This window comes from Oncorhynchus masou, chromosome 13 (genome assembly GCF_036934945.1).
Source record: "Oncorhynchus masou masou isolate Uvic2021 chromosome 13, UVic_Omas_1.1, whole genome shotgun sequence".
Taxonomy (NCBI): Eukaryota; Metazoa; Chordata; class Actinopteri; order Salmoniformes; family Salmonidae; genus Oncorhynchus; species Oncorhynchus masou.
Window position 1 is genome coordinate 55341154 of NC_088224.1, and position 144179 is coordinate 55485332.

A 144179-nucleotide genomic window follows, 5' to 3' on the forward strand; every position below is an offset into this window, starting at 1 on the left:
TAGATTTTGATTGTGGTGTTTTTGTTTGTTTGCATTGGCACCTTTCAACACCCCTCATTATCACATTTTATGCACAGAACCACTCACTTACAGTCCTGATTACAGAGTACACACACCATTTGTTAATTGGATATAGTTTACTTTAGTTAGCGAATAACAAAATATATTTATCTCCACGTTGTCTCCCTTTTTGTTACGAACTTTGAGCCGATTCGTGACAGGGAGAACTGTCATGCCTGCTCCCGCTCTTCCCTCCCCTGGCACTTGATGGCGCCAGGCGGCCCTGCAACACGCACTCCTGCCATCAATTATGCATACCTGCCTTCCCTCGTCAAGCACTTCAGGGATATTGGACTCACCTGGACTCACTTACCTGTTTATTACCTCCCCTATATTTGTGAGTTCCCTTGCTCTGTTTCCTGCTGCTGCATTGATTGTCTTCTGTCTTTTTTTTCTTGTATGCTGACGCTGTCCCTGTACCTGCTTCGTCTCTCCACTGTCACTCCATGCGACAGGAGCTTTACCTGGAAAAGACTTATAGATGACCTGGAGCCAGTGGGTCTGGAGACGAATCTGTAGCGAAGGCCAGCCGATGAGAGCATACAGGTTGCAGTGGTGGGTGGTATATGGGGCTTTGGTGACAAAACGGATGGCACTGTGATAGACTGCATCCAGTTTGCTGAGTAGAGTGTTCAAGGTTATTTTGTAAATAACATCGCCAAAGTCGAGGATCGGTAGGATAGCCAGTTTTACAAGTGTATGTTTAGCAGCATGAGTGGTGGAGGCTTTGTTGCGAAATCGGAAGCCAATTCTAGATTTAATGTTGGATTGGCTGCTATCCCCGTACAGGGACCAACATCAGGGGAAATTTCAGAGTCAAATTTCGCAACATTAAACATTCTTGAAAATGCAAGTGTCTTACACCCTTCAAAAGATTAGAATCTTGGTAATCAAACTACGTTTTCCAATTTAAAAGAGCTATTACAGAGAACAAATCCCATGCTATTGTTTGAGAATAGCAATCAAGAACATAAACATTTTCTGCCATGACAGTTTTTACATATTCATATCTGAAGGTAAAATTATGACTTACATTCTGATATCTTGCTCTTATTGCTCTTCCTGAGTGACCCATTGATCAAATGAAGTGCCGTTTTCTTTGATAAAATCCATTTTTATAGCCTAAATCAAAACATTTTGTAAACTGTTTGTGCCTGTTACGGATACAGTTATCCTGTGTGTGTATCCTGTGTGTGTGTTTCTTTTCTCTCCTTCTCCCCTCACAGGTGAAAATCATCACTCCCCAATCAGTCAACAACCAATCATCAATCAGAAGACACACCTCCTCCAATTTCCTGACCTATCACAGTTCCTTCCCCATGGTTTAAAAACCCCATTTGTTTGTTCTAGAGAGCAGCCCAGCTCAGCTCAGCTCAGCTCAGCTCAATCTCTCTGTAAATGCCATGTCTGTAGGTCTCTGTGTTTCACTCTCGCTTTGTGTCGTAACCTCTCTTTTGTTTAAGCACCTCATAGCACTTTGTCATCACCTGTGAGTATTGTTTTTGGTTATGGTGTTTGTGTTTGATTGCTGGTGGAAAAGGGGGAAACCAAGACAAGTCGCCCATGGGCATACACTACCCGTAGGTGAACTTTGTTAAATACACTAGTTAGAACTGGGCGGACCACCCACTGTATTTTTGGTTAGTTAGTTAGCTGTTGTTAAAGTAGGCTAGTCTAGCTTAGGGGTGTTTTTGAATACTTATTGTTTCTTTCCTTGGGTCCAGCTCAGCCCCTTTTCCTGCTCCCCCATTACCGTGTGTTTATAAATAAACCTAGAGTTTGACGGTAGATTTCAGTTGTCGTGCTTATTTCGTTCACACTTTTCCTTTGTCACAATAATAATTTGCATGAGTTATGTTACGAGTCTCATTACCATCCCCCTAGACTGTCGGGCCAAAAGGGATTCGTAACATAAGTGGAGCCTCATCCGGGATCTGTCATAACTGACACCCATGCCGCTCATGTAGATTGTTGTAGTGGTATAGTTCAGTGTTGAGCGTCATAGCTGAAGTAGCATTAGTGTTTGCTATTTCCTTTGGCACTTGTGAAGTAGTGTAAAAATGACTACTTTTGATTTGAAATCTTTTTGGATAACCCTTCGTGGGAGGTTTTTGACAAATGTCGTAGAGTTGATTTAATGACCTTGGCTGACCATTATTCAGTATCGATTCCGCAGAGTTTAGTTAAGGCGGAGGTGAAACGGATAGTATTAAATGTATTGTTGGAAGAGCAGGTGCTTGTGTTACCGCTGCCTGAGCCTACTACCCCTGTAGCGGATGTTGCTGCTCCTGTAAGACCATTGGTGTCTGATAATGAGGGAGAGGCTAAAACACCAGCCACATTGTCCCGTTTTGATCCACTCTCCCCACTGTCAAATGGTGATGCCAGGAGGGATGTCCGTTTAGCACAGTTCCAACTGGAGGTGGAAGAGAGAGCCCAAAATAGGCGAGAGACTCTCCAGTTGGAGATGTGTAAAATAGAGGCAGAAAAAGAACGAGAACAACGGCATTTAGAGATGTGTAAAATTGAGGCAGACAGAGAACAAAGGCAGTTGGAGTTCAAAATGCGCCAGATGGAACTTGAGGCAGAGACAGCAAGGCTAGCCTCCGGTCCTACTGTGCCTGTTTGTGAGCCGTCCTCACCTGCTGTGTCCTCAAACACGTTTGACATTAGTAGGCAGATTGCCCTAGTACCTTTGTTCAGAGAGTCAGAGGTTGACTCCTATTTTTGTGTATTTGAGCGTATAGCCGTAGCATTGAAATGGCCTGAAGAGGTTTGGTGCCTATTACTTCAGTGTAAATTAACTGGTAAAGCCCAAGAGGTTTTGTCAGCGCTACCTCTGGAGGACAGTTTGAATTATGAAGTGGTCAAAGCTACTGTTCTTCGTGCCTATGAGCTTGTGCCTGAGGCATACCGACAGAGATTTAGGTCTCATAGAAAGTCTTCTAGTAAGACTTATGTGGAATTTGCTAGAGACAAGGGAAATCTGTTTGATAAATGGCATGCTGCTAGTAAGGTAACTGATTTCAACTCTCTCCGGGAGTTAATCTTGTTGGAAGAGTTTAAAAATTGCTTACCCGAACGCATTGTAGTTTACCTAAACGAACAGAAAGTATCCTCCCTGGCAGAAGCGTCTGTGTTGGCAGACGAGTTTGTGTTGACGCACAAGAGTGTGTTTTTCGGCTCAAACTGAGAGTAGAGCCACTGAGTTTCCTACCTTTAGCCCTAGTCGTCCAGCAGTAGTATGTCAAGCACGCCAGAAGAATGAGCGTCGATGTTTCTATTGTCATAAAGTAGGACATATGATTAATGATTGCTTCCTGCTTAAACGCAAACAAGGGATGTCTCTTCGTGCCAAGCCACCAACAGGTGTTGCTCTAATTCGTACGGTTGTGAGGTCTGCAACAAAACAGGTGCCTCAGGGTAACTGTAGTTTGAAAGTCTCAGTCCCCGACCGCAGTTATGAACCATTCATTTTCGAGGGGTTTGTGTCCCTAACGAATGACGAAGCGTCTCAGCGTCCGGTTAAAATCCTTAGAGATACTGGTGCGGCGCAGTCGTTTATATTGTCTGATGTGTTGCCCTTATCTGATGATACATACTGTGGTTCCAGTGTGTTAGTGCAGGGTATTGAAATGGGTTTTGTCCCAGTGCCATTGCACTTTGTGAAAGTACACTCTGAGTTAATCAGTGGAATATTCAGAGTGGGGGTACGCCCTATGTTGCCAGTGAAAGGTGTGACCTTCATAATGGGTAACGATATTGCCGGAGGAAATGTAGTACCCGTATTGGAAGTATTGGATAAAAGTGACCACTCTCTCTCGAATGAGCTGGCACAGAATTATCCACATGTGTTCCCGCTTGTGCTGTCACTCATGCTCAGGCACGACAAGAGGGTGATGAGAGAGATTTGTCGAACACTGTTCTGTTCAAAGAGGTTGATCAAGAGGATGGATTGTGTGATCCCTCTGAGAAGCATGGACAGGTGCGCCCTGTTGATGCCAAGGTCTTGGCTATAACTGCATTCCCTGCACCTACCACCAGACGAGAGCTACGCCGCTTTTTAGGGATGGTTGGCTACTACCGTAGCTTCTGTAAAAATTTCTCTGCGGTAGTTGCTCCATTGACCGATTTGCTTAGTCCGGCTAGATCATTTGAGTGGTCCCCTGATTGTAAGAGAGCTTTTGAATCAGCGAAAGCACTCTTATGTAGTACACCTGTACTTGCTGCTCCTGATTTTGAACAACCGTTCAAACTTGAGGTAGATGCTAGTGCCAGAGGTGCTGGTGCTGTTCTACTGCAGCAGGACAAGAGTGGAGTGGATCATCCCGTTTGTTATTTTTCACGTAAATTTAATAAATGTCAAACAAACTATGCGACAATAGAACAAGAAGCTCTTGCTTTGTTGTTGGCTCTGCAATACTTTGAAGTATATATTGGTTCCAGTGCCCTACCCGTGATTGTATATACTGACCATAACCCCTTAGTTTTTCTCCACCGAATGTACAACCAGAACCAGCGCCTTATGCGTTGGGCGCTGATTGTACAAAATTATAATTTGGAGATCCGCCACAAAAAGGGTTCTGATAATGTGTTGGCAGATGCTTTGTCTCGTGTGTGAAAATGATTTCTGCATGTTTTGCAAGGTTGTTGCTTTGTTGGGAGTATTCATTGAAATACTGTAGTCGCAACCCCTAGGGTTGCTCTTTTAAGGGTGGGAGTGTTACGGATACAGTTATCCTGTGTGTGTATCCTGTGTGTGTGTTTCTTTTCTCTCCTTCTCCCCTCACAGGTGAAAATCATCACTCCCCAATCAGTCAACAACCAATCATCAATCAGAAGACACACCTCCTCCAATTTCCTGACCTATCACAGTTCCTTCCCCATGGTTTAAAAACCCCATTTGTTTGTTCTAGAGCCCAGCCCAGCTCAGCCCAGCTCAGCCCAGCTCAATCTCTCTGTAAATGCCATGTCTGTAGGTCTCTGTGTTTCACTCTCGCTTTGTGTCGTAACCTCATAGCACTTTGTCATCACCTGTGAGTATTGTTTTTGGTTATGGTGTTTGTGTTTGATTGCTGGTGGAAAAGGGGGAAACCAAGACAAGTCGCCCATGGGCATACACTACCCGTAGGTGAACTTTGTTAAATACACTAGTTAGAACTGGGCGGACAACCCACTGTATTTTTGGTTAGTTAGTTAGCTGTTGTTAAAGTAGGCTAGTCTAGCTTAGGGGTGTTTTTGAATACTTATTGTTTCTTTCCTTGGGTCCAGCTCAGCCCCTTTTCCTGCTCCCCCATTACCGTGTGTTTATAAATAAACCTAGAGTTTGACGGTAGATTTCAGTTGTCGTGCTTATTTCGTTCACACTTTTCCTTTGTCACAATAATAATTTGCATGAGTTATGTTACGAGTCTCATTACCATCCCCCCTAGACTGTCGGGCCAAAAGGGATTCGTAACAGTGCCGTGACAATCGTTTATCTAATCATGGTGGGTTTCAGTGCATTCCTCTGGATGTTTGCAACACAGCCAAATAACATTGTTTTTTTTGCAGGTAGTATTGACCGAAGTGAGCTGATTTGAAGACAACGATAAATGACTACCTTACGCAACGATAATTTTAGTGAAGCTTCATTGATTGACTATATTTCTGCCCAATGACCACTGATCTTCTTAAAATCTAGCTGGGTAGATAGCCAATGATCTGAGGTAAACGCCAGTATGTAATGGTTTGGGGTTGGACCACAATTCCTTGGTTGTAATCGCACGCGCAGGGAACTCCATTCTCGCCTTGACGATCAGAGGAGTTGCTGTATAGATTTTTACGCACAGCTGTATTTCGGAAAGTTGTAGTTTCAACAATTTCATTGAAGATATCATGGCGAATAAATCATGTAAAGCGAAGTCAAACTCTAAAGTGAAAAAGTGAAAGTGAGACAGATTTGTTTGAGGAATCTTGGAGTGTTATGATTCAAACGAACTGAGGAGCTGTTTCTGCAAGGACAGGACATACTTCTGGACGGGTAAGTGCTAATGCCGTTTTATGAAATTTAAATATATATATATATTATATATTTAAAAAAAATGTTTTTGTATTTTGCAATGAAATGTGTAGTTTGTGTGTGTGTGTTGGTTTGTTTGGGTGTGTGTGTGTGTGTGTGTATATATATATATACACAACAATGGCCGGAGTTAAATGGAACACCTTAGTGACTGTTCCCTCTGCTCTATGCAATCAATACATATCTGTTTATTTTATGTGATGATAAAAGGCTCATACAATACAAATACTTTTTTAATGTTTTCTTTCACAGTGATAGCAACTCCGACTGGGAGCCCTCGGTGCCAAGCTGCCCGCTCTACCTGTGCCCACAGTGGTGCAGCGTAGCCTAGTGGTTAGAGTGTTGGACTAGTAACCGGAAGGTTGCAAGTTCAAACCCCCGAGCTGACAAGGTACAAATCTGTCGTTCTGCCCCTGAACAGGCAGTTAACCCACTGTTCCTAAGCCGTCATTGGAAATAATAACTTGTTCTTAACTGACTTGCCTAGTTAAATAAATGTAAAATAATTAAAAAATATGCCACAGTTCATTACTGCAGGCATGACTGTGTCTCAGGGCCAAAAGGGCACAGCATGGAGGCGTCGTTGTGTTCTGTGTCGCATGAAATGCACCACTTGTTCAGTTTGCCTCTGCTTTACATCAGAAAGAGACTGCTATGTGACATGGCACTGGCAGCAAATTATCATAATGGGGACTTCCAAGGGGTTTAATGTTTTTTTAATATTTATTTTCTAATATTTGTATAAACATTTTTGTGTGTGTGTGTGTGTGTGTGTGTGTGTGAGAATTGCTTTTTGATATGTTGTATATAGTTATTTGCACTGCTCTATATAGTTATAGGTCATTTCACCAATTTGGCCACTTGGGTACATTTGGGCAACTTGTGTGGGACACCTGGGTGACTTCATGCTAAATGTCATGTAGCTCACCCATTCCTGAAGTTATCAGTCTGAAACTTTGCACACCTACACTTGCCCTCTTGTGTATCCATCAAAATTATCTCCAGCATCCTATCTGACTGTGTGGCTATTCTGGTACATGTGAAAGATGATACTACAACAATAAAAAACAGAAAATGTATGCTCTTTCTTTCTCTTTTCTTCCACCAGATCTACTGTGTTATATTCTCCTAAATTCAATTAACATTTCCACAAACTGCAGAATGTTTCCATTCAAATGATACCAAGAATATGCATATCCTTGCCTTGAGCTACAGGCAGTTAGATTTGGGTATGTCTTCAGGCAGAAATTGAGAAAGGGATGCAGCCATAACAGGTTAATATGAGTCTGGAAGGAGTGTTTACAGTCTAGCCAGACACCTAGGTATTTGTAGTTGTCCACATATTCTAAGTCAGAACCGTCCAGAGTAGTGATGCTAGTCGGGCGGGTGCGGGCAGAAATCAGTTGAAAAGCATGCATTTAGATTTACTAGCATTTAAGGGCAGTTGGAGGCCACGGAAGGAGTGTTGTATGGCATTGAAGCTCATTTGGAGGTTTGTTAAGTGTCAAAAGAAAGGCGTAGAGGTGGAAGTGGATTAGGGAATCACCAACAGCGACATCGTTGATGTATACAGAGAAAAGAGTTGTCCCGAGAATTGAACCCTGTGGCACCCCCATAGAGACTGCCGGAGGTCTGGATAAAAGGCCTTCTGATTTGACACACACTCTATCTGAGAAGTAGTTGGTGAACCAGGCAAGGCAGTCATTTGAGAAACCAAGGCTGTTGAGTCTGCCGATAAGAATACGGTGATTGACAGAGTTGAAAGTATTTGCCAGGTAGATGAAGACGGCTGCACAGTACTGTATTTTATCGATGGCGGTTATATCGTTTAGTACCTTGAGCGTGGCTGAGGTGACCAGGTCAGAAACCGGATTGCACAGCAGAGAAGGTACGGTGGAATTTGAAATGGTCAATGATCTGTTTGTTAACTTGGCTTTCAAAAACTTTAGAAAGGCGGTGCAGGATGGATATAGGTCTGTAACAGTTTGGGTCTAGAGTGTCACCCCCTTTGAAGAGGGGGATGACCGCCGCAGCTTTCCAATCTTTAGGGATCTCAGATAATACGAGAGGTTGAACAGATTGGTAATAGGGGTTGCAACAATGGCGGCAGATCATTTTAGAAAGAGAGGTTCCAGATTGTCTAGCCCAGCTGATTTGTATGGGTCCAGATTTTGCAGCTCTTTCAGAACATCTGCTATCTGGCTTTGGGTGAAGGAGAAGTTGGGGAGGCTTGGGCAAGTAGCTGCGGGGGGAGCGAAGCTGTTGACCTGGGCTGGGTTAGCCAGGAGGAAAGCATGGCCAGTCATAGACGAATGCTTATTGAAATTCTAGATTATCATGGATTTATTGGTGGTGACAGTGTTTCCTAGCCTCAGTGCAGTGTGCAGCTGGGAGGAGGTGCTCTTATTCTCCATGGACTTTAGTGTCCCATAACGTTTTGGAGTTAGAGTTACAGGATGCAAATTTCTGTTTGAAAAAGCTAGCCTTTGCTTTCCTAACTGACTGCATGTATTTGTTCCTCGCATTCCTGAAAAGTTGCATATTGCGGGGACTATTTGATGCTAGTGCAGTATGCCACAGGATGTTTTTGTGCTGGTCGAGGGCAGTCAGGTCTGGAGTGAACCAAGTTCTATATCTGTTGTTATTTCAACATTTTTTAAAAGGGGCATGCCTATTTCAGATGGTGAGAATTACTTTTAAAGAACAACCAGGCATCCTCTACTGACAGGACGAGGTCAATATCGTTCCAGATCGATTAGAAAGATCGATTAGAAAGGCCTGCTCGCAGAAGTGTTTTAGGGAGCATTTGACAGTGATGATGGGTGTTTGTTTGACCGCGGACCCATAGCGGATGCATGCAATGAGGCAGTGATCGCTGAGATCCTGATTGAAAACAGCAGAGGTGTATTTGGGGGGCAGGTTGGTCAGGATAATATCTATGAGGGTGCCCATGTTTACGGATTTAGGGTTGTACTTGGTGGGTTCCATGATAATTTGTGTGAGATTGAGGGCATCTAACTTAGATTGTAGGACTGCCGGGGTGTTATCCCAGTTTAGGTCACCTTACAGAATTAACTCTGAAGATAGATGGGGGGAAATCAATTCACATATGGTGTCTAGGGCACAGCAGGGAGCTGAGGGGGGTCTATAACAGGTGGCAACATTGAGTGACTTATTTCTGGAGAGATTCATTTTAAAAGTAGAAACTCAAAATGTTTGGGCATAGACCTGGAAAATACGACAGAACTTTGCAGGCTATCTCTGCAGTAGATTGCAACTCCTCCCCCTTTGGCAGTTCTATCTTGACGGAAAATGTTGTAGTTGGGGATGGAAATCTCCAAATTTTTGGTTGCCCAGACACGGCAAGGACATTAGGCTTCTGATGTTAACATGCATGAAACCGAGGCTTTTTCGATTGCAGAAGTCAACAAATGAGAGCACCCGAGGACACGCAGGGCCTGGGTTAAACTCCACAATGTGGAGGTTAAATGTTATTTAAAATGTTACTCTTTTTGTGGAACAACCCATCGTGTCTTCAGACTGCAAACATGAATCCAAATGCAAATGCGTATTCTGTCAGCACAGTAATATTTGTAACTCCTCTTGGATGCATGACAACCTGGTTTGATTGAATATGCTTAAGGTATCTGATAATTATTGCTTTTTAGGCTACAGTCTTCCAATGGTGTTCCATTTCTATTAATGTTATTCATTTTCCATCTTTCTGAGATAAGCACTGCATCCTGCTCTGCCCTTGCTGGGGGTTCAGACAAACTGCTCTACACCACTGCCATCACACTTTTTTGCTGATATGAATTTACCGGTTTTACGCACCAACAAACTTTTGGGAGAATGCGATGGCTCCATTTTGAATAGAAATCCTGTGGGACACTGCCTGTCAGACAGAGTGAAAAGCCAGGCGTGAGGTAAAGACCAGAAAGATACATTTTTTTAACATAAACTCTGAAACTGACAAAGATTTTTTGAGTGGGGTTGTGATGAAGGTGAAATATGTTAATTTCTTTGGGAAATCATGATAAGTTCAGCACCCACAGTGTAATTATTCAGAGATGTCAGAAAGCAACAGCCGCTGCCAGTTTAGTTAAGTATTTCCGAAACCCAGAGCTTTTGCCAAGTTTGGAATCAACAAACCTTTGTTTAAGCTGATGTTTACGAATTCCAATATGCACTGCATTATTTGTATAGTATATCCTGGCAGATGCACTTACAGATTTGTATTTGTTTAGGCTGGATCACTGGCCTGTCCTGACAGTGATATAGCAGAATCGGTCATCTGTCCATCTGTGTTATTGTAAACACATCAACAATTGCAAATGTGAGGATTCAACGCATGATTGATGGCTTGTGTAGGTGCAGTATTATGAATGTGTTCTAATCGCTCCATTCCTTCTCTTGCTATCTTAATGCCACAAATGATAGAAGACAAATTCTAATGGGAAGGCAATGCCTCAGGGTTCATTACCTTAACATTTTCTCTAGCTTTTGACGTTTTTAAAATATTAATTTAAATGGCAGACACACAATAGCCTGAAAACAATAATGAAAAGTGCACAGCTCACTTTCAAGTCAGAAACTAAATGATATTGTACACACTTTTAAGGCTGTCATTTCTGAGCCTTTGTTGTTTTATGATGGATACTACACTTCACAGTATGGCTCCATGTTTGTCTATGTACTTCTAAACATCTCCAGGATATGTCAAGCTTCAAACAAAGAAAATTAAACCAATACACTTTATCCTATTGTAATATGTAAGCTATGTGTGCCCAACACAAATCACGTTCCAGTTTACTATACATTGTGACATTCTTTTCTCAACATCAATTTAAGTCTCAACCTCAATGTACGTGTTCCAGTTGCTGATTGTATCCAGTTAATAGATTTTTACAACGGAAACCAGCCTTGTGTTTCCATGGCAACAAATAGAAAATACTGTGCCACTGAAAGCTAGGTGACAAATTTCATGTGTTTGAAATGTAACCTATTCTATTTGATGGTTTTTGAAACATCACTTTTCATGAAAAAACAAAATGTTGAAAAATGCTACGTCTTGAATGTAAATAAAATATGAATTTGAAATGCAGAAATCAGGACCAAATCAAGCAGCTAGAGTACATCCAAGGACATTCAGATTCTTTATTTTTTGACTAATGCATAACTGTTCTCTTGAGGACACTGAACACCATCTGTACATGGCCCCAAACACTTGACAGGCCTTTCATTCTCCCTGTTGGAGGTATAAACATGAGCCCACTCCCTCTTCCTTCTCCCCCACCTGCCAGCTCCCCAGCAGCCCAGCTCACTGTCACACGGATTAGACTGAAGGCATTTCAGCTCCATACTTGAAACCAATCCAAAGCTTTATTATTCACTCTTTTTCCCCCTTTGTCTTTTTTTCTGAGTCCACCAACATGTGCTAAATTGCCTCGGCCCTATGTCCATTATGAAATATGACCAGTCGGGTAGCACACTGGCCTACTGATGTACCCACATTAGTTTTGCTACATGCAGCAGGCTATGATAATTGAAAGTTGGTTGCAATTTCAGTTTAATCCACCAAAAAAGACAGAACAAGTATTACAACAAATATTATGGTTAAACTCAAATTTACTAATTGATAATGAAACAATAAACAAAGTATAATTTATGTAAATTATATCATAAATAGGACTGGTGGAGTTATATCACACATGCAGCTAACAAAAATGTATGGAAATGGAAGAGACAAGTAGAAGGGGAAGAAAGTAAGGAACCTGCATTAAAGACAAAGTGGTAAAAGAAAATTGTGATAAATAAAAAGTATTTCAAGTTTAATTAAAGGACCAACAAATGGACAGCTGTGACATACAGATGATAAAATAGTTGAGAAGAGATTTTCGGTGTACCGATTCCATGGCCCATTGAAGTGATACACAAAATGACACCGGATTCAAAACTTAGAGTTTTTAAATGTAAATTATTATAAAATATTCTTGCAACCAATATAATGTTATATATACAGTATGTGGGATACAACCATCCCAGCTATTCAGATTTTGCTACAAAGAGACAGAATTATTAGATCATTTGGTTTGGTATTGTCCATATGGAGCTTGTTTTTGGTCGCAGGTTGAGGAATGGCTGAAAAACTGGGTGATCTGAAAAGTCATTGTCAATCGATCAATAATAATACTCTTAGCAAAAATGTTTATCTTTAATTTACAATCTGTAGAAAGTATGAGAATCGAAAGGATCAGAACTTTTGTGAAACATCACAGCACATTTGAAAAATACATGGCAAATGGAAGAAATTAAAATTGGTCTTCAGAGATAGATGGGAGGGGTTGAGGGTAGCTGAAGGATTGGACTAAAACCAAAGAAAATATAACTAATGTCAAATATACTGTGTCTGTACAATGTATATAGTATGTATCAGCTGGAAATAGAAGTCTGAGTGTTGTTGTCCATTAGTTTACTCCAATTAGGGGAGGGGTGGTAGGGTTAGTGGAAAATAAAGAAAAATATATAAATGGTAATTGATAAAATAACAACCCCCAAAAGCCACTACATTAACAAACATGCTGAAGACTCTCTTTGTATGTAGCCTCTGCAGAGTACTGAATTAATTCCTGTCTTTTTTTTCTCTCAATATTGTTGTTGTGCTCATCCCCACAGTGTACCATATTATATTGAAACTTAAAAAAATAGTTTTTTTGCACCTACTTCGTAGGGAATTAAAATTTATTGGAGACAGTGTAAAATTAATCTTGTGTTTATGAGCCAGATGTCAAATATCCAAGGATGTTTCTGCTGACGTGGGCTAGAGACAGAGCATCTCTTTGACTTAGTGTGTTGACTCTCAGTGAAAACTTAAATCTTAGGGAGGTTCTCCGGAACTCCTAGGTTAAATCGTGTGGGTGAGTTACAGCCCTGACTGGATCAGGAGTCCACACCTGTTATTAATCATACATAGCAAAAGCACTAACGTATGCAGGTTTGGAGAATTTACATTTGCAGGAATTGTCAAATTTCACAAGGTCATTACAACCTACTTCCTCATGCATGCATGTTGTACTCAGTTGGTGTTCATGGCTGTAACATGCTTTTTTTCACACACATTTACTGTGTGGATGTCTTTAACAATTAATCCTGGGTGACTTTAAATGTACTTGTTTGTGTGTTCAAGCAAGTGCTTGACTCAATGCTAAAGTCCTAGTATTGTGACTGTATATTTGCACCAATGTGAGTGCAATGCCAGTCTTCTTTTGGCGGCATCATGGGGTTCCTGTGGAATTGGATGTGCAGGCCTTAAGGGATGCTGGGATAACATTGTGTTACGCAGGCCTCTCAGGCTTGACTCAGAGTTTAATTAGTAGCACTCCTTACTGGACTCAAGGCGTCGCTCGCTGTCTGCAGCACACTGGGGACTAATTAAAAACCCCACCTAGCTAAACCTGAGACACATCCCTTAATTGTGCTGCCTTATCTCCCAGAGACACACATTCACTACCACAGAGACGATTATATATTAACACACAGGTCCGGACTCACTGACATGCAAAAAGCATCAATTGGCTGGGTTATCTCAAACTCAGTAATGTAGTTAAGGGAGTGAACATTATTTATAATAAGGGTTACATGGAGAAAATCAGACCTCTCTGAAATTAAAATGGATAGCCCTCCCTTCAGCAAAATATATTTTACCTAAACGCTCCATGAAAGCTTAAAAAAAGGTGACCCTCCCCTACACTTAAAATAATAATTCCAACATAAAGTGGATAGCACATAACACCAATACCTTTTACACTCACTTCTTGGACAGACCAGAGCCTTAGAAATGTAATTTTAGAAACTAATCTTTGTACTGTAAGCGTTGCATGGCAACACAGGAATTTTGATAGCGCACAGGGCTGTGGCCAGAAGGTTGCCTTTTATAAACATTTCATGAATTTCTATATAATTTTTCATATTAGCATAATCTTTTATAATAATACACAAATAACCAAAATTACAGGCTTAGAATTGAAGAGCGATAGGCCTATGTATTCATCTTATCATATTTCTCCAATGCCAAATCAGTGTGTCTTGTTTGCAAAGAAACTGTCCCAGTTTACAAATAATTACATCTGAGACTTTATTAGTAATCTGAACATGGTACTTTCAAAACTTATGCCTACCTTTCCACACCAGACAGTAGGTGTACCGATGCAGAACAAATTCAGCTTTACCTGCTGGCTATTCTTCTTTTGTGGCTTAACCCAACAAAAGGAGGTCACAAGTGTTTCCCTAAAAGCGTTTTATTGTACATATAGTGAAGAGCTTTATCAATTGATAGTTGCTGATTTAGATTACTAACCAAGCTAAGTAATCCTTTTGTGTCCTCGGCTATAAAGGTTGTAGCTCAGCCTCTGAATGTCAAAGAAACAAAAACATGATATCCCCATATCCATTGGACTCACTTCTTTCCTGGGTATTTTAAAGTTTCTTTCTAGCAGAAAGCATCACGGACCAAAGTGCTGATATGGATCACTGTATATAATCGGATCTATTTTATTTTCTTCAAAATCTTAATTAAGCTAACAATTGAATGTAATTTTTGCCATTTTCTTTAATAAAAGCTTGGCCTATGGCATACCCTCATACCCCCTCAATTCGAGTCCTGGTTTCACGGACACAGAGGAAGGCTATTTAAACAGTGAATGTGTCACGTTCGTCATAAAGATAGGACCAAGGCGCAGCGTTGTATGCGTACATTCTGAAATATGTGAAAGCTATACAAATGAGTGCTGACAGGCAATTACACATAGACAAGAACCCACAAACACCAAAGGGAAATGGCTACCTAAATATGATCCTCAATCAGAGACAACGATAAACAATCACAGTTCCCTTTGATTGGGAACCATATCAGGCCACCATAAACATACAAATACCTAGACATACAAAACCCCTAGACAATACAAAAACTAGTGTATTCACCCTAGCCACACCCTGACCCAACCAAAATATAAAGAAAACAGATATCTCAGGTCAGGACGTGACAGTACCCCCCCAAAGGTGTGGACTCCCGGCCGCAAACCTGAACCTATAGGGGAGGGTTTGGGTGGGCATCTACCCATTTACATTTAAGTCATTTAGCAGACGCTCTTATCCAGAGCGACTTACAAATTGGTGAATTCAGCTTCTGACATCAGGTGGCGGCTCTGGTGCTGGACACCGCCCCCCCTCTTCACGCTGATCCCTCCGCATTTGTAGAACCGGAATGTGGATCATCGCTGCAGGTTCTGGACTGCGGATCATCGCCAGAGGCCCCAGACTGGGGCCCGCCGCCGGAGGCTCCGGACTGGGGCCCGTCGCCGGAAACTCCGGACTGGGAACTGTCGCCGGGAGCTTTGGACTGTGGAGGCGCACTGGAGGCCTGATGCGTGGTGCCGGTACTGGTTGTACCGGGCTGGGGACATGCACCTCAAGGCGAGTGCAAGGAGCAGGAACAGGAGGTACTGGACTATGGAGGCGCACTGGAGACCTGATGCGTGGGACCAGTACAGTTGACACCAGGCTGATGACACGCACCTCAACACGCCCCCTCTGCAGTGCTCTCAATGCTAGCACCTCTCTGGAATCTTGTGTCAAACTCCTCATCCGACTCCCTAACTGGCTCTGGTTCGCTCTTCTTGGGGTTTCTATGGCCTACCTCGTTGGTATAGTTCCTCGTAACGTTGCCGTTCCGCTTTCGCTGCCTCTATTTCCTCCTTGGAAGGCGATACTCCCCAGCCTGCGTCCAGGGTCCTGCTCCATCCAAGATCTCCTCCCAGGTCCATTCTTCCTGAACATGCTGCTTGGTCCCTTTTTGGTGGGTTCTTCTGTTACGTTCGTCATAAAGATAGGACCAAGGCGCAGCATGGTATGCGTACATTCTTTATTATTATAAGAATGAACACTGAACAAACTAACCAAAATAACAAAATGACTTGTGAAGCTATACAAATGAGTGATGACAGGTAACTACACATGGACAAGAACCCACAAGCACCAAAGGGAAACGGCTACCTAAATATGATCCCCAATCAGAGACAACAATAAACAGCTGCCTCTGATTGGGAACCATATCAGGCCACCATAAACATACAAATACCTAGAACTACAAAACCCCTAGACAATACAAAACCCCTAGACAATACAAAAACTAGCGTATTCACCCTAGTCACACCCTGACCTAACCAAAATATAAAGAAAACAGAGATATCTCAGGTCAGGGCGTGACAGAATTCTGGGTGGAGGAATTGGCTGTGCCTTCTGAAAGTATTCACACCACTTAAATGTTTTACAAATTAATTGGAAAACCTGGTTCAGTCTGCTTTCCACCCGACACTGGGAGATGAATTCACTTTTCAGCAGGACAATAACCTGAAACACATGGCCAAATCTACACTGGAGTTGCTTACCAAGAGGACAGAAAGTGGCTGAGTTACAGTTTTGACCTAAATCTACTTGACAATCTATGGTAAGAACTGAAAATGGATGTCTAGCTATGATCAACAAAAATTTGACAGAACTTGAAGAATTTTGAAAAGAATAATGGGCAAATGTTGCACAATCCAGGTGTGGGGAGCTCGCGGAGACACACCCAGAAAGACTCACAGCTATAATCGCTACCAAAGGTGCTTCTACAAAGTATCAAGGGGTATTTCTGTATTAACATTTCTAAAAACATGGGGTATTGTGTGTGGATGGGTGAGACAAAATATATATTTGTTCCATTTTAAAATTCAGGCCGTAGCACAACAAAAGCGAAGGGGTATGTGTCACGCCCTGATCTGTTTCACCTCTCCACCCTCTCCCAGTGTCGCCTATCTTCCCCACTTATCCCCTGGGTATTTATACCTGTCTTTTCTGTCCGTCTGTGCCAGTTCGTCTCGTTCTCTCAGCGCCTGATTTTCCCCTGTCTCTCTTTTTATCACCTTCCTGAGTTTGACCCTTGCCTGTCCTGAGCCTGCCTGCTGTCATGTGCTTTTGCCCCTGCTCTGCATTTACAGACCTCTGCCTGACCTGACCATGGGCCTGTCTGCCACCCGGTACCTTGGCCCCACTACTCTGGATTATCGACCCCTGCCTGCCTTGACTTGTCGTTTGCCTGCCACTGTTGTTGTAATAAACATTGTTACTTCAACACAGTCTGCACTTGGGTCTTACCTGAAACCTGATAGTATCAATGTATATAGCAGCCTACAGCCTAATTCTGCCTGTCAAACAGGTAGGCCTACCTTTTTCTCTTATACAGGAAAGAATAGGCTCCAACACAAAGCCTTCTTGCTGTTAGTAATGTCCAATTGGAATGAAGATGTTGAAATGTATTATGTCTACTTGAATTTGTCTACTTTCAGCACCATGACCTGTCCATTTCCAAATGTCTGTGCCGCGACTGCTGCTTCAAGTTTCAGCACGGCAATGTAAGTTACTCGATTCTGGCATATTGTGAGGCCATGGGCAATAAAATTATAGTAGCAGCAAGCTATCAAAGTTGACCTCCGGTCCTCATGTTACCACTCTCCTTCTCAAACTTAACAGAACATAGGCTTTACAGATATATGATCTTAATTTGATCACTTTTTTGTTGCTAAGAAGTTACCTGCACGGCAGGAATTGCAGACCAGTGTATTTGAGTTTTTAAATGGCTTTTAAAGTTTGTCACTTCCACTTTAAAATTTGATTTGCCCTAACGATAATTCAAATGTCCTGTTGCTGCAGGATAATTTTCCTGATATAGCAAACTGGCTCAAATTAAGATCTTACTTCTAATAGCTAGTCTGGCGCAAGATATTAAACTTATTGGACGAGGCCTAATCAAAAAGGATTTTCGTAAGAATTCTTTGACTCTCCTTATTAACTGCCACTGTAGACCTACACAGCACAGCAAGGTTTTGATCATCAAGAGCTGACCACACTAAATAGCCTATAGCGACACTTGATATTGCATGTTGAGCAGAGAATCAGAGATGAGGGGTGGTATCGGTCATCAAATACAAATTATATGACCCTTCCCTGGACTAGATATAAAAAAATACTAAACCCTCCCCTTGAAATAGCATGATCCTCTCCCGTTTTCCTCCAGTTACCCATTCTATTCATTTCGATCTATCCTTAAGTCAAAAGGTGACTTTGTTCATTTGTCCAATTATGGATGGAGCAGCATTACATACTGTACAGTGTGTTGATTACTGTACTTTTGACAGTAATGTGTTGATTTAGTTGATCTCACTTACAACGTCCAAAGCTGAAGGGTTACTAACCAACATCTATTTCACGTTGGTTCAACGTAATTTTATTGAAATGCCATGGAAACAACGTTGACTCAATCAGTGTGTGCCCAGTGGGAAGTAATCAATAAACTGCTTTATATAACAAATGTTAAATTACACGTTATAACACATTACATAACACCTTTTTGACCTGAATGACTACCTGCCTCCGAAGTAGGCAACAAGTGGGGAAAATAGAGCATGACAGTTGCAGTTGGCAACTCTGTGGCTCTGGCCATGGTGTTTGACAAATGCACATTGCTTCCAAACTGCTGTTCAATGCATTTTTATCTCAAAGAGAGACTCTTTTGAGCTGCCAATAGAACACAGGAAGACTGTTTTAACGACATAGTCCTAAATTACAATGTCCACCTCTTAGGGGCTCTTGAGAGAATTCTATGTATCTGCAAATCTAAATGTATTTATAGGTAGTACTTATATTTAAATCAACTTATCAAACACCTTATAAAACTTAATAAGTAGATTCTAATGATGCTTTGTTGAGATATGTGTAGACCAGGGTTCTCCAATCCCGTTATGAAGAGCAACAGTACCCTACTGTCGGTTTTGTGACTCATTTCAGGAAAGTAGGGGTATGTCTCGACACTACTCTACAGGAGAGCCATTTGAACTTAAACTTTTTTTTAATCAAAAATGCATTTTGGGGATGAAATGTCTTCTGTAATGTGATCTTTCATGTGCCTTAATAAAAATCTGGTATGCCATCTGTATATGAATAAAATGGCTAAATTACCAGCATAGTTGGTTTAGCCACAGAAAACGTCAGCAACATTCCCGCAAAACAAGGATTGGCTGAGATTATGAGTGGGCTGGACATGCCGAGAAATGAGTTCGGATTGGTCTGCCATATACAGTTGAAGTCGGAAGTTTACATACACCTTACCCAAATACATTTTAATTCAGTTTTTCACAATTCCTGACATTTAATCCTAGTAAAAATGTCCTGTCCTATGTTAGTTAGGATCACCACGTTATTTTAAGAATGTGAAATGTCAGAATAATATAATTATTTATTTATTCCATCACATTCCCAGTGGGTCAGAAGTTTACAAACACTCAATTAGTATTTGGTAGCATTGCCTTTAATTGTTCAACTTGGGTCAAATGTTTCAGGTAGCCTTCCACAAGCTTCCCACAATAAGTTGGGTGAATTTTGGCCCATTCCTCCTAACAGAGCTGGTGTAGTCAGGTTTGTAGGCCTCCTTGCTCGCACATGCCTTTTCATTCTGCCCACAACTGTAGTCTGGATTTTTTATTGGAGGTTTTGGAGCAGTGGTTTCTTCCTTGCTGAGCGGCCTTTCAGGTTATGTCGATATAGGACTCGTTTTACTGTGGATATAGATGCTTTTGTACCTGTTTCCTCCAGCATCTTCACAAGGTCCTTTGCTGTTCTGAGATCGATTTGCACTTTTCGCAACAAAGTATGTTAATCTCTAGGAGACAGAATATGTCTCCTTCTTGAGCGGTATGATGGCTACGTGTTCCCAGTGTGTTTATACTTGTGTACTGTTGTTTGTACAGATGAACGTGGTACCTTCAGGCATTTGGAAATAGCTCCCAAGGATGAACCAGACTTGTGGAGGTCTACAATCCATTTTCTGAGGTCTTGGCTGATTTATTTTGCTTTTTACATGATGTCAAGAAAGAGGCACTGAGTTGGAAGGTAGGCCTTGAAATACATCCACAGGTACACCTCCAATGGACTCAAATGATGTCAAATAGCCTATCAGATAAAAGCCATGGACATCATTTTCTGGAATTTTCCAAGCTGTTTAAAGGCACAGTCAACGTAGTGAATGAAAACTTCCGACCCACTGGAATTGTGATACAGTGAAATAAACAATTGTAAACAATTGTTGGACAAATTACTTGTCATGCACAAAGTGGATGTCCTAACCGACTTGCCGACATTTGTGGAGTGGTTAAAAAATGAGTTTTATAATGACTCCAACTTAAGTGTATGTAAACTTCTGACTTCAACTGTAGCACGCTTTCTGTCTATTTGAGCTGGTCAGTATGTGTTGGTAATCCTGTCTATCGCTGCTTTAAAAAAACATCTATCATGTAGTAGAACTGCATAAGTGTTACTCTCCATATTCTGGAGGACTGAGTTTTGAAATCTGTGGAAATAGAGTATGATAGCTTAGGAGATAGCTTAGGAGAGAAAACACCTGTCACAGGATTACATCTTCAAACTAAGGGCAATCTTGGCATATGTGACAGAAAGAAGCATCCATCCATTATGTATACGGGTAAGAAATTCTATCGAGCTACATTTTCAACGTTAGATCTTACATGTTTCTAATCTTGACCTAAAGTTGTTTTAATTTCAAGTTAAAGTGTACTGTTAGATAGCTAGCTAATGTTATCTGGTTGTCTCACTAGCTAACGTTACATGTATGAAATTATTATTCCTATCTCAGAGCTATTTGCTCTGGTAGTTATAGCCTAATGTTAGCTAGATAACATTGACCATGGTTGGGTAGCTACGAAGGAGATTCATGCAGGGTAGTAACATCTTGATTTGGGATTATTGTTAAGCCAGCTAGCTACATGTCTTAACAAAAGCCTCCACTATGCAAGTATCCATATCAATAGAATTTCACTGCAACAACTGTTGATAGACGTAGCTGGTAAATTCGATCAGGCTTTCTACTCCGATTTCAGAGCACTCGTCCGAGTGCGCAGAATATCTGACAAATTTACGAACAATCGACACCCGTTGAATATGGCCAGAGTCAGTAAACATTGGCAAAAAAGCATATATTGTTGCCAGCAGCACAGTTGCAGTCACCAACGCTTTGGATAACATAAAAACAGCCTATCCTGCTCTGTAAGCGTGAGTAAAATGGTCATTGAACTGTTCTATTATTCGTGTCTGGAAGTAGCCAGCAAGCGAGCCAACGTTAGCCAGTTAGCTTGGGTGCTTGACTGCTGTTCTTAGGACCGAACGCTCAAATCAACCCTTAAAGAGATGGGTGGGGCTAAAGCTTAAGAGGGTGTGAACAATGCTGAATGGGTGTAGACAAAGAAGAGCTCTCCAGTAGGTGAAGTAACAGTGGATGAGCAACTGGTTCCATTCAGAGGTAAATTTTCACATCTAATATAAATAATCTTAATATGTATTAATGTAATATCATTGATTTATGAGATTGCTTTCTGTGACACTGATACTAATTATGCCCAGCAAGTTAGCAAAGTATGGCATCAAGATATGGGTGGCCTGTGACGCACAAGCCAGCTATGCTTGAAAGATCCAAGTCTCCACAGGGAAGCTGACAAGTGGAGGTCCAGAGAAGAACCAGGGGATGCGGGTTGTGCTTGATGTGACAGATGGACTGAGGGGGCACAATGTCACGTGACAATTTCTTCACCTCTTATGAACTCAGCCAGCAGCTCCTGAAGAGGAAGATTACCATGGTTGGCACAGTTGGAAAGAACAAACCTGGATAAGGTGATTGGAACTTACAGCTGCAGGAGGATGACTGCCCGCTGGCCCCTGGTCATTTTCCATAACATCATTGATGTGTCCTCATACAATGTCTTCGTGATATGGAACAAGGTCAACCCTACCTCGATGCCTGATAAACGAAAACAAGAGGAGGGTGTTCCTGGAGCAGCTGGGAAAGGCACTTGTAACCCCACACATTCAAAGAAGGGAACGCCTCCCCTGCACAACAGCCTCTGCAGCGCTTGTGAAAGCTGTTCGGTGGGTGAATCTTTTTCTGATCCACCTGAGGCTGCAGCTGGGGCAGATAAGAGGAGATGCCAATTCTGCCCTCCAAAGAAGGACTGTAAAACAAATACTATGTGCTGCACATGTGAGAAATACATCTCCAAAGTCCATGTATACACATTTGCATATACACACTGTCCTACATGTGCAAATTAGAGTTGATTGATTTATGATCTTCACACTTTTGTTTTGTAGCTATCTTATTTACTGTTTATACACCTTGAGGGTGGGGGCAATGGTTCAAAAAATGGGAGAAGACTAGTATTTTGTAATTGAATTCCTCATTGTACAGTATATAAGAATATATTACTATGTTGCCAAAAAAGGTCAAGACTTATTGTTTCCCTTCAATAAAACACATTCAAAACTACTTTCTGCACATGTCTGCTACTTTCTAAAGGCTATACAAATGCTCTCTTGTACCAAAAATATTGTTTTACACCTATGCAGTACCTTTAGCAATAAAAACAATTATGACAGGTGTGTTGTAATACAAACGAGTGGTGTCCACTGATTTTTAAAAGCAGTCTTTCTCCATTGTGAAGAGGGGAACCCCAGATAGTCACAAAGTTTGTGATGAATGACAGGTTGTTTCTTCATGTAAAATAGATTTGGGGATTAAAATTCAACGAAGCTGCTTATTTGAGGGCTTTAGTGAAGGTGGGTAATTGTTTACGCCTAGGACAAGGGGGGTATGTTAAGACTACACAAGGGTTAAGGATCAGCACCCTTTTTCAATTGTCACCTAAAATGACATACCCACATGTAATTGCCTGTAGCTCAGGCATTGAAGCAAAGATATATGCATATTGTTGATACCATTTGAAAGGGAACACTTTGAAGTTTGTGGAAATGTGAAAGGAATGTAGGAGAATAACACATTAGATATGGTAAGAGAAAATGCAAAGAAAAAACAGTTTTTTTGTAATAACTTTGAAATGCAAGATAAAAAACAATCAGCTCGGAGGCAGGAGGTCATTTAAATGGCATACACTTTTACCCTTTTGTGGATGTGCAAAGTTTCAGCCTAATAATTTCAAGGCATGTAGTTTGAAGGCGACATGACATGTAGTTTGAAGTCACCCAGGTGTCCTTCACGATTTGCCCAAATGTACCCAAGTGGCCGAATTGGTATATTAATACATTTTCAAAAACATAACTATAAACATACAAAAATGCTATGCTAATAGTTTACACACTCCCAGGAATGTCATACATTATGACTCATTAGCTTCCCTACATATAATGTACTAACAGTAGACGCAACAAGAATGCTGATCCAATGTCTCCCAAACACATAAGTGAAATATTTAAGGGCCAAGTTAGCAGCCAACACACCACAAACCACACACAAAGTAAAAAATAAATATAATAAATGTACACACTATTTACAATTAAAGTATTTAGAACACCCTCTACACAAGATTGTGCTGCTGGTCCCAAGTCTCTTTCTGCTGTAAAGCACTTACAGTACCATCTTCTACTTGTAGGCTGGCTGGGTATTCACAGAGATAGAGAGAGCAGCAGTCAGACTAAGTGAGGGATGGAGGACTTGAATGTGGTCTCTTTGAAGTCAGTCTTTACCACTATTGAAGATAATAAATTATAAAATCAGTAAGAACTCTAGTTTATTGCTTATTTTATTGAACCTTTATTTTAGCAATACATCAAATAAACAACACATATATTATACATAGTGGAGAAAACCATGGTGAAGTGTGTGTGCAAATTATTTATTTTTATTATTTACAATGATACCTAACCCGGACAACGCTGGGACAATTGTGCGCCACCCTATGGGACTCCCAATCACGGTCTGATGTGATGCAGCCTGGATTCGATCCAGGTACTGCAGTGTGTTAGACCAATGTGCATTGTATGTTGACTTTGACATGTTGTGGCTTTCGGATTTACAATATAAAAGAATATAAATATAAAGACTGGTATTTCACTTACCAGTCTAAGGTAACGTTAGCAGATAACGTTAGCGTCCTCTCCTTTAGCTGTTGTGTATGACACTTTCCCGGTAGATTTCTTCTAGAATATCATCCAAAATCAATATACCTAGACTTTGATATAGCTTTTCTAGTATTATTAGCCACATTGTAATTTAAAAAATTGCAAAACAATGATGTTGTACCTTCCTGGCTAAAATTGCCTTTCAAGTGGATATACTGAATGCAGAATGATATAGCAAAGGCTGGTTACTTTTTAGAGTGTCTGAGGAATAAATGCGGGCATAATTTGACCGGTTGAAACAACGTTTAGCGTTCGATTTCCACAGATTTCTTTACAAGTTGAACGAGGAGAAATAGATAATCGATAGTGCATACTATATGGACCTTTTTAGGATATGAAACATGATTTTATCTAACAAAACTACACTATGTGTTATCTCTAGGGCCCTTAGGATGACATCAGAGGAAGATTTCAGAATGTAAGTAAATAGTTTCCCTTCAGATGTGAATGTATCAAACTTGTCACGGTGACAAAAGTGATTTGTTGTTGTGCACTCTCCTCAAACACTAGCATGGTATTTTTGTCGGCTGTTATAGCTACTGTAAATTGGGCAATGTAGTTAGATTAACAATAATGTAAGCTTTCTGCCCATATAAGACACTTATATCTACCAAAAAGGTGTTTTGTTTAAAAAACGACGACGTCACATTATGCTAATGGAGTAACAACTGTCCCGTAGACAGGACACCGGTCCATAACAGGTTGCAATCGTTTGCTGTTCGTCCACTAGACACTGGTGATGAGTGTTTGTCCACAATACTGGATGTCAACAAAACCCGAGGAAAAAAAAGCACAGGCAGGGCAGGAGGGCAGCAATCATATTCACTCTGACATAGCATGAGGATGGCTGAAAAAGCCAGATAGGACCACCCCTAAGGCACTTCTCCCATGCTGAGCAATGCAAAGTGTGCTTGGACTGCAGTTTTTCCAGAGTACAGCCTCAACCCACCATGACTCAGCCTTGACCTCTGACTCTGCAAGCTGTGACTCAAATAGCAGCCACTCATGGTCATTCCAGGACAATGCCCTTTGCTATCTGGATCTGTCAGTAGAATGTTACAGGTCGAGGACTAACCTATTCAACTGACTCAGAGAGATAAGATATCAAAAGAGGCCACCCACAGTCTCTGAGAACATCTGAGTGAGATCCATTTCCATAGATATAGCCACAACATCTCCATCAATATCTTAGTGTGTTATTGGCCATTGAAGAGCACCAAAAGTGCTGGCAAACACACACTGTTCTCTGTACCGCACAACATCGGGTTGATCCCATTGAACTAATGAAAGGCAAAAGCAATGCATTTCTGAACACTCTGTGCTTTAGCGCTTCATAGACTGTGCATCACCTCCCCTCACTCAGTGCACTAGTTCTCTAGTGTGTCTTTGTGAAGATAAAGTAAAAGTGAGAAACAATGCATTTTTTAGGGAACCATGTCTCATTTCTTATACAGAACCGCCTACACTAGAGATTGCATTCTCCGTTCCAGTGCCTCCCCCCTGGCTCTCCACTCAAATGTATTCCTGATAATGTACATTTGTGTACTGGATATGAAGCAGTTTCCCTTTGCCTCTCTCTCTCTCCCCCTCTCCAATGGAGGAGAGAGTGCTCCCTAGCAGCCAGCTCCTGCTGTGTTTTCTTTATTTCTGAATAACAAGGTCCCTCTCTTTGGGGACACTTATGTAGGGGTTCCTGTTTTAATATTGAACTATCTTTTTTTTAATTCACATTCCGTTTGGAGGTCACAAAGAAGGGGTGATGGAGTAGGCGTAACAATGTTTTTTACACTGTCGTTGGCTCTGTAAGACTATACCATTCTTCACGTCATTCATTCTATAGATTCATTCAGAAAGAGGGTTACGGTTGAATAAATGGGAATATGGGATTTAACACTGACAAATTATTATTCAAAATCTTTTCAGAGGAAAGACGATTTAATGCAAAAACACAGCAATTTGCTCAGTATTATGTAAAAGAATGTGCTCGCAATTAAATCATTTTGGCCCGATGGATCATGGTGCATTGGATGAGATGATCCATGGTTAAGCTGTTCGTTCAGAGTGGGAAATGTTCAGAATGAGTAATTGCAACGTCACCATGAGTATGAGAAAGCATTTATTCTTAAGTTTAATTACTTATACAGTGAACAATGCATTCATTTGGACACAGGACTTCTCCAAGACTGCAACCATCCATATCCTTTAGGCTTGCAACTGCTGAAAAAAGGACAAATTGAACCTGTTCATTTGGCAACCCGTTGTTTGCCATCCATTGCACATGATACACCTTACAGTAATGGGGCATCAGGGTTCAGTAAACTAGTGTTATTAATTTCACCGGTCAACAGCCACTCCAGCAGTGGAGGAAGGGGAGGACAATCCTCCTCAGTGAATTTGGTAAAGATTCAAATAGTGAAACATTAAAAAAGTTATTCTTTTTAGATAAAACTATACTACATATATTCACGTCAACAAATCATTGATTAAAACACACTGTTTTGCAATGAAGGTCTACAGTAGCTTCAGCAGCACTCTGTAGGGTAACATCATGGTATAGCTGGAGGACAGCTAGCTTCTGTACTCCTCTGGGTACATTGACTTCAATACAAAACCTAGGAGGCTCATAGTTCTCACCCCCTTCCTCAAACTTACACAGTAATTATGACAACTTCCAGAGGACGTCCTCTAACCTATCAGAGCTCTTGCAGCATGAACTGACATGTTGTCCACCCAATGAAAGGATCAGAAAATTGATCTAGTGCTAAAAGCATACGCTACAGCTAGCTAGCACCGCAGTGCATACATTGTGGAGAGTAGTTGATTCAAAGAGAGAGAACGACAACAGTTTTGAACATATTAATTTCTTCCAAAGTTAAGGAGAAGCGAGAGAGAGATTTGGTTTTATTTTTGTTTTACTTTCAATTTCACTTAGCTAGCCCATTCAAACACCTGGCTCAAACATAGAGGGATGCTATATTAGCTAGCTGGTTATGGCCAACACTGGACGTCTTCCAAGTAAGCTTTTGGTTTTATTATTATATTGTCACCGGGGGCAAGCCGGTGTAACCGCTAAGCAGCTTTCTGACAGCATACTGCTTTACTGCATGAATGTAGCGGATTTACTAATGCATTAGTTTTAGTAGCTATGATGACTATAGTCCTATTCGGGCGGGATTAGTTTTACTGGGGGAGGTCGGGCAATATAGTTATGTGCATGATCACAAAACACCACTTCTGACATTTTAGTCCCGTCCGAATTTGCTATGTCAGTAATCTGCCATGTCAGACTAATCTACTGTTTTTTTTACAAACTCCAAGGTCCTTTGATAATACTAGTCCCGTGTGAATCTTTATGACTGTGTTTTGAGAGAAATGTCTAAGTTTGAGCAAGTAAATAACTGATTTGAAAAATTGAACAAAGTGCTGTGTATAGCCTATATATGGAGGGCCTACATGTATGGACTTTCACAGTCAATGCTTTTATATGTTTTGTGCATATTAATGAATGAATTGAATATTGCCAAATGCATCAGAAAAAAATATTCAGTTATGTAACCCTTGCTGTTCATATACTTAACAAAAATATCTACGCAACATGCAACCCTTTCAAATATTTTACTGAGTTATAGTTCATATATGAAAATCAGTCAATTGAAATATATTCATTAGGCCCTAGTCTACGGATTTCGCATGACTGGGAATACAGATATGCGTCTGTTTGTCACAGATACCTTTTTAAAAAAGGAATGGGTATGGTTCAGAAAACCAGTCAGTATCTATTGTGACCACCATTTGCCTCATCTCCTTTGTGTAGAGTTGATCAGGCTGTTGATTCTGGCCTGTGGAATGTTGTCACTCTTCAATGGCTGTGAGAAGTCGCTGGATATTGGCGGCAACTGGAACACGCTTGTCATACACGTCGATCCAGCGCATACCAAACATGTCTGGTGAGTATGTAGGCCATGGATGAACATTTTCAGCTTCCAGGGATTGGGTACAGATCCTTGCGATGTGGGGCCGTGCATTCTCATGTTGAAACATGAGGTGACGGGTCGGATGAAGGGCATGACAGTGGGCCTCAGGATCTTGTCAATGTATCTTTGTACATTCACATTGCCATCGATAAAATTCAATTGTGTTCATTGTCCATAGTTTATGCCTGGCAGAATATTATGGTCCCACTCTGTTCACAATCCTGAGAGAAATACGCCTTTTGTGCATATGGAACATTTCATGGATCTCATGAAACATGGGACAAACACTTTCCATGTTGCATTTATGCATTTATATTTCTGTTCAGTGTAGATTGCAAAGCAGCATACAATTGACCTAAACATTTGGAAATTATAAATTCATATTCTCAGCCATAGCCTTAAAATGCATCTCAAGTGCAAATGCTTCTGTCATAATTGTTCATTTATTGAAAGAAAGAATTACAGGGTAGTTTGGAAAAAGAACGAATCCTGTCCAAATTGTCCCTTCATTCTGGGGTAATAATTACATAACCAACATTCCCTAGTAATACTAGTCCCGTGCGTCTAGTGGTTAGTGGTTATTATATGTAGGTTTGGCTTGGAAAGGTTTCTACGCCTCGTCACAGACAGCTTCTGTGTTGTGCACTGAAGTCCACAAGCGAAGGGGAAAGGTGAGAGGAGGAGAGCGCGTAGATCAGGGATCATCATCAACTAGATTCAGCCGAGGGTCCGTTTTTTTTTATCTTGAGCGCATGGTCAAGGAACATAATTACAAATCGTTTGTAGACCGCAAATTGACCGCAAGATTCCTCAAAAACAGAATCTTTGAGGTAAACGTATTTTCAAACCTTGTGATTTGTATACAATCACATCTCTCTATTATGCACGGGGAAAATTAAGATACATTTGATTTGATTTCCTGGCGTCCGCTAGAGAACAGTTTGTGTTCGCCAGCACATTTGGTTGATGACACACTAAGATATTGATGGAGACATTGTGGCTATGTCCAAAGGTGAAAATTGTCAAATAATATATATTATTTTTGCTCAGAATACTTGGGGGGGGGGGGGGGGGCAAATAAAACCACATTTGAGGGAACCCTGGTGTAGATAGTTGCAAGAAGGAATTATATATATACAATGAGCAAAGTGATCCTGCTGTTTTTATGTGGCTGCTAAGAAAGTGAACTGTGTTTGGTTTGATCAGGGGTGTATTCATTCTTCCGATTCTGTTGAAAACCATTTCTTAAATGGAAGAAAACTAAACGAAGAGTATGCAAGGTGGTGTTGATTACTCCAATCTCCCGACATGTGCACATAAATTGAAAACTTTCATTCATAGGCTAGGTTGTAGCATGACCTCATGATGGGTAATTTGAGTATCATGTAGTAGCCAATGTTACATTGAGGGGGGTGAATGGAATATGAATGACAGTCATCCAATATGCTGTAATAGAAATAAGGCCATGATCATTTTTTTAAAAATGATCCTCCCTCATCTTAAATGGCACTGTCGGCCACTGCACTCCAGTCAATGTGACATGGGTCAGTTCAGATTTGACACAGTGTGAGGGGAAGCAGAGTCGTGATGGAGATGTCGGAAGGCAAAGACCACATTCTGATTGTCCAAATGGCTACCCTTTGTGAATTTACAGACCTGTTGCCATGGATGTTCCTCCCGGTGGAGTTCCTGGTGATAATGGCTTCTGTAACAGAGCTGCTGATCTGGAGATTGAGTGCTAATTGAAAAGAAGAATCCGAGCTTTGTAGTGAGCTAAATCTCATTAGAGATATGCTCATAGTGACCCTCCTGTAAAGCTTGACTCTGAGGTAACAGAGCCCTTCGTGCAATTTGGTTTCTTTGGAGATTAGATACGCCTCCTTTTCCCCCCACATATCTTTTTCTTGCTCACTTAAGAACAAACAGGACTGCTTGAAATTCAGGAGGGCAGATGGTAACACAGTTGCTATGAGACCTAACGGAAACAGCACACCTTACAAAAGTTTCCAAATCCTAGAGTTGGATGAATATTAAATTAACATTCATACCATGTGTTTTAATTAAAGGCATTATATTCTCATATGTCAAAAATAAATTGTACATTTACATTTGAGTAATTTAGCAGACACTTATCCAGAGAGACTTACAGTAGTTAGTGGGTACATTTTTATACTTTTCACATTAGGTACCAGGAGTTTTTTTTTTACTGTCATATATTTGCTGACAATATCAAATTGTATTTGTTACATGCTTCGTAGACAAAAGGTGTAGACTTACAGTGAAACACTTACTTATGGGTCCTTTTCCAACAAATCAGAGTCAAGTAGAAATATCGACATGAGGAATACATACAAAGTTCATATTTATTTAACCATTATTATGCAAATGTATGAGTGTCGTTAATGTTGAGGCAGTCTGCCCCTACATCATGTGGTAGCTCAAGGTGATCACATATTGGTTTTGGTTGATATTAAAGCCATGAATATGCTCCTTACAAGGTTTTGTGTGACTTAATTCGTGAGTCCATTTTCCCTCCCATGTAATGGTAGATTTGCCAGCCATGACTCACTCTCTGTATGACATCTTCATTGAGATGCAATGTGTCAAAGCAGTGTTAAATCACTGCATCTAATGCAAACCCTATGCCAGTTGTCCAGTGCACTGTGGAATCATTTGGTTTATAAAGTGTAACCCACTGCTTTCAATGATATCATCTCATACGCAAAGAGCCAATGTGTTCTCACCAAGCTAGTCACACGTCTCATCCTGATAGTTCCCTTCTGTGTCTCAATACTTTGCATTTAAATGGTTTAGGTGAGAGAATACCCCCTACTCTGTCATTGTCAGCTATAATGCTGTGTTTGCACAGGCAGCCCAATTCTGATTTTTTTTTTCACTAATTGTTTTTTTGACCAATCAGTAAACTCTGAAAAAGATCTGATGTGAAAAGATCCGATGTGATTAGTCAAAAGACCAATTAATGGAAAAAATATCAGAATTGGGCTTGTCTGTCTAAACGCTGCTATTATCCATTTAGTAGATAAACTTAATCTCATATCCACCTTGTATGCTAGGCCAGCCTGTGTTATTTTATCATGGGAAGTGTTCATACAGTGCCCTATAGACATTCTACACACATATAGAATCAACAGTGTGTCCAACCATCTGATTGTCTGAAAAATGCTAATTACCTTGTAGATGACATTAATCTGTCTTAAAGAACACCTGGGGTCCTGTGCCATAGTCTTTAGCATCTTCACTGTCCCCCAACCAATAAAAGCACAGCAGGTTTACCTTGGCTTTGCCGGGCTGTTACCGTAGCGACTAGGAGGGACGATTTTCCAGGGTTCATGAATCATGTCCATCTGACTGCGAGCCATGAATAAATATTGTATTTTATACTAACCTGGGAAATTAGACATTTATCCATGATGGGAATCAATGAATCTGAAGTTTATTTTACAGTTCTAGGTTAACATCTCATAAAATCGTAAATGTGTGCAGCATGGGTGATGGAGGTAATGATTTTAGCAAAAAGAACAGGCAAGGTGGTCTGTCACCCTGAACTGAGAGACTCCCCGATTTGGCATTACTGCTGATCTTAAAACAAACAAGCATGCACAAACACGTCTGCATGTGAATGCACCCAAGTACACAAATATTCACACACACCATATTGCCCATTGCTGAACAGCAGTGATGGTAAATAAAATAAAATAATTTTACAGATTGAATCAAAACAAAGTGCCATAGTTCATTTGTATAGAGGACTTTCTAACAGGAAGCAAGATATCAATGACATTTTTTCTTCTCTGACAAGCTGTCTGTAGTGACGTGTTCTTAGAACTATCAGAAACCTGTCTTGGTGGATGCTGGACATATTGAAATGTATGGCCAGTATTAACCTAGGAGACCGCATTTGATTGTCTAACTGAGCTCCCATGTTATTGATAGTTTAATAGAGGCTTTCAGGCTCCATCTTGTCAGTTCAAAGTTGAATCTGGAACAGGAGATAGTAAAAACAGCAGCATTCATTTCTATCATCTTTCTATTGACTTTTATTGAACATATCTTCTCCACTGACAACACAATCAAAGTGACTGAGTATGGGTGAGAAAATACTTTGGAAAACATACCGTTTATTTAATCAGGTCTTTGTCATATAATATGCCATAACTATCATGTCTTTTTATGGCATATTTGTGTCCATGAGTGACTCTGTAACTTTTAAATATGGCATTGTCGACATTCAGATAAATGCAATTATGTCTATATCTCAGTGTGTGGAAGAGCTGGCCAAAGTAAAGATCCTACCACTATGACAGTAGTGACAGATCACACAGCCAGAATTTCATCTGGAGTGTAGTGCCATGCAGGGGGAAACAGCTGAGCAGGTGAGCTGTGCCAAAAACACAAAAGGAAAGCCCTCGCAATCTCCTGTGACAGAAATAATGGAGAAATGTGTTGGATGGCCGAAGCGGCGATGTATGTGTGTGCCCGATCCTGTGATAGGCCAGACAGCTTGCTGACACAGAGGAGAGGAACAAGATAACAGAAGAAAAATCACATCAACTCAGACAATGCATCTGTTCTGTCCCTGCCTCCCCCCACTCTTATCAACCTGCCAAGGGAATTTTCTGTAAATTAAATTTATTTACAAAAACATAAAAGAACATAGATATGGTGTCTCGTCAGTGAGAGTGAACACGGGGTTTCAAACACGTATCAGTTTAAGGTTGACTGCACATACGTGACTTTCAAGTTTCCAGAATTCTGAACATGACTCAGATGCAGACACTATAGTCTTGTGTATCCAAAAGGTATAATATCATGTTAGCTCTGCTATCAAGAACTATTAGCTCGGTGACATAGTATATTTTGTATGTTTTAGCTAATTAGTTAACATTCTCATTGTTTATCACTATTAAAGTTGTATAATCTAGCATTTTTTTGAGTCACACAGATACCAATTTGTTATTGTCAAAAACTTTTTTTTAACTTCCTTATTGAAAAGGCTAGTATCCTCTCACATAGTATTCTCACAGTTTTAGCCCAAAAATGCATCTGAAACCCACCGGCTTTGCAAGGGAAAAGCCTATGGATCTAGCCTTCCACTGACCAGCACAGTACCTCATGTTCCTCTCCACTGCTTTATTCAATTTACCCTCCAACAGATGAAAGTCAGATGAAGATGAAAGTGATAGACAAGATAAGGGCAAGACAACAATGGATTGTTCTCCCGAGTCAGTTTGCTTTGCAGCCCCTGCTAGATAGCAGGAAACCATCCCGTAGCTGTCACTTTGCTAATAACAGTGTTACGATTTGGGGAGGACTCTTTTTTTTCCTTCCTGAAGGTAAAGGTGACCGTGGACTCACAGTGATGGCAGGAGCGAAAATTGAGTTCTGGTGTGTGTGTGTGTGTGATTGACATTTGGCTACATGACATGAGACTTGTGGACATTCAGCTCAGTTGGAAATCAGAGAAAGTGAGTGTTTGGGAGATGTTAGACAATTCCATGTGTGATTTTCTTAGACTGAAGTTGAACTGTGATACTTTTGTTTTGCCTTAGGTGCTCACTTTCATTTCAATTCCATTCGGTATTTGGTTGCTCGTGTCACGACTTCCGCCGAAGTTGGCTCCCCTGCCTGTTCGGGCGTTGCTCGGCGGTCGTCGTCACCGTCCTACTAGCCGCTACCGATCCCTTTTTCGTTAGTCTGTTGGTTTTGTCTTATTAGTTTCACCTGTGTTTATTTTGGTTGAATTAGCTTCCCTATATGTAGTAGTTTGACCCGCCCTTGTTTTGTGCGGGATTGTCTTAATGTTACGTGTGTGCATGTTAGGTCGTGGTGTATTTACTTTTCTTTACTTGACACCCTGTGGTTTTTGGGTTGTCTTGTATAGTGTCCTGCGCCCTGTATTTTGTTGGGCTTATTATTTTGGTGTGCAAGAGTAAAGCACTTCAACTCAGTTACTCTCTCTCTCTCTCTGCGTCTGATTCCTGCACCCACCTAGTCCTGCGTGACAGCACGTATGCTGACAAACTGACCCTGTGTTTGACCAACCACTTCGGTATTGAAGACCCAGCTTTAACATAACCCCACTGAATAGGAAACAACGTTCTCTGGACAAATATGCAAGACAGAAACCGTCAGAGGCTGGTTGAGTTTGGGAGGAATTCATTGTAAACTCAGATGTCAACAAAAGCCCATTTCAGGTGAAATAAAACGTTTTAAAAGCTTTCATGAAAAAAGTTAGACATTTCATATTATGGACATGGCGAAAAATATATCAAACATCTGTAAAGCAGAAATCCTAAAAGATTGATGTGCACACATGCTCACACAGATGACACACATACACACACACACACAAACACAAGACTAAATCATAGCAGTATTTAGCTAATGACATGCAATATCATGGCCGCTTGCCGTGCTTACTCTGTGGGGCATATGGAGTGGATTCAATTTCTATTCATCCAGAGCATGAAGCATGGATGGAGCTTAGTGCTGTATTGATTCAGCATGGCTTCACGATAAATAGGGCTGGTGGATGTGGCTCCAGCATACCACAGGAGTCTCTGCCCAAGCCACATCAACATATTGGAAATATTAAGCTAATGTATGAGTAAGGTTTCTCTCACACTCTCCTACTCCACCGAGGTCCAACAGTCCAACAGAGTCATGCTATGACCGATTGTGTTTATACGTCAAGCTGGGTCCTAATCCCCATGCAGTACCATGATCCTCCAGGGCCGTGGCAGACACCGTTGTTCATTATCTGGCCTCAGTTACATGAGATGTTAAATCCTGTGCCGAAACATTCAAGCCATCAGGCTGAATCAAGGGTATGAATGATCCTGATTGCCCACCGCCAATTGCCCCGAGAAAGCCCAGCAGTCTACACACGCCATCAAAGCAGGACGATTTTTCCATTTCAATTGAATTTGAAAGATACGGTTCCATAAAATGTATGATTTTGGTGTGTAAATGCATGACTATGGCCAAATGGGTTGTGATGATTTGTTTTGAAAATTGATCAAAAGTGACATATGAATGCCGTATGATCGTTAAACTGATTGCCAACAGAAATGCATTGTTCAGTCTTTCCACTGTATGTGAAATCAATTGGTAATCAATTATTAAACCTGTGCATGCGCGTGTGTGTGTGGCTTGGCTCACTGGCAGACCTGCTTCACATATCTTCCTTTGTTGCTCCTTCAACCTGGATGCTCTTGTAGTGGTCAGCCGTAGGTTTCTCCCATAGTCCCAGTGAAGACAGCAGGGGGTGGAGAGATCAAAGGAACAGACTTTCAGGGGCGTACACTGATCTTCCCCTCCATGTCACAAATGCCCGGGTACTCTCCTCCTGTTACACATTTCAGTCTGTTCACATTTAGCTCAGATCTTTGAAGTGTGGAACTGAAGGTAAAGACTGAGGGGACCTTTTCGCAACTTGATAACTTGTCTCGTGCTTCATTGTCATCATACTGTGCATAAAACTGCTGAACAATATTCGGAGGATAATACCTAAAAGCAGGTGAGATGATGAATTCTTGTGTAAGAGCTTTAATATGCATTTTACTAGTAAAAACAGGTGAGCGGTGGCTTCTCCACTATTCTTAGTAGAGTATGGTTCTGCTTTTCTGTTGGTCCACTCATAATGAAGAACAACAACTGTATTTGACACAATTTATCCTCCTTAAACGTGCTTACTGTAACGATCTTCATCTTCATCGGATAAGGAGTAGGACGGATCGGACCAAAACACAGCGTGGTTAGTGTCCATGATCATTTATTAACACCGAACACGAACATACAAAATAACAACGTGAATGTAAGAAATGAAAAATCAAAACAGTCCTGAAAGGTGGAAACACAAAACAGGAAACAACTTCCCACAAACACCAGGTGGGAAAAGGATAACTAAGTATGGTTCTCAGTCAGAGAGAACGATAGACAGCTGTCTTTGATTGGGAACCATACCAGGCCAGACTCCGGACTGATGGGCGGCTCTGGCGGCTCTGGAGGCTCTGGAAGGAGAAGACGCAGAGACTGCCTGGGGCGTGGGGCTGCCACAGGGCCCAAAAGGGTGAAGAGACCTGCCGGAGGCCTGGTGCGTAGAGGAGGCACCGGATAAACCGGGCTGTGGGGGAGCACTGGAGCTCTGGTGCGCAGCCTTGGCTCCACTCCTCCAGGCTGAATGCCCACTTTAGCCCGGCCACTCCAGAGTGCAGGCACAGGTCGAACCGGGCTGTGGGGGAGCACTGGAGATCTGGTGCTTACCACTCGCACCTCTCCATTATGCTCAATGCCCACTTCGCCTGGCATGGGCGAGAGCGCAGGCATAGGACGAACAGCAACCTCACAGTGCCCTGGAGACACGGTATGCAGACCCGGCACAGGATACCCTGGGCCGAATCGGCGCACCGGAGACCAAACACGCTGTGCTGGAACAATACACCCTGGCTGGATGCCTATTCTCGCATGGCACTTGCGGGGGGCTGGCCTATAGCGCTCCGGGATATGAGCGCCCACTGGTGACACCAGCGCTTCACCACATAACACGGTGCCCAACCAGTACTACGCTGCTTCCGGTAAGCAAGGGGAGTTGGCTCAGGTCTATCGCCTGTCTCTGCCAATCTCGTGCCTGCTGCGCTGCCTTACCTCGCCTCTCCGCTTTCGCCGCCTCCAGTTCAGCTTTCAGGCGCCGATATTCCCCAGCCTGACTCCAGGTTCCCTTACCCTCTAATATCTCCTCGCATGTCCAGGAGTCCCGAACCCTCTGCTCCTCCTTACCACGCTGCTTGGTCCGTTGGTGGTGGGTAGTTCTGTAACGGCAAGGTGCAGCGTGGTACGTGTTCATATTGTTTAATAGGAATAGAACACTGAAAATACAAAAAAACAACAGTGAACGAACAAAACCAAAACAGTTCTGTCTGATGCAAATACAAACACTCAACAGAAAACAACTACCCACAAAAGCCATGTGGGCAAGAGCTACCTAAGTATGGTTCTCAATCAGAGACAACAATAGACAGCTGTCCCTGATTGAGAACCATACCCGGCCAAAAACAAAGAAATACAAAAACATAGAAAAAGGAACATAGACTACCCACCCTAGTCACACCCTGGCCTAACCAAAATAGAGAATAAAAGCCTCTCTATGGCCAGGGTGTGACACTTACTTTTGAGTCTTAGCTACCCAATTACGCTGCACACCTCTTTGACTATAGTTTTCTCATGACCATGTTGTAAATAAACAACTACTGCAAAAGAAAGAAAGTGCTATGTATCAATGTTCTTTACTTGCTTACTTGGATGGTTTAACCTTTTACATCTCCGGGTAGCTATTTAGAGTATTTCCATCTTATTCTGCTCATTAGTGCATGTCCATCAGCCGACCCATCCCAGCCATGTCTAGCCACTTTGCACCCTTCTCGCTAATTGATTACAGCCTCTCTGATCGCATCTGTTTCACAAATACAAACTGATGGCTCTATCAAAGTGATGCCATCTATGGGGGACAATTACAAACTTTGTTATGCACATGCGCTGTATGAGCCTTAAACCTGTACATTTACACTGTCTGTTTCTCTCATGTAAGAAGAAGCCAGAGTTTTTCCTCTCTTTAACTTGGTCACGTGGCAAAAGGCAAAGGGCCGTCTGAGAGGGATGAGTTTTTGGTCCATCCTGTTCTTTTCGTAGCTTTCAAGGGCACTGCTGTGTGGAGATATTAAGAGAACAGAGGCTAGCTTAGGCAGCCTATAAGCAGGAAAGGAATATGCTTTGTTCCCATTATGATCTTAGCCACCTGCTACACTGCCATGTAGACAAAGGCAATAAAAGCTGAGACCCAACTCTTATTTGTTGAGCTCTTAACGTTGCACCTTTTGAGTGATTGTTAACCAGCTCCAGATTTGTACATCTTAGTTGTTGTTTGAAGAATCATCAGTCTCTTCCTTTCTGGTTACAATTTCCAGACACATCCTACAGTATGTCCATGTTTAGTCCATTTCCATTTCAATCTTGTGTTAAAAGTGATAGAGAACACCAGAGAATAGCTGAACATCTACAAAATCTTTGACAAAATGCTATGTGAGGCAGTAAAGAGTCTTGTTTCAGCTGGTCTCAGAGCAAAGGGGCAAAAAAAACAGCTTTGTTTAAAACCTTTCATCAATGTTATTTTCTTCATTATATTTCATCAGAGCTCAAGTTTCAAGCTACGCTTCTGTTCACCTGTCCATGTGTGTTTATTTTTAGGATCTTGCTTCAATCACAGTATCCCCCCAAAAAATCCTACACACACACACTTTCACTCACTATCTCAATCACAATTTATCCAAAACCACATCAGCAATCAACACAGCAATCTCGGAGCTCTCACAAGTTTTCATACACTCTCGACTAACGAGAGTCCACCAAATTGTCAGGAGAGGCCCTCGTGCACGGAGTGACTGGTGTCGTCACCAGAGGCGTCGCCAGAGGCATTCTAATGGGACTTGATGAGACTGGAGATCAGATTCAATGAAGTTGGCTAACCCTGGAGACAGTGGAGTAGCAACAAAGGGGAAATGCCCTGTTAGCAACCATGTTAGAGGTAACCCTAAGGGCTAAAGCACTGACACCTCCCACTCCTCATCCCCTGCTCTCTCAACCATTATTTACCTTAAATCACTGAGGGAGAAAATGGATCTATGCTAACGTGCAAAGAGGCTGGAAATTACAGAGAATGTATTGCAGCACTTGATTTTGACTACTCTTTGACTACTCTACTACTTAAATATAGTCCCATGGAGAATTTGAATAATGCAAATAATAAGAATTCCTTTTATCATATTCATTCAACTTCAAAGGGTGCACATTATGGGCTGCATGACCTTGAGTGCTGCCTTCAACGTGCCTTTGAAAAATAACTGGTGCAAAGATCATAACACCCACCTGTTTCATTTCATACTCTCAGCTCTCGGCTTACCAAGTGCCAGTATGTAGGTTAATGACAAACTATAGTCAGAATCACAGTCAATATGATCATATTTTTGGTTTTGGTATGGAAAAGGTTATTGTGTGGGTTAGATAAGCCATTGTAATCCTTTGTTTGTGCTACACCAACCCAGTGACATCTACCCAGTGACATGAGTGTACAAAACATTAGGAACATCTGCTCTTTCCACGATGTAGACTGACCAGGTGAATCCAGGTGAAAGCTATCATCCGTTATTGATGTCACCTGTTAAATCCATTTCAATCAGTGTAGATGAAGGGAAGGAGACAGGTTAAATAAGGATGTTTAACATTGAACCCAAACCGGCTGCGCACGTGTGCCATTGTGCGCTATTGTGCATACATTTATTTTACCCCCCCCACACCAAACGCGATCACGACATGTGGGTTAAAATATCAAAACAAACTCTAAACCAATTACATTAATTTGGGGACAGGTCAAAAATCATTAAACATGTATGGAAATTTAGCTAGTTAGCTTGCCCTTGCTAGCTAACGTTAATTTGTCCTATTTAGCTAGCTTGCTGTTGCTAGCTAATTTGTCCTGGGATATAAACATTGGTTTGTTATTTTTCCTGAAATGCACAAGGACCTCTACTCCGACAATTAATCCACACATAAAACGGCCAACCGAATCGTTTCTAGTCATCTCTCGTCCTTCCAGGCTTTTTCATCGTTTAACTTTATATGGTGATCGTATCTAAACTTTCATTGTATTACCACAACTACCGGCAAAACAGTTGGTCTTTCAGTCACCCACATGGGTATAACCAATGAGGAGATGGCATGTGGGTACCTGCTTCTATAAACCAATGAGGAGATGGGAGAAGCAGGACTTTCAGCGTGATCTGCTTCAGAAATAGGAACGAGTTCTATTTTAGCCCTTGGTGTCGCAGACGTTCGTTGGCGCGTGCGAGCAGTGTGGGTGCAATAATTGAATAACATGGATTTCTAAATTTTATTTGCGACGCTCGCGCACGCGACTTGTCGGGTCTGGTCAGCATGTAAGCATTGAGACAATTGAGACATTGATTGTGTACACTGAGTGTGCAACACATTAGGGATCTCTTCCTAATATTGAGTTGCACCCCTTTTTGCCCTCAGAACAGCCTCAATTAACCGGGGCATGGACTCTACAAGGTGTCGAAAGTGTTCCACAGGGATGCTGGCCCATGTTGACCCCAATGCTTCCCACAGTTGTGTCAAGTTGTCTGGATGTCCTTTGGGTGGTGAACCATTCTTGATACACACGTGAAAATTGTTGAGCTTCAAAAACCCAGCAGTGCTGCAGTTCTTGACACACTCAAACTGGTGTGCCTGGCACCTATTACCATAACCTGATCAAAAACACTTTCATAATTTGTGTTGCCCATTCACCCTCTGAATGGCACACATACAGTATATTAGCAACCACATGCAGACTTTATCCTAAGTGCATTTCAAACTTCCTTTACTGTCAAGTTGTCTAATTTACCATCCTGAAGTGTTTAGGGTTTTTACACATTTTTTTAAGCATGGGAAAATAAAGCACGCAAAAGAAGAGACAGTCAAGACCATTTGGCATGGCTTTTGCTGATCTGCATGGGTTACATATGGAGGGGTGCTTCTTACCAATGTGTTGGCCCCACGAGGTGCTAGCAAGGGGAGTGGCAGCCCAAACTCGTACTCACAATGACGATCTCAACCCCTTTAATTGGCGAGCACCTGTTCTACTTCAAAGTTAAGACTAAAAACTTGCAGATAAAGAGACATTTTGTGTTGAAACAACCTAAAATAATTGGATTTAGTGAAACAGAGATGTTTTGGAGAGCATTATTAAAGATTGGGAACTGGACCTTATGAGGAACCAGATAGTGTAACAATCGGCCCTTAGTAAATTACACATAATTGGACACAGACTTACTCAGAGTCTAGTTTAACTCGAGGAAATAGTGATGTGTGCTAGGCAACCTGAGAAATTGTTTCTTTGTTATTCAACGTTTTCTCAGAGCATTTTGTGTTATTCTGTACTTACATCCTAAACACTCCATTTAATATGATATGTTATGGTATGTATTCATTTGCGGATGTCCATCATCCATTTTGTATGATATGTTATGAACTACAATTTGTTGTGGCTAACGTTAGCTAAGTGGCTAAAGCTAACGTTAGCTAGGTGGCTATGCTAGGAGTTATGGTTAGGGTCAAGGTTAGGGGAAGGGTTAGCTAACATGCCAAGTAGTTGTCCATGATGAGATTTGAACACGCAACCTTTGGGGTTTTAGACATTTGCGTTATACACCTACTCAACCACCCTCCTTTTGTTTTTGCCTTAAGTAATCTTCTGTCTTATGTAACCGCACCAAACATATTATACTAATTTGAGTATCTCGGATTTACGTTTTCTGTGCTACGTCTAGTCCAGGCTGTATTATTTGAGATCCACTACACTTTCCCTTGTACTTTATATTCAGTTCAAAATGTAGTGTCTGTCTCTCTCTCACTCTCCCTCTGGCCCAAGTTGTGTCACAGCCAATCACGTTGCTATAATTCAGCACTACTGATTTAATCCGCAATATTTTCAAAAGTAGGAAATGTAAATTCCCATAAGTTCAGTGTTCAACTGAGATCAGCTTGTTGTAGAAAAATGAATACAAAGAGAAACCTGACGCAAAATCAAATGGCTTGATGAAAAGAAAAGTTAACAATCTAACTTGTTCCTCTCAAGTAGAAAATGGGAACAAAAGTATGCAGGGGTTACAGTTAGCCCCAGGCAAGGAGAGGCACATTGCTTCAGAACCTAACAGGGGTTCTCATTGAGGAGAAGAGTCATACCAGGCAGGTAAGGAATTGGCTGCATTTGAGGAGTGGCAGGAGGACCCATTAGAAGAACAGGGAGCTATGACATTCAAGGTAGGAAAACAAGCATAAATTAGACCATAATTAATCAGCAAGGGGGTGTGAGCAAGTGTGTTTTCCAAACTTTAATTACACAAGTCCAGCCATTTGCTAATGCATGCATCATTACACCTTAAAGCTGCAGAATTCCCTTTATTCAGACAGATCTTTGTAATAGGATGCTACGACACACATCCAGTCATCAGCGATGCTCCACCATGGCACTTTGCGGCTATGGGGGCTTGTCAAGGTAAGTTCCCTGGATGAATAGGAGGCTCCACTACTGTCCATGTCTGGTTCTGCTTCCTTTATCTCCTCGCCATGGGTTGACCTCCATGCTGTCTAGTTGCTGAAGCGTCAGTGTCGATGCAAGGCTAATGTGTTACATCATGCGAATGAGGGTCAAGCCCTCGGTAAGTAGACAATGAACAATCTGTCATCAGAGGGGACTGAGTCACTCCACTCCAATCTTCTCAGGGCACAACACGGCCAAATAAGCAACAGTTTTGACCCAGCGAATCACATCACCATAGTGGGGTTGAGCTGCACTGTGCAGCCAGACTATGGTTGGGCCAAGTTACCTTGTGGGAGCACATACTGTGACAATCCTCTCAAAACACAGACAATGGGAACTCTCCAGGATTGTTAATCCTTGACCTTTCAGACGATCGTTTCACACTTGAGTGCTCCATGAGTGGGGCAGTATAGCAGTATCATGTCCCTAAGGGCCATGTGTTTCTCTTTGCTCTCTCGACCCTCCCCAAAAGTCATGTTCTTTTCACAGAGCCAACTCAAAATATGCAGCAGTATATGATTTTATTTCACTCAAGGTGGTGAGTAATGGGACATTCCTTTCCCATTCTCCATACAAACCTTGAGTGCTGTGCTGTGAGTTCATGTGATAACCATGTACAAGAAGAATTGCCATTCATTTGAGCAGCGAAGTCGTCGACATTGAAAGACTCAATTCCAATGGGCGAAGACACGCACATACAGTACACACAATGCACTGTTTCATTGATTCTCTCCTCACTTATTTTAACCCCAGAAAGAGTTGTGTGCCTGGTGGTGTCATTGTCCTCATCTCTTTATGGGCTAGCCTCTGAGATGAATTCCCCTGGCATGGAAACTCATCAGGGAGAATAATTGGATGCCCTGCCGTTACTCTGATATATGGACCACAGGTCCCACCGCTGCATTTTTCGGACGGGATGTCTGCAAATCCCATGAACAAGACAAAATGGACTCCCTGATTTGAATGGTGACAGACATTCACAATTAAATCCTCCTATTTCAGGCCAAGATCCATTCGTTTTCTTGGAGACCATCACAGAGTTTTTGACATACAGTGCTGCCTTGAATTCAATCAGTCAAGTCCACCGGGGCAGGAGAGACTGGAACATTAGACCCAAGGAGGACTGCATGGACAGGCATGTGAACTGAACTGATTACAGTGTATTAGCTTTACAAAGATGGTGTAGCTAACAGTGTATTTTTATTGTTGCAGTTAGCCTGATTGAAGAGGCATGTGTACCATGCAGTCTGATGTGTCTGCCTTAATATCAAAACAGATGCTATGGGAGATTGCACTGCACACTTCCTTTGCAGTGATGGGGCTGACACAGACACTTTGTCATTTGCATTGTCTTGGTAAGGAAGGTTGATTTGGTTATGTCCCTTTTTAATAGCTTTCTCTCTCTTCTCCTGTCCATGAAAGACACGGGGAAATATCCAGCACATGTCCCTGAAAGACACAGGTAAATATCCAGACTAGGCAGTAAATTAATGAAAGTTCTTCGGATTACACTCAATCAACATAGCAGGTCAACCTTTAAAATGACCTTTCACACCGTGGCAATTTAACACCAGTACAGCAATATTGGATCTTTCTCCATTGCAAATAATTTCCTGAATTAATCTTAAAATACTAAGGCAAATAGCCCAAGTCCTCCAGGAGTTTGATTGCACATCACTGCAGTGGTTGACATTGAGTAATTACAATGCAGAGTTATCCAATAAGTAGTGGTGCTTCATCATTCCAAAACAAACAAGTTTCTGCCTCGTACCAGCCCACTTTGTTGTAATGTCAGAGCAGTTGCCCTGAAGGCACATATGATACAGAGACTTTCATTGGAAACAGGGCAACAGCTATAAATAATGGCTATAAGGGGAAGGTTAGTGCCTTGCAGGATGCACAGATCGAAAGGGCACCAGGCTAGCGTACCATCTTCCTCCACCATGGGGAATAGGGAAAAGGGTAATGTGCAAAGGGAAAGCTGTTGCTGGGATTCCCATTTGGCTTCCCAGAGCAATCGATTAAAATTCAGCTGGAGTCATTCATACGTGTGGGCGAAAAAAAATATAGCCATGTTTTGCAAAGTCAACATTTTTGTTGTCGGCAACAGAGTATCTGCATTCATATAGTTCAGGTTCAGCAGTATGAGGTGTATCTCTCTATCTTTCTCTACCCACCCCCTCTATCTCTGTTTTTCCACACACCCTACCTCTCGTGCCTTCTGTAATCTGTATCCATTTTGTATCCACTCTCTCCTCTCTCTGACAAGCATGGGATGAATCAGCCAAATCAGACCTGCAGACTGGGGATGGGTAGCTCCTTGGAGAGATGGCGCAGGTGCAGTTTGGAGCACCTGCAGCTGTCCCAGGAAAGACGTGTTCTGAGGATTGATTCATTGCACATCCTTCTCAGGAAGCGTGAGCTAACCAGCAAAACACTGAATAAAGAGAGGGCTCCTATCACTACCTTAGCGCCTCAGTTAAATCCTCCATTATGGTTTTTCCTTTAGGGCACCGCCAAGTCGACGCTCTGACACTCTTCTTCTGAGGAAGGACACTGTCCAACGGGTAGTCCAACGCTGCCTGTGAATCTCCCATGGTCTCAGTGGAGCAGATGTCTCTATTCCATTAGCCACAGTAATTAGCTGAATTAGCTCTCAGGTGAAGTGAGAAACAAAATCATAAACCAAGTCACACACTGGACAGGCTGAAGATGAGGAAATGTGGCTGCTGGGCCGAAACTCTCTGAACCGTGAATGACTAGAGAATAACACATGGCAACACCCCGCTGGCGATGATAATCTACCGTCCATGGTAACATCACATCCTCCCTCTTCTCCTCCTTCTGTGTTATTCAGCTGTAAACTGCAGAAGAGATGTCTCTATATTTCTCCTGCCGCAGCTCGTCCCCGGACAGATGGCTCCAAAGGGTCTCTCGGCGTTCTCCGATTGCCTGGGAAACTTGAGGAAACGGGGGTGTTATGGCACGGGGAGAGAAAATATGAGCTTGGATGCCCAGGTGTACCACACTTTTAAAATTTAATTCCAGCCTGGCTCCACGGAGGCCGATGCAGTGGCTCACTTTTCATCCGGGCCTAATCTCATTATGGTTTTATGGCCTCTGCGACCGGAGGGGAACTCAAATCTTCACAAGTAGAACAAGCCACAAAATAGGTTCTCTCCAAAGCAGCAGACACCAAGATCGTACCCACCGAAACAAAGTTCCAAACCTCACTTTATATTCAACACAATTCTATAATAACTAAAGGTAACCACCACAGTTGGCAAGGCTTGTAGTTTGGTCATGAAGGGAAGTAGTGGGGAGTTTTTACATCAATCCATATCACAGTTGTATGCTGTTCCGTAAAAGCCAAAATTGTTTCAAGCAAATTATGCCCAATTAGAGCTAGCCTATAGAGACTAATTTCCTCAATATTATGCTATATAGTGTGACTTGCTAACACAACAAAGCGTGAGTAAATGTGTTGTAAGAGGGGAAGAACAGCTTTTAGTTTGGCAAGAATGTGTTTTCAGTTCAGCTTTAACAAACAACATTCTTAAATGACGTGGTGACACAACAGGATATGATGACCGAAAGATTACAATTCCTTTGGCGTCCAAACAAGACAGGACGTATCAACTACATACGTGCTGCACCTTGCAGCCATGCATCAATAACAATGTTTTGCCCATTTATTCATTGTTATTGTCAGTTATTTGATGTTATGGAGAATTCCTTCATTAAACATACGGTGTATGCTAAACAATTAGCTTGGGGTCATGATGAAAATAATCACACTCAAATGTCAATAAAAGAAGAATGCTAATTACATTTTTAAAATCTACCCTTAATACTGTATATTCTCTGTGAAACTTTCATGAGTTCAGGTTCATTGTTTTAATCTTCTAGCAGGTGGAGGCTCTTCCCCTCCCTCCCTCTGTCTCAGTCTAATTTAGTGTTGACAGCAGTGTGGAGTGGAAGATTTGCTCCATCTGTCTACGCATGCTGAGATGCTATTTTTAGCGTTGCGGCTGTGAACACGCGGACGTGGATTGCTGGGTCCATTTCACCCTGCGGACAAGGCAGCCCAACATCCCACTGCACTCCCAGCACATACACACCTCTACCTTATCATTCAGACACATACATACTCTGTACTGAGGAGAATTCATCTACTGAAATGAATATACTTGTTCTGCCTCCAACCTGCACACCCCACTACACACACACACACACACACACACACACACCACTACACACACACACACACACACACATTAATACATACCCTGTAGCGCCATCTCTCTCCACACACAGACACAAAGACACAAGGCTGTAGGTCTGGATTGCAGGGCGTGGGTGGACATTTGTAGTGCTGAAAATCACTGTCATTGCCTGACATATCTCTCATTTGCTAAGTATCAGTAGGCTAACAGACATGCCTTGCAGTGGAATATGCTGTGTGCCATAACAATAAGAGGAATAGCTACCTCTTTAACATTCCCTTCAGGGGGATAGAGTTATCATTTCTCAAGTACCCCAATAGAAGGGGTTTGCAGGCAGTTTTCAGGCTGACTGTCAAACAGTGAAGGCATATCTTACCTGCCTTCACGATTTCTCAATGCAGGTTTCTGGACACATATAGATATGAATAATTCCTATTGTAATGAGGCAATTTGTAAGGCTGGCGTGAGCCCATATTCTTTTGTCTCCTCTACCTTCAGGTGATTGACGGATTTAAAAATGTTACCGCCTCGCCCCACAGTCGTCTGACGACTTACCTGTCAGGCCAGAGAGAGAGAGAGAGAGAGACAGAGGAATAGACGGACGGTGGTGATAGAGGGGGAGGTGGGGAGTGTGGACGCTAGTGGTGGTGGTAGCAGCAGATTGGTCCAGTGACTGACAGATTGAGGCATTAGCATTCAGATCCATTCCGGTCCTTTGATATCTCCTTGCCGCAAGCCGACGGAACTCCGGAACCCATCCGCCACTCCACGGAAAGGCATTTGTAGGCATCCGGCGTCCTCACCACCCCACTTCCTCCCCTTCCCTCCCTCCATCTTGTCCGAGCTCCCTCAGCAGAACATGTGCCAGGGACTTGGAACGTGTGAAGAATCTGTTCCCTGCTCAAACGGCACTCCCAGGCTTCTCAGCAATGCAGACTGTCATTATGGGGAAGAAGTCCTTGACAACTTGCAGAATTATTTCACAACGGACTACTAAGCCAGATACTTTACAGTTCTCCTGTATTACCGCCTACCATTTGACTCGGGGAAAACATTCCCTCAAAATACAGTAGGGAGAATCACAAATTCATGTGGATATTATAAGTGAATAGGTCACTCATTCTAAATGTATTTGGGGGTGGAAGTAGCACGACATTAATATTCAATAGCAAGCGTGATGTTTTTTTTGTAGTAGGTAAGAGATATTTCTACCAAACAATATCATGAATCACAATAGAAACAATTAATGGAGAAAAGTTTGTTTTGAGTTCAAAACATCTGTTATATAGAAGATGACTCACTTTCTAATTCCTATGGAGAGTCTGTGTGCCATCCCCCATCCCTGAGTAACTGAAAGGGATAAGTTGCAGCTTAGGCACCCAATATGTTCATGATTTCATCAGAAGGTAAATATGTTAATACACTAAAGCCTGTTTTACACAACATGCCTGATATTTTTTAATTTTTAATTTCACCTTTATTTAACCAGGTAGGCAAGTTGAGAACAAGTTCTCGTTTACAACTGCAACCTGGCCAAGATACAGCAAAGCAGTTCGACACATACAACAACACAGTTACACATGGAGTAAAAAACAAACATGCAGTCAATAATACAGTAGAAAAATAAGTCTGTATACACTGTGAGCAAATGAGGTAAGATAAGGAAAGTAAAGGCAAAAAAAGGCCATGGTGGCAAAGTAAATACAATTATAGCAAGTAAAACACTGGAATGGTAGATTTGCAGTGGAAGAATGTGCGAAGTAGAAATAGAAATAATGGGGTGCAAAGGAACAAAATAAATAAATAAATACAGCAGGGGGAGAGGTAGTTGTTTGGGCTAAATTATAGATGGGCTATGTACAGGTGCAGTAATCTGTGAGCTGCTCTGACAGCTGGTGCTTAAAGTTAGGGAGGGAGATGAGTGTTTCCAGTTTCAGAGATTTTTGTAGTTCGTTCCAGTCATTGGCAGCAGAGAACTTGAAGGAGAGGCGGCCAAAGGAAGAATTGGTTTTGGGGGTGACCAGAGAGATATACCTGCTGGAGCGCATGCTACAGGTGGGTGCTGCTATGGTGACCAGCGAGCTGAGATAAGGGGGGACTTTACCTGGCAGGGTCTTGTAGATGACATGGAGCCAGTGGGTTTGGTGACGAGTATGAAGCGAGGGCCAGCCAACGAGAGCGTACAGGTTGCAGTGGTGGGTAGTATATGGGGCTTTGGTGACAAAACAGATGGCACTGTGATAGACTGCATCCGATTTATTGAGTAGGGTATTGGAGGCTATATTGTAAATGACATCGCCGAAGTCGAGGATCGGTAGGATGATCAGTTTTACAAGGGTATGTTTGGCAGCATGAGTGAAGGATGCTTTGTTGCAAAATAGGAAGCCAATTCTAGATTTAACTTGGAGATTGGAGATGTTTGATGTGAGTCTGGAAGGAGAGTTTACAGTCTAACCAGACACCTAGGTATTTGTAGTTGTCCACATATTCTAAGTCAGAACCGTCCAGAGTAATGATGCTGGTCGGGCGGGCAAGTGCGGGCAACGATCGGTTGAAGAGCATGCATTTAGTTTTACATGCATTTAAGAGCAGTTGGAGGCCACGGAAGGAGAGTTGTATGGCATTAAAGCTCGTCTGGAGGTTAGTTAACACAGTGTCCAAAGAAGGGCCAGAAGTATACAGAATGGTGTCATCTGCATAGAGGTGGATCAGAGACTCACCAGCAGCAAGAGCGACATCATTGATGTATACAGAGAAGAGAGTCGGCCCGAGAATTGAACCCTGTGACACCCCCATAGAAACTGCCAGAGGTCCGGACAACAGGCCCTTCGATTTGACACACTGAACTCTATCAGAGAAGTAGTTGGTGAACCAGGCGAGGCAATCATACACAAACATCAGGGCTCTATTCAATCAATATCGCAGAAGTTCCGCGTTACAGTGGGATTTAAATTTAAAGGAAAGGAAAGGCAAAGGGAATACATTACCTAGTTTGTTGCACAACTGAATGCATCCAACCGAAATGTCAAATAAAATAAAAATGTTAGTTGTCACATGTGCAGGAATAGAACAGGTGAAATGCTTACTTTACAAGCCCTTAAATGTCTTACTCACTTTGGCTACAGAGAGCGTGATCACACAGTCATCCAGAAGAGCTGGTGCTCTCATGCTTGCTTCAGTGTTGCTTGCCTCGAAGTGAGCATAAAAGGCATTTAGCCTGCCTGGTAGGCTCCTGGTTGGGAAATGTACATACGATCACTGTGGGGGCAATGTCGTCGATTCACTCAATGACTGAGGGGAATAATTTTCCTGAGGTACCTAGAATAGTTCTTGCTCTAAGCCAATCTGTATTCCATATAGAATGATTCGCATTGGGGCATTTATTTGACCTTGGAACATGTTTAAAACCCAAATTGAATGCAAATCTCAGTTAAATATGAATAATTATTAATGTTTAGACAATTATTTTTCGTTAATTGTTATTGACACTTTTCTACTATTTTACGTAGGGGACTTTTAGTTTGTAAATGTCCCAATTCTGTGACACAGAAGTATTTTTTTAGGGTTTGTAACGAGACGTTCACCAATCAAATGCCCAACTTGTGCTGCCACCGGCCAACGAAACAAATAAGTTAAGCTAAGTGATGAGTTAAATTACATACTGTATCGACCTCAATCATTATTTGAAATAATTTAGGTGACTTCACAGCAATTGCTAGCTAGCCGAAATGTAGCTAGCTAGCAGGCTCAGCTCAATACAAATCCCCCTAGCCATGTCTTATAGTCCCATCATGAGATTTGTGAATGAAAGAGGAATATAATCATATGAAATTAATGGAGTTTCCCATCTTCCCATTTGGAATTTCTGGCACAGCACATAAATGCCCTTATCCAGAAGATGTAGCAGACATGCTAATTTTCTTTGTTGTCACTTTAAGGTTGGAACCAATACGCAGTCCTCCAGCAGGAAGAGAGGCAAGAACCATTTGTCTGCTAACTCAGAGACAAGCCTGCCCAATTCACAGCCCTGTGTAATATTCAATGTAATTGCACTGCTGGACTTTTTGAAACTTAATGTATTGGTATTGTTAAAAAAATTACAAAACAAAGAAAATGTATGGTTTAAACATACTTTGATGTTTATTTGTTTTAGCTGTTAGTGACGATTCCCTAAGTGTTGCTACATTTGTGTTTACATCATTTAGCCTTTATGTATGTGTTATGAATGATCAAAGGTGTCTGACTTGTTAGTAAGTACAGCGTCATATGATATAAGGCATTTATGTATGTGTTATGAATGGCCAAAAGTGTCTGACTTGAAATTAAGTACAGCGTCATGCGATATAGTCTTTATGGATGTGTTATTAATGACCGAAGCTGTCTCACTTCAAGCGAAGTATTTCAGGTTATTAACGTTCAGCTGATTTATGAAGGTTCTCTCATGATCCACAGGTTACTGTAGGGTATGAGAGGAATTTAAATGGGTTGATGGCCCTGCAAAGCTTGCATTTGTATGTGTGTCTGTGTCAGAACCAAGATGATTTGGAGTAGTCCAACCTGAGACTACCGCACCAGGTAGTCCTCTTCTGTTCCCATGCTGGAGACAAGGGCTTGATTACAACCTGTTAGACTGGTGACAACAATTTGTGGCTGTGTCAAAGACCTGACTGGGCTCAGCACCGCACGGTATGGCTAGTTTTTGTTGTGTGCGTGTTTGTTTACTGAGGAACCAGAAGAAAGCCACTTTCAATTTCATTCGTTTTGAGGCTTTCACCAAGGTGAAGTGTTTCTTGGTGTAAAATCGTCCCCAGGCTATTGCACACACAGCACATACAGTAAAAGCCTGGGATATCAACCATTCAATGTTGGCCTTAGTGGCAGTGACCATAGAATTCTATAGGAGAGACCTTACTGAGTAACGTATTTGTAATCGTCACGACTTAACACAGTCAAAAAGTCATAACTATTGCTAAACCCTGCCCCATTTCCAAAATGTATCGTCTTAAAATGTGATTTTATACCTCACCCTAACTAATGAAGGCCAGGTGTGATGCTTTGGTCCATCAGACTTACCGTGTATTTAGGCAGAAGTGTCTGGGAATGAGATTAGGTTTAATGTGAATGTAATACTTTACTTGACACTCAGCTGACATAACTTGTCATAACCTATTATAATATGGTCATAACACTGTCATGACATATATTGCATTATTTTATGGATGGTTATGACACCTACATGAGTGTCAAAACCCACAAAACCTACCACACAAGGAAAAACATTTCATTACACCAACAAAAAAATGATTGACCATATTAAAGTATCATTGTAATTGCGCACACATTGATGTCAGACATGCACATACCCCAATGCTCTGTTGCTGATGACTGGGATGAATGCAGGAGCAGATTTCAGGAGCAGGACAAGACACCCTATTTGTGACTGATGACTGATATAATGGCATGTACGTGATAGGCCTATCTGGCTTATATGATTATGATGGCAATAATTCTTCTTGACAGTGTCATAAAGTGTATTTTCTTAGTCCAACTGAAGTGGCAGGGGATGGTAATAATGCTTCATGACAGTGTCATGAAGTGCAGTTGATTTTTTTTTTTTTTTTTTAAATGTAATGAAAAAAAACATGACTGTAAAAGAATTAATTAAAACAAAAAAGGATTTAAAACAAACTTTCAATCGAAAGGAAACTTCTTGGTAGGGATAGAGCTAACTTGAATAAATTAAGATTTATGACACTTATGTAGGTGTCATAACCAGCCATAAAATAACACAACAGGTGTAAATATATTGATCATGACAGTGTTATGACCATATATTAACAGGTTATGACATATTATACAATGGGTGGCTCTAATCCTGAATGCTGATTGGTTAAAACTGCAATTCCAGCCGATGTCTATTCCGCAAGTTATCACCAGCTAAATCGATGATGTTCAAATGCCTTTTATTCTGTTCCATCAGACTGCGCAATCGACTGTCTCATCAGCCCAGTCAGGCAATTTGTAAACTTGATCTCCACTATAAAAAGCATCTAGACATTATCTCACATTTCTTTAAGACTAACATTCAGTGGAGATTTGTATAAACCTTACTGTCTGTCTCTCCGACATTTGCAACATTGTTTTAATATTCAAATTCAATCCCTATTATCCAATAGTAATGAACATGTCGGGAGTTGGGACAAGACAGACAAGCAGGCAGTGTTTCTCAGCCAGTCGTAATCATGAATCAGCTGGCATCATTTTTATGGATATATACAGAGAAAAGTAAATTGAAAAAAGTTTAAACTAAACGAAGTGCAGCTAGTTTTCAGTCTTTCCAGCTTCAGTTTGAAGTGTTTGTGTTAGCTGTGTTGTTGGCTAGCTCCTCTAAACAACATTGTCCTGATGGGTGAGCACATTTTATATTCCAAGCGAAATAGCGCCTTGTTAGCTCATTGCTATGGATGTATCCAAATAAATGTCACATGAAAGCAGCTTTAACAAATGCAAATCAGGCTCCATTGATGTTATTCTGGCTGCAGAATTACTGTTATTGACCCGACTGTAAGTTAGCTGTAGTTGACTAGCTAGCAGGCAAGGGATAAGAACTTTGCCAGCCAGTACCGCAATGGAACAAAAAGACTGAACGACTGGGTCGCGTCTCTGGCAACCAAACCGATAGAACGAACGACCAGCCGGTTTGGGTAGCAATGATAGATTTGTGTCGAGATTATGTCTTGTGGAAGGATGAAACAGTACGAATACATTTATCAAAATAATGTTTTTAATGAATATATGTAAATCATTATTTGAATATGTTGGTAACCCGTTTCATAAAACTGATAATGCCCTCGAAGCTGGTGTTTGGATATATTGGGACGGAAGAATGAGAATTAGTTAGGGAACATTGATTAATAAGATGTTTTATTTACATAATAATGCTTATGTGAGATATGTCATTAGAATGTCTTCTTTTGGATAATACTGTTGGCAGTTTGCAGTGATCCCTTCTCTGCTAGGGCTTAGTCACTAGGGGCCCAGAGAGGGGAGAGGACAGGCTTGTCTTCATATGTCAACGTATCTGTTAAACCATGTGATGCTATGAAGAATATCAGAAGGGAAGGAAGACAGAATGGAGTCTTGTCTTCTTATGGGAATGTGTCTGTAACTATTGTATGTCCCCCCCTGAGGTTGCCCTTATCTTGATTTAGTATATGACCTAAGAGGCTCACTGTCTTTTCTGATCTTGTCCAGGAGGGGGTGTATTTGAGATAGGGGTATCTAGAATTTACAATTGATATATGCCATTGGATGAGGTAATGGTTTGGTACTATGTTGTACCAAGAACGAGATAAGAACTTCGTTTAGGAGACCAAACTGAACGATAATTTATAGCTAATGCTATCTGGCTATGGGATACTCCTCTTTCAAGTAAAAGGTTCTTTGTGAACTGTTCCTGAGATCTGTGTTTCGTCATGTGAGTTGAGATGGGTGTGTCTTGGCTATAAAATATACTAAGGACTGTTTTGTAAGCACTCTCAGAGAATTCATTTATAGACACTGAATTGATCTGAGAGTCACAGGGCTATGGTGAAGCTCATATATAATTAAAAGTTGGACTTTATAATAAAACTCTGACTTGTGTTTGGTTTGCTCTCTCGTTATTTGGTAATACAGGAAATTTCCACGACACCTCTGACACCGCCAGGTATGCTCATCCTCCGACTGCAAGGCACTACAGAGGGTAGTGCATATGGCCCAGTACATCACTGGGGCCAAGCTGGATGGCATGCAGCTTGGCCCCAGTGATGTACTGGGCCAAACGCACTACCCTCTGTAGTGCCTTGCAGTCGGAGGATGAGCAGTTGCCGTACTAGGCAGTGATACAACCAGTCAGGATGGTCTCGATGTTGCAGCTGTAGAACCTTTTGAGGATCTGAGGACCCATGCAAAATATTTTCAGTCTCCTGAGGGGGAATAGGTTTTGTTGTGCCCTCTTCACTAGGAGCGCCGTCTCTGGGTGAGCGGTTTCCTGTTTGCTTATTTCTTTATACAGCTGACTCAGTGTGGTCTTAGTGACAGCATTTGTCTGTGGTGGTAAATAAAACAGCCACGAAAATAATAGATGAAAACTCTCTTGGCAAATAGTGTGGTCTACAGCTTATGATGAGATACTCTACTTCAGGTGAGCAAAATCTAGAGACTTCCTTAGATTTCTTGCACCAGCTGTTATTTATAAATGTACACAGACCACCCCCCCCCCCTCATCATTCCGGAGTGTGCTGTTCTATCTAGCTGGTGCTGAATGTTTTCCATGTCGACATTCAGCCACGATTCGGTGAAACACAAGATATTACAGTTTTTGATGTCCCACTGGTCGGATATTCGTGATCGTACCCCATCTAATTTATTGTCCAATGATTGGATGTTGGCAAGTAATGTTGATGGTAAGGGCAGGTTTCCCACTCCCCCCTTGTGTCCTCTATACATTTGTCTTCTTGGTTACAGGAACAATCGTGGCCATCTTGAAGCATGTGGGGACATGTGGGGACAGCAGAATAGGATAGGAAGAGATTGAAAATGTCTGTAAACACACCAGTCAGCTGGTCTGCGCATGCTCTGAGGACGTGGCTAGGGATGCCATCTGGGCCGGCAGCCGGGCTTGCTCCTACCTATCTCTCTAATTTGTCCTGCCTTACATACCTACACGTACGCTTTGGTAACAAGATGCAGGCCTTCTTACTGTCCCTAGAATGTCTAAGCAAACAGTTGGAGACAGGGCTTTCTCCTATAGAGCTCCGTTTTTATGGAATGGTCTGCCTATCCATGAGAGACGCAGACTCGGTCTCAACCTTTAAATCTTTATTGAAGACTCTCTTCAGTAGGTTCTATGATTGAGTGTAGTCTGGCCAGGAGTGTGAAGGTGAACGCAAAGGCACTGGAGCAACAAACTGCCCTTGCTGTCTCTGCCTGGCCGGATCCCCTCTTTCCACTGGGATTCTCTGTCTCTAACCCTATTACAGGGGCTGAGTCACTGGCTTACTGGTGCTCTTCCATGCCGTCCCTAAGAGGGGTGCGTCACTTGATTGGGTTGAGTCACTGACGTGATCTTCCTGTCCGGGTTGAAGCCCCCCCCTTGGGTTGTGCCGTGGGGGAGATCTCCGTGGGCTATACTCGGCCTTGTCTCAGGATGGTAAGTTGGTGGTTGAAGATTTCCCTCTAGTGGTGTGGGGGTTGTGCTTTGGCAAAGTGGATGGGGTTATATACTGCCTGTTTGGGCCTGTCCAGGGGTATCGTCGGAAGGGGCCACAGTGTCTTCTGACCCCTCCTGTCTCAGCCTGTAACGGTTTTCTTCATGTGAAGGAGAGTCGGACCAAAATGCGGCGTGGCTATTTAGATTCATGTTTAATAAAAAAAACTAAACACAAACACTACAAAAACAAGAAACGTAAAACGAAAACCGAAACAGCCTATACTGGTGCAAAGTAACACATAGACAGAAACAAGGACAAGGAACAATCACCCACCACACACTCAGAATATGGCCGCCTAAATATGGTTCCCAATCAGAGACAACGATAAACACCTGCCTCTGATTGAGAACCACTTCAGACAGCCATAGACTAAGCTAGAAAACCCCACTAAGCTACAATCCCAATACCTGTGAAAAACCCCAAGAGAAAATGTCACACCCTGGCCTGACCAAATAAAGAAAGAAAACACAAAATACTAAGACCAGGGCGTGACACAGCCTCCAGTATTTATGCTGCAGTAGTTTGTGTCGGGGGGCTATGGTCAGTCTGTTATATGTGAATTCAAGTATGCCTTCTTTCATTTTCTCTCTCTTTTTCTCTCCTTTCTTTCTCTCGGAAGACCTGTGCCCTAGGACCATGCCTCAGGACTACTTGGCCTGATGACCCCTTGCTATCCCCAGCCCACCTGGCCATGCTGCTGCTCCAGTTTCAACTGTTCTGCCTGTGGCTATGGAACCCTAACCTGTTCACTGGACGTGCTACCTGTCCAAAACCTGCTGTTTTCAACTCGCTCGAGACAGCAGGAGCGGTAGAGATACTCTGAATGGTCGGCTATGAAGAGCCAACTGACTCCTGAGGTGCTGACCTGTTGCACCCTCGACAACCACTGTGATAATTATTATTTGACCCTGCTGTTCATCTATGAACATTTGAACATCATGGCCATGTACTCGTATAATCTCCACCCAGCACAGCCAGAAGAAGACTGGCCGCCCCTCATAGCCTGGTTCCTCTCTAGGTTTCTTCCTAGGTTCTGGCCTTTCTAGGGAGTTTTTCCGAGCCACCGTCCTTCTACAACTCCTTTTTATGCTGTATGGGGTTTTGGGCTGGGTTTCTGTACAGCACTTTGTGACATCAGCTGATGTAAGAAGGGCTTTATATATACATTTTATTGAAATTTGACACATGCCCTCTGTTCCCTCAGTCGTTGTCGTTTATTGTTCCCATGTCCGTTGGTCGTGTGAGTACCTATGCATTGGTGCAGCTGTTATGCTGCATGCTTTCTATATTGTGTATTATGGGTATCGTCCCGTGTCATTCAACAAGGTTTACCCTCGCTCTGTTGTTTGGGTGCAGCCCAGTGTTTTTGTATACATGTTTGTTTTGGGTGTATTAAAAAACCCTATTGTGTATTCCTGCGCATGTCTCCAAATCCTTTATACCAGCGTGACATTGTGAGGAACACCCGAGCCACTGCCTGTTCACCCCGCTACCATCCAGAAGGTGAGGTCAGTACAGGTGCTTGGATAGAGAGTCTGAAAAATACCTTCTATCTCAAGGCCCATCCAACTGTTAAACAGCGATCACTAACACAGAGAGGGTGCTGCCTTCATACAGACTTGAAATCATTGGCCACTTTAATAAATGAATCACTAGTCTCTTTAATAATGCCACTTTAATAATGTTTACATATCTTGCATTGCTCATCCCATATGTATATACTGAATTTTATACCATCCATTGCATCTTACCTATGCCGCTCTGTCATTGCTCATCCATATTTTTGGGGTGGTTAGAGTGTTGGACTTGTAACACTCTAGTGGTTAGAGCGTTGGATTAGTAACCGAAAGGTTGCACGTTCAAATCCCCGAGCTGACAAGGTACAGATCTGTTGTTCTGCCCCTGAACAGGCAGTTAACCCACTGTTCCTAGGCCGTCATTGAAAATAAGAATTTTGCTTAGTAAAATAAAAAAATACAATTTCTATGTATATATTCTTATTCTATCGCTTAGATTTGTGTGTATTAGGTAGTTGCTGTGGAATTGTTAGATTACTTGTTAGATATTGCTCCACTGTCGGAACTAGAAGCACAAGCATTTCGCTACACTCGAAATAACATCTGCTAACCATGTGTATGTGATGAATAGATTTGATTAGATTTGATCTCGGGCCATTATATCCTCCAAACATCGACTTCTTGGGTATTATCGTTTATTTATGATATGGTTACATCACGTGTTATAACAATAGGTTTTACCAACATGACATCACTTTAGAGTGCATGCCATCCTTCTACACACATGTTTATACCATATTCGACATAGTGGCTTAATTTGGCCACATAGTTATGCCACATTGATTAACCCTTTATGAAGCATGACATATGGTTATAGATGCTTTGTAACACATTTATGAAGTGCTTATGAAGGAATTAGGAAGGCTTTATGAAGCCTTTATAAGCTGAACGTCATTTCAAACGTCACCCTATTGGTACATCCCTAACGCTTCAGCGATACATATTGAATATAACCCTCAAAGTGTTTAACACCTTACACTCGTGGGGATTGGCCTATATGGATAGGGCTAAATTGACTATTTTTTTTTTACAAAATACAAATGAAAAGCAGATGCATAACCATGGTGCTCTACAAATTGAAAGAAAACAGTTTGTAGATAATGGGAAAGTTATTAGACCAAAGGTGAGTACACAACTGTTCACCTGATACAAGTCTGAACCCAAGCATCACACTGCTGATGTTATGTGAATTTTACATTTACTGTACTTTTAGCTGCATTTATTGATAACGAAATCTGAAAATACTCTGGATACATTCAGTAACATGATAAGACTATTCCTTGATTGAGATGACTAACTGTTGTATCTAAGTGGCCACACATCTCTCCAATGTGTGCACAGTTCCTAAGCAATTGCAATGCACTTTTATGGCTCAATGATGAGTCTTCAGCTACAAGGTACTTTTTTGAGCTCTCCTTTCTGTGCCGTTGAGGAACTAGGACAAGCACACTTGTAGTTGTTTAGTTGGAACACAAAGCTGCATCCCTGCCATCACATGAATACTGCTGTTGTTTACGCAATCCAACAATGGTCCATCAAAAATCACAATCTAGGTCAGGTGGTCATGATTTGAAAGCTTGTTGTATTGCAAACATGACAGGCTAAGTTCTAAAATGTGATCATACACGAGGCAATTCAGGGAAACGGATCTTAATTTTGATGCGAATCGAAATGAGTCATGAGTGCGTTCAGGTGCCTGTGCTGCAGCAAATTTTCTTCACAATAAACAAACAGGCATTCTGTTTAGAACAACCCAGGATATGACGACGTGTCATCTTGTAACTGTACATCAAACATAGTGATCATAAACGTTGGCACTGTATATTACATGAGTTTTAAGATTTGGAGATGTGAAGTGCACATTTGGACTCATGGGTGTTGGGCTTGCTTGTATTAGGTCATAGCGGTATTTATTATAATCCTAAATGTCTCATCTTCATGCATTTCCCTCACTCAGATTAACAATTGTTTTTGCTGAATTAGTGGGAGGGATGGGGCACTGGCTTGTCACGCGTGGTGCTGAAGTGGTGCTGAAGTTCAGAAGGGCTCTCAGTCAAAACCCATACAGAGCTATGAAGCGGAGAGCCAGAGCTCTGACGTTATGTATAGCAATGCTACTGTACAGCCACTACGTTCCAAATTAGCCGTTTTACGTGCCAAAATATGTCATTTTGTAAAGGGCTAGGTACAAAAGTGTTGACAAAACCCTTCCTACTTTGCCATTGACTGTTGATATGAATTGTACACTACTCAATAATTCACTACAGTATTGATTGCACATGCATGTGTTGACATTTAAATTCTGCCACATTCACACCAGATTGCCTCGGAATGACCTAGTTCATGATTACTGGGGTTCTAACTTTTTACCCAGAAGAAAAGGGCCAGGCAAAATATTTACTATGTTCAGACATCTACAGTTATTTTCTTATCTCTTTGTTTGTTTTTCACAGGTGCAGCGTACTTATTGGAATTGATGAATTGGGCTGGAGAGACTCATTGAAGACAAGAATATCAACAGGGAGGCTACATAGTCATGTCCACATGAGGCTGTGATTAATTGTTTAATTATGTTCTGTTAGAAGATTAAAGGGGCCTAATTGAATCGTGTGTATGGCTCTGTGGAGCTCGTGGGCCAAGAGAGTTGTTAGGATCATCGCAATTCTTGTTGAGCCATTTGTCATTCATGCACATCCGAGAGTCTTCTCATGTCTCTCATTAGCACTATTTGGGACAATTATCCAGTATAAGATGAATGTACAAATAAACATGATCACCTGTGTTCAAAGGACAAAACGAAAGGTGTTCATTAGCATCCTCATGGAGAGATACGCATCATTACCATGAGCATTCATTCTTACACTGTCAGAAGAGTGTGAAAGGAGACCCTCTATTTGCTTCAATCCGAGAGCACATTTGTACGTATTCCTTTTCATCAGGAAGATGAGCAAGAAAATGTAAACCTATTTGTGACTAAAGAGGCATGCCGATGATGACATTGCCAGCCTCAATGGAGATTTACACCAAATAACCTGGCTCTTTTTTGCTCTGACAAGAGATGCTTTTTCGGGACAAACTGTGTGTGCACAGCACCAAAAAGTCAAATAAATGTTACCAATATTCATTAAAATTACTTTCACGGTGACTGTATATAAAAGAGGAGCTCCAGAACAGCAGTTGATTGGATGTCCTCCCTCTGCAGGCTAGAGAACAGTCTGCCAGTCAGCCATTGTTCCCTGATGTACTCTGAGCTGAGCTGTCTGTGGAAGCGGCTGTGATACAGTAGCTGTAACCACTCTAATGTGAATCCCGTTTCTTTGTTGTGTGTTAAATGTTGAATCATTAACTGTGGAGGGGCAATGCCATGTCAGCTGTACATCCTCCCCATGAGCGGTGAAGAGAGTTGCTCCCAAGCTCAAGTACAAGTAGTCTCCTCCTTTCAAACCCCCTTTGGTACTGGTGTTCATGTAGCCCCCCCCCCCGCTAATCTTCTATACCAGTGGTTCCCAAACTTTTTATAGTCCCGTACCCCTTCAAACATTCAACCTACAGCTGCGTATCACCTCTAGCACGAGGGTCAGCACACTTTCAAATGTTGTTTTTTGTCCATCATTGTGAGCCTGCCACACACAAACACTGTACGATACATTTATTAAACATAAGAATTATGTTGTGAAGTGACAAAGAGCTCTTATAGGACCAGGACACAAATAATTATAATCAATCATTTTGCTTTTTATTTAACCATCTGACATATTAAACCTTATTTGTTCATCAAAAATTGTGAGTAACTCACCACAAGTTAATGAGAACGATGTGCTTGAATGGATGCACATAACTATGCAATGTTGCGTTGTATTGGAGAGAGTCTCCTTGTTAATGCAGACAGAGAAGAGCTCCAACTTCTTAATCATAGCCTCAATTTTGTCCAGCACATTGAATATAGTTGTGGAGAGTCTCTGCAATCCTAGATTCAGATCATTCAGGTGAGAAGAAACATCACCAAGATAGGCCAGTCGTGTGAGCAACTCATCATCATGCAAGCGGTCAGACAAGTGAAAATCATGGTCAGTAAAGAAAACTCAATTCATAAAAATGTGTCAATACTTTGACCCTTGATAACCAGCGCACTTCTGTTTGTTGTAAAAGCGTTACATGGTCGCTGCCCATATCATTGCATAGCGCAGAAAATACATGAGAGTTCAGGGGCCTTGCTTTAACAAAGTTAAAGGTTTCAATGTAGTGTCCAAAACGTCTTTCAAGCTGTCAGGCATTCTCTTGGCCTCAAGAGCCTCTTGGTGGATGCTGCAGTGTATTCAAGTGGTGTCGGGAGCAACTGCTTGCATGCGCGTTACCACTCCACTATGTCTTCCTGTCATAGCTTTTGCGCCATCAGTACAGATACCAACATGAGCAGCAGCTACATTTGGCTACATACAGATCATTAGTGGAATTTCCGCGAGAGAGTAACAGTTAATGTGATTGGATGTTAATTATTTGACTGGGCTACATGTGATGTTGCTTTGCTAAAAACTAGATGATTTAATTATCTTTTTGGCAGTGTAACGAGGCTACTCAGCCATGAAAAAAACCTCACCCAAATGTATAGCCCCGTTGAAAAATATAAATATAATGTTTGAAAAACAAATGTTAAAAAACACATATCCCAGTTTAGGAATACCTGTTCTATACCATCTCCCTTGGAATGACAAGCTTCTTTACATCTTACACATCTTCATACATCAATTCTGAGACAGCTTAAAAACCTTTATCTCTGACAGTGGTTGTTTGTCTCTCATGAATTAATCATTGGAGTTTTATGTACCTGGGTGAAATGAGCCTCTGCTGCTGTGCTACATGACAGGCATCCATAGTGGTGTGCCTGTGTAGGCATGATTAAAATGAGTGATAGGCAGAGAGAGGGCTGGCGCTGCAATCAAAGACATCAAATGGGCGATCGATGGTGAGTCAGAAAGAGGGGGTCCTGGGCGCTATGCTGATTGCCATGGAAAAAGAGGGCTAAGTTACAGTGAGCATGATGAAACACAAGCATGGGATTTTCCCTGTGTTTCTTACGATCACATTGAGATGAAGCTCTCTGTCCTGTCTACTAACTATTAGCTAAGTCTGTCGTCATAACTGTGTAATTAGTGCCTGCTAGCTCTCTCTCTCTCAGCAATATAATAAAAAGCTGAGGGAGTTGAGCTGCAATCCACCTTTCACGACTGCACTGCTCACTTGACAGGCGTTAACTCACATAGCAAAGGCATCGCTGTCATTGTTGCTGTCATTTGTGTATAAGGAAAACAAACCTAACAGGTGGATAAAGCCCCATTTCACTAGAATTTACATTGACGCAAAAAAATTCAGCATGACTGATTATTCCACAACGTGCCTATTTAGCTATATACCCAGTTTAGATCACAGGTACATACAGGTCTTGGGAATTATGTGGATGCTAGCTACTTAGTCCAGCATGTTTCTAAGATAATCTCTGGTGGACAGATGCACATAACAAAAATGATAGCAGCATCTGTTGACAGACTGTGGGATGCGACGGCTAACGAGTGTCACGCCTTGGTCTTAGTATTTTGCGTTTTAGATAATTAGTTGGTCAGGCCAGGGTGTGACATGGGTTTATGTTATTGTGTTGTTGTATTGGGGTTTTTGTAGGCATTGGGATTGTGGTTGATTAGGGGTGTGTTTAGTTTAGGTTTGGCTGCCTGAGGCGGTTCTCAATCAGAGTCAGGTGATTCTTGTTGTCTCTGATGGGGAACCGTATTTAGGTAGCCTGGGTTTACTGTGTATTTCGTGGGTGATTGTTCCTGTCTCTGTGTAGTTTCACCAGATAGGCTGTAATTAGGTTTCACGTTCCGTTTTGTTGTTTTGTATTTATTAGTTATTTCATGTATCGTTCCATTTTTTTCTTCATTAAAAACATGAGTAACCAACACGCTGCATTTCGGTCCGACTCTCTTTTGACAAACGAAGAACGCCGTTACAACAAGGGACTTTGTTCCAGTATAAAGATTTGTTGTCAGTGATGCTGACAATTCACGATTTCGTAGTTTTTCACAACTTTCGAATTTAGTAAGGGAAACAGATCTATGGCCAATAGACTTGCACGAAACTGGCTGAGAGTTTCTGTTTAGAGGGGTGGAGACTTCGCTTGTCTCCTTAGTAGAGTTTCTAACACGTCTTCCCTCGTGAACTTAATCGAGCATCTGACGCAATCATAGAAGATTTTAGTTCTGGTTGTTGTTGGTCAAGTTCTTCAACAGATGATCAGATCTATATAATTATCAAATGTATCTATTGGTAGTAGAAAGGAAACACAGACTATTTGTTTAAGTATTAACAATGATCCTTTAGTAATACAATTGTAGGCAGAAGTTGGTACGGAGTACAATATATGATACCTCTCCCCAGGTTCTGCAAAATGTCTGAGGCATCCTGTAACTTATATAGCCTCCCCAGTTCCCCTTGTGTGACTTTCCCTGGCAACAACATTTTAATAAATCTAACCTCCCCCTGACAGCAGCAACCATCTTGTCAGTAATTAAAAGCCCAAAAGTGGGTTTGACAAGGTGAACGAGTCTAAGCATCTTCTGACAGCTGGCTGTTTTCATCAGGCCTGCGGCAGCTTTGTTTTCTAAGATAGCCGGTCATATTCTCAGAACCCCGGTGGGGCCCAGACAGCCACGGTGGGGCCCAGACAGGGGGAGTATGAGCGTAGGCGGTTTCCGCCTTCTGATAATGTCTGAAGGACACAACACTCAAAACAGGTGTTAACAAACACGCACAGAGGTCTCTTACAGTTTATCATAACACAATTTATTAACCCTTTAAAAGGTATGAGGCCTTGGTTTAACCCCTTCAGTGTCCATGATTAAAGATACCACTAGCATGCAGAGCAGGGATGTTGTGGTAAACGCGAACAAACGCTTATATAGTGTGATAGGTGCACTATTCACCATTTAACTAAATTGCCCCCCAGCAATAAAAGTGGAACATGCCCCCTCATTCCCCATCTGTTATGAAGTACTAGATAGAAGATACTGCAGAATCTGGTGTTGACAATGTGTCACAGCCAAGAAAATCTCGGGACCTTTTATCTGCATTTGATAAATAGGCAGGATTCTTTAATTGTATATCTAATGTGACACCTCCGTTATATTGGAGTTACACTTTGAGCCGCACAGATATGTGCCCACTCCGGCATGACAAGACTGATCACAACGCTCCACGGACCAATTTGAATGATCAATGTCTGCACGATTCAGTTTCCAATAGTTCATTAATATTTACCTTGCAAATGTTTTATGCAGGAACAGCATTACCATGGCCTTAAATGTGAAACAGACTTGCATGGCATACACCCCCCCCCTCCCCACTCTCTTGCTCGGTGAGGATGAAATTCATGTTCCCACATGATCCTTTAAACCTAACAGGATGCCATTTCTGCTGCACTGTGGCTTTTGTTACAGCTCACCTTGAATGGTAAAGTAGTATGTGGAAATGTCTTAGCTGTGTTGTGTTTCTTACTGGACATCCAGTATGTTTATAGTTGATGTGTAACGTCTGGTAAAGTTCTTTGAACACTCAACATTGTGAGGTTAATTGGACGGTGCACTAAATCCAGCCGTACATCACTGTAGAAGGTGAAGTGTACTTTGATGTACTCTTTAAAAATCTTTAACTGATTTCCTTCCTTATTTTGTTGTGTTACAGCCTAAATTCAAACCATATTACATACATTTTTCATCTACAGACGATACCCAATAATGACAAAGTGAAAACATTTTTTTTTAATATTTGCATTTGTATTGAAAATTAAATAACTTATTAACGGAAGTAGTCACACCCCTGAGTCAATACTTTGTAGAAGCACCTTTGGAAGTGATTACATGTACAGTACGAGTCAAAAGTTTGACACACCGGCTCATTCAAGCGTTTTCTTTCTTCTACTATATTGTACATTGTAGAATAATCGTGAAGACATCAAAACTTTGGAATCATTTATTAACTAAAAAAGTGTTCAACAAATGTAAATATATTTTGTATATTTTATTCTTCAAAGTAGCCACCCTTGCCTTGATGACAGCTTTGCACACTCTTGGCATTCTCTTGGCCAGCTTTATGAGGTAGTCACCTGAAATGCATTCCATTTAACAGGTGTGCCTTGTTAAAAGTCATCTTGTGGAATTTCTTTCCTTTTTAATGCGTTTGAGCCAATCAGTTGTGTTGTGACAAGGGAGGGATGGTATACAGAAGATAGCCATATATGGTAAAAGACCAAGTCCATATTTTGGCAAGAACAGCTCAAATAAGCAAAGAGAAACGACAGTACATCATTACTTTAAGAACTTTGGAAAGTTTCTTCAAGTGCAGTTGCAAAAACCACCAAGAGCTATGATGAAACTGGCTCTCATGAAGACTGCCACAGGAAAGGAAGACCAAGATTTACCCCTGCTGCAGAGGATAAGTTCATTAGAGTTAACTGCACCTAAGATTGCAGCCCAAATAAATGATTCACAGATTTCAAGTAACAGACACATCTCAACATCAACTGTTCAGAGGAGACTGTGTGAATCAGGCCTTCATGGTTGAATTACTGCAAGACACCACTACTAAATGACACCAATAAGAAGAAGAGACTTGCTTGGGCAAAGAAACGATGGACAGTAGACTGGTGGAAATCTGTCCTTGTGTCTGAATAGTGGGATTCCCACCATGAAGCATGGAGGAGGAGGTGTGATGGTGTGTGGGTGCTTTGCTGGTGACACGGTCTGTGATTTATTTAGAATTCAAGGCATAACAAACATGGCTAACACAGAATTCTGCAGTGCTATGCCATCCCATCTGGTTTGCGCTGAGTGGGACTATCATTTGTTTTTCAACGGGACAACGACCCAACACACCTCCACATAGCTGTGTAAGGGCTATTTGACAAAGGAGGAGAGTCAGATGACCTGGCCTCCACAATCACCAGATCTGGCTTCCATAATCACCCGACCTCAACCCAATTGAGATGGTTTGGCATGAGTTGAACCACAGAGTGAAGGAAAAGCAGCCAACAAATGCTCAGCATATGTGAGAAATTCAATACTTTTGGAAAAGTATTCCAGGTGAAGCTGGTTGAGAGAATGCCAAGAATTTGCAAAGCTGTCATCAAGGCAAAGGGTGGCTACTTTGAAGAATCTCAAATATAAAATATATTTTCAGTTTTTAACACTTTTTTGTTTACTACATGATTTCTACAATGTAGAAAATAGTTTTAAAAAATAAAGAAAAACCCTGAGTTGGTGTGTCGAAAGTTTTGACTGGTTTTGCATCTGTCACCAAAAGCACTCACAGATGCACAATCGTGAGCATCCTGTCGGGCTGTATCACCGCCTGGTACGGCAACTACTCCGCCCACAACCGTAAGGCTCTCCAGAGGGTAGTGAGTTCTGCACAACGCATCACCGGGGGCAAACTACCTGCCCTCAAGGACACCTACACCACCTGATGTCACAGGAAGGCCATAAAGATCAACAAGGACAACAACCACCCGAGCCACTGCCTGTTCACCCCGCTATCATCCAGAAGGCGAGGTCAGTACAGGTGCATCAAAGCAGGGACCGAGAGACTGAAAAAACAGCTTCTATCTCAAGGCCATCGGACTGTTAAACAGTCACCACTAACATTGAGTGGCTGCTGCCAACACACTGACTCAACTCCAGCCACTTTAATAATGGGAATTGGATGGAAATTGATGTAAAAAAATGTATCACTAGCCACTTTAAACAATGCCACAATGCCACTTAATATAATGTACCCTACATTACTCATGTATATGTATATATCTCTGTATATAATGTACTCTATATCATCTACTGCATCTTTATGTCATACATGTATCACTAGCCACTTTAAACTATGCCACTTTGTTTACATACCTCATCTCATATGTATATACTGTACTCGATACCTTCCACTGCATCTTGCCTATGCCGTTCTGTACCATCACTCATTCATATATCTTTATGTAATATTTGTATCCCTTTACACTTGTGTGTGAATAAGGTAGTAGTTGTGGAATTGTTAGGTTAGATTTCTCGTTGGTTATTACTGCACACTCGCATTAACATCTGCTAACCATGTGTATGTGACAAATAAAATCTAAATTTCATCAATTTTAAATTCAGACTGAATCACTTTTTTTAAAGGGGTGTGAATACTTTCTGAAGGCACTGTAATTACCCAGAGGTGATTGTTTTCTGTTCTTTTCCATTCAAATCTTGGTAAAATAAGATAACAGCAGTAACTGTTGCATAATCTATTCTAAGCCACTTACAGCATTTACGGATCATTATCCTGTGTCATTGAATTTCAGACTGCTGATTGTACTTTTTCTGTGGCTCTCAGCCACTTGAAGTTGAGATGCATTGAAACTTGCCTGGCTTTCAAGTGCATCTCTCATCTGAGCTGGATCGTTCTGCAGGTAGCTATGCCCGTTGAGTTGGCTCATCTACTTCAGTATTACCCTGGTAATTATTGTACTTTGATTAAATACTTAATTGCAAAACTTCCCTGGTCGTTGTGGTTGAATCTATGTTTGAAATGCACTGCTCAACTGAGGGACCTTACAGATATGTCTGGGACACAGTGATTAGGTAACCATTCAAAAAGCATGTTAGTATTGCACACAGAGTGACCCATGCAACTTATTATGTGACTTGTTAAGCTAATTTGTACTCCTGAACTAATTTAGGCTTGCCATAACAAAGGGGTTGAACTTATTGACTCAAGAAGTGGCAGCTTTTTATTTTTTATTAATGTGTAAAAAAATTTAAGAAACCTAATTCTACTTTGACATTTTGGGGTAATGTGTGTTGGCCAGCGACAAAACATCTCAATTTAATCCATTTTAAATTATGTCTGTAGCACAACAAAATATGAAAAAAAATCAAGGGGTGTGAATATTTCTGAAGGCACTATAATTACCCAGACGTCCATTGTTTTCTGTTGTTTTCCATGGTTATTAGATAAGAGCATTAACTGTTGCAGAATCTATTCTAAGCCACTTAAAGAATGTACTGATCATTATCACAGGTGATTGAATTTCAAAATGCTGATTCTACTTTTTTATGGCTCTCAGACACTTGAAGCAGACTTGCTTTGAAACTTGCCTGGCTTTCAAAGTGCTTCTCTCATCTGAGCTGGATCGTTTTGCAGTCAGCCATGCCCGTGGAGTTGGATCTACCTCTTCAGTATTACCATGATAATAATAGTTTGATTAAATACATCAGCCAACTCAGTCATTTCTTTAATTAGAATCAGAGGTTGTAATTAACATTAGAGAGGATAAGAATTTGTCTTATCCTGGTCTAAGCCAGTATACCATTGTTATTACTGCCTTGGGATAGGATAATGTAGCTACTGCCAAGGCCATATCCTTTCTTAAAGATATCCTTTCTTAAAGCATTGTAGCACCATTAGGGAGTTGTGACCAGAGCTCTACTTTGACAGGGTTCAAACCTTTTTGTCAAGAGCGATGCTGCACGCACCACGACCACCGACAACTCATGCCAGACATGACAAATTTCCACACTTCCCGACCCTTCCCCTTTCATTTAAGCTGCTCTTAAAGGAAAATACCAATCAAAAACTATAGTGTTGTATTTGTTTCATTAGTCCAGTCCTAACATTTTTGCATGTCAGCAATCAAATGTCCAAGATATACTGTAGAACTAAGTGTCACATTTTATTTGATTTATTTCACATTTATTTAACCAGGTAGGCTAGTTGAGAACAAGTTCTCATTTACAACGGCGACCTGGCCAAGATAAAGCAAAGCAGTTCGACACATGGAATAAACAAGCATACAGTCAATAATACAGTAGAAAATGTCTATATACAGTGTGTGCAAATGAGGTGAGATAAGGGAGGTACGACAATAAATAGGCCATGGTGGCGAAGTAATTACAATATAGAAATTAAACACTGGAATGGTAGATATGCAGAAGATGAATGTGCAAGTAAAGATACTGGGGTGAAAGGAGCAAGATAAATAAATAAATACAGAATGGGGATGGGGGTAGTTGGATGGGCTATTTACAGATGGGCTATGTACAGATGTAGTGATCTGTGAGCTGCTCTGACAGCTGGCGCTTAAAGCTATTGAGGATTCCGGCAGCACCGGACAGGCGGGAGACTCCAGCAGCTCCGGAGTGAAGGGCGATTCCGGCAGCACCGGATTAACGGACGGCTCTGACTGCTCCTGACTGAGCGGCGGCCCTGGCAGCTCCTGACTGACCGGCGGCTCTGGCAGGCGGCTCTGGCAGCTCAGAACAGACTGGCAGCTCAGGACAGACGGGCGACTCTGGCAGCTCAAGACAGACGGGCGACTCTGGCAGCTCAGGACAGACGGGCGACTCTGGCAGCTCAGGACAGACGGGCGAATCTGGCAGCTCAGGACAGACGGGAGACTCTGGCAGTTCAGGACAGACGGGAGACTCTGGCAGCTCAGGACAGACGGGAGACTGGCAACTCAGGGCAGACGGGAGACTCTGGCAGCGCTGAGCAGGCGGGAGCACCTGTAGGGAGGAGACAGCCTGGTGCGGGGGGATGCCACCGGAGGCCTGGTGTGTGGAGGAGGCACCGGATAGCCCGGACCGTGGAGGGGCACTGGAGGTCTTGAGCACCGAGCCTGCACAACCCTACCTGGCTGGATGCTCCCCGTAGCCAGGCCAATGCAGCGAAGTGGAATAGACCGCACTGGGCTGTGCTGGCGAACCGGGGACACCATGTGTAGGGCTGGTGCCATGGGCACCTGGCTCGATGCACACTCTAGCCCGAACGATACGAGGCGCTGCTATGTAACCCACCGGCTATGCCTGCGCACCGGGGACACCGTGCTTCTCACGGCAGAACACGTTGCCTGTCCGGTCCACCTTTCTCCACGGTAAGCATGGGGAGTTGACTCAGGTCTCCTACCTGACTTAGCCACACTCCCCGTGCCCCCCCCCCCCCATACATTTTTGGGGCTGCCTCTCGTCCCAGCCGCGCTGCTGTGCTAGCTCCTCATTATGCCGCCTCTCGGCTTTCACTGCCTCCAGCTCTGCCTTGGGGTGGTGATATTCTCCCAGCTGTACCCAGGGTCCCTTGCCATCCAAGATCTCCTCCCAAGTCCAGGAGTCTTGAACCCGCTATTCCTGGGTACCATGCTGCTTGGTCCGGTTGTGGTGGTTGATTCTGTAGCGTTCGTCGTAGGTGGAAGAAGAGGAGGACCAATGCACAGCATGGTAAGTGTCCATATTCTTTAATAAAGTAATTGAACACTGAAACAAAGCAATAAAACAACAAACGAACAGTCCTGAATGGTGCTGAAAAAACACTGAACAGAAAATAATCACCCACAGGCTGCCTAAGTATGGTTCTCAATCAGTGACAACAATCGACAGCTGCCTCTGATTAAGAACCATACCAGGCCAAACACAGAAATCCCAAATCATAGAAAAAAGAACATAGACTGCCCACCCCAACTCATGCCCTGATCATACTAAAACAAAGACAAAACAAAGGTCAGAACGTGACAGAGGGAGATGTGAGTCTCCAGCTTCAGTGATTTTTGTAGTTTGTTCCAGTCATTGGCAGCAGAGAACTGGAAGGAAAGGCGGAGGAGGAATTGTCTTTGGTGGTGACCAGTGAGATATACCTGCTGGAGCACGTGCTACGGGTGGGTACTGCTATGGTGACCAGTGAGCTGAGATAAGGCAGGGCTTTACCTAGCAGAGACTTGTAAATGACCTGGAGCCAGTGGGTTTGGCAACGATTATTGAGCGAGGGCCAGCCAATGAGAGTGTACAGGTTGCAGTGGTGGGTAGTATATGGAGCTTTGGTGACAAAACGGATGGCACTGTGATAGACTGCATACAATTTGTTGAGTGTTGGAGGCTATTTTGTAAATTACATCGCCGAAGTTGAGGATCGGTAGGTTGATCAGTTTTACGAGGGTATGTTTGGCAGCATGAGTGAAGGATGCTTTGTTGCAAAATAGGAAGCCGATTCTAGATTTAATTTTGGATTGGAGATACTTAATGTGAGTCTGGAAGGAAAGTTTACAGTCTACCCAGACACCTAGGTATTTGTAGTTGTCCACATATTCTAAGTCAGAACCGTCCAGAGTAGTGATACTGGACGCACGGGCGGTCGCGGGCAACGATCGGTTGAAGAGCATGCATTTAGTTTTCCTTGAATTTAAGAGCAGTTGGAGGCCACGGAAGGAGAGTTGTATGGCATTAAAGCTCGTCTGTAGGTTAGTTAACACAGTGTCCAAAGCAGGGCCAGAAGTATACAGAATGGTGTCGTCTGAGTAGAGGTGCATCAGAGAATCACCAGCAGCAAGAGCGACATCATTGATGTATACAGAGAAGAGAGTCGGCCCGAGAATTGAACCCTGTGACACCTCCATAGAAACTGCCAAAGGTCCGGACAACAGGCCCTCCGATTTGACACACTGAACTCTATCAGAGAAGTAGTTGGTGAACCAGGCGAGGCAATCATTTGAGAAAACAAGGCTGTTGAGTCTGACGATAAGAATGTGGTGATTGACAGAGCCTTGGCCAGGTAGATGAATACGGCTGCACAGTAGTTTCTCTTATCCATGGCGGTTATGATATTATTTAGGACCTTGAGCGTGGCTGAGGTGCACCCATGACCAGCTCTGAAACCAGATTGCATAGCGGAGAATGTACGGTGTGATTCGAAATGGTTGGTAATCTGTTTGTTAACTTGGCTTTCGAAGACCTTAGAAAAGCAGGGTAGGATAGATATAGGTCTGTAGTTTGGGTTTAGAGTGTCTCCCCCTTTGAAGAGGGGGATGACGGCGGCACCTTCCAATCTTTGGGACCCTCAGACGATACGAAAGAGAGGTTGAACAGACTAGTAAGTATGATGCGTTTTCCATTATGAATTGACGAGGGCAGTCCATAACAGCTGATGAATAATATTTTAAGATCTGTAAATATTACGTATTGAGGAATGGTCTCAGATCCCTCATAAAACATTTTAGAAAAAAGGGGAGGGTGATAGAGTATTGAAAACGGGGGTGCCAATCATTTTTACCCCTATCTTTTTGAGATTATTTGTATTACTTGTGAAATAAAATCTCTTTTTTTTTTGCTCATCAAGACTGTCAATAATTATGGACCTGTCTGTGTACAGTATGTTTTTTGGAGCTTTTTCTTGTTACACTGTGGATCGAATGTGTAATTGTTGCACGTTGCACTTCAAATCACTCAAAAAGTAAACAATCCTTCTCAGCCAACCAACCCACTGTTGGTAATAAAAATGTGAAAGATTGTCAACGTCAAGCACCGTCTTAACTGCTGAAGTCACTGTACGTTCTGATATTATGTGTATAGTAATAGCATAGTAATGAAAGTATTGATTCATTTAACCCAGAATGCTGTTCATATAATGCAGTGTAAACAGTGAACAGCGCTGCCTTGCATTGGGAGCACATACAGCCAGGATAAAAGCCTGTCACTGTAGTGGCTTTAAACAATGTCTCAACGTTTTAACTATAGATGCCTTTTTATAGGGTTGGTTCTAACACATTTCCCCATTGAGAGTTGTTGCAGTTTATTTAGATGTATTACTCACAAAGAACTGTCTGGGTTGTCACACAGTTCCAGGTTGATTAAATGGAAAAACAAAATGGTACATAAGGTGGTTGAAAACGGTACCTCCTTGACGGCTTCTATTCAGGTACAGACACCTGTTCCAATTGTCTAAATCGCAGCCGCCTTAGGTTTAACCCTTTAAATTCTGACCTAACCCAAAAGGTTGCCACCAGGTGTCACAATAGCAATACAAATTGATTTCTCTCTCTCTCTATATATATATATATATATATATATATATATAAACATCAACTGTAAAAACAGTGAAAAACTGTTTCCATATAATTCTAAGCAATAACAAATAAACCAAAACATCTTTTATACATTTTCTTTTACATATACAAAATGGCTCTTACAGTTACACTCTGTGCCTTCTCTGCCCGGCGGTGAGCATAAAGGCTGTACCTTGCGGCGTTCTTTCCAGATCCACAGCCATCAACATCAGAATGCCACTCTAGACAAAGGCCTGTGAGTCATGGGCCCGGCCTTTCACGTTCCCATGGTGTCATTTATCATGGATGCCAGTGTGTTCTGACAGGGGCACAGCTGCTCACTGCTGGGTAAAGCAAAGAAACCCCTGCTTCTTCCTGACCATTGTGCATGATCTGCAGTCGTGGGTTTAGATCAATGTCAGACCAGTACTCAGGTGGAGCAAAGGGACCATCCGCCTGCCTTCTAAGAGGCAGAATCCCATGGACATGTATGGAGAAGAAATTACCATGTAAAGGATCCATATGCTTTTGTTAGGATAAGACACCAGATGTATTCTACACGACTATCATCTGTATCTTTGCTGACAGGCTTGCTATTATAGTCCATCATATCATGTTCACCGGTATTAATGAAGACACAAGAGACAACATATAATTATGTTGCCTGAAATACAAATGGGGTATAGGACTCTACAGACGTTTCATACAGCAGACAGTTAAGGTACCTGCAGCCTACATACATACATACATACATACATACATACATACATACATACATACATACATACATACATACATACATACATACATACATACATACATACATACAAACATGCATGGATACATACATACATACATACATACATACATACATACATACATACATACATACATACATACATACATACATACATACATACATACATACAGTACTGCCTGAGAAGATGCAACATTTTAACGCCTAAAGAATTTGGCTGCATCCTCTCTTGTACTCAGCCACTGTGTAATACCTTCTCTTTGCTCATGTTTTTTTTGTACGTCTCCATTTCAACCACTCAACCCCTCTCATTTTGACAACCGACCACTCAGGAGGAATTACAGCCCACGCCTGCCCGCGTATGTTGCAGAAGGATATATTGGTAATTTCCTGCTACCGCATTGTGTCCACAGCCAGGCTTGTCCTGCCACTGTAAGCATGACGGCTCTTCCACGATGGAGAAGGCCCCCTTTAAATCTGCACTGCCCTGCAGATATCTGAGCACAATAGAGGGGTATTTATAGGTCAGCAAAGCACTCTGGGATATGAATCACAGTGAGCATTGGTGAGAAGGAGGGGACAGTATGAGAGAGAGAGAGAGAGAGAGAGAGAGAGAGAGAGAGAGTCTGTGTGTGCGTGTTGCATGTATTTGTGTGTATGACTTGACAAATTGAATTGGGGGATTCCTTTGGTGAAGTATGTGTTTAACCGTCAATATGTTGATGTATTTTCCCGGGCCATACGCATCTCTATCATGACAGAATAATCACTGGAGAGAAATTGAAAAATGTCACCACTGCTCCAATTGATTGCATAACCATCTATCTGCCATCATAATAGGTTAATAACATATACTGTGGTAGTTGATGCTGAGATAAATATAGTCAAATCTCCATAAAAAAAAATCTATATAAATGGGTTATGGAATATTGAACCAGGGTGAGGTCCACACATTTCCTGTCAGACTTTCTTTTTGGTGACTTGCATGCACAGCTTGCTGCATCAGGATTTAGACAGCCCAGAAGGAGCTAAGCTTTTAAAGAAAACAAGAGAGTCATACCTGAGTGTCTGAACATAATGACTGTCCCACTGTGAAATCCCCCCCAGGTAATTAACCAGCCCTGGGGAGCCCACTGACGCATCCCCCTCCACCCTCCACCCCTCCCTTCACACCTTTTCTTCTCTATCTTTCCTTGTTTTTTTCTCACCTCAACTGCCACTGTTCTCGGCTCAGCGCGAGCTAGAGGCTTTTTCTGAAAGGAAACTTCCCATTGGAGAGACATCTCCAATAGGAAGGCCATGTCAACAATGTAGAGGTCTGATTTGTACAGATGAATGCAGAATTTCTGTTGGATTCTTCGTTTCCTGCCAAGAAGCGTAGTAACGGTGGCATCTGCACATAACGTAGTTCTGACCTCCTAACCTGCACAGTAAATCTCGATTTAACATCGAGGCTCCTCCTCCCATTTGTCAACTATTTAGATTGATGTTATAGGTGATTCCAATACACAGTATCTTTGAAACTTTGCACAAGCATTTCCACTGAGCTTATTGACTTCTTCCGCTGTTGATATTCTGGCAGCCAGCCAACTATATGACCTCTGAACATATTAACAGTACCTTCACTGTTTCGGCTTTCCCCCGTCCGCTGACGGGATTGCAACGTCATTGTCATGGCTCTCGTCGAAAGGAGTGGACCAAAGCGCAGCGTGGAAAGTGTTGATGATATTTTATTTTCAAAAAACACTCAAACAAAATAACAAACGTGAAAACTAAAGCGAACAGTTCTGTCAGGTACGGACACTAAACAGAAAACAAGATCCCACAAAACCCAAAAGGAAACTTATATATGATCCCCAATTAGAGAGAACGATAGACAGCTGCCTCTGATTGGGAACCACACACGGCCAAAACCAAAAGAAATGGAAAACATAGACTTTCCCACCCGAGTCACACCCTGACCTAACCAAAGAGAAAATAATAAGGAACTCTAACGTCAGGGCGTGACAGTCATGATATACTGGACATAATGTTATTTTCAGAATTTCTGAGGGATAATGGTGCCTATCATAAAAAGACATCTCGCCAGCCGCCACATATTTACCAGCAAACATTTCTAAATGTTATTTGCTGTCTTCCTCTGAGCTGTCATTTCCAGTGAGTAATCCCCACCCAGGCACTCATTGGCAGTAAGGCCGAGAGAGTGATGAGGTGGAGCTATTGTCTAACAGAGTACATTTCTCATCTCAAATTCTCCTATTCAAAAGTGAATAGAAAGAGACAGGGAGAGCAAACAATATTTCAAACTGATGCGCAAGTCCAGTACGGAGGACTTTGATCTTTTCTTTTGGTTGTTTACACCTAGCTGTTTGATTTAAGTTATCGAATGCCTCATGAGTCCGCTCTCTTGCAGTCTCGAAGACTGATTCTGCTGCAGACAAGCAGAGGACAATGATGAACACTGGAGTATGTGTTAAATTGTGCTCTTATTTCAGTACATTTAAAAAATAAATCCTATTTGTGAGCCGAAAAGGTTAATAATCTCTCTTGTACCAACCAACCAAGCAATTTGCTTAATATAAATTATTTTCCTGTCATAAGGATAGCATAATAAGATCTAAACAGTAGACAGTACCATCCATCATTGGCTTATTACTGACAGGCAGGCAAATGTCAGTACACAACACCACGATAATTAGCCGTTCTATCATGAGTCAGAGCTAAGATAATAAACACACAGTCTCATTTTCTCCCAAGTGGAGCAGCGGTCTAAGGCACTACATCTCAGTGCAAGAGGCATCAACACAGTCCCTAGTTCAAATCCAGACGGTATCACAATCCCACAATTGGCCCAGCGTCATCCGTGCTTGGCTGGGGTAGGCCATCATTGTAAATATGGACCAAGATTTCACACATCTTATGTCCTTAACAAAAGCCCTAACACGAATCATGTTAGTCATTAGCAATTTGATAGAATGTCAAATTACTCAGGATTGTAAATAGTATTGTGATGCACAGACGTGACTAATAGAGAGACGTGAATAGACCAAAAAGCTTTTCTCATGTGTTACACGATCTCAGAGCATACAGTAGAGGAAAAGACAGGAGCGACGTTGAATAATATTTGACCCTTGGGTGTATGAGAGAAGAAGGTGTGCCTGCGCTCCCGAGAGATCCCTTTCGTGTGATTACAGGGCTTTCTGTTTCTATTTCTGTATCACTTTAAATAATCCTGCTCACAGTTCCCCCATCCTCCTCCCCAGTAGCGTGCCGTGGTTCTGGGGCCTGGGCCTTCAGTGAAGTCCTACACAGTCCCACCCAAATTAATCCACCTCTTATTACCATCATTATGATGCCATGGCTCTAGACACTATACATTTAGACAGAAACGCAGTATAACCAGGCGTTGCGTCACCTTGAAATTTACATTTTTATTCAGAGAATTGCAGGGGAAGAGTACAATACCTTTTCATTGTGCAGCTTCGTTGACCTGCACGCTTGTTCGTTGAGCTGTAGATCCACTCGGGTGTGCCCAAAAGTTTTCAAAAGCACCATTGTTTGTAAGTGCCCAGCCGTACTTTGGTGTCTCGTTGCTGCCTTGGTTAGACAACTCAGGTTTGCAAAGCCAGTGTGGCTCCAAACACCAAATCGATCACTTGCAAATAATAGGCATTCCCAGCAGTACAGTTTGCAGTGCTTCTCGGAGCCTGTCTTTGTAGCGTCGGCTTTGTAGCGTCGGCGTCTACCTCTCCTGAAAATGTCTAACTTTTCTTGAAAAGTTTGTCTTGAGAATGGCGTTATAATTATATCCTCGACCAAATTGATATCTTCTCCTTCCGCCATTGTGGGTTGAAAAAACAGTTTAGTAGTACGCAAATTAATTTGTTGATCAATTTCAGTTTCCTAGTTCTGAGACCTGCCCATATAGGACCTGCCTCTCAATATTGGTAATCCAATCAAAAGACGTGCAGGCACTACGCCTGCTAGCTGGCTCCTGTGTAACACTGGAGCCAGCCAGCAGGCGTACAATAGCCAACTCTAAAGCTGATTGGTTGACACTAAATTTTAATTTCCATTCACTTTAAGCTACAAGCGCCCGAACTGTTGATTCTGAAGGCCTGAGGGCAGATTTTAGACCCCTGGCAACACATGATGGCTGAATATGATTGGATAAAATATCTAACATGAAGACCAGCCCTCCAAATCTCAACCTGGGGCTGGAAGCAGTGCAACCAAGAGGAACGCTATGAAATGAAGAGTATAACTCTTACTCTGGGGAATAATTTAATGCATATTATTTAAAAAAATATTATATTCTGATGATGTTTAGGCCAGCAGAGAAGGCCTTGCTGGCCCTGACGGCCCACCACTGCTCCTCCCACATAGCATGTTCATTGGCCTGCATTCACAGCAATCATATCACCAGAGGGTAATTGCCATGCGCATGCTATTCGAGGGCATTTGTCAGTAGAACACAGTGACATTTTATGATCTAGCAGTTGTCAACAATGAAGGGGAATCACTCCGATTTCTCTCAGAGTATCCTGCAGCCTCTCTCTCTCGCCCTCCCTTTCCCTCTTTCCATCTCTCACCGTCTTCATGTATTATTAGTTTGGTGCAATGCCAAGATAAGAGCCATCAGCCTTGCAGCACAGCACACATGATATACAGTACTGTATCAAGGATTGATAGTATGGACGGTAGTGTATCTGATGCCTTGAATCAGAGATTATTACGTCTCTTTAGTACATTAACACTAGAAGAGTCGAGTGAGTCATTTTGACTCACTCTGAACAAAAAAAATTGAGTATTTTCAAAGTTAGGCCCTCGTCTGTCCTGGACTTTTCCTAAATAAGTCTATTTAATACAAGTATGTTGTAAGAATTTCAATATCACAAACATAAAATTCAGTTTTAAGAGAACATGTCATTTGTTTCCCCCAGAGCTCCAAGATGGGACTTTTTCAAATCCTCCTACAGAGTCAAATCAAATCAAACTTTATTTGTCAAATGCGCCGAATTCAACAAGTGTAGACCTTACCGTGAAATACTTACTTATAAGCCCTTAACCAACAGTGCAGTTCAAGAACCGTTAAGAAAATATTTACCAAATAAACGAAAGTAAAAAAATTATAAAAACATTAACATAACAATAACGAGGCTATATACAGGGGGTACTGGTACCGAGTCAGTGTGCGGCAGTACAGGTTAGAGGAAATTTGTACATTTAGGCAGGGGTGAAGTGACTATGCAAAGATAATAAACAGCGAGTAGCAGCAGTGTACAAAACAAATGGATAGGGGGAGTGTCAATGTAAATAGTCCAGTGGCCATTTAATTAATTGTTCAGCAGTCTTATGGCTTGGGGGTAGAAGCTGTTAACCTCTTGATGCTATGGGGGCGCTATTTCATTTTTGGATGAAAAACGTTCCCGTTTTAAACAAGATATTTTGTCACAAAAAGATGCTCGACTATGCATACAATTGATAGCTTTCGAAAGAAAACACTCTGACGTGTCCAGAACTACAAAGATATTTTCTGTGCGTGCCCTAGAACGTGAGCTTCAGGCAAAACCAAGATGAGACGGCATCCAGGAAATGAGCAGGATTTTTGAGGCTCTGTTTTCCATTGTCTCCTTATATGGCTGTGAATGCGAGAGGAGTAAGTCTGCCCTTTCTGTCGTTTCCCCAAGGTGTCTGCAGCATTGTGACGTATTTGTAGGCATATCATTGGAAGATTGACCATAAGAGACCACATTTACCAGGTGTCCGCCCGGTGTCCTGCGCCGAAATTGGTGCGCAAAAGTCAGCTGCAAGTATTTTTCCATGGAATTTAGAGAAGAATGCAAGCTTCCACGAACGATATATCAATGAAGAGATATGTGAAAAAACACCTTGAGGATTGATTCCAAACAACGTTTGCCATGTTTCGGTCGATATTATGGAGTTAATTCGGAAAAAGTTTGACGTTGTAGGTGACTGAATTTTCGGTTAGTTTCGGTAGCCAAATGCGATGTACAAAACGGAACAATTTCTCCTACACACAGACGCTTTCAGGAAAAACTGCGCATTTGGTATGTAACTGAGAGTCTCCTCATTGAAAACATCCGAAGCTCTTCAAAGGTAAATGATTTTATTTGTTTGGTTATCTGGTTTTTGTGAAAATGTTGCATGCTAAATGCTACTCAAAATGCTAAGCTAGCTTAGCATACTCTTACACAAATTAGTCAATTTCTATGGTTCCAAAGCATATTTTGAAAATCTGAGATGACAGTGTTGTTAAGAAAAGGCTAAGCTTGAGAGCAGGCGCATTATTTTCATTTTATTTGCGATTTTCTGAAATCGTTAACGTTGCGTTATGCTAATGACCCTGAGGCTTTAGTCACGATCCCAGATCCGGGATGGGGAGTTTCAAGATTAAGGAGCCTTTTGGTCCTAGACTTGGCATTCTGGTACCGCTTGCCGTGCGGTAGCAGAGAAAACAGTCAATGACTTGGGCGAGTCTGACAATTTTATGGCTTGGAATCTGACACTGCCTATTATATAGGTCCTGGATTGCAGGAAGCTTGGCCCCAGTGATGTACTGGGCTGGACACACTCTGTAGCATCGTATTGTCAGATGACGAGTAGTTGCCAAACCAGGTGGTGATGCAACCAGGTCAAGATGCTCTCGATGGGGCAGCTGGAGAACTTTATGAGGATCTGGGGAGCCATGCCAAATCTTTCCAGTCTCCTGAGGGGGAAAACTTTTTGTTGTGCCCTCTTCACGACTGTCTTGGTGTGTTTGGACCGTGATACATTGTTGGAGATGTGGATACAAAGGAACTTGAAAGTCTCGACCTGCTCCACTACAGCCCTGTTGATGTTAATGGGGGCCTGATCGGCCTGCCTTTTCCTGTAGTCCGCGATCAGCTCCTTTGTCTTGCTCACATTGAGGAATAGGTTCTTGTCCTAGCACCACACTGCCAGTTCTCTGACCTCCTTCCTATAGGCTGTCTCATTGTTGTCGGTGATCAGGCCTACCACTGTTGTGTCATCAGCAATTTTAATGATCATGTTTGGCCATGCAGTCGTGGGTGAACAGGGAGAACAGGAGGGGACTACGTACACACCCCTGAGGGGCCCCAGTGTTGAGGATCATTTTGGCAGACATGTTGTTGCCTACCCTTACCACCTGAGGGCAGCCCATCAGGAAGTCCAGGATCCAGTTGCAGAGGGAGATATTTAGTTCCAGGGTCCTTAGTTTCGTGATAAGCTTCGTGGACACTATGGTGTTGAGCTCTAGCCATTAGCTTGATGCAGATGTTGCCTGTAATCCATGGTTTCTGGTTGGGACATGTACGTACGGTCACTGTGGGGACGACATCGTCGATGCCCTTATTGATGAACCCGATGACTGAGGTGGTATACACTTCAATGCCATTGGATGAATCCTGGAACATATTCCAGTCTGTGCTAGCAATGCAGTCCTGTAGCGTAGCATCCGCATCATCTGACCACTTCCGTATTGAGCGAGTCACTGGTACTTCCTGCTTTAGTTTTCGCTTATAAGCCGGAATCAGGAGGATAGAATTATGGTCAGATTTACCAAATGGAGCGCGGGGGAGAGATTTGTATGCATCTCTGTGTGTGGAGTAAAGGTGGTCTAGAGTTTTTTTCCCTCTGGTTGCACATGTGACATGCTGGTAAAAATTTGTCAGATCTGATTTAAGTTTGCCTGCATTAACTTCTTGAAACTCCCCATCCCGGATCCGGGTTTGTGACTAAAGCCTCAGGCTCATTAGCATAACGCAACGTTAACGATTTCTGAAAATCGCAAATAAAATGAAAATAATGCGTCTGCTCTCAAGCTTAGCCTTTTCTTAACAACACTGTCATCTCAGATTTTCAAAATATGCTTTTGAACCATAGAAATTGACTAATTTGTGTAAGAGTATGCAAAGCTAGCATAGCATTTTGAGTAGCATTTAGCACGCAACATTTTCACAAAAACCAGATAACCAAATAAATAAAATCATTTACCTTTGAAGAGCTTCTGATGTTTTCAATGAGGAGACTCTCAGTTACATACCAAATGCGCAGTTTTTCCTGAAAGCGTCTGTGTGTAGGAGAAATCGTTCAGTTTTCTACATTGCGTCTGGCTACCGAAACAAACCGAAAATTCAGTCACCTACAACGTAAAACTTTTTCCGGATTAACTACATAATATCGACCGAAACATGGCAAACGTTGTTTGGAATCAATCCTCAAGGTGTTTTTTCACATATCTCTTCATTGATATGCAGTTCGTGGAAGCTTGCTTTCCTCTCTGTATCCCATGGAAAAATACTGGCAGGTGACTTTTGCGCACCAATTTCGGCGCAGGACACCGGGCGGACACCTGGTAAATGTGGTCTCTTATGGTCAATCTTCCAATGATCTGCCTACAAATACGTCACAATGCTGCAGACACCTTGGGGAAATGACAGAAAGGGCAGGCTCATTCCTCTCGCATTCACAGCCATATAAGGAGACAATGGAAAACAGAGCCTCAAAAATCCTTGTCATTTCCTGGATGCAATCTCATCTTGGTTTTGCCTGAAGCTCACGTTCTAGGGCACGCACAGAGAATATCTTGGTATTTCTGGACACGTCAGAGTGTTTTCTTTCGAATGCTATCAATTATATGCATAGTCGAGCATCTTTTTGTGACAAAATATCTTGTTTAAAACGGGAACGTTTTTCATCCAAAAATGAAATAGCGCCCCCATAGATGTAAGAGGTTAAAGTCCTCAGCCTCTAGGAGTGCCGATTGTGGGTGAGCAGTTTCTTGTTTGCTTATGGCCTTATAGAGTTGGTTGAGTGCAGTCTTAGTGCCAGCATAGGTCTGTGGTATATAACTCTCAAATAATATATAACTCTCTTGGTAGATAGTGTGGTCTACAGCTCATCATAAGGTACACTACCTCAGGCGAGCAATACCTTGAGACTTCTTTAATATTAGATATCGCGCAGCAGCTGTTATTGACAAAAAGACACACACTCCCACCCCTCGACTTACCAGACATAGCTTCTCTGCTGCTGCATTGAAAATCCCTCCAGCTCTATATTATCTGTGTCGTCGTTCAGCCACGACTCGGTGAAACATAAGATATCACAGTTCTTATTGTCCCTTTGGTAGGATAATCGTAATCATAGGTCATTCATTTTATGTTGGAGGAAATTATATTTGAAATGACTAATTATGTATACATTTTTATTAGAACCATTAAGTTTTAATATGAAATGTATGGGTTTTTTGGTTAAACAAGGACTGAAATTGTAGGTAAAACGAATGAATTGTCTGTACCTTGCGGGTTTAAGGGAGGAGGGGGCTATATATTTTCTGACAGATAAGAATGTTCTTTGATGTTCCATTAGTGGAGTTCTTTTAGACAGATTGGAATGTTTGCTTTATGAGGGGAGTAGGAGACAATCTCCAGACCTGAAGACACTGCGCTATTGTTTGGATCGGAGAGAGTGTGAGAACTGATGACGTCATTTTTATCTTCTCTTTAAAATACCTGTTCTTTGTATTTTGGGTCAGTACTCATCAAGATTAAATGCTGAACTGGTTTTTAAGACTGGTCTTGATCTATTTCATGCAAAAATGATAAACTTACAACTTATTGTGAAATAGATAGAGTGTGAATTTGGTTTTGGCTACAAAACATATAGGAATTTAGAATTCCTCTAACATTTTATTTTCCAATGATTGCATGTTATCAATTAGAATTGATGGCAGTGAAAGTGTAATTGCTTGCCTACGTATTCTCAAAGCAGACTGATCTGCATCCTCTTTTCCTCCATCTGAACTGTTCCTGGGAGAGCGGTATATCTTTCTCGTCAGAACTGTTTAAAGAAAAAGCTTCTTCCAGTTCATGGTGAGTAATCCCAGTGAGTAATCTGATGTCCAAAAGTTATTTGTAATTAAAATGTAAGTTACCTACAATGCAAAAAAAAAGCACAATTGGTTATGGGCATGTAAAATGTTACACATCCTCTTCGGCATTGATTTCTATATATACTGAACACAAGTTACAGTTCATATAAGGAAATCAGTCAATTGAAATATATACTTTGGGCCCTAATCAATGGATTTCACCTGGCTGTGTCATGATCCTCGTTGGAAGCATAGTCGGACCAAAGCGCAGCGTGATCTGGGTTTCACATATTTTTTGAAGTGAAACTTTGAACAAGACAAAATAAAGAAACGTGACGTCAAAGAAACGTGATGTCAATGAAGTGCAAAGGCAACAACACAAAAACAAGATCCCACAAAACACAGTGGGGAAATGGCTTCCTAAATATGATCCCCAATCAAAGACACCGAGGAAGGCTACGGCCATGGAGCTGAGTTGGCCGCCGTGCCTGGACTGTGCACCGGCGCAGAGGAAGGCTCCGGCCTTGGAGCGGGACTGGACGCCGTGCCTGGACATCGGCGCGGGGACCGTCGCCGGCAGCTCCAGACTGGACACCGTCGCCAGAAGCTCTGGACTGGGGACCGTCGCTGGAAGCCTAGTGCGTGGAGCCGGCACAGGTGGCACTGGACTGGTGAAACGCACTTCAGGGCAAGTGCGAGGAGCAGGCACAGGACTTACCGGACTGGGAAGGCTCACTAGAGGCCTAGTGCGTGGAGCCGGTACAGGTGCACCGGACTGGTGACACGCACTTCATGGCGAGTCCGAGGAGCTGGCTCAGGACGTACTGGGCTCTGGAGGCGCACTGGAGACCTGGTGCGTATAGCCGGCACAAATTGTACCGGAACAATGACACACTTCGCACGGCGAGTGCGTGGATCTGGCACAGATGGTGCCGGGCGCTACAGAGCGCCTTGCCAAAACCTTTCCCCGGTATCTCTCATTACCTTCCCACGCAGGCTCTGGCCCTATCCGCTGCTCGACCGCTAGCTCCGGTGCCCACCCCTCGTGACCCCACAAAAAAATATTGGGGGTTGTCCTTGGGCTTTCTGTGGGTGCGAACCCTGGCGTCGTCGCTGTGCTCCCTTTTTTCCTTCAATCTGCCGCCAAGGAAGGGTTTCAATCCTCCCATGTCCTCCCACGTCCAGACCTTCCTCACCTCATGTTCAAGCTGCTTGGTCCTTTGGTGTTGGGATCTTCTGTCACGATCGTTTTGGTAAGCATACTGGGACCAAAGCGCAGCGTGATCTGGATTCCACATATTTGTTGAATTGAAACTTTGAACAAGACTAAATAAACAACGAAACATGATGTCAATGAAGTGCTCAAAGGCAACAACGCAAAAACAAGATCCCACAAATCACAGGGGGGAAATGGCTGCCTAAATATGATCCCCAATCAGAGACAACGATAAACAGCTGCCTCTGATTGGGAACCATACCAGGCCAACATAGAAAAAAACAACCTAGATTACCCACCCTAGTCACACCCCAACCTAACCAAAATAGAGAATAAAAAGGCTCTCTATGGTCAGGGCGTGACAGGCTGAGAATACAGATATGCATCATTAACATAAACTAATGAAAATAATGTTGTGTTCTTTGAAATAATTATTTGTTGTATTCTGATGTTAGCCAAGACCTTCATTTTCCCAGCCGCGGATATGGCTGGGACAATGCTGGGGGAAAAGGCACAAAAAATTATACAGACAATGACTTCATCAAACAACACAGTTTCACGATGCATCAGTGACATGGCAGGAGATGTTTTGAAACAATAACTGCTTTGCATACAAGCCAGTGAATTCTATGCATTACAGCTTGATGAGTCAACAAAGGCACAGCCCCTGGTATATGTCCGTTACGTTTATGGGGGGGGGAATTTAAGGAATACATCCTCTTCTGGAAACCAGGACAACAGGAGAGGATATTTTAAAGTACTGGTGTCACGTCCTGACCTTAGTTCATTTTTTATGTCTCTATTTTAGTTTGGTCAGGGCGGGCATTCTATGTGTTGTTCTATGTTTTTGTATTTCTGTTTTAGGCCTGGTATGGTTCCCAATCAGAGGCAGCAGTTTATCGTTATCTATGATTGAGAACCATACTTAGGCAGCCTGCTTTCCCACTATGATTGGTGGGTGTCAGGACCCGGTTACGAACCTGGGTCTCCGGAGTGAGAAGCAGTCACTGAGCCACGAATAATCAGCAGAACCCAGAAGATGAGGCAGACACAGCAGTACTTAAGACGGTGTATTTAATAAAGTAAAAAAAAGGAGAAGTCCTTCAATACAAAATGGCAAATCCAAAAGGTGGTAGGTATAGCACAAAAAAGCCTCAAGAGATACTCAAAAACAAAAACAGAATTCCACAAGAGCGTCCACCGGAATCGACAAGAGTACACAGAACACTAGGGCTGGGTGCTAACATACAAACACAGAGCACAGAACTGAGGGAAACAAAGGGTTTAAATACAATCAGGGGAAACGAGGCACAGGTGCAAATAATAATGGGGATCAAGGGAAAAAACATAAGGTCAAAAAGCACAATGGGGGCATCTAGTGACCAAAACCCGGAACAACCCTGGCCAAATCCTGACAGAATCCCCCCCCTAGGAACGGCTCCTGACGTTCCTACCAGCTCTCTCAGGGTGGAGGGCCCTGAACTGACGAATGAGGTCAGGGTCCAGGATGTCTTTGGCAGGAACCCAGGAGCGCTCCTCGGGACCGTAGCCTTCCCAGTCCACCAGATACTGCCAGGACCGCTGCACCCGGCGGGAATCCAGTATCCGATGGACGGTATAAGCCGGCTGGCCTCCAATGACACGAGGCGGAGGGGGAGGTCTGTCTGCCGGGACAAGGGGAGAAAAAACAACAGGTTTTAACAATGAAATGTGAAATGTGGGATTAATCTTAAGGGATCTGGGTAAGTGTAGGCGATAAGAAACTGGGTTAACTCTCCTGGCAACCTTGAAGGGACCGATGTATTTTTGGGACAGCTTGCGAGACTCCACCCGTAGTGGTAAGTCTCTTGTGGAGAGCCAGACTCTCTGGCCGGGGCGCAGGGTAGGCCCGGGACGGCGACGTCTGTTGGCTTGTTGTTGGTACCTCTGTGAGGAACGCATAAGATTAAGACGGGTCTTCCTCCACATAAGCCGACAGCGTCTGACGAACTTCAAGGCTGAAGGCACTCTGACTTCTGCCTCCTGGTCCGGGAACAATGGAGGAGCATAGCCAAACTGACACTCGTGCGGGGACATACCAGTGGAGGAGGAGCGCAAGGTGTTGTGCGCGTATTCGGCCCAAACAATAAAGGATGACCATGTGGACGGGTTGTCACGAGTCATACATTGGAGGGTGGTTTCCAGCTCTTGATTCATCCTCTCTGTTTGGCCGTTGGACTCCGGATGGTACCCTGAAGATAGACTGGCAGAAGCCCCCATGAGTTGGCAGAAGGCCTTCCAAAACCTTGAGGCGAACTGGGGACCTCTGTCAGAAACCATATCTTGAGGAATGCCGAAGACTCGGAACACATGATTAATTACCAACTCAGCCGTTTCCTTGGCAGAAGGTAACTTAGTCAGAGGGACGAACCTGGCCGCCTTTGAAAACCTGTCGATTATGACTAGGATAGTAGTATTGCCATGGGATGGAGGAAGTCCAGTAATAAAGTCCAATGAGATATGGGACCAGGGTCTGTGGGGAACAGGTAAAGGGTGAAGGAGTCCTTGAGGGCAGAGGTGAGAAGATTTGCCCTGGCAGCACACGGGGCAGGCATTGACGAAAGTGGCAACGTCTTCTCTTATGGTAGGCCACCAGAACTTACGCTGGATGAACTCCAAGGTGCGACCTACGCCCGGATGACAGGTGAGGCGAGAGGAGTGCCCCCACAGAAGGACCTGAGTCCTCACTGCCTTGGGGACAAACAACCGATTGGCAGGACCTCCTTTCGGGTCCGGTTCGCTAGCTTGAGCACGTCTCACGGTATCCTCAACTTGCCACGAGATCGGAGCCACAATCTTAGCAGCAGGAAGGACAGGCATGTCCGTGTCATCTCGAATGGCAGGAGCGTAGACTCGGGACAGTGCATCCGGTTTGAGATTCTTCGACCCGGGCCGATAGGTGAGGATAAACTGGAATCGATTGAAGAAAAGAGACCATCTAGCTTGTCTAGAGTTCAACCGCTTCGCCTGCTGGATATACTCCAGATTTTTGTGGTCCGTAAGCACTTGAAACGGGTGAGAAGCCCCCTCGAGCCAGTGTCTCCATTCCTTCAATGCCATCTTAACCGCTAGGAGTTCACGATCCCCCACATCGTAGTTCCTCTCAGTCGGGGTAAGCCGGTGTGAGAAGAAAGCGCACGGATGAAGCTTCTTGTCTTCACCCCTCTGAGACAGGACAGCTCCAACACCAACCTCTGATGCGTCTACCTCCACCACAAATGGTTCATCCGTAGTCGGTAGTATCAGGATGGGAGCAGAGAGGACGCGCTGTTTGAGTCCTTGGAAGGCCGTCTCAGCTTCTCTTCCCCACAAAAACCTTGCATTGCCACCCTTGGTTAAAGCTGAGAGAGGGGCTGCCACCAAGCTGAAGTTCTTGATGAACTTGCGGTAAAAGTTTGTGAAGCCCAGGAAACGCTGAACTTCCTTAACGGATTTGGGGGTGGGCCAATCCGCTACCGCCCCTACCTTCCTGGGGTCCATTTGGACTCGACCGGGTTCCACTACAAATCCCAGGAATTGTACTCGGGATGAATGGAATTCACATTTTTCCGGCTTAACGTACAGATGGCTGTCTAGGAGGCGTTTGAGTACTTGTCTGACATGCTTAGTGTGTTCTTGAAGGGAGCTCGAAAAGATGAGGATGTCATCCAAGTAAACGAACACAAATATGTTAAGCATATCCCTAAGCACATCGTTTATGAGCGCTTGGAACACCGCTGGGGCGTTGGTCAGGCCGAAGGGCATCACCAAGTATTCATAGTGACCAGTAGGCGTGTTGAAAGCGGTCTTCCACTCGTCACCAGGTCTGATCCGCACAAGATGGTATGCGTTCCGCAGGTCAAGCTTAGTAAAAACAACTGCTTCCTGGAGCAGCTCGAAGGCTGTGGCCATAAGGGGTAGCGGGTAACGGTTACGGACGGTTATGGCATTGAGTCCCCGGTAGTCGATGCAAGGACGTAATCCACCATCTTTCTTGGCCACAAAGAAAAACCCTGCTCCCGCCGGGAGGTGGATGGACGCATGAGGCCTGCTTCCAGAGCGTCCTTGATGTAGGTATCCATAGCAGCTCGTTCGGGTGGAGATAGGGAAAAGATCCGACCCCTGGGGGGGCAAGTGCCCGGAAACAGGTCGATGGGGCAATCGTAAGGTCTATGGGGTGGTAGCATGGTGGCCCTCTGTTTGCTAAACACCAGTTTGAGGTCATGGTAACACTCGGGAACTCGGGTCAGGTCGATGGATTCTAAAGACTCGGTAGTAGAACTCTGGGAATTCTGGAAAATACAAGTAGCTTGGCACGTAGGACCCCACTGCTTGATAGTGCCCACAGACCAGTCGATGTGAGGGTTATGGCTGTGAAGCCAGGGGTATCCAAGGACGAGAGGGAACTCGGAACAGGAGATCAAATGAAAGTTAATCAATTCCTGGTGTTGTGAAACTGAAAGTCGCAAGGAGGTAGTGACATGAGTGACAAGTCCAGATCCCAAAGGGCTTCCATCCAATGTAGTAACCCTCATGGGGTCACTTAGAGGTTCAGAGGGAACGCCATTCTCCTTCGCCCAGACACCATCCATGAAGTTACCTGCGGCTCCAGAGTCTACCAAGGCTTGAAGGTGAAGCTTGTGGTTGTCCCAGGAGAGGGTGACTGGAATGAGCAGACGGGAGTTGGACGGATGGGAGGAGGTTATGTTTCCCGTTACAGTTCCCCCGGTCTGTACGGGACAGAGCGTTTCCCTGGAGCCCGGGACACGTGGAACGGAAATGGCCCGGTTTGCCGCAATATAGACAGCGTCGCTCCCTCATCCGGCGGTCTCTCTCAGCCTGGGAGATGCGTCCAATCTGCATGGGTTCCGGTGGAGTCAGCGAGGATAAAGGTGGGGACTCGGAGCTGGGACTGATAGGGGCTAGAGGTCTACGGTTGAGTTCTCTCTCTCAGACGCTGGTCAATGCGTGAGGCCAACTTGATCAGGGACTCGAGATTGTCCGGTGGTTCCCGAGTGGCCAGTTCATCTTGGATAGTGTCGGAAAGGCCTTTCAGAAAGCACACCGTGAGCGCCTCGTTGTTCCAGCCACTCGCTGCTGCCACCGTGCGGAACTGGATGGCATAGTCCGTCACGCTGCGCCAACCTTGGTGGAGAGTCAGGAGCTGTTTGGCTGAGTCAGAACCACTGCTTGGGCCTTGAAACACTCGTTTGAATTCCTCAGCAAAGGCAGAGTAGCTGGCACAGCAGGAACTATGGGCATCCCACACAGCAGTAGCCCAGGCCAGGGCTTTTTCCGACAGCAGGGTGATGATATAAGCGATCTTAGACCGGTCGGTGGGAAACGACGAGGGTTGTAGCTCAAAGGAGAGAGAACATTGGGTGAGAAACCCTTTACAAGCACTTGGATTACCTGAGAACCGTTGGGGAGGTGGAAGACGAGGTTCAGCCAGGGGGTTAACTGCCATGGGTACGTGAATCTGAGGTACTGGGACGGGAACTGTTGCCGGGGTAAGACGATCAGATATTTGCTTAATGGAAGTCAGCATCTCCGACAGAAGATGAGAATGTCTAGCCATTAAGGCCTCTTGCTGAACCAGGGCGGCTTCGTGGCGTTGGACAGTCTCCTGGTGGTGGGACAGCATGGCAAAAAGGTCCTGGGAACTGGCTGCCTCTGGGTTCATTTTGGCTCTGTGTTTCTGTCAGGACCCGGTTACGAACCTGGGTCTCCGGAGTGAGAAACAGTCACTGAGCCACGAATAATCAGCAGAACCCAGAAGATGAGGCAGACACAGCAGTACTTAAGACGGTGTATTTAATAAAGTAAAAAAAAGGAGAAGTCCTTCAATACAAAATGGCAAATCCAAAAGGTGGTAGGTATAGCACAAAAAAGCCTCAAGAGATACTCAAAAACAAAAACAGAATTCCACAAGAGCGTCCACCGGAATCGACAAGAGTACACAGAACACTAGGGCTGGGTGCTAACATACAAACACAGAGCACAGAACTGAGGGAAACAAAGGGAAACGAGGCACAGGTGCAAATAATAATGGGGATCAAGGTAAAAAACAAGGTCAAAAAGCACAATGGGGGCATCTAGTGACCAAAACCCGGAACAACCCTGGCCAAATCCTGACAGTGGGTAGTTGTTTTTTGTTTCTGCACCTGACAGGACTGTTTCGTTTTCGTTCACTCTTTGTTATTTTGTTTAGTGTTCTGTTCCACTAAATAACATGAACACTTACCACGCTGCGCATTAGTCCGATCCTTCATACTCCTCTTCAGAAGAGGAAGAAAACCGTTACAACTGGACAGCTTTGTGACATTAAATGGACTTTGGTGGTCAAGAAGTGTTAGTATCTGTACTGATGGCGCAAAAGCCATGACAGGGTGACATAGTGGAGTGGTAATGATACAAGAGATAGTAGATACTTTCGGTGGCTACTAGAGATACTAGAGATACTTTCGGTGGCGGTGCAGCCAGCGGGTTTCTCCAAGCATCGCGCCGACAGAAACAAACACCTTTCTGGTAAGAAGAGTGGTGGGGGCGTATGCCTTATGGCTAACAAGACGTGGTGTGATCACAGAAACATACATGAACTCAAATCCTTCTGTTCACCTGATTTAGAATTCCTCACAATCAAATGTAGACCGCATTATCTACCAAGATAATTCTCTTCGATTATAATCACAAACATTATTTGACTCTTTGCAAACTGGAATCCATACATCCTGAGGCTGCATTAATTTTAGCTGGGGATTTTAACAAGGCTAATCTGAAAACAAGACTCACTAAAATGTATCAGCATATCGATTGCGCCACCAGGGCTGGCAAAACCTTGGATCACTGTTATTCTACCTTCCGCGACGCATATAAGGCCCTGCCCCACCCCCCTTTCGGGAAAGCTGACCACGACTCCATTTTGCTGATCCCTGCCTACAGGCAGAAACTGAAACAAGAAGCCCCAACGCTGAGGTCTGTCCAACGCTGGTCCGACCAAGCTGATTCCACACTCCAAGACTGCTTCCATCACGTGGACTGGGACATGTTTCGTATTGCGTCAGGCAACAACATTGACGAATAAGCTGATTCGGTGTGCGAGTTCATTAGAACGTGCGTTGAAGATGTCGTCCCCATAGCAATGATTAAAACATTCCCGAACCAGAAACCGTGGATTTATGGCAGCATTCGCGTGAAACTGAAAGCGCGAACCACTGCTTTTAATCAGGGCAAGTTGACTGGTAATATGACTGATTACAAACAGAGCAGCTATTCCCTCCATAAGGCTATCAAACAAGCTAAGCGTCAGTATAGAGACAAAGTAGAATCTCAATTCAACGGCTCAGAAACAAGAGGTATGTGGCAGGGTCTACAGTCAATCACGGACTATAAGACGAAATCCAGCACAGTCACGGACCAGGATGTCTTGCTCCCAGGCAGACTAAATTTTTTTGCCCGCTTTGAGGACAATACAGTGCCACTGACACGGCCTGCAACGGAAACATGCGGTCTCTCCTTCACTGCAGCCGAGGTGAGTAAAACATTTAAACATGTTAACCCTCGCAAGGCTGCAGGCCCAGACGGCATCCCCAGCCGCGCGCTCAGAGCATGCGCGGACCAGCTGGCTGGTGTGTTTACGGACATATTCAATCAATCCCTATACCAGTCTGCTGTTCCCACATGCTTCAAGAGGGCCACCATTGTTCCTGTTCCCAGGAAAGCTAAGGTAACTGAGCTAAACGACTACCGCCCCGTAGCACTCACTTCCGTCATCATGAAGTGCTTTGAGAGACTAGTCAAGGACCATATCACCTCCACCATCCCTGACACCCTAGACCCACTCCAATTTGCTTACCGCCCAAATAGGTCCACAGACGACGCAATCTCAACCACACTGCACACTGCCCTAACCCATCTGGACAAGAGGAATACCTATGTGAGAATGCTGTTCATCGACTACAGCTCGGAATTTAACACCATAGTACCCTCCAAGCTCGTCATCAAGCTCGAGACCCTGGGTCTCGACCCCGCCCTGTGCAACTGGGTATTGGACTTCCTGACGGGCCGCCCCCAGGTGGTGAGGGTAGGCAACAACATCTCCACCCCGCTGATCCTCAACACTGGGGCCCCACATGGGTGCGTTCTGAGCCCTCTCCTGTATTCCCTGTTCACCCACGACTGCGCGGCAATGCACGCCTCCAACTCAATCATCAAGTTTGCGGACGACACAACAGTGGTAGGCTTGATTACCAACAACGACGAGACGGCCTACAGGGAGGAGGTGAGGGCCTTCGGAGTGTGGTGTCAGGACAATAACCTCACACTCAACGTCAACAAAACTAAGGAGATGATTGTGGACTTCAGGAAACAGCAGAGGGAACACCCCCCTATCCACATCGATGGAACAGCAGTGGAGAGGGTAGTAAGTTTTTAAGTTTCTCGGCATACACATCACAGACAAACTGAATTGGTCCACTCACACAGACAGCATCATGAAGAAGGCGCAGCAGCTCCTCTTCAACCTCAGGAGGCTGAAGAAATTCGGCTTGTCACCAAAAGCACTCACAAACTTCTACAGATGCACAATCGAGAGCATCCTGGCGGGCTGTATCACCGCCTGGTACGGCAACTGCTCCGCCCACAACCGTAAGGCTCTCCAGAGGGTAGTGAGGTCTGCACAACCTATCACCGGGGGCAAACTAACTGCCCTCCAGGACACCTACACCACCCGATGTTACAGGAAGGCCATAAAGATCATCAAGGACATCTACCACCCGAGCCACTGCCTGTTCACCCCGCTATCATCCAGAAGGCGAGGTCAGTACAGGTGCATCAAAGCTGGGACCGAGAGACTGAAAAACAGCTTCTATCTCAAGGCCATCAGACTGTTAAACAGCAACCACTAACATTGAGTGGCTGCTGCCAACACACTGACTCAACTCCAGCCACTTCAATAATGGGAATTGATGGGAAGGATGTAAAATATATCACTAGCCACTTTAAACTATGCTACCTAATATAATGTTTACATACCCTACATTATTCATCTCATATGTATACGTATATACTGTACTCTATCATCTACTGCATCCTTATGTAATACATGTATCACTAGCCACTTTAACTATGCCACCTTGTTTACATACTCATCTCATATGTATACACTGTACTCGATACCATCTACTGTATCTTGCCTATGCTGCTCTGCACCATCACTCATTCAATATTTATGTACATATACTTTATCCCCTTACACTGTGTATAAGAAATTAGTTTTGGAATTGTTAGTTAGATTACTTGTTGGTTATTACTGCATTGTCGGAACTGGAAGCACAAGCATTTCGCTACACTCGCATTAACATCTGCTAACCATGTGTATGTGACAAATAAAATTTGATTTGATTTGATTTAATGCGCAGTTGCTCCCCACGCCACTTGAGTACACTGCAGCATCCACCGAGAAGCTCTTGCTGCCAAAGGAATGCCTGACAGCTTGAAAGACGTTTTGGACACAACAGTGAAAAAGGTTAACTTTGTAAAATAAGGCCCCTGAAATATTGTGTATTTTCTGCACTATGCAATGATATGGGCAGCGACCATGTAATGCTTTTACAACATACAGAAATGCACTGGTTATCAAGGGTCAAAGTATTGACACATTTTTTTGAATTGGGAGATGAGCTTAAAGTTTTCTTTACTGACCATAATTGTCACTTGTCTGACGGCTTGCATGATGACGAGTTTCTCCCACGACTCAATTGAATGATATGAATCTGGGAATACAGGGACTCTCCTCAACTATATTCAATGTGCGGGACAGAATTGAGGCCATGATTAAAACTTGTTATGGCTGCAATCCCGATATTGGGATAAGTGTCATCAACAACCGCTGAATAGCATATCGCTACATTAAAAATATTTATATTCATGAAATCACAAGTGCAATATAGGAAAACACAGCTTTTGTTAATCCACCTGCCGTGTCAGATTTTCAAATTATGCGTTCAGCGAATGCAATCCAATCGTTTGTGTAAGTTTATCGATCACACGACAAAACATTAAGTACACTTAGCATCAGGAAGCTTGGTCACGAAAATCAGAAAAGCAATCAGGTTAATCGTTTACCTTTGATGATCTTCGGAAGTTTTCACTCACGAGACTCCAGTTACACAACAAATGTTCCGTTCGTTCCATAAAGATTATTTTTATATCCAAATACCTCCGTTTGTTTGTCGCGTTATGTTCAGAAATCCACAGGACAGAGCGGTCACAATGACGCAGACGAAAATTCCAAATAGTTTCCATAATGTCCACAGAAACATGTCAAACGTTTTTTATAATCAATCCTCAGGTTGTTTTTAAAATATATAATCAATCATATATCAACCACAAATGTCTTTCACAGTCGGAGAGGGAAAAACAATAGCTGTCCAAATTCTGTTGCGCGAGCAAAACTCATGTGACCACTTGACGCGATGTTATCGTTCTGGCTCATTTTTCAAAATAAAAGCCTGAAACTATGTCTGAAGACTGTTGACACCTTGAGGAAGTGATAGGGAAAGGAATCTGGTTCATATCCCTTTAAATCCAGCAAAGGGAGGCTATGGAACATGGAGTTTTCAAAAGCCACTTCCTGTTTTGTTTTTCCTCAGGGTTTTACCTGCAATATCAGTTCTGTTATACTCACAGACAATGTTTTGACAGTTTTGGAAACCTTAAAGTGTTTTCTATAATATTAATATGCATATATTAGCAACTGAGACTGAGGAGCTGGCCATTTACAATGGGCACCTTTTCATCCAAGCTACTCAATACTGCCCCTGCAGCCATAAAAAGTTAAGAAGTTGGAGTTCTTCTATTTCTGAAGGACAACACACAGGTCTTTCCATCATAGTATGATTTTTTGTGTGCAAATGAGTTTAAGCTTACGGGCAATGTCAAATGTGATAGCGAAGCACCTGAGTGAGTTGGGTGCGCAAGTACGAGGGTACTTTCCCGAAACGGATGACACAAACAACTGGATTCGTTATCCCTTTCATTCCCTGCTTCCAGTCCACTTACCGATATCTGAACATGAGAGCCTCATCGAAATTGCAACTAGCGGGTCTGTGAAAATTGAAATTAATCAGAAGCCACTGCCAGATTTCTGGATAAGGCTGCGCTCAGACTATACTGCCTTGGCAAATTGCGCTGTTAATACACCCTTTGCAACCATGTACCTATGTGAGAGTGGATTCTCGGCCCTCACTAGCATGAACTAAATACAGGCACAGACTGAGCGTGCAAAATGACTTATGCTCCCTCCAATACAACCAAAATATTGACTAGTTATGTGCATCCTTTCAAGCACACCCTTCTCATTAACCTGTTATTCACAATTTTTGATGAACGAATATAGTTTTAAATGTAAGATGGCTAAATAAAGAGCAAAATAATTGATTATTATTATATTATTATTTGGTCCTATAAGAGCTCTTTGTGACAAAAGTTCACACTCATTCTTATGTTTAATAAATGTATCGTATAGTGTGTGTGTGGCAGCCTTACAATGATGGCAAAAAAAAAAAACATTTGAGAGTGCGCTGACCCTGCTAATAGAGGGGATACGCAGCTGGAGATTTAATGATTGTAGGGGTACAGGACTATAAAAAGTTTGGGAACCGCTGTACTAGACTATTAAAATGTTAGAATAAAAAATACTTCTCAAGGCCCTGATTCTCTAGTGTTAAAAACCAGTCTGATAATATTTCAGTTGTTTGCCAATACAGTGCATACACACATAGCCATGGTAGAGACATATTGTAATTAGTAAGACAAACTAGAAAGCCGAGGCCTGTGATTGACATACAAATGTAATCAGAAATCTCAATTTTTGCATCATTTCCCTGTGAAATAGGAAACACAAGCGGGAGTTAAAGATAATTTTCATAGGCATCATAAACTCAAGCAACAGTGCAGAGATTATAACTATAAATGAATGCAATGAAGCATTCTCGCAACTCAATACTATTTATCACATAATCATGCTCTTTACTTTGATTGTGGGGTTAGAAGTTCCAATAGGGAGGTCATATTGCTTGCAGGAGTTATAATCCACTATTTGCAAATGATATGTTGGAGAAATGTTCCATCGGGATCACTGAATACCTAAAGAGTAAAATATGTATGGCTTGCATTGTGCCTAGAATTGTATCCTCCTTGTGACTCTGCAAGAGGTCGGGAACCCATTCGGAGCAACAGATGATGAAATTAGCATCACCGCCAGGGACTAATCCAACCAGAACTAATAGGAATTTGTTAAATTTAACGTAAAGTAAGAAGGACACATTTAGTGCACCATCAAACAAATGCGAAAATTGACTAAATGAACAAAAAAAATCAGTGGCAAAAGATTAAATACACATCTACACCAAATACAATCGCACGCGGTAAAGTACATGCGCTCATGCGCACATACCACAAGCACACACACACACACAGCACCAGTAAACCTCTATGATTCGATTAGACAATTAGGCTAAGGGGCTAGCTCCCCAGTTGAGCCCCATGACAATTGTTATAGAGTTTCACTTCTAGCTCCGAGGGTGTCGTGTAATATGGAGCTTGGAAGCTACAGGATGTATTTACAGAGCAATTCTGTTCACTGGAAACTCACTGTACAACCTGCTGTTTTCAGGAGGGGAACAATTATCCTATGAAAGACATCCATAGGTAACCCTCTGCTTGAAAAAATGATGTTCTCTCTCTCCCTCCCTCTCCCTCCTTTTCTCACAGCCTTCATATTTTATTAGTTTGGTGCAATGCCAAGATGAGAGCCATCATTCCTGCAGCACAGCACACATGACATACTGCATAGAGGAATGACAGTGTGGATGGTAGTATATCTATTGCCTTGAGTCATACAGTACCTTTCTCTAAGAGAAGGTTACATCTCTTTAGTACATTAACACTAGAAGAGCTAAATTAGTCATTTTGACGCAATGAATTTAAAATTGTAATATCTCTATCATTTGTAAGGCCCTCGTCAGTTCTTGACTTTTCTTAAATAAGTCTATTTAACACATGCATGTTGCAAGAATTTCAATATCACAAGCGGAATGTGTTAAAAGCCGTTATTAAAGGACGTACTTTTTTTTCCTGGAGCCCAAAAAGTTACTTTTTCAAATAATCCTACAGAGACATGCAGGTAAGACATCGATTTCTATATAGTATCAGAAAGAGCAGATTCTGAGGTTTTTCAAACTGTCCATTTATATTTTCCAACGGGGCTATACATTTGGGTGAGATGTTTTTCCTCGCCTGATAAGCCTCGTTTGACTGCCAAAAATAAAATTAACCCATCTAGTGTTCAGCGAAATAACAACACAATGTGAAATACAGGTAGCCAAGTCAAATAATTTACATCCAATCAAATTTACCATTACTCAGTCGCGGGAATTCCTCTAACAGTCCATATGTAGCCAAACGTAGCTGCTGCTCATACTGTTTGCTCAAAAATGGATAAATGGCAAAAAAAAGGCCCTGTTACTACCAGCAGTACTACACCTGCACCTGTCGACAACATAAGTTGTTCTGCTTCCACGAGCACATCCAATGCTAGCATCAGTTATTCAACATTTGTTGTTAGACCAGCTAGCCTGGACACTAACAGTTGTGAATCCGATGCACCCGAAGAGCTACTGCCCCCTCGCCCGGGAATGCACCGAACAACAGACAGGGACGTTGGACCATCGAGAGGCGCAAGTATGATGAGAACTACATTGATTTGGGGTTCACTTATATTGGGAGAAGTGCCTTTCCTCAGCCACAGTGTGTTATTACATATATCTCACAACTCGATGAAACATTTTCTCTTGCGTTGACATTTAGTAACAAAACACGGCAATTTGATAAATAAGCCACAAGAGTTTTTTGAGCGAGAATTAAGACAACTTCCAAGTAATAAGACATGTATAAAAGCAACAGATACTGTCAATAAGAAGGGGCTAGAAGCATCTTATATGGTGAGCTACCAAGTGGCTAGGACAGGCAAGCCCCATACCATTGTGGATGACTTAATTATTCCTGCTGCCACAGATATGGCTGGGACAATGCTGGGGGAAAATGCCAAAGAAACTATACAAACAAATGCCTTCATCAAGCAACACTGTTTCACGACGCATCAGTGACATGGCATACAAGCCAGTGAATTATATGCGTTACAGCTGGATGAGTCAACAGACATGGCGGGCCTGGCACAGCTCCTGGTATATGTCCGTTACGTTTATTGGGGGTAAATTAAGGAAGACATCCTCTTCTGAAAACCACTGGAAACCAGGACAACAGGAGAGGATATTTTAAAGTACTGGACAGCTTTGTGACATCAAATGGACTTTGGTGGTCAAGATGTGTTGGTATCTGTACTGATGGCGCAAGCCATTACGGAGAGACATAGTGGAGTGCAAGCAGTTGCTCCCGAAGCCACTTGGGTACACTGCAGCATCCACCGAGAGGCTCTTGCAGCCAAAGGAATGCCTGACAGCTTGAAAGACGTTTTGGACACTACAGTGAAAATTGTTAACTTTGTTAAAGCAAGGCCCATGAAATGCTTTTACAACATACAGAAGTGCGCTGGTTTTCAAGGGTCAAAGTATTGACACGTTGTTTTGAATTGAGAGACAAGCTTAGAGTTTTCTTTACTGACCATTTTCACTTGTCTGACTGCTTGCATGATGACGAGTTTCTCACGTGACTGGGCTACCTGAGTGATGTTTTTCCTCACCTGAATGATCTGAATCTAGGAATACAAGGACTCTCCGCAACTATATTCAATGTGCGGGACAATATTGAGGCTATGATTTAAGAAGTTGGAGTTCAACACCCAGGTCTTTCCATCATTGTATGATTATTTTGTGTGCAAATGAGTATACTGTCCTGGCAAATCGATCTGTTAAGACACTGATGCCCTTTGCAACCACATACCTATGTGCAAGTGGATTCTCGGCCATCACTAGCATGAAAACTAAATACAGGCACAGACTGTGTGTGGAAAATTACTGAGACTCTCTCCAATACAACCCACAATTGCAGAGTTATGTGCATCCTTTTAAGCACACCCTTCTCATTAACCTTTAATTCACAATTTTCGATGAACAAAAAGTTGAATATGTAAAATGGCTAAATATAAAGAGCAAAATGTATGATTATTATTATATTATAATAATCATAATTATAATCATATAATAATATTCATAATTATTATAAGAGCTCTTTGTCACTTCCCACGAGCCGGGTTGTGATGATAACTCACACAAATTTTTATGTTTAATAAATGTATTGTCTAGTGTGTGTGTGGCAGGCTTACAGAGATGGCAAAAAAAATATCAACATTTGAGAGTGCGCTGATACTGGTGCTAGAGGGAATACGCAGCTGGAGGTTTAATGTTTGAAGGGGTACGGGACTATAAAACGTTTGGGAACCACTGTACTAGACTATTAGAATATTCGAATCAAAATGACCACTCAAGGCCCCTGGTTCTCTAGTGTTAAATACCAATCTGATACTATTTCAGTTGTTTTCCAGTACAGTGCATACACCAATAGACATGTTAGAGACACATTGTGATTAGTAAGACAAACTGGAAAGCCGAGTCCTGTGATTGACATACAAATGTAGAAATGTAAAATCAGAAATCTCCATGTCTTTCGCATCATTTCCCTGTGAAATAGGAAACACGAGCGAGAGTAAAATATACTTTTCATAGGCATCATAAACTCAAGAAAAACCGCCAGAGAATGTAACTGTAAATAAAGGCAATCAAGCATTCTTGCAACTCAATGCTCTTTATCACATAATCATGCCCTTTTACTTTGATTGTGGGGTTAGAAGGTCCAATGGAGAGGTCAAATTGCCTGCAGGAGTTATAATCCTCTATATAATAATCTGTAGAAATGTGCCGTCTGGGGCACTGAATGCCTAAAGAGTCAAATATGTATGGCTTGCATTGTGCCTAGAATTGTATCCTCATTGTGACTCTGCAAGAGGTCGGGAACCCATTCGGAGCAACAGATGATGAAATTAGCATCACCGCCAGGGACTAACTAGAACTTATGGGAATTTGTTACATTTAACATAAAGTTGGAAGGACACATTTAGTGCACCATCAAACAAATGGGAAAATGTACTAAATTAACAAAAAAAAGTTTGTGTCTAAAGATTAAATACAGCATGCAAATACAGTTGCACACAGTCACACACACACACACACACACACACACACACACACACACACACACACACACACACACACACACACACACACACACACACACACACACACACACACACACACACACACACACACACACACACACACACACACACACACACACACACACACACACACACACTACCAGTGAACCTCTATGATTCGATTAGACAATTAGGCTAAGGGGCTAGCCCCATAGTTCAGCCCCATGATAATTGATGGAGCTTCACTTCTAGCTCTGAGGGTGTCATGTAATATGGAGCTTGGAAGCTACAGGATGTATTTACAGCTCAATTCTGTCTAAAAGTATTTGGTTTTAAATAAACATTAAGTATCAAAAGTAAATGTAATTGCTAAATTATACTAAAGTATGAATCATTTCAAATTCCTTAAATTAAGCAAACCAAACAGCACAATTGTATTGTTTCTTTAATGTTTGGACAGCCAGAGGCACACTCCAACACTCAGACATAATTTACCAATTAATTATTTGGGTTTAGTCAGTCAGCCAGATCAGAGGCAGTACGGATGACCAGGGATGTTATCTTGAGAAGTGCGTGAATTGGACCATTTTATGTCCTGCTAAGCATTAAAATTCTAAAAAGTACTTTTGGGTGTCAGGGAAAATTTATGGAGTAAAAAATACATTATTGTCTTTAGTAATGTTTAAAAGTTGTCACAAATATAAATAGTAATGTAAAGTACAGATACCCCAAATATTGCTTAAATGATTTTTTACCTAAGTACTTTACACCACTGTTATTACAGGTGGACATATAAGTAAGGGAGTGTGTGCAAAGATACAGATACAGATACTGTCGTTATAGTGCTAGTATAGTTCATTGATAGTCCTCCGACTAGACTGTAAGGCTGAGTGCCTAGCTGGCAACTCCAAAAAGGACATTTCTTGAAGCCAAATTGATTTTGTATGTTTCTCCCCGGGGGATGTCTCGTCATAAGTTAGAGTGACCACTGCACGCTATAGCACATTAATATTGAAATTCATCCCTGTCCTCGGCTACCCAAAATATTTGTATTACAAAATTGTTCTCTGTGTTGCATCATGTAATTCTTCCCAAGAGGTTCAGAGCCTTCAAAAACAAAAGTGCCCACTTGACAAGGAAACCAATGATATTTGGAAACGAAATACTATATAACTGCTGCTGTATAAATACAATGTAAGACATATCATGTACACAATTTCAAACTGTCCTGTCACAAAAAATTTCCCATCAAAAGCCAATATTGCAAATACAAAGACGTGTGCAGAGTACAGACTCATAGAGTACAGACTAAGCGGCAGGTAGCCTAGTGGTTAGAGCGGTGGACTAGTAACCGAACGGTTGCAAGATTGAATCCCCGAACTGACAAGGTAAAATCTGTCGTTCTACCTCTGTACAAGGCAGTTAACCCACTGTTCCTAGGCTGTCATTGAAAATAATAATTTGTTCTTAACTGACTTGCCTAGTTAAATAAAGATACAATTAAAATATGTATCATCTATTGTATGCACAGATGGCCATAATGTAAGTATCTTAATTTCAGTTTATTACCCCTCTGACCTTCTTAAGCCTCCCTGTTTCCCCTTTCTACTTGAACCTGAAGTGGTTCTACTCCAGTTGCCACTAGGGGGGTGGCATCAGTTCACAAGCCACTCGCTTATGGTCAGATGAGTTGTGACAGTATGCAGAGCCGAGGTGCCAAAGCTAGCGGGGGTAGGTATAAAATCGGTGGATTCCGAGCACAGACCTTGACAGGCAGGAAATGTCAAAGACTGCTCCACACCCCCTACTCTGCCCCTGGGAATTCTCCCACTCTACTGCCAGCCCAACTCAGCCCTGGGAGGCAGGACAGATCACAACCACCACACCAGACATAGCAATAAGTCAGAGAGCAGGAACTGGCCAGGGAGACAATACACAACAGGGATCAACGGCAGAAACTGTATATCAACAAGTACAATATCATCTGCCTTGGATAGGAGAATGGGTCTAAACAACAGCTATATCAAGTAAAATAACCAGGTTGGGAATATTCCTTTATATTATCTGGTACCAGCTGTTGCCCTCTCTTTGAGGCCACTTACCAAATCCTTGTCATTCTGACAGTTTCCATGTGTGTTCTGTTATCCTGCGACCCAGAGTCGCTCCATCCAACTGTGCTTGTCACCTCACTACATGTTCCCTGCACCTTTAAATATCAACATATGAAATGCCCACAGCATCTGGATGCACATGTTTGTCTGCCTTGGTATTTGCAAAGGGCTCAAAGTGGCTTTTATAACAGCATTAGTGATGTTGCCTGGCTCTGAGAGAGAGTGTTCTCTCTTGTGAAATGTCACAGCATTTGAAAATGGGGCTCAAGCTTTCAGGGTGGTAGAGAAATGTATGTATTTTTTCTGGCTAAGTGCAGGTAATAATATAACCTGGTCTCATAGATTAGACATAACATATTTAATGTAAATCTGGGGCTCTAATTAGTATGATATGTTAAATTTTGTATGGTTGCGTAAAACAGAAGGTTACTTAAGACTAAAATGAAAGGAGGGTGGTTGGTCGGGGTGGATTGGTGATCATATAACGTGAACGTCTAGCAACCCAGAGGACAACTTTAGCATTTTAGCTAATTAGCAACTTTTCAACAACTTACACATTTTTATCTACTTTGTAACTACTGGGCATGTTAGCTAACCCCTCCCCTAACCCTAACCTTAACCCTTTCAGGCAACCCTTCCCCTAACCCTTAACCCTAACCCCTAGCCAACGCTAGCACTAGCCACCTAGCCACCTAGCTAACGTTCACCACAACAATTTGTAACATACGTTTTGCATACGTTTTGCAAATATTATATGGAATGTAATTCGGGAACATGTCATACAATTTGGATGACGGACATCCACAAATGAATACATACCATACTAAATGTAGCATATCATACTAAATGGAATGTCTCAGATTTATGTACAGAATAATACTCTGAGACCCGGTTGAATAATGGGATACATCATGCACACATACTGTACAGAAACATTTCAATGATGCTGTTATAATTTGAGAACATTTACAGCGTGGACCATAGGTTGATTCCTTGTTACCACACCAATGAACAACCGCTGTACTTGTCAACACTGTAGGTCTCTCTATGCAACGATCCAGAGGTGTTCAACTTACAACACAAATTGGGGATGACAGTTGAGGGAAGTATTGTGGTATCTTCCAGCCTGCAATGGAGACAAACTGGTAAAGCCAATATAGAGGAAAAACAACCACAGGCATTTGAGGCTCTTGTGCCACACAGCATTCCCTATTTGTGCATGATGTACCCCCTCATCCCCAAGGAATCATCCACTGCTCCCTCCATCAGTGCCCATGAGAGCAGAACCCTGCCATGATGAAGGAGGCATGGTGGGGCTTGTTCTTTGCCCTCCTGCAGAGTACAGCTCCCTGCTTGCCAAACAGGGCATCATTGAGTCAGTTCCTCTGAATGCCAGTTTTCTCCTCTAATGATGACAGCTCTCAATTAAGGCTTTATGTCTCGATGATGATCGGCTTTCTAACAACAGTTTCCACACAATCACCTTCAGACTGGCTGACTTTCAAAGGAGCAGCAGGATTGGAGATTGAGGCAGCCTGATTACTGTACATTCTACATTTCCTCTTCACAGCAGCCTTTTGGTTGGAACAACAATACTCTATCCCCAGTATCTAGATTTTCATTTTGGACTTTCAATATCACTACGGTTGTGTTACTGCGCTCTGATTGCAAGGGTTTGAAAGGCATGGGGAGTGGATTGTCCCTCCAACCTAGCACATCAACATGTTTTTAGAGATTAAGGGCTCGGCTGGCGTTAAGGTGGCGCTAGTGTCAAACGCATGTTAGTTTGCAATTTTGTCATCTAAAAACTGGCGCACTGTCATTTTCCAGCCCTAACGCCAGGATCCGACAATTTACCTGTCTAACATCAGCACGCTTAGGCTCAGATGGGAGGGGTTGGAAATATTTTAGGCGTGTGCTTAAAAACATGATCCAAAGTGCTAATTTCAGGCAGCACTGGTAGGAATATTTAAGACTCACCAAAAGCTGGGTTTAGCAGTAATGCAGTTGGTTATAGCAAGAATTTTGACTACGTAAACGTAGCCTAACCAGCCATGACACACACATACACATGTGCTTTTGGCACCTGTAGACTTCTAATTTAGAAACATACAAAACAAATGTGTTTTCCCATTTCATTTTATTTGGTAATTTGGTTGTTGTTTCGCTTTGTTAAGAACTTGATTAGAATTATTCATTCTCTTTTTAGGCCTTATTAATATTGCTTATTGACAATGTTTGGCGTGTCCATGCTCAGCCATAATGCAATTTATAGTGGGTCTAGACCCTATATCAGTGTGAATGCTATTGAAGACATGCAATTACTTAGATCAATGTGGACTGCAAATGGGTTGAAGTTAATTAACCTATTTAGCAAAGATACAGTTGAAGTCGGAAGTTTACATACACTGAGGTTGGAGTCATTTAAACTAGTTTTTCAACCACTCCATAAATTTCTTGTTAATTCGGGCTAGGCCCATTTTTTTCTCCACTTCCTGTCTGAATGACGTGACCAAATTAAACTGCCTGTAGCTCAGGCCCTGAAGCCAGAATATGCATGTAATTGGTACTATTAGAAAGAAAACACTTTGAAGTTTGTAGAAATGTTAAAATAATGTAGGAGAGTAAAACACAATAGATATGGTATGAGAAAATCCAAAGAAAAACCAACCAGATCTTTTTTGAGAGACCATCCTCTTAGATTTGCAAGAGAAAGGTCATATTGAAAATTAGCGCCCTGGATGCAATTCCTATGGCATCCACAGGGTGTCATCAGTCTATGTTCAAGGTTGCAGGCTTGTAACTTCCAGAGCGAATAAGAAATATCAGTTTTAGTAGAGGGAGACAGTCTTGGAAATTCGTGTTTGTGTGCGGCATGAAGACATTACGCACCTGCTAAAATCGGTTTCCTATTGAACATACTTATTTCAAATAATAAAAATTATGGTTTGATTACATTTTAGGGTATCTGAGGAGTAAATAGAAACATATTTTGACTTGTTGAAACAGAGTTTAGGGGTGAATTTTTGGATTCCTTCCTCTGCATGGTGAAGAGACTAAAACAGACATTTTGGCATATAAAGAAGGATTTATCTAACGAAACAACACTACATGATATAGCTGGGACCCTTTGGATGACAAATCAGAGGAACATTTTCAAAAAGTAAATGAGTATTTAATTTTTATTTGGGAATGTATGAAACCTGTGCCGGTGGAAAAATATTTTGATGTGGGGCGCCGTCCTCAAACAATCACATGTAATGTTTACGCTGTAATAGCTACTGTAAATCAGACAGTGCAGTTAGATTAAGAATAATTTATTAAGCTTTCACCCGTTATAAGACACTAAAATGTACATAAATGTTTAAAATCCATAATATTTCAGATTATTTATTTGAATTGCGCGCCCTAATGTTTCACCCAAAGTTGTCCCACTAGCGGTCTCCTATCCCTAAGAAGTCTTGGCAAGTCGGTTAGGACATCTACTTGCATGACACAAGTAATATTTCCAACAATTGTTTACAGACAGATTATTTCACTTATAATTCACTGTATCACAATTCCAGTGGGTCAGAAATACACATACACTAACTTGACTCTGCCTTTAAACAGCTTGGAAAATTCCAGAAAATGATGTCATGGCTTTAAAAGCTTCTGAAGGCTAATTGACATCATTTGTGTAATTGTGGATGTGTTTCAAAGCCTACCTTCAATCTCAGTGCCTCTGCATGACAACATGGGGGATAAAAAGAAAATAAATTGGACACCTCCACAAGTCTGGTTCATCCTTGAGAGCAATTTCCAAATGCCTGAAAGTACCACGTTCATCTGTATAAACAATAGTATGCCAGTTTAAACTCCATGGGACCAAGCAGCCGTCATACCGCTCAGGAAGGAGATGCATTTGTTCTCCTAGAGAACAATGTACTTTGGTGCGAAAAGTGTTTGGAGGAAAAAGGGGGAGGCTTGCAAGTCGAAGAACACCGTCCGAACCGCGAACCAACTTCATAAAATAGATGGCGTCATGAGGAATGAAAATTATGTCTTGGAGTGGCCATCACAAAGTCCTTACATCAATCCTATAGAACATTTGTTGGCAGAACTGAAAATACATTTGCGAGCAAGGTGGCCTACAAAGCTGACTCAGTTACACCAGCTCTGTAAGGAGGAATGGACTAAAATTCACCCAACTTATTGTGGGAAGCTTGTGGAAGGCAACCTAAACGTTTGACCCAAGTTAAATAATTTAAAGGCAATGTTACCAAATTCTAATTGAGTGTATGGAAAATTCTGATCCACTGGGAATGTGATGAAAGTGTCACGCCCTGGTCGAAATATATTGTGTTTGTCTGCATTTATTTGGTCAGGCCGGGGTGTGACATGGGTTTATTGTGGTGTGTTTTGTATTGGGGGTGTCTAGCATAGTCTATGGCTGTCTGGAGTGGTTCTCAATCAGAGGCAGGTGTTTATCGTTGTCTCTGATTGGGAACCATATTTAGGCAGCCATATTCTTTGAGTGTTTTGTGGGTGATTGTTCCTGTCTCTGTGTCTACACCAGATAGGACTGTTTAGGTTTTCGGTCATTCATTATTTTGTTAGTTATTTCATGTCTAGTTCCTTTTTATTAAAGAACATGAATAACCACCACGCTGCATTTTGGTCCGCTTCTCCTTCACCAGAAGAAAGCCATTACAGAAAGAAATACAAGCTGAAATAAATCATTCTCTCTACTATTTTTCTGACATTTCACATTCTTAAAATAAAGTGTTGATCCTAACTGACCTAAAACAAGGAATTTTTACTAGGATTAAATGTCAGGAATTGTGAAAAACTGAGTTACAATGTATTTGGCTAAGGTGTATGTAAACTTCCAACTTCAACTGTAGGCCTCCATTTAGTTATTTTGTATGCGCAAGCCATTTAAGAAACTATAATGGACTTACTGGAGTTGATTCCAAGGCAATACATAGAAGACCGTAAATACATGACTTGAAGCAGCTACATATTTCACTACGGAGCAAATTCTGATTGGCCAGTGAGGGGCCAAGCCTTAACACACCCACAACTTGTTAATTAATTAAACCCAGCCCTCTGAACTAATGCCAACAAGGGTGCCGATAATTGTATTAGTGGAAATACCTAAAACATTTCTGACACAGCGCTACCGCCTCTGGCTTGGATTTACCATTGCGTTCAGTTTGTTAAAATAGAGCCCTAAGTCTGCAGGCCACTCGTTTGACACAGAGCTTTCTCCACCATTCTTCTGCACACACAAAAGGACAACCCAGGCAAACAAGCTCACATAATGTGTGCTTTGGGAAATAGACAGAATCACCCTGCACACAATAAGAAGCTTCTAATGCCAGGTACTTGGGAAAAATACCCCCAATGAAAAGAGGCCAAGATGCTGCTGCTCGAGGCTGTGAAGTGAAAATGTTAAATCAACCACATAAGCACAATTTTACTTTACTTTTTACCGTGTTAAGAAACCATGATTTTACACATACGAGTGCCATATTTTCTAACTCGTCTCTGACTGCCTCTGATTACGGAACTATTTGAATATGACAATAGAATGGAATCCTAACGCACACTTGCTGTTCTTTCCCCCAACGTGTTAAAATGTTAAATGACAGAAATGTCTGTTTCATGATATTACCCGTAGAGGAATTAGATAGCTGCAGATAGATAAGTAGAGAAACTGTCAGATGTGAAGTGAAAATGCTTTTCGGATGGGAGACTCTTGATTTCAATCCCGAAGTGTGGTTTGTCGATAGTTTTCAACATGCATTATTTAATTTGTTTGTTTAAAAGGCTGCGTTATCTTTCAGTTTTACACAGTTGCAGACTCCCCTTGGGACCTCTGCTCTGTGAGCACTGCCCTATTTTCCAATGTTACTTAGCCATTGAACAAAAGCTCATGAGCCATGCCATGAAGAGCAGGCTGGTGGAAATGCAGACTAAAGCATGTAGTTGGAAATGACAGTCTGAAAACATAAAGTGGTGATCTGAACTGAAGTGGTGAGATTTCTCAGAATGGATGTCACAATTCAAATCTCTCATATGATAAGGACTGTTTTCTGACATAGTTTTTCAAGTGTCAGGTTTTAATACCACGTGCACAAGTATGGTGAAATGCATTTCTTGCAAACTCAAAATGCAATAATCAATAACAATGTATTACTAGAAATAAAACCCACAATAAATCAGAATAGGAAAAATGAAATACACATTAAAGTAAGTAAGTAAGCATACTATACACAGGAAATATTTAAGTCAGATCCAATACCATCTTTACAATGTGCAGGGATACTGGAGTGATGAAGGTAGATATGTACAGGGGTAAAGGGACTAGGCAACATGATATAAGGTAAACAGAGTAGTAGCAGTTTGCAATTGAGTGTTGGGTTCTAATTAGACAGACATTGTCTGAAACTATAAAGCCGCGACAAACAAACTCACTCAAAGACAAAGGAATACAGTTCTTTGATCATGAAAAACATCCCAAGTGTTGAATGTCCTCAGAGATATTCTACAGTAAGACAGATGACAATCTATCCTACCGCATAACTTCTCTGATTATGTCATTAGAACTCTCTTGTGTTTTTAATTATATTGCTTTCCTCCATATCGTAGGAAGAACAAAAACATCAGTCTGAAACTGGATGTAAAACACAACAATGGCAACATGCTACTGCAGTTTGAACTCCTCCTGCGCTGATGGAATTTCGAGACATTGTTGAAATGTAGCGTGACCAAGTTCAATAAAACACAATTTCCACAGAAGTTGACTGCTCTTGCGAGGTCCAATCTTAGGGTTTTAGTGGGCTTGTTTAAAGAACCAGCTGTATCTGATCTCCCAATGACAGGAGTTAGCTGAAGCTCTCTAGGGGCTTTCTCCAGATTGCCGAGAGGGAAGGATAGTAGCTTGAATCATCCTCCTCGTCTTGCAGTAAAGAGATGTTGGCAGAATGACAAGAAGAACTTAATACAGCCGTTCAGTGGTTTGCACTGCAGTGGCTTGCACATGTCTTTGTGACCAATAGATTGCTTTTTCAAATCACAGGTAGGAATACTATGTGGAGGAACTCTTGAGAGAAGCCCTCAAATGTAATGCTACAGAATATTGAACCAAATAGATACATCCTATGTAGAAAATGAGAGGCATCCGCAGGGCGCATTTTGAAATGGCTACGTTTTATGATTATTAAAGCGGAAAATGTGTTGTAAAACAAGGGTATACCTGGTTTGCAAGGGTTTACCTGTTCATAGTATTGCAGCATTCACATCATACTCTTACTCTTTGACCACGATCACTAGACCTGGTTGTATCATCCAGGGCAACTAGGATTTAAGTGTTAGTGAGGTCGGGAAGGGGCAGGGCCATAACTAGGATTTGAGTGTTAGTGAGGTCCGGAAGGCATGGGGGGAATTTTTTTCACTGCATGTCTATACAATTGTTTTTTAAATGATATTTGGCAAACAGCAAAAACAAGCAAAAAGAACCCTAGCCATTATCACCTTGGTAGCTGTAGGTTCATTCATCTCAGTTCACATGGGACAGAGTGGGGCAGCAGTCTAAGGCACTGTATCGCAGGGCTAGAGGTGTCACTACAGACCCGTGTTTGACCCTGGGCTGTATCACAACTGGCCGTGATCAGAAGTCCCATAGGCGGCACACAATTGGGCCAGCGTCGTCCAGGTTAAGGGAGCGTTTGGCCGGGGTAGGTCGTCATTGTAAATAAGAATTTGTTCTTCACTGACATTGCTTTTATTTGTTTTAAGGGGTGGATTATCTTTAATATTGCAGATAGATTGTTGATTCCATCAATGTAATTGTCTGCATTTCCAATCCCCCATATTATTTTGGGGTAAATATATATATCCATATACATACATACATACTTTTTTTTTAATATACGTACATGTATTTTTCCCTCCCTGCAAACCCTACCACCCATTCCCCCATTTTGAGTAAACTAATAAACAATAACACTTAGGCCTCTACCTTCAGTTTATACATATTGTACACATTCTACAGACACAATAGTTATATTTTGTTTGTTTTTAGTCCTTCCTCTATTTCTGATCGATATTTGTAACTGTGCTATTTCGCAACATTTCTGAACCTATATACATTTTACAGACCCTGTGTGTTATATTTTGGTCGTCTTGTTGTCATTAGTCCCACCCTTCATCTCCATTAAACCCCTCCCATCTATATCTATTTTGGAATTCTATTTGCCATATATTTTTCAACTGTGCTGTGATGCTTCACAAAAGTGATGAACCTTTCTATTTTCATAGCTTCTTACTGATTGTAAATTAAAGATAACATTTTTTTTATTTATTGATTGACTGACTTTTCAAATCCCCCAGCATTTCTATCTGCAGAGTTAGTTCTACGTAAATATTGCAATTCTTCAACTATTCCTGGACCTGTGATCAAAAACGAGCTTCATATGGACAGTACCAAAATAAATGATCCAATGACTCCTCACAGCAAAATCTGCAGAGCTGGGAAGATTGTATCCCTCATATATAAAACATTGTATTGGTTGCAAGAATTTTGTATAATAATTTAAATTGAAAAATTTGAAGTTTTGAATCCGGTGTTGTTTTGTGTGTCAATTCATAAAACCATGTGCCATGGAAAAGGTACATCGACAATCTCTTCCCAACTATTTTGCAATTTATATGGCACAGCTGTCAATTTTTTGGTCCTTAAATGATATTGGTATTTGTTTTTATTTAACCATTTATAGTCGTTAATGCAGGGCCGACAAACAAGTTCCTTACTTTTTCCCCCTTCTACTTGCCTCTTCAATTTTTGTGGTAATGCTGCAATTAGTTGGTTGTAATTTTGGGTAGCACAGACATTTCCATATGTCTGTGTCAGCTGCATGTGTGACATAACTCCACCAGTTCTATTTATGATATAATTTTCAAAAAGTATACCTTTTTTTAAACATGTTATCGAAAAATATGTTTGTTTTTTTATCAATTAATGTATTTGAGTTTAGCCACAATATTTGTTGTATTATTTGTTCTGTCTTTCCAGGTGGATTAAACTGAAATTGCACCCAATTTTCGAAGGCTTTTTTAAAAAAATAACGATCATTTGGAGATTATTTCCTTTTCAAACAAGCGAAAACGATCAGTTGTTATCTGAATAAGGGGGAAGAGGCCATTCTTGAACATGGGGTGTGACATTTCTACCAATTTACTAGAAGAACCAGTTTGGTTTAAAACATAACTTTTGTATGACTTATGCCTTTAGTGTGAGGTCTAATGCTTTAATATTAAATAATTTCTTCCCACCCAAATTCATATTCTTTATACAAATAGGCCCATTTAATTTTGTCTGGCTTGCCATTCCAAATAAAATGTAATATATTTTTTTGTTCATATAATTTAAAAAGCAGGTCACCAGGTGTAGACAAAACCATAAGCAAATAGGTAAACTGTGATATGACTAAATAGTTCATCAGGGTGATTTTTCCACAAATAGACAGGTATTTTCCTTTCCATGGTAGCAAGACCTTGTCTATTTTTGCTAACTTTCTATAAAAATTAATGGAGTGAGAATTTCTTTTTTTTCGTCAGACCATTTTATTGGTTATGTAAAAGTTGCATTTTTTTTGTGATCCAATGCGTAATATAGTACACTTATCATAATTTGGTTTTAATCCAGAGGGGATAGCAAAAGTATTTAGATCGTCTGAGACTGTGGAGGGATTCTAATTGTGGTTTTAAAAGAAAAGATTAATCATCACCGTACAATGACATCTTTGTTTTTAAGCCACAGATTTCTAATCCCTTAATGTTATTGTTGTATCTAATTTTAACAGCTAACATGTCGATGGCAAAACTATTTTACACCTAGGGTTACTATACATAACTTTAACTCATTTTATGAGAGATTCTCCAAAATTGAAATATTCTAGGAATTTATATATAAACTCCAGTCGTACTTTATCAAAAGCCTTTTCAAAATCAGCTATGAAAACCAGGACAGGTTTCCCAAAATATTTCATAGTATTCTATTGTTTGCAGTACTTGTCTTATATTATCTCCAATGTATCATCCATGTAAAAAACCTGTCTGATTATAATGAATAATATCTGACAATACCTTTTTAATTCTATGCACCAAGCATTTAGCTAGAATTTGTATATCACAACACTGAAGTGTAAGAGGACTCCAATTTTTTAAATGGACTGGATCTTTATATATACCACTTGGATGCTGTTTCAGTAATAATGAAATCAGATCTTCTTGTTGCGTGTCCGATAATCTACCATTTATATAGGAGTGGTTAAAACATGCTAATAATGGTCCTCTGTGTATATCAGAGTGTACTTCCACTGGTTTGCCATCCAGCCCTGGAGTGTTCCCCAGCCTTAAAGGCTTTAATTGCATTAAGAAGGTCCTCCTCTGGAATTTGCCCTTCACATGAATCTTTCTGTACAGATGTTACTTTTGCATTATTAATAGGAACAAAAACCCAGACAATTAGCTTCGGTTAATGGAGATGGAGGAGACTGAAATGAAAACATATTTTTAAAGTACTTTACTTCTTGTTTCAAAATATAATTTGGTGAATCATGCATGGATCCATCATTTGTAACAAGTTTCAATAAAACAATTTTGGTAGCATTTCTATGTTGAATATTGAAAAATTATTTGGTGCATTTTCTATGCAGTTTGCTTTATTTTTGTAATATATTACACTGGATCGTTCTTGAATAAGTTCCTCCATTTATTTATTTTTTCATCTAACTTATTCTATGGTACAGCTTTTATTGCTATTTAACTGCACTGTTAGTCCTTTGTTAATATGGACTCTTTTGATCTAAATTGCTTTTGTTTAATAGATGAGTACTGAATTGCATGCCCTCTAAAGGCACATTTAAAACAGTCCCATACAATAAGGGGATCTACTACACCTATGTTATGTCGGAAAAAGTCAGATATAATTCTCCTGTCCTAGTTATAAACAAGTTATCATCCAGTAGGCTTTGATTACATTTCCAATATCCTCACCCACGTGGAAATTCAGTAAGAGTAATATATAAGCCATTATGTGATGATCCATCCGCATTCTATCCCCTATCAACACTTTTTTAAACTATTGAAGCCAGAGAGAATGACACAATAAAGTAATCAAGGCGACGAGCTTGATTAAGCCTCCGCCATGTATATCTCACGAGGTCAGGGTATTTAAGCCTCCATATATCCATTAAATCCAAAATGTCCATGACATTCATGATTTCCTTAAGTGCCTGAGGGTGATTGTAGTGTGATTTCCTTTACGGTCAGTCCATAGAGGTATTTAAAACCGTATTAAAATCCCCCACCATAATAATTGAGTCTAGTGTTGCTTGTAGAATTGATAAATTCTTATATATATTTTCAAAGATCATCATTATTTGGACCGTATAGGTTAATAAGCCATATCTGTTTATTGTCCAATGATATACTTAAAATAATCTACCATGATGATCTGTTTGGACAATTTGCACATTTGGATCAAAATTACTGTTAATTCTGATTAATTACCCATTTTGAATTTCTTTGCCCATGGGAGAAATATATATTTCACCCCCCCAGTCCTTTTCCACAAAACTTAATCTAAAACGAGTTTCCAGTAAACAATAGATATTATATTCTTTCTCTATTAGCCAGGTAAATACTGATCGTCTTTTCTTATTATCTGCTAAGCCATTACAATTATAACTGTCTATAGTTATTTCACCACTTATGATAATGAGACACAAGTTTCAATTCTATTTATCAAATTATATGTTTGTAAACATTCCATTAAAAAGTAACATGATGATTGAGTGTCCATAAAGCTGTACCATGATATTTGCATTGCTATTAAGCAAACCTCCTATTGGTCCCCACTATTCCACCTGCTAAAAGTGTCACGAATCCCACCGAAGATGGTGCCTCTTCCTGTTCGGGCGGCGCTCTGCGGTCATCGTCGCCGGCCTACTAGCTGCCACCGATCCCCTTTTCTGTTTCATTTAGTGTTGTCTGATTAGTTGCACCTGTTTCTTGTTTAGGTCTTGGTTTTGGACTATTTAAACCCGGGAGGCCCGCCGGCTTTTGTGCGGGCTTGTTTTCTGTTATTTGGTGAATGTGATTTCTGTGGATCTTATTTTTCCCGAACCGTTTCGTCCTGTTGTTGTGGACTGGGTCTTTTAGCGCTGGTGTGTGTGGCGTTGACCGACACTGTTGCTTTGGGAATAAACTATCCACGGATCTACTACCCTGCTCTCTGCGCTTGACTCCTCCACCCACTACTTCCAGAAGTACTAACAAAAAGCCCTCCTCATCCCGAGTTAGGTTGTCATCCTGTTAGGTGTGTATAAGGGAGGCGAAGCCAGGTGCAGGAGAGCAGAGTGGAATAAAGAGGCACACTTTAATTCAATCCCACAAATGACATACATGAAAAATCAACGTGCCAAAATAACACGTAAACAATAGTAAAGTGTAGCACCAGACAAAACACCATCTAACAATACACACAAAGACAAGTAGGGGAACAGAGGACTAAACACATTCAGTATGATTAGGGAATGAAAACCAGGATTGTATGGAACATGGCAAAACAAATGGAAAGATGAAAAATGGAGCGGCGGTGGTGAGAAAGCCAGTGACATCGGTGGCTAGAATGCCCCCCGAACAAGGAGAGGAGCCGACTTCGGCGAAAGTCGTGACACATCCCAATGCTCGGCAGACCACCCCCGACCCCCCGGATCCCATGGCCCAGAAGAGACCATCCTTCGAAAAGGGCACACAGTGCTACCCATAGAACAGAAGCAGATCAACCAGCAAATGCATTTCCATCGCCCTCACCTTGATTTGTATTATATATATATGTATATATTTTAATCCTGTTATCTTATTTTCCGTAATTAGCTATTCATATTTGTAGTAATGTAGGCAATTTATGCAAAGGATTTTTACCTCTCACCAGTCTCGCCATTACCAAAATTACATTAGGGCAAGCAATTATTATATTCCAAACAATTATTGTGTCCCCAACATCTGTTACTCCCTCGCAAAAGATGTGGGATAAACACACACACCCACACCCACACACTCATACACACTCAACCCCTTTCCCCCACAACAACCATAGACTCAGATTCTCAGTTGCACCATCCCAGAGCCCAACTCAAGAAAGGTCTTTATTTACGAACACATATACATACAGTTGCAGCTGTATGAGAAGGCCTATATAAAACTGGGCAGAAATGGGGAGATTTGATTAACCATTGTCACAACCTAGACGATGGCGGCCAGATAGACCCCCTTCCCCTGAAACACAACATGGTACCCCGTATTGACCATATTTCCAAGCATCTCCGTGCTGTCAGACCTTTGATTTTGAGCCACCAGGGCCACAATGATATGCCCCATATATGAAGGTCTGAGTGTGACCCCCTCCCCATGGGTTACTGAAGATAGTGTTGCCAGCACTGCCACTGCCTGGGTGGGGGCACCCCACCCGGAATCCCCACCGTCTAAGTACAGTTGAAGTCGGAAGTTTACATACACCTTAGCCAAATACATTTAAACTCGTTTTTTCAAAATTCCTTAGATTTCTTCCAAGTAAAGTTAGGATCACCACTTTATTTTAAGAATGTGAAATGTCAGAATAATTGTAAAGATAATGATTTATTTCAGCGTGAACATCTTTCATCACATTCCCAGTGGGTCAGAAGTTTACATACACTCAATTAGTATTTGGTAGCATTGCCTTTAAATTGTTTAACTTGGGTCAAACATTTTGGGTAGCCTTCCACAAGCTTCCCACAATAAGTTGGGTGAATTTTGGCCCATTCCTCCTGACAGAGCTGGTGTAACTGAGTCAGGTTTATAGGCCTCCTTGCTCGCACACACTTTTTCAATTCTGCCAACAAAGTTTCTATAGGATTGAGGTCAGGGCTTTGTGATGGCCACTCCAATACCTTGACTTTGTTGTCCATAATCCATTTTGCCACATCTCTGGAAGTATGCTTTGGTCATTGTCCATTTGGAAGAACCATTTGCGACCAAGCTTTAACTTCCTGACTAATGTCTTGAGATGTTGCTTTGATATATCAACATTGTTTCCATCCTCAATGCCATCTATTTTGTGAAGTGCACCAGTCCCTCCTGCAGTAAATCACCCCCACAACATGATGCTGCCACCCCTGTGCTTCACGGTTGGGATGGGGTTCTTCAGCTTGCAAGCCTCCCTCTTTTTACTCCAAACATAACAATGGTCATTATGGCCAAACAGTTCTATTTTTGTTTCATCAACCGGAGGACATTTCTCCAGAAAGTACAATCTTTGTCCCCATGTGCAGTTGCAAACCATAGTCTGGCTTTTTTATGGTGGTTTTAGAGCAGTGGCTTCCTCTTTGCTGATTGGTCTTTCATGTTATGTCAATATAGGACTTGTTTCACTGTGGATATAGATACTTTCATACCTGTTTCCTCCAGCATCTTCTCAGGGTCCTTTGCTGTTGTTCTGGGATTGATTTGCACTTTTCATCTCTAGGAGACAGAGCAAGTCTCCTTCCTGAGTGGTATGAAGGCTGCGTAGTCCCATGGTGTTTATATTTGCGTACTATTGTTTGTACAGATGAACGTGGTACCTTCAGGCGTTTGGAAATTGCTCCCAAGGATGAACCAGAATTGTGGAGGTCTACAATTATTTTCTGAGGTCTTGGCTGATTTATTTTGATTTCCCCATGTTGTCAAGCAAAGAAGCACTGATTTTGAAGGTAGGCATGGAAATACATACACAGGTACACCGCCAATTGACTCACATGATGTCAATTAGCTTTTCAGAAGCTTCTAAAGTATGTAAATTTGTGATGCAGTGAACTATAAGTGACATAATCTGTTTGTTAACAATTGTTGTACAAATGTCTTATGTCATGCACAAAGTAGATGTCCTAACCAACTTGCCAAAACTGTGAGGTTGAAAAACTAGTTTTAATGACTCCAGCCTAAGTGTATGTAAACGTCCGACTTCATCTGTGCAAGATCGTCATGGTTCTCATTTGCACCTTTGAGAATTTTCTTGTATATTATGCTCTCCCTCGTTCTTAAGTGACTTGCCTAGTTAAATAAAGGTTCAAGAAAAAGATTAATACAACAGATCAAACACACATAGCCTATTAGCTATACAATTGTAATTGTCACGTACAGTCAAATGCCTTTCTTCAAGCTCCAAACCGAACAATGAAGTAATCAATTTCAATGAAGCACAAAAAAACACACAATAAATGAAAATATGAAATAAAAAGAACACAAGGAAAGTAAGAAGCTACTGGGTCAGTTCCAATACCATATTTAGAATTTGCAGGGATACTGGAGTGACAGATGTAGATAAAGTGCATTCTGAAAGTATTCAGACCCCGTCCCTTCTTCTACATTTTGTTACATTACAGCCTCCTTTTAAAATTAATTTAAAAAAATCCCCCTCATCAATCTACACACAATACCACAGTGACAAAGTGAAAACAGGTTTTAGAATTTTTTGCAAACGTTGGAAATTATAAACTGAAATACCTTATTTACAGAAGTATTCAGACCCTTTGCTTTGAGACTCGAAATTGAGCTCAGGTGCATCCTGTTGCCATTGATCATCCTTGAGGTATTTCCACAACTTGATTGGAGTCCACCTGTGGACGTAAAGGACTCGCAGACCATGAGAAGAAGATTCTCTGTTCTGATGAAACCAAGATTTAACATTTTGGCCTGAATGCCAAGCGTCACGTCTGGAGAAAACCTAGCACCATCCCTACCGTGAAGCATGGTGACGGTAGCATCATGCTGTGGGTCTGAATAATGATGTAAATGTAATATTTATAACTCTTTGTTCTGACTTCCAAGCATCAACTCTGTAGGAAACCTAGCACCATTTCACCAGCAGGGACTGGGAGACAAGTCAGGATCAAGGGAAAGCTGAACAGAGCAATGTACAGAGATGTCCTTGATGATAGCCTGTTCCAGAGGGCACAGAACCTCAGACTGGGGTGAAGGTTCAACTTCCAACAGGGCAACAACCCTAAGCACACAGCCAAGACAACAGAGGAGTGGCTTCGGGACATGTCAATGAATGTCCTTGGGTGACCCAGCTAGAACTCAGACTTGAACCCGACGTAACATCTCTGGAGAGAACTGAAAATAGCTGTGCAGTGATGCTCCCCATCCTACCTTGAGAGGATCTGCAGAGAAGAATGGGAGAAACTCCCCAAATACAGGTGTGCCAAGCTTGTAGCGTCATACCTAGGAAGACTTGAGGCTGTAATCACTGCCAAAGGTTCTTCAACAAAATACTGAGTAAAGGATATGAACGCTTATGTAAATGTGATATTTCTAAAAACCTGTTTTTCCCTTGTCATTATGGGGTAACATGTGTAGGTTGATGAGGAAAACAAAATAATTTAATCAATTTTAGAATAAGGCTGTCATGTTACAAAATATGGAAAAAGTCAAGGGGTCTGAATACTTTCCGCACTGTATACACTACACTACAAAAAGTATGTGGATACGTGCTTGTCCAACATCTTATTCCAAAATCAGGGGCATTAATATGGAGTTGGTCCCCCTTTGCTGCCAATACAGCCTCCACTCTTATGGGAATGCTTTCCAATAGATGTTGGAACATTGCTGCGGGGACTTGCTTCCATTCAGCCACAAGAGCATTAGTGTCATGCCCTGACCTTCGAGATCCTTTATTCTCTATTTTGGTTAGGTCGTTGTGTGACTAGGGTGGGCATTCTAGTTTATTTATTTCTAGGTTGGCTTAGTATGGTTCCCAATCAGAGGCAGCTGTATATCGTTGTCTCTGATTGGGGATCATATTTAGGCAGAATTTTTCCACCTGTTTGGTGTGGGATCTTGTCTATGTATAGTTGCCTGCGAGCACTACATTAGCTTCACATTTCGTTTTGCACTTTATTGTTCTCTGTGTGTTTCACTTCTAATAAAAGAGGATGGAACCATACCACGCTGCATTTTGGTCCGATTCATGAAACAACATTTGTGACAATTAGTGAGGTTAGGCACTGATGTTGGGCGATTAGGCCTGCTTTGCAGTCGGCGTTCCATTTCATCCCAAAGGTGTTCGATGGGGTTGAGGTCAGGGCTCTGTGCAGGCCAGTCAAGTTAATTCACACCGATCCCGACCAACCATTTCTGTATGGACCTCGCGACTGAATCATTGCTGCTCCTCGACGTTTTCGCTTCACAATAACAGCAGTTACAGTTCTAGCAAGGCAGAAATTTGATGAACTGACTTGTTGAAAAGGTGGCATCCCACAATGGTGCCATGTTGAAGTCACTGAGCTCTTCAGTAAGGCCATTCTGTTTCTCTCTGGAGACTGCATGGCTGTGTGCTGAATTGTATACACCTGTCAGCGGGTGTGGTTAAAATAGCTAAATCCACTCATTTGAAGGGGTGTCCAAATACCTTTATATATACACTAAAATAACAGATCTGAATGAATGAAATATTCTTATTAACTACTTTTTTATTTACATAGTTGAGTGTGCTGACAACAAAATTGGACAAAAATTATCAATGGAAATCAAATTTATCAACCCATGGAGGTCTGGATTTGGAGTCACACTCAAAATTAAAGTGAAAAACCACACTACAGGCTGATCCAACTTGGATGTAATGTCCTTAAAACAAGTCAAAATAGGCTCAGTAGTGTGTGTGGCCTCCACGTATGTATGACCTCCCTACAATGCCTGGGCATGCTCCTGATGAGGTGGTGGATGGTCTCCTGAGGGATCTCCTCCCAGACCTGGACTAAAGCATCCACCAACTCCTGGACAGTCTGTGGTGCAACGTGGCATTGGTGGATGGAGCGAGACATGATATCCCAGATGTGCTCAATTGGATTCAGGTCTGGGGAACGGGCAGGCCAGTCCATAGCATCAATGCCTTCCTCTTGCAGGAACTGCTGACACACTCCATCCACATGAGGTCTAGCATTGTCTTGCATTAGGAGGAACCCAGGGCCAACCGCACCAGCATATGGTCTCACAAGGGGTCTGAGGATCTCATCTTGACCTTATGGCAGTCAGGCTACCTCTGGCGAGCACATGGGGGGCTGTGCTGCCCCCCAAAGAAATGCCACCCCACACCATGACTGACCCACCGCCAAACCGGTCATGCTGGAGGATGTTGCAGGCAGCAGAACGTTCTCCACGGCGTCTCCAGACTCTGTCACGTCTGCCACATGTGCTCAGTGTGAACCCGCTTTTATCTGTGAAGAGCACAGGGCGCCAGTGGCGAATTTGCCAATCTTGGTGTTCTCTGGCAAATGACAAACAACCTGCACGGTGTTGGGCTGTAAGCACAACCCCCACTTGTGGATGTTGGGCCCTCATACCACCCCCATGGAGTCTGTTTCTGACCGTTTGAGCAGACACATGCACATTCATGGCCTGCTGGAGGTAATTTTGCAGGGCTCTGGCAGTGCTCCTCCTGCTCTTCCTTGCACAAAGGCGGAGGTAGCGGTCCTGCTGCTGGGTTGTTGCCCTCCTACGGCCTCCTCCACGTCTCCTGATGTACTGGCCTGTCTCCTGGTAGCACCTCCATGCTCTGGACACTATGCTGACAGACACAGCAAACCTTCTTGCCACAGCTCGCATTGATTTTCCATCCTGGATGAGCTGCACTACCTGAGCCACTTGTGTGGGTTGTAGACTCCGTCTCATGCTACCACTAGAGTGAAAGCACCGCCAGCATTCAAAAGTGACCAAAACATCAGCCAGGAAGCATAGGAACTGAGAAGTGGTCTGTAGTCACCACCTGCAGAACCACTCCTTTATTGGGGGTGTCTTGCTAATTGCCTATAATTTCCACCTGTTGTCTATTCCATTTGCACAACAGCATGTGACATTTATTGTCAATCAGTGTTTCTTCCGAAGTGGACAGTGTGATTTCACAGAAGTGTGATAGACTTGGAGTTACATTGTGTTGTTTAAGTGTTCCCTTTATTTTTTTGAGCAGTGTATATACCATGCCTTCAGAAAGTATTCCACATTTTGTTGCGTCATAGCCCTAAATCATATTGTTTTAAATAAAAATTTAAAATCCCCGATCTACACACCCCATAATGACAAAGTAAGTAAGAAATGTTTGAAAAGTTATTGAAAGAAATACATAAATATATCTCATTTACATAAGTATTCTTACCCATGTGTCAATACTTTGCAGAATCACCTTTGGCAGCGATTAAAGCGTTTAGTCTTTCTGATTAAGCCTCTAAAAGCTTTAAGCCTCTTAGAGCTCACACCTCGATTGTGCAACATTTGCCCATTATTCTTTAAAGAATAATTCAAGCTCTGTCAAATTGGTTGTTGATCATCTCTTGACAATCATTTTCAAGTCTTGCCATAGATTTTCAAGTAGATTTAAATCAAAACTTAGGAACATTCACTCTTCTTGGTAAGAAACTCCAATGTAGATTTGGCCTTTTGTTTTAGGTTGTTGTCCTGCTGAAAGGTGAATTCATCTCCCAGTGTCTGGTGGAAAGCAGATTGAATCAGGTTTTCTGCTTGGATTTTGCCTGTGCTTAGCTCCATTCCATTTATGTTTTATCCTGAGGAACTCCCCGGTTCTTAACGATTACAACCATAACATGATGCCGCCACCACTATGCTTGACAATATGAAGAGTGGTACTCAGTAATGTGTTGTATTGGATTTGCCCCTAACATACATGTAACACTTTGTATTCAGGACAATAAGTGTAATGCTTTCCCACATTTTTTTCAGTATTACTTTAGTGCCTTGTTGCAAACAGGATGCATGTTTTGGAATATTTGTATTCTGCACAGGCTTCCTTCTTTTCACTCTGTTATTTAGGTTAGTATTGTGGTGTAACTACAATGTTGTTGATCCATTCTCAGTTTTCTCATATCACAGCCAATAAACTCTGTAATTCTTTTAATGTCACCATTGGCCTCATGGTGAAATCTCTGAGCGGTTTCTTTCCTCTCCGGCAACTGAGTTAGGAAGGACGCCTGTATCTTTGTAGTGACTGGGTGTATTGATACTGTCACGCCCTGACCTTAGTTATCTTTGTTTTCTTTATTATTTTGGTTAGGTCAGGGTGAGACAAGGTGGTTTGTTTAGATTTTGTATTGTCTAGGGGTTTATATGTCTATGGTTGCCTAGATTGCTTGTCAATCAGAGGCAGCTGTTTATCATTGTCTCTGATTGGGGACCATATTTAGGTAGCCATATTCCTTGGGTATTTTGTGGGTTGTTATTCTATGTTTAGTTGCCTGTCTGCACTAGCCATATAGCTTCAAGGTTAGGTTTGTTGTTTTGTATAGTTTTGTTCAGTGTTCGCTCTTTCATTAAAAGAGTTATGTACCCTTACCACACTGCGCCTTGGTCTCCTCTATACGACGACGGTGACAGATACACCATCCACAGTGTAAATAATAATTTCACCATGCTCAAAGGGATATTTATTGCATGCTAAATGTTCTACCTATCTACCAATACCAATGTTTTACCCATCTACCCTTCTTTGCGAGGCATTGGAAAACCTCCCTGGTCTTTGTGGTTGAATCTCTGTTGTGAGTGAGTCAATGCAACTTATTATGTAACTTGTAAAGCAAATGTTGTACTCCTGAACTTATTTAGGCTTGCCATAACAAAGGGGTTGTATACTTATTGACTCAAGATATTTTAGCTTTTCATTTTTAATTAATTGTCAACATTTTCTAAAAACATAATTCCACTTTGAAAGTATGGATTAATGTGTGTAGGCCAGTGGATAAAAAACATCTAATTTTAATAGATTTTAAATTGAGGCTGTAAAACAGCAAAATGTCTAAAAAGTCAAGGGGTGTGAATACTTTCTGAAGTCACTATATATATGTATAGTATAGATATATTATGTTTTATATATACTATATTGTGTATTATTATTAGAAAATATTACTGAGGTCCGGACCTCGGTGTGCTCATATGTAAAATCATCTTGACACAGCAAAACAGTGCACAGAGTAGTTAATATATCAGGAAATCTCAAAGGTAGCAAAAGTAATGTCACCAGAGAATTGTTCATCCTCTCTCGTCTCACAGAATTACTAACTTTATCTGTCTGTCTATTTGGGAATGAGTCAGCACAATCACTTCAGCTCAACTTTTAAATGTTTCCAAGGACTCCATGGCACCAACCAGATCTTCCCACTGCAAACAAGATAAATGCGGTGGCATGCTTCCGATGCAATTTAATTTACTTAATTGATTGCTCCCCTCTGCGTTATTTGGCTAACTGAAACAGCCCCATGTAATGTAATTGGGAAATCTTCATTGACATTCGTCCTCTTCTTCATCTAACTCTTTTTTCCCCTCCCTCTTCTTGCAAATCCATTTAACTCCGATGCCCCCCGATGGTCTCAGACATTGATCGGGCCTGTAAGCCGGACAGAGATTTAATATCAAACAGGGGATATCTGCTCCTCGGCCCAAAGTGTGACACCGCCAGCTTGTTTGGCAGGGCCCTTCTAATCCGTGAACGTCATCTATCACTTAGCCACGGCCTTCATGCCTGTCAGGAGCCCAAAGTGAAGAGTCAATAGACAGTCCTTGCTGATATGGATAACATCCAATAGATCAGGAAATAAACCACCTGGAAAGCATATTGAGAAAATATGACAAGCTCAATTTACTGTGTCATTCCCAAAATTAACACACAGTTTGGGTAAATTAGAATGAACCAGCTTTAAAATATGTTAATGTTTGGAAATATAATTTTGATGTGCAGACAATTACAGAGCTTAATGCTTTGTAAACAGTGATACATGGAGAGGTTGTCTAACAAGATCCATGTGATGTTAGGAATATGTCTATTGAGCGTTCTTATTTATGGAAATAATTCCTATTGTCAATGTGCTAAAAAGCATTTTTAGTGGGTAATGGTGCTATTAGTCATCAGCCAACTTTTAATCTGAATTTACAGGGTTCTCACAGCATGCTCATTGACAAACATAGCCACAATGGACCATAAATCTGCACCAAGGTCTTACAATAGTTCTCTGGACCCTCTCAGAAAATCACTGTTTTTGAATCCAGTTTTCATTATAGCATTCCTGCATTTTGCAACAATTACTGCACTCCATTGTGTTTGTCTCTGCAGGATAATTACTTTATGTAGCCATAGGCACAGATAATAGATGTTTGGTCACCTAGCAAAGACCGACATCACTACAGGAATTTGCCTCAAGGTCTGCCCCATCGTCTCCTTCAATAGATAATCAACGTACCAAGGAATTTGCTAACTACTAATCCTCAATGGTAAAATTGGAAACAGTTTAAAGATAATGACATTTTAGATAGCCATCTCTATGTGTAAAATTATAGTATCAGCTTTGAAAACAACACTCAATCGATTTAACAAATTTAACAAAGCAGCTTTGTTCAAGCTAATGGCTTGTAATTTTTCTTTTTTTTAATTAGAAGGGTAAAATAATCCTACATCTGGGCCATGTTCAGTAGGCAGGAAGAAAGAGAAACCATCTTGAAATTAAGTGAAATTGTCACGGCTGGCTGAAGGACTGGACCAAGGTGCAGCAAGAGGTAAGCGTACATTTTCTTTTTAATAAAAATGACGCCGACAAACAAAGAACAAAACCAAACCGTGACGCTTTGGGCTATGTGCCCTGAACAAAGTCAAAATTAACGTCCCACAAAACAGGTGGGGGAAAAGGGTACCTAAGTATGGTTCTCAATCAGAGACAACGATAGGCAGTTGCCTCTGATTGAGAACCACACCCGGCCAAACACATAGAAATAGAAAATCATAGAACATAGACTGCCCACCCAAATCTCACCCTGACCAAACCAAAATAGAGACATAAAACACTCTCTACGGTCAGGGCGTGATAGAAATGGAAGGTACCGTACAACTACCTGAACTTGTTCAATAACAACATACTTGTTTTCCGTAAAAAAAGTGTCACATCCTACAAGTCATTTTACTGACTTGTAGGACAATGCACATATGGGCATTTTCATTATAAATATCATATATTATTCACAAAAGAACATACTATTTTCAATTTGACTCTCTCATTTTATGAATTAGTAAACACATCTGCCAGGCAAATGAATAATACAACATTTTGTAATGCACAGACACCTGACATCTGTCACATGTCTGGGAAGTGGAGCGTGAAGTGCTTCAGAGGGTCTAGGCATACACCATGCTTTAGTACACTACAACGTGTGACATCAGGCCCCTGAGAGGACAGAGTCACAAGGTGAGTCCTCAGGAGAGGTTAAAGAGCTTCACATTTGGGTACTGGGCTAATGGAGTCCCAATTGACACTATTTAAGATGAACTTAAGCGGGTTCAAAGGTCAATAGTTGGAATCCAGTGCTATTCAGTTCAAGGCTTTATGCTTTGAAAGAAAGGTAGCACTTCATAATAATTCCACGCAATAAAGCATTAATAATGGAATAGTCAATAGTGTATTCATCATTTATTAATCATTACTTCATTCATAAGATGTTCAACATAGGTCCTTATAAATCATTTACTAATCATTAGTTTTGTCTAGTTGCGTGGCCTCATCTAAAGTGTGGGCTATTTATACTTTATAAATACTTTATAAATGTTTTGAGTGACGAGTATAATTTTTCATAAAAAGATGGACATACCATTGGCAGACATTCCAGCAGTACCTGATGTTCCTTAAGGTCTCCAAATAAATCATTAATGTTAAAAGAATAAGGAACAATATCAAACATTTTATTCACAAAAACTGTTGTTGACTTGAGGAAGAGTTGTAAATGTGAATGTTTTGTTAATGTTGTCAACCTCGCGAATGCGAACTAATCATACAACAGGGAGCCAACACACAACACCTGGCCAGACCAGACAAATTTCCTCTAGTGGATTTTTATTCCTTCATTACTACTGATATCGGATTGAGGTAGAAATGTTACATGTATAACCTTTAAACGCTTCCAGTGCTTCAGTTGTTTAACTACAGACTATTTTCAATCATGGCTTTGTTTGGTGGAACCTTTACTGGGCCTTTTAAGTAACTATTTATACATAATGGGATAGTTCAACTAAATAATCTATTCAGATATTTGTTTCCTTACCTAGTAAGAACTAAGCAGTCTATGGACCGCACTTAATCTCTTGTGGACATATTCTGCTAGTAAACCTGGAATCTGTTGTGACGGGATGGAACTGCATAGCAAGCAGCTGTAGTTCTGGTGTTTGGCTTTTCTTCACTGATTATTTGGACTTACCAGGATTGGGTGAAGGCTGTCCTTAAATGTTGATTGCACAAAACACGTATGGACCCAGAACTTAATCACGCAGCTGACCAAATTATGCAATATTTCAGTTCTGGCTTAACCCAGACTGCACTTTTGTTTTGATCGAAAATTCACAGCCAATAAACCCTTAGGTTAGCATTTTCAGACAAATATTGTTATTTTACTCAGCATAGAGAAGATACACATCACACAACACTGTGACTGTTTTGGAATAAAATGATCAATATATTTTCTGAAACATCCTCTGTGTTGTGTGCTTATTGTTTAACCATTGATATGTTCTAAGGACCAATTTGAGACAGACCTTATTAAGGAGCATCAAGTACTGCTAGTAAAGGGTTTATAAGGACCTACATTAAACATCTTATTAATTATCTTTTTAATCATTATTAAAAAGCTTTAAAGTTGTTCATAAATGTGTGAATAACCCTGAGCCAGGCAGTTAACCCACTGTTCTCCTGGCACCAATGACGTGGTTCAGAGGGGTTGGGTTAAATGTGGAAGACACATTTCAATTGAACACATTCAGTTGTACAGCTTTCACTTTCTTTCCCTTATAAATGCTTTGTTATGCGGCGTTATTATGAAGTGCTACTATTCACAGCATTTGTTGATTATAGATTGTGTGTCGGATAATATAACTAACGATAAACCTATACAGTTAAAAAGAAAATGTTCCGTTTAAACATACAGCTTTATCAATCCCTGTGGGCGACTGAACACCTGTGTGATTGCCAAAAGCCTGCATCCTTCTGTGAAAAACATCAGGTGATACAATACAATTCGTACAGACACAAAGCCAATGTGGGAGCCAGAGCAAGACAGAGGACAAACTCAAGTGGCAATGGGAGGGAGGCAATAGTGTTTCATATGCCAGCTTGATGATCTCTTCCAATACCAATTAACACGGTTGGTAATGCAGTACACATCCTCTTATTATAACAGAAAGGCTGCACAACAAACTACTTGCCATGAATTACTATCCTGAATTATAGTTTCACAAAATCTATTTCCTCTATTCTCCTTGTCCAAATATATTCTTAAACAGTTTCCCTCTGCCAAGTCCCTGTTGATCCCTGGAGCCAATTAGATTGTTGCTGGAAGCTAAAGACCCCCCAGCATCAGAAACCTCCTAAGAACCATGCTGTTATTAAAGATCTCTACTCAAAAGACAGAGGTATACCCTGCCCACGTTCTCCTCCACAAAGTAAGACTCCTCACGAAAATCCCTTGTGGTGTGGACGGTCTCTGTGTGTGGGTTGAGATAGAGAGAAAATAGATAAAGAGAGCGAGATCCTCACTGTTCAGAGTGAGTCTGACCATTGCATTGCTACACGGCTGTGTGATTGATTTGGTACATTTGTGCTTCAGACATTTTGGTACAGTTGAAGGCAGAAGTTTACATACACCTTATCCAACTACATTTAAACTCGGTTTTTCACAATTCCTTACATTTAATCCCAGTAAACATTCACTCTCTTAGATCAGTTAGGATGACCACTTTACTTTAAGAATGTGAAATGTCAGAATAATAGTAGAGATAATGATTTATTTCAGCATGAATATATTTGATCACATTTCCAGTGGGTCAGAAGTTTACATACACTCAATTAGTATTTGGTAGCATTGCCTTTAAATTGTTCAACTTGGGTCAAACGTTTAGGTTGTCTTCCACAAGCTTTCCACAATAAGTTTGGTGACTTTTGGTCCATTCCTCCTGACAAAGCTGGTGTAACTGAGTCAGCTCCTTGCTCACACACGCTTTTTCAGTTTTGCCCACAAATGTTCTATAGGATTGAGGCCAGGGCTTTCTGATGGCCACTCCAATACCTTGACTTTGTTGTCCTTAATCCATTTTGCCACAACTTTGGATATATGCTTGGGGTCATTATCCATTTGGAAGAACCATTTGCGACCAAGCTTCCTGACTGATGTCTTGAGATATTGCTTTTATATATCCACATCATTTTCCTTCCTCATGATGCTTTCTATTTTAAGAAGTGCACCAGGCCCTCCTGCAGCAAAGCACCCCCACAACATGATGTTGCCACCCCCGTGCTTCACGATTGGGATGTGTTCTTCGGATTGCAAGCCTCCCCCCTTTTCCTCCAAACATAACGATGGTCATTATGGCCAAGCAGTTCTATCTTTGATTCATCAGACCAGAGGACATTCATCCAAAAAGTATGATCTTTGTCCCATGTGCAGTTGCAAACCGTAGTCTGTTTTTTTTATGGCAGTTTTGGAGCAGTGGCTTTTTCCTTCCTGAGCGACCTGTCAAGTTATGTCGATACAGGACTCGTTTTACTGTGGATATAGATAGTTTTGTACCTGTTTCCTCCAGCATCTTCACAAGGTCCTGTAAAAAAACAAGAAGTGATGCAGTCAAGCTTTCCTCAACTCTTAGCCAAGAGAGACTGGAATGCATAGTATTGAAATTAGCCAACTGATTACAATGAAGAGCAAAACATGACTCCCTGTTCTGGGCCAGCTGCAGCTTATCTAGGTCCTTATTTGCAGCACTTGACCATGTGACTGAACAATAATCAAGATAAGCTAAAACTAGAGTTTCACAACAATTTAACCAATATGTTTTGACCTTGACAGTTTACAATATAAGGTAACACTAAGTAATTTAGTCTCCTCTTGCTCAACCGCCACACCATTCTTTACCAGATAAAGCTGAGGTCTAGAACTTAGGAAATAATTATACCAAATACAATGCTCTTTGGTTTTGAGATATTCAGGACTAGTTTATTACTAGTCACTCAGTCTAAAACTGACTGCAACTCTTTGATTAGGGTTGCAGTGACTTTACTAGCTGCGGTTGCTGGGTTGAATAAACAGCATACATTGACACACAGGCTTTTTAAAATGCCAATGGCAGGCAATTGGTAAAAATAGAAAAGAGTAGAGGGCCAAAAGAGCTGCCCTGCGATAAACCTTCCAAGTGTGGTGCAACATTAGAGAAGCTTCCATTAAGTAAGGTCGATGTCCACGACCCGCGGAAATCTAATTAGCAAAACAATCTGTTTTTGTATGCGTCTCAATCCACCGCATCCGCCTACATAACACTTTCACATCTGCGGTGGAAGGTGACAGAGCAAGTGTTTGTTAGAACATGAGACATCCCAAAAATTGGCCTTCTCACAACATCATCTGTTAGGCTCTGAACGGTTTGGCCTACAAACTATTGGCCTACAAACCTCTCTCTAGAAAGATGAGACTCCCACAAACATGATGGTCTTCTCCATTTTGCTCTATGACCCCACAGGCATCCTGGGACTCGTGTGAAGCCGATCTGCCAACTTCTGTCTGTAGCGTCTGAACATTTTGGGCTACAAATTAATATGACCCCTCTATGTAAAAGGTGAGACTCTCCCAAACACAGGCCTTACAATACTTGTCTGAAGGGCCACTGGTACGAGTCGAGAAAATAAATAAAGGGTGTGCAAAGCTGTCATCAAGGCAAAGATTGGCTACTTTGAAGAATCGCAAATACATTTTGATTACGACATGATTCCATGTGTTATTTCATAGTGTTGATGCCTTCACTATTCTACAAAGTAGAAAATAGTACAAATAAAGAAAATCTCTGAAATGAGGTGTGTCCAAACTTTTGACTGGTACTGTATATACAGTGTTTCATACGTGGATGCCAACACTTATGACCCCCTTCATTAAAACTCAGAAATGTATTGTGTGGAGATCAGATCATCTGCCAGAGACCGTTAGACCACGTTTCTAACTTATTTCACACATGGCTGAGTGTCTGTCGGTTTTCGGTCTACTCTTGCACTTAAATTATGAATTAAGGTCACTTATTAGTGAAGAACTCCCCTCACCTGGTTGTCTAGGTCTTAATTGAAATGAAAAACCTGCAGACACTAGGCCTTCCATGGAATGAGCTTGACAACAATGCTTTAGACCGACCTTGAGCTGTGGGTAGAAAGTAATGAGCCTCATTGAATACTTTGTGTGCTCTTCTGTTTAGGAATACGTGAGATAAAGGCACAAATTAAGAATGTGTTTCCAAAATGCTATGTATCCATTTTCACAAATGCTGGTAATATTATTTGTATTGTTTAAAGAAATTATTAAATAGATTGGTGTTTTTTTCACTATCAAATCTTGTAATGGGGTTGTTCAATGTCAGACATAATTTCAGAGAGACAAATAATGATTTTTGTTTTTTGCAAAATGTTATATATCCACCTGACTCTCAGGGAAATATGTATCACTTCTAGATTTTACAAAGTCAAATGTAACAAATAACAAAAATATTATAAAGAAATGTACACATTTTTGTGACATCAGTACATAAAAACAGTTCAATAAATATTTCAATACAGTAATGTGGGAGTCGTTCCTAAACTGTGGGGCGTGAGGGGTCAGCAGGGGGAAGGCGTGGGTGTTCTCAGTCCGGCTTTAACTTACTCTTGAAAGTCCAACTTACCAAAAAAAGAAACGTCCCTTTTCCAGGACCCTGTCTTTCAAAGATAATTCGTAAAAATCCCAAAACTTCGCAGATCTTCTTTGTAAAATGTTCAAACACTGTTTCCCATGCAGGCAATTAAGGTCACAATTATGAAAACATAGGACACTAAAGAGGCCTTTCTACTGACTCTGAAAAACACCAAAAGAAAGATTCCCAGGGTCCCTGCTCATCTGCGTGAGCGCGCCTTAGACATGCTGCAAGGAGGCATGAGGACTGTAGATGTGGCCAGGGCAATAGATTGCAATGTCCGTACTGTGAGATGCCTCAGACGGCGCTACAGGGAGACAGGGTGGACAGTAGATCGTCCATGCAGTGGCAGACACCTGCACAGAATCGGTACATCTGAACATCATACCTGCGGGTCGGTTACAGGACGGCAACAGCAACTGCCCGAGTTACACCAGGAATGCACAACCCACAATCAGTGTTCAGACTGTCCGCAATAGGCTGAGAGAGGCTGGACTGAGGGCATGTAGGCCTGTTATAAGGCATGTCCTCATCAGACATCACCTGCAACAACGTCGCCTATGGGTTTTAGAAATAAACTAATCAAATATACATTTCAAGGAAAGTTTTGAATGTGAATAGTGTAGTTTCCAATGGAAGTTTGCTCTACAGACACGCTTTTCAAAAGTCTTTCACAGCAAGAGAGGTTCTTGGTGACTAATACATTGCTATAGGAATTCCCTATAGCATATACAGTGCAAACATAACTGAGAGGGATGCAACTTCCAAAGAAAATATGCATAATTTAGTAATTGCGTGTCATTGAGTATACCCATTTCAATGAAGGCTAGACTGTAGTGCAACCGTTTAGCTCATTATAAAGGCAAAGTTAAAATAGTGAATAGGTGTGTATTGGTACAATTCTCTGAAGAAATGTATTAAAATAAAAACTGAAATCAAAACTATTATTCAGACCCTTTACTTTGTTGAAGCACCTTTTGCAGAGATTATAGCCTCAGATCTTCTTAGGTATGACGCTACAAGCTTGTTACACCTGTATCTGGGGAGTTTCTCACATTCTTCTCTGCAGATCCTCTCAAGCTCTGTCAGGTTGGATGGGGAGGTCGCTGCACAGCTATTTTCAGGTCTCTCCAGAGATGTTCGCTCGGGTTCAAGTCCGGGCTCTGGCTGGGCCACTCAAGGACATTCAGAGACTTGTCCCAGAGCAACTCCTGCTTTGTCTTGGCTGTGTGTGGGTCGTTGTCCTGTTGGAAGGTGGACCTTCGCCACAGTCTGAGGTCCTGACCACTCCGGAGAAGGTTTTCATCAAGGGTCTCTCTGTACTTTGCTTTGTTCATATTTCCCTCCATCCTACCTAGTCTCTCAGTCCTTGCCTATGAAAAACATCACAACAAGATGATGCTGCCACTACCATACTTCACCATAAAGTGGTGCCATGTTTCCTCCAGACATGATGCTCGGCAATCAGGCCAAACAGTTCCCTGCTTGTTGTCATCAGATCTTGGTCTGAGAGTCTTTAACTCCAAATGGGATGTCATGTGCCTTTTACTGAGGAGTGGCTTCTATCTGGCAACTCTACCATAAATGCCTTATTGGTGGAGTGCTGCAGAGATGATTGTCCTTCTAGAAGATTCTCCTATCTCCTTAGAGGAACTCTGGAGCTGTATCACCATCGGGTTCTTCGACACATATCTGAGCAAGGCCCTTCTCCCCCGATTGCTCAGTATGGCCAGCTCTAGGAAGAGTCTTGTTGGTTTAAAAACTTCTTCACTTGAAGAATGATGGAGGCCACTGTGTTCTTGGGGACTTTCAATGCTGCTGAAATGTTTTGGTACCCTTCCCCAGATTTGTGCCTGGACACAATCCTGCCTCAGAGTTCTATGGACCATTCCTTCGACCTCATGGCTTGCTCTGACATGCACTGTCAACTGTGGGACCTTATATAGACAGGCGTGTGCCTTTCCAAATCATGTCCAATCAATTGAATATTCCACAGGTGGACTCCAGTGAAGTTGTAGAAACATCTCAAGGATGATCAATGGCAACAGGATGTATCTGAGCTCAATTTCCAGTCTCATAGGAAAGGGTTTGAATACTTAAATAAGATATATCTGTTTTTTATTATTAATACATTTTCAGACATTTAAAAACTGTTATTGCTTTGTTATTATGGGATATTGTGTGTAGATTGACAAAGAAAAACATTCATTGAATTAATTTTACAATACAGCTGTAGCATAACAAAATGTGGATACAGTCAAGGGGTTAGAATACTTTCAGAATGGACTGTATATATGTCATGCCTTGCAAAGTATTTAAATAATTTCCTGACATTTCAAGATGTGCTGTGGCCCTAAAGTTAAGAGGTCATTGGTGTTTTTCTTTACTCACCTTTTCCTATTCACAGAAATCCTCAGAAATTAATTCAGTCCTGATTCTATTGTGCGGTAGCTCACCGGCACCCATCTTGGGGCAAGTAACATAAGGAGTCCATTACTGGGCTTAAATTAATTGTGATGTGTGAGACCGTTTTATCAAGGTGGATATGAAAACCCGAAGGTATACTCGGAGCCGAGGTATCTGTAAACAGAAGATACTCTGAAGTGAGGTGCAGCATTGCCATGAAAAATGAGACAAGGCCTCTGAGATTTCTCAAGACGTCATGTCAAACGTTACAGGGCAACTTTAATGAATAGTCTATGTTCTAGTCTCAGAAGATCAATCTGGTATTGTTCAAACTGCTGAGTTCCCCTCATGAATGCTAGATAATGAATGCAAAATAACATTATGGCAGACGTTCACTACAGGACATTGCTCCTCAAAATGAAATGCAGACATGTGTGCTGAGTGAAAGAGTCTAGACAAGCTAAATGCCACTTCACTGTAAAAAGCAGGGCTGTTTATAAGAGCGCACATGAATCATGTCATTGAACTCTATAAAGTAGTTTTCACAGACGGTTTTCTTTGAAACACCGAAAAACGGCGACTCACTTTCGCAATATCTCAACACGACTCTTCTACTTATACAATGGTAGCTATTATAAGGATTTAATTAATCTGCTCTATTTTGATGATTACATAATATCTCATGCTACATTTCACTGATGTCAAAGCAACACCAAAATGGTAATGACACACTACATGGCCAAAAGTATGTGGATACGTGCTTGTTGAACATCTCATTCCAAAATCATGGGCATTAACATGGAGTTAGTCCCCTCTTTGCTGCTTTAACAGCCTCCACTCTTCTGGGAAGGCTTTCCACCTGATGTTGGAACATTTCTGTGGGGACTAGCTTCCATTCAGCCACAAGAGCATTAGTGAGGTTAGGCACTGATGTTGGGTGATTAGGCCACTCTCAGTCTGCGTTCCAATTAATACCAAAGGTGTTCGAGGGAGTTGAGTTCAAGGCTCTGTGCAGGCCAGTCAAGTTATTCCGCACCGATCTCGACCAACCATTTCTGTATGGACCTCGCTTTGTGCATGGGGGCATTGTCATGCTGAAACAGGAACGAGCCTTCCCAAACTGTTGCCACAAAGTTGGGAGCACAGAATAGTCTAGAATGTCACTTTATGCTGTAGTGATTTCCCTTCACTGGAACTAAGGGTCCTAGCCCGAACCATGAAAAACATCCCCAGACCATTATCCTTCACCAAACTTTACAGTTGGTATTATGTATTCGGGCAGGTAGCATTCTCCTGACACCCGCAAAACCCAGATTCGTCCAGATGGTGAAGTGTGATTCATCACTCCAGTGAACGTGTTTCCACTGCTCCAGAGTCCAATGGCAGCGAGCTTTACACCACTCCAGCTGACGCTTGGCATTGCGTATGATGATCTTAGGCCTGTGGGCAATGGAAACCCATTTCATGAATTTCCTTTGTTGCTTGCAGAGGTAGTTTGGAACTCGGTAGTGACTATTGCAACCAAGGCCACACAGTACACGGCCTGTGTGGTCTACCACTTCATGGATGAGTCGTTGTTGCTCCCAGATGCATCCACTTCACAATAACAGCACTTACAGTTGACTAGGGCAGCTCTAGCAGGGCAGAAATTTGACCAACTGACTTGTTGGAAAGGTAGCATCCTAAGACGATGCCACATTGAAAGTCCTAAGCTCTTCAGTAAGGACATTCTATGTTTTTCTATGGCGATTGCATGGCTTTGTACTCGATTTTATACACCTGTCAGCAGCAGGTGTTGCTGAAATAGCCGAATCCACTAATTTGAAGGGGTGTCCACATACTTTGCATATTTAGTGTATTTTCTCACCCCATGGCAGAATATTTTCCCCACTATTTTCTTTGAATAGTTTGACCCAAAGGAATGAAAGGCACTTATCGCCGTTTTGTTTGCTGCAGTTTAAGATTATTTTTTTTCAACAAAATCGGCAAAAAGAATACAACCCTGAGCATAGCAGCCACATTGTATTAATTCTAGCCTCTATGCACTCTCCTTCTCTCACTCTTTCCCTTTGTTTGTGGACTACAATGAACAACACATCAGCTGTATGTGACCAGGCGAAAAACCTTTCCAAGCCAAACCATGTTATAACCGCTGCACACAGCCTACATCGTTGTCCCCATATTAGCTAAAGTAATGTGCTAGTCAACATAGCTAGTAGAACTAATGAGTTGGTAAACCCACTACAATCAGTAACTTTACAGTGAATAGTCAGTAAGCAGTTAGACCGGCGGGCCCCAGTGGCAATAATTTAATAAAAATGACCTTGACTTGGAAGAATTCCAGTGTTGTGTTGGATAGTCATAGCCAGCTAACTAACATAGCATCCCTCTGTTTGAGCCGGGCGTTTGAGTAACTAAACTAGCCAGCTGCATTTGCTAGCTAAGTAAGTTGCTTCTCCTGCATTTTTTAAGAAATTAATTTGTTGAAAACTGTTCAACTGTTGTCTTTCTCTTTGAGTCAACTACTCACAACATTGTATGCACTGCAGTGCTAGCTAGCTGTAGCTTATGCCTTCAGGACTAGATTCATTTTATGATCCTTTGATTGGGTGGACAACATGTCAGTTCATGCAGCAAGAGCTCTGATAGGTTGGAGGATGTCCTCCGGAAGTTGTCATAATTACTGTGTAAGTCTATGGAAGGGGGTGAGAACCAAGAGCCTACTAGGTTTTGTATTGAAGTCAATGTACCAAGAGAAGGACGGAAGCTATCTGTCCTCCGGCTACACCATGGTGCTACCCTACAGAGTGCTGTTGAGGCTACTGTAGACCTTCATTGTAAAACAGTGTGTATTAAACAATTATTTGGTGACGTGAATATATTTAGTGTAGTTTTTTATTTTAAGAAATTCACTGAGGATGATTGTTCTCCCTTTCCTCCTCTGAAGAGCCTCCACTGCAGTTGATATCCATCCTCTTTCTGGGACATCACATCTCCTTAAACCTTAGACCGTGTCAGTGCTTGTGCAAAACCAAGGGATGAATCTGGGCTGTGCTAAAAAGCCAATGGAGCAAGATATAGACTAGTTCTACAGACATTTAGATTGCGAGGTCTCTGAATCAGACATTTTCTGTTGTGACTGACTGTCCTTCACTGCAGTTCCACCTACACAGGGTCCACAGCCCATCGGCTCCAGAGGGAGCTGTGCCTCCCATCTGGAAAAGCCACAGCCACATCACCAATTATCTCCATTAATAGTAATGCGAAACATGATGGAGCGTGTTCACTGTGCATTAGGCCCATGATAAATATTATATTATTGTGCTATATACATATTATGTACAGTTGAATGGACTTTGCATTCAAATATGTATATTGTTGCACCCCCTAATTGGTACATCCCAGCATGTAGCACGTCATATTCAACACCTCTTAACAACAGAGAATGTTGGCACTCAGTCATGACTCACATCTCTCTCAGGTAAGTGAAAGTCTTTACAGTGGATTTAATTTCCGGTGATGCTGGCGGAGACACTAGAGACTTGGGTATGAAATCTATCTCTCTCTGGGAAGCATGGAGAAAAAATGTTTTGTGGTGGGTGGTGGACGGTTAGAGAAGAGGACAGTCTTTGTGGGCTGGGACAACAATGCCTCTCTGGGGCAATAGTAGAATGGGAGGGGTGTTCCAGGATTGTTGTCCTTTTAGCCCTGTGTCTGGTGATGTGGGCTTGCTTCCCTGTGGGGTGTCACTGGGGTGACAGTAGCCCTATCTCCTGCATTAGAGGATTACAGATTGGACTCTATCAGAGAGCAGCAGGCCTCTCGCAGGCCTTTTGATGACTGGAGAGGTGAATAAGCTGTGGACAAAGCCTGTCACTGCTTTGTTTTTTTAATCATTAGCAGCCAATGGGTCGTTCTGCTCTCAGGCAGGAGCAGGGAAACAATCACAATACTTCCTCTTGCAGACCCTCTGGGAGAGAGGAGACTGTATGTTGCTGTGTGCCTGTGTGTGCTTCCTCTCAAGTCTCCTTTTAACAGAGATCCAATTGAATGGCAGTTATAATTGAATATCATACACACAGTATGTCAACTTTGTGAAAACCCCTTTGAGTATGTGTCCATGTACACACAATATACAGCATTGCATCGGAGCCCAGAAGCCTGATACTGCAGGCCTTTTCTCACTACTTATCCAGTAATGGCCTCAGTTGCCTTGGCTTTTGAAATTCCTTTGTAATGTAATTTGGTTGGCCTTTCCAGACCTAATCCCGTTACCCAGACACTTCCCTGGGCTTCGCTTTTGAAGCTAGCTCGAGACTGAAGGTTTCAGCACTTCTCAACCCATCACGTGGTATTGCTATAGTTTGAAAATTACTTAGGCAAATGGATTTGTGCTAATCTGCATGTGTGAGCATGCCAACCCTTCCTGGTGTGCTTGGAAGTGTGATTACTGCTGTAGGCAATGGTGGGTGAAATGCAGCTGCAGAGGTAACCCCGTTATTGAATTGATTTAATTGGCCCCCAGTCCTTGGTTCAAACAGGTGAGTTCACAGGATAGTTAATGAGTTGTATGACAACAGTCAGATCAACAGTCAATAGCACCTGTGCCAGCGGGGCTGAGGTAGAAGTTGTAACAGACCGTAATCAAGGAGGATTTATGGAGGAGAGCAGTAGGCCTGCTATGGTTCGTTATTCACAGAAATATTGTGACTGTTGGTAGTATTCTATGAAGCTATGTTTCAAAATCTTGTTTTCAACCAAACATTTGCAAAAGTGAGCATAGCAATGTTCACACTGCAATCGGAAAATATTCAGACCCGTTTACTTTTTCCACATTTTGTTACAGCTTATTCTAAAATTGATTCAATTGCTTTTTTCCCCTCATCAATCTACACACAATAACCCATAATGGCAGAGCAACAACAGGCATTTAGACATTTTGGCAAATGTATAAAAAAACTGAAATGACATTAACATAAGTATTGAGACCCTTTACTCAAAACTTTGTTGAAGTACCATTGGCAGAGATTACAGCCTCGAGTCTTCCCAGGTATGACACTACAAGCTTGGCACTCAAGGACATTCCTGAAGCCACTTTTGCATTTTCTTGGCTGTGTGATTAGGGTCGTTGTCTTGTTGGAAGGTAAAGTTTCACCCCAGTCTGAGGTCCTGAGTGCTCTGGAGCAGGTTTTCATTTAGGATCTCTCTGTACTTTGCTCCGTTCATCTTTTTCTCGATCCTGACTAGTCTCCATGTCCCTGCCACTGAAAAACATCCCCACAGCATGATGCTGCCTCCACCATGCTTCACAGTAGATGTTGTGTCAGGTTTCCTTCAGACGTGACGCTTGGCATGCAGGCCAAAGAGTTCAATCTTGGTTTCATCAGACCAGAGAATCTTGTTTCTCATGGTCTGCTAGTCTTTAGGTGCCTTTTTGCAAACTCCAAGTGGGATGTCATGTGCCTTTTACTGAGGAGTGGCTTCTGTCTGGCCACTCTACCATAAAGGTCTTATTGGTGGAGTGCTGCAGAGATGCTTATCCTTCTGGAAGGTTCTCTCATCTCCACAGAGGAACTGTGGAGCTCTGTCAGAGGGACCATCGGGTTCTTGGTCACCTCCTTGAACAAAGCCCTTCTCCCCTGATTACTCAGTTTGGCCAGACGGCTAGCTTTAGGAAGATTCTTGGTGGTTCCAAACTTCTTCCATTTAAGAGTGATGGAGGCCACTGTGTTCTTGGGGACCTTCAATGCTGCAGACATTTTTTAGTACCCTACCCCAGATCTGTTCCTGGACACAATCCTGACTCTGAGCTCTACAGACAATTCCTTCGACCTCTTGGCTTGATTTTTTGCTCTGACATGCACTGTCAACTGTGGGACCTTATATAAACAGGTGCAAATCATATCCAATAAATTGAATTTACCACAGGTGGATTCCAATCAAGTTGTAGAAATCTCTCAAGGATGATCAATGGCAACAGGATGCACCTGAGCTCATTTTTAAGTTTCATAACAAAGAGTGTGAATACTTATGTAGATAAGGTATATATGTTTTATATTTTAATACATTTGCAAACAATTCTAAAAACCAGTTTTCACTTTGTCATCATGGCGTATTGTGTGTAGATAGATGAGGGTAATACAGAATACAGCTGTAACGTAACAAAATATGGGTAAAGCCAACCGGTCTAAATAATTTACGAAGGCACTGTACGTATACTCTGTGCTCGATTTTATGTATAATTTTCTTTATCTCATTCTCAACAGGGAGAACACAATATTGCACTTAACAGCTAAATCTTCTCCATAGAAAAGATAATGGACTGACTGTCATGGTTAGTTGGCACAACTACCAATGCTCTCTTTTGAGGATGGCAATGGAAAATGGCTAAACACGGAAAATTCTGATTATATATCTTTTTTTCATATTCGTGTTGCCGTCCAAATCAGAGTGACAGGCATTGCAATGCCATAGTGATGTGGCTTTTCATGTATAATGCTGCTTGTTGGGATGCAAAATGACAATTTTGAAGAGGTTCTCCCAAAACCGTAATTAATAATAAACATTAAAGTTGGGGGGAAATTGTTGTGAAGTTGTGCATGTGAGCATATGTTTTGCAACATAAATGTTTGCTATATAGGTGCGTGCTTTGGTTTAAAATAAGCACTTTGAATCACTAAAGAGTATGACCAAAGCAAAAGCAACTGCAGCACAAAAAAGATAATGAGAAAGGAAGGAAATCTCTTGGGGTTCATCTGCCCGACAAAAATTAACAACGTCCATCTTTCTGCTCCTAGTTTCCAGTACCAGTTTTTCTTCCCAAGATGAGCCATGGAGGCTTGTTGCTATAGCCTCGTTTTTAACAAGAATTGACTACAAATCAAAGAACAGTAAATGTCTGTATCGGGCAGGTTCATAGGAAAAAAGTTTAACTAGCTAAAAACAACAAACATTTGCATCCACTTCATAGGGAATCTTCCCATTATGAGCGCTAACCCATTAAGTGTGGTGACACACTAAAAATGTCGCCTCAAATATGGTTTACTAGGAACCCAAAGTCAAATTATACCGCTACCACAGCAGGCAGCGACGTATTTGCTTACTGCTCAGCATTTTCATTCCACAATGTTAGGAAGGAAGCAGTGCTCTCTCTGTGACTGTTTATTTGTGTCAATATAAATTGCATAAATTGACTTCACCTGAAATGTAACACCCATTGGCACTCTTGTTTTATTAGTTTATTAATGGATCGCCTCTTCCTGTAGCTGGGTTTTAAAGAATACAGGAAGGGAAAATGTGTCTCTGTGTATTTACCCAAGTCTCACTTGTACCGATCTGGGGGTTAAATTTTATCAAAAATATTTCTAGATGCCCTGAAATAATATTCAAGAAAAGAATCCATCTACTTCACTTGAATAATGTACCATAACAGGGATGCATTCAACTTATTACAAAAAAAAGATTGAATTCTGTTCAACAGCTAAATGTTCTCCTAACAGTATTTGACCTCTCAGTTGGTGAACTTGAATAATTTCGAACTTGAGTAATTCTACCACTGTCAATCAACCAAAATAACATGTTCTTCTTTTCATTTGAAGACATTTCTTTGGTTGTATTTTTCTCCATAATGGCCAAGGTGAGCGTATGGACTTATCATTCTTATTAGAGGAGATTACCCTAAAAGACCCCTTAGATGGATTCTGAAGGAATAGAAATAGAACAAGTAGTAGCTCCTTTAAGAGGAGATTATTTCTCTAATTTGGGCTATTTTGTTGAGTGGACATTTTTCCCCTCTATACAGTAGTAATTTTTGTAATTCCCAAAGATCTGCGTGAGAAACTACGTATGTAACGAACCCATCTGGGGACAGCATTGTTGATCAACCAAAGAGATGGATTTCTTAATGATTCCGGGTGCATGAACAACTCAAAATGAGCTTGTATCATTGTTCATAATGAAGTCAGGCCCTCGTTTGTAGGAATATCAGAGCACTTTGATATACGAAGCAGATGAAGAAATGCGAGAGGATTTTAATCTTGTTGTTGGTGCTCTTCTGCTAATGAGGTCTACATTTCAAAGCTAGTTTGTTGAAAATCTATGTCTACGACGTTCTCATCTCTGTGTAGGATTTGGTATTTTAATAAAGAAAGGTTTGCATTGTTCATTGATCTCTCACTCTAGCCACTCTCCTAATTTTCTCTGCACTGTGCTCATGGTCTTATTCACCCTAAAGCTGTTTCACAATCATTGCTGCCAAACTAGACTAATAGGCAACCTTGGATTTTACGGAGGCTTTAATAGTTGATGATTCTTCCAAAATTGATCATGACTCCTCATTCCTGGCCCATGTCCAGCTCCAGCTTAATCAATAGCTAAGCCAGATGGGTAAAGCATGTACTGCAATTTTCAGCTCAGGTGGGCCGCTATTGATGCATCATTAATCACCCACCTCCCACTGCTCACATATTTAAATGAGGCTTCATCTTTAACACGCTGAATCAATTTGAGAAGCCATCGAGGCTCTCGTTTATCAAGATGAAATGCCCTTCTCGCCAGAACGCTGTACATGGTTTCCCCATATGTCCTTCATTTTTGCTGAGTCTATGGCACATTAGTGCCACATACAACATTTATTGAGCACAGAGGCAAATGGCTGCCAAGTTTGCAATTCTTCACTCTTTACACTACAAGTGGAATCTACTACACTGTCCTGTGGACAACTGCCACTAACATACATCAATGCAATTTTCAGTAGTGCTGAAGTAAGGTGCTAAGATGTGTCCCTTTCTACCATGATGCAATAAACTGTAATGTACATCTCCCAGCACCTCCCATTACTTTCATTTCTCTCTCTCTCTCTCTCTCTCTCTCTCTCTCTCTCTCTCTCTCTCTCTATATATATATATATATATATATATATATATATATATATATATATATATATATATATATATATATATATATATATATATAGATAGAGAGAGAGAGAGAGATATGAAAGTCATGGGAGGTGCACATTACAGTTTGTATATATATATCACTACCAACACAGTAACTGACACATAATGACAAAGTTCTGTTTCTAACAATCACATTCAAAGGTAGTTAGTTCCTCATAGGACAGTCAGAAGGCCTTCCCACTCGGCACATATGTCAGTTCAACATCTAGTTTTTGATTTACATTTGGTTGAATTCACTAATGTGAATTCAACTTGAAATCAACAAAAAATGTCTCCATGTCATTGGGTTAGGTTAAACGTTGGGTGAAAAACAGTGAAATGCCCTTATGATGATGACTTTTTGCAAATACTATCAGTTTAAGACATTGATTCAACGTCATCACATAGATTTTTGGATGAAATTATTTGGAAACAACATTGATTCAACCAGTTTTGGCCCTGTTTTGGCGATAGGGAAACTATGGATACAGTTGAAGTCGGAAGTTTACA